Consider the following 124,346-nt stretch of genomic DNA (forward strand, 5'->3'; position numbering starts at 1 on the left):
GAAATTTGAGTTGATGTAATTTATAGTGTGATCTTTTTCCCGCATTTGATTATACAAACTGCATTACTTGAATACGCTACAATTAAAATTAATTATTGAGGAGAGAGAACGACTAATAATAAACATCTGAAAAATGTCTAACATGGGGAGACTGATGTCACTGATGACTGTCAGTGAGTAACATGTCTAAGCTTCCGGAGGGTTTATTCACTACTGTTTCAGCAACTAAAAATCAGTACTGAAAATAATCATCATCACTCTAAAAAAAAATACAACCCAGCGCTGGGTAAAATATGGACAAACCCAGTGATTGGGTTGGTTTGACCTAACCTTCTTAGTAGTAACACAACTGCTGGGTCAAAACAACCCAGTTGCTGTTTTTGTCTTGTGATATTTGCTGCTGTCACAGTGATCAAATATCATGATCAGTGAGTTGGATATGTGCTGCTGTCACAGTGAATCTGTCAGTGTCGTCACGTTACAGCAGCAGAAACACATCAAGCTCTGAACAGATTCATGCTTTTCTCCTGCTGCTGAAGTGAAATATGTTCAGTAAGACACGAGAGCATCAGTGAGATCAGATACTGACCGTGATCATGAGGATCACTCTTCACAACTTCTTCACTACAGTCAGTAAACCATCACTTTATGATTCAGAAGAAAAGAGTCCTCCACAAACTGCTGCAGCTCAGCCTGAAGTACAGGATACTTCAGCATGTCATTGTGTGTGTGTGTGTGTGTGTGTGTGTGTGTGTGTGTGTGTGTGTGTGTGCACCTGGTATTCATCACGTTATGGGGACCAAATGTCCCCACAAGGATAGTAATACCAGTAAATTTTGACCTTGTGGGGACATTTGTGAGGTCCCCATGAGGAAACAGGCTTATAAATCATGCACAATGAGTTTTTTTGAGAAAGTAAAAGTGTGCACAGTCTCCTGTGAGGGCTAGGTTTAGGTGTAGGGTAGGTGCAGGGCGATAGAAAATACGGTTTGTACAGTATAAAAACCATTACGCCTATGGAATGTCCCCATAAAACATGTAAACCCAACATTGTGTGTGTGTGTGTGTGTTGTTGTGTGTGTGTGTGTGGTATTAAGAATTGTGTTTTTTCTTTTTCCATATGCAGGTGTGAAGTCAGTTTGTCATTATGGAGAACAGAGAGAGCAGTGAGAGATCTTCATCTGCAGAACCCAGCTGTGTGTCTCTGAAAGAGTGATAAATCATTGCCTCTTCCTCCTAAATTCAGTGATGAACCAGTGACCTCTGACACTGGGTGAAGATAAATGTTTTTACTAAACAGGAATTAACTATTTTTTGGGAGTCAAAAACACACTGAATTCACACCGTGAATTTGTTGATTTTTATCTTCAGTAAATCAGATTTTAAAAATTAATATGAAATATTAAGGATGTAGTTTTAGTAACATTTAATTTTAATTCACTATTTAAAAATGAATGTGATGATGTCTCTTTGCCCCCTGTTATTTCTTAATTGTTGTAATAATTTCATTTGCAATAATAATAATAATAATAATAATAATAATAAAATGAAACTTTCCTCTTCTTTCAGTTTTATTGGTGGTTGACAAACCAACTTAAATTCTGTATCATGTTTTGTTTTCTAATGTGCATTTCTAACTCTATTCTATTGTCTTTGTATCTTTTACAGTATAATAAAATGTGTTCTATCATCTCTTGTGTGTTGCAGTGGGAGCAAAGTCCAGTGGGGTGTTTTGCAGTCACTGAACATGTAGAAACTTTCAGACTCAAACCACTTCAGGGTTTTCATGAACCGAAGCAGGTGAGCTCTGATACGCGTGTCCTGGCGGAAGTACAGTATCACGATTCCTCTTCAGGAACACTTAAGATCGAGTGAGAGATGAGATTTCAGAGACAATGTCACTCTTCAAGGTGAGTTCTGTTTCTGCTTCTGCTTTTACTTCTGATATTAAAATGTGTAACTTCGTATAAATTGTTGGATGATTTTGTTTATATCACAGAATTGTGACACAAAATGCTTTTTTTTTCCATGAATTTATTATTTTTCTGTTCATGGATATGAAATGAGTAATCAAGTGTATTAATTATTTGCACAAAAAGTCAATAACAAAGTGTACATTGAAATGCTTGTGGTGAGGCATGGGCAATACAATATATATATATATATATTGCATATATCAATACAAAACAGCCAGAATGTATAAGTATGTATGGTCTATGTGCAAAGTAAGTGTTTACTAACTGTAAACACTGCAGAAGAATATGTACAGACACAGTGTGTGAACAAATGAGCCTAATGATTTATGAAATCGGATTTCAGCAGGCCTGACAAGACTGTATCCAGGACAGGATAATGTTGCTCTGGTTAAAATAAACACGTCTCAGACTTAAAAATATCTGAACGATTTAAAAGCATCATTGTCATCCATTTTACAAGCATCACAGTTTTTGCTCTGTAAAACGGCAGATGAGAAGAATAGCAGCACATGAGCTTCTAAACAGTAATGTGTTTTGATGGGTAATCACGAGTGTAAAGGATTACAGAGCATGATGGATGTTTCTCCTCTCATCCTTAAATTCTCCTCTTTGGAAAGGGTCTTCATGATAAAACAGTCAGAAGAGTGCTGAAACATCCATCACTAAAGTGTCACACACACACAAGCTTGTTTCTTCATCATGTAAATGTGGATGAGCTCAAGCTACTGCAGTTTGAAATCATTAAAACTCTTTCTTTTTCTCCTCCTTTGCCAGATTCACTAGCAAACCAATATCATCAAGTCATCATGTTTGCCTGACCATCACACCCATATGTGTGATATAAATCAGGTGATCTTTTAGGACTCATTGAAGCACAGAGGTAATTATTTACTATTATTTGACTCAGCACCATTCCCTTCTGTGCATTTTGTGTAGAAATATTGGAAGTATTGTCATCCCAGGTGAAAAAGAAATATATTTACATTGTGCTTTTTTGGACATACTTAATATATTTAAATTGCACTATACTAAGTACATATTAAATGTATTATTTTGAAACAACTTTAAGTATATTAAGTGCATTTCAAGATATGTTTAAGATCAATTTTAATCTATTTGCAATATATTTAATGTATTAAAATTGTGTTAAAATGGACCCACTTCAAGTACATTTAGTGTATTTTAACTATACTACCCTTAATTTTATTTAGAGTACACTTAAATGTTGTATTAGAAGTGCATTACAAGCTAAGCTAAGCTAATAATTAATGCATTTACAGTATATTTTAAATATAACATTAGGTCATTTATAATGTATTTTCATAACACTGAAGAATTCACTATTAATATATTAAAAATATATTTTACAAAATCATTTAATATACCAGAAATATAGGTTTAATATATTAAAAATATACATTTAAAAAACCCATTTTGTGCCAATAATACATTTTTTTTAATATTAAAAATATACTTTTTATAACAAAAGTTTAATATATTACAAATATAATGCAAACTACTGTTTCTGTAAAGACAGTATCAAATACACATTTTTAAAAGTACAAAACTTTTATTTAATTTGACATTTTTTTTAGCCAAAATATGTTCTCAAAAATAAAGATAAGTGATCTGCAGAGCTCCATTTAACACAAAATAAGAATAATAAAAAATAAATCATAAAGCATTTGTAGGAAACTAGCAATTTCATCAAACAATTGAACCACATATGGAGCCACAGAAGACAAACAAATGCATTTTTAACAAACTAGCAATAGCCAAACAGTTAACCAAGAACTGTAACAACTCAAACATCACATCTTCTTCATCCTTCCAGTGGAGAGTGACTGTTCTTTGAGGTTGACTCGTTGTTGCACTTCCTCCAAATGAGGGCCCGCACCTCAGACACTGTCGTCTTTGGGAACTCTTTTATCACAGTGTCTGTGAAAGGGGAAAAAGAAACTGTAAAAATTTCAGCAAATTACAGTACAATTCAGGACTGTAAACCCTGATCCGGCTTGTGTTTTCACTGGCAACAGTACCCTTTCTTGATAGGCTTGGTCTATGCTGGAAAGCAGCGAATGTCCACCATTCTCACATAATGACTATGCTAATGGATTTTCTATATGGTTAAGCATATACAAAAACACACAATAATTATTACAGTCATGAATTTATTATCATAACTTTTTTCCTTACCATTTCTGAGGACTCAGCAAGAGACAGCTCACTGGAACTTGATCTTGAGCTGTATGGGCCTCTTTTCATGGACTCTAGGACATCTTTGAGAGATGATACAATCCCAGGAAACTCTACAAGACAAAAATAAATAAAAAAACAACACACATTTGAGTTCTTCATTTTTAGTTAATCAAGGTCTATTGATTCAATAAAATGTATTTTCTAAAGAAGCATTGCTGTAACTTTAAAACTTTTGTTGTGCAAAGACAGGAATTTCTAAGGATAATGGCAAGTTGGTTACGGCTAATAAGGTTTTGTTACATTTATAAATATAACAAACGATCATATACCATAATGGTAATGTGGCTAAAAAAGGTTACATTGCCTTATATTGACATAGCTGTTAATAAAGAGTCACCAAGATGACTTTTCCTTTCCATACTGGCTGTGGTACCCTATCAAAGACAAAAATACTCTAATATATATATATATATATATATATATATATATATATATATATATATTAGAGTATATACATACACTACCGTTCAAAAGTTTGGGGTCAGTACAATTAAGAAATTAATACTTTTATTCACCAAGGATGTATTAAGTTAATAATTAAAAGTTTATTAAAAGTTAATAATAAATAATTTACATTGTTATAAAATATTTATATTTTGAATAAACACTGTACTTTTTAAACTTGTTATTCATGAAAGAATCCAAAAAAAAAAAAAAAAAAAAAAAAAATCACAGGTTCCAAAAATATTTGGCAGCACAACTGTTGATATTATCCAACATTGATCATTCTAATAATAAATTCACATATTAGAATGATTTCTGAAGGATCATGTGACACTTAAGACTGGAGTAACAGGAATAAATTCTATTTTAAAGTATGTTAAAATAAAAAACATTATTTTATATTGTAAAAACATTTTGCAATATTACTGTTTTTTTTTTCTATATTTTTAATCAAATAAATGCAGCCTTGATGAGCATAAGAGACTTCTTTAAAGACTATTACAAGTCTTACTGACCCCAAACTTTTGAACGGTAGTGTATATATCAGAACATCGGAAATATTTCGGAAATATTTCTTCAATAACAATTAAATATTATGTTAATAAATGTGTTAAACAAGTGTTTAATAATCAATCTATTGGGTAGGTTTAGGGAAGAACTTTGCTGTCCCAAAAAGGCAGCATCCATTTACATTTTTTAATAAATGCTTGTAAATATATTTTTGATATTTTCACATATATATGTTGCCCTAAAGTACAGTCATATGGTTGTATAGATGGTCACTCATTTTTTTTCTATGGATGGATGTTTACATAACCAACAACGACTCTAAAATACCCAGTTAATTTGGCAAAAGGATTCAAAATTGGGTAGATCTTACCAAAATCTACATTAGCAAGTCTTACTAAAATATACTTTTGCATATTTCAGTCTACTGAAGGAACCAGTTGGACACCTGAAAGAGAACATGCTTTATGAATCTTCTTCTGAGATGAAGTGGCAGCCAACCATTAGTCATATTAAAAAAAAAAAAAAAAAAAAAAAAAATTATATGAAATGCAAACACTGCTTACTCTTTTCCTTGATTGTCTCTGCTCTGTATTTTCAAACAGCTCAGTGTCAGTGTTATCTGAGTCACCTGACATTGGAGTAGAGGTTACAGGTGCTTTCTGTCTTTGCAGGTTCTGGAGGTCTCTTTTAAGTTTGTCTCCCATTGCAGCATCAGCTGCACTTTGAGATGTACTTGCACTCTAAAAGCAACACACTAAAATTAACATTTCACCAATAAAAATAAAAATAAATAAATAAAAAAATCTAAAACCTTTATGGCTTCAGGTGGTTTTTCCCTTTCTCTGCAGTGGTCTTCCAGATGTCTTCTCCTCTCTTAAAAGCATCTCTCTTCATGATTAAGTCTTTGTAAACGTCTGCAATTACACACACACACACACACACACACCATTTCATTTAATTTCACAGTGTACAGTTATTTGATTTGATGGTAGCTGGTTGATCTACCTATAGTAAGTTTACTCTTTTTATGAGTAAAGACAACAGACAACAGACAATGCTTTTATACTTGAATCAAACAAGAAAAGTCACTTTATAGAATAAGCATCAGAAGTTTCTAGACCTAACGTTAATAAGTGTTGCTGTTAACGTCAAAGGTCCACGTACTAACATTGAGATATGCACACTGTCCACGTGGAAAAGTAGTTTATGCACCCAAAATGTTATCTTAAAGCTAGTCGCTAATAGGTAACAATAATAAACTTAACTTACCACCAAGTAGTAGTATTTTTGCTGCCAGTATCTTGCTCTGTCCATGTCGGCCGCGACTTGTCAGGCGCACCGCTATTCTGAGTTGTTCGCGGGAGCTGGTACTCTGCTCGTCTGTGTTCTCTTAAAATTATATCGGTGCTGTCCACTATCTCCGAGTCAGGGAAATAAAACAAAGCATAGCTAGGAAACGACATGATTTCCGTTGAAATATCATATCCGTTACCCGCTCAACTTGTGCTCATCTCCTTAAAATCTGTGATTGGACAATTGCCTGCAAATTGTATAGCTTGTTTCTGATTGGCCAAATTGAACTGCAAGGAATTGGCTGTGATTGGTCAAACTGAATGCACTGCTACAAAAAAAAAAAAAAAAAAAAAAAAAAATAAATAAATAAATATATTTAAGTACTGATGATACAATCATTATTATTATTTCTGTCGCCTGACCTTCGGATGAAATGTGGCACTGAAGTGACGAAGTAATGAAGACATACAAATCTTACCTGCATTTACAAGATAATAAGATTCCAAAAACTACGCATAAGAATGCAATTGCATATTCATATAATGTATGTATTACCGTTTTTATAAAATATATTAAATGTTACAAATGTTTATCAAAAAAATATTTGAAAAGCAGTCTAATGTTCATTACATAAATATTTAATATAAATTGCAGTAGGCCTTGCAAGTTACATATACTGCCAACACAATACACATAATGTATACATTAAATAAGAGTACATTAAGTATGTTTTCTGTAGGTGCACCAAAAGTTTAACAAAAGTATGCTGTTGTTTTAGCATAATTTTAAAAGTGTAATTAAGCATATATTTACTACCAAAGTATTTTTAGTATACTTTTTGTAAATATATTTAATGTGCATTTATTTCTGCATATTCCGTAAAAGTGTAATTAAGCATGTATTTGTTACAAAAGTACTTCTAGTATACTTTCGATAAATATATTCACAATATCTTTGTGTTTAGCACATTTCTTAAAAGTGTAATTAAGCATATATTTATTATCAAAGTACTTCTAATATACTTTCTAGAAATATATCTACAATATATTTGTGTTTAGCACATTTCTTACAAGTGTAATTAATCATATATTTATTACCAATGTACTTTTATTATACTTATTAGAAATGTATTTGAATTGTACTTCATTTTAGCACATTTATTAAAAGTGTAATTAAGCATATATTTATTACCAAAGTACTACAACTATACTTTCTGTAAATATGCTTAAATGCGATTTAGTATATTTTTAATGCACTTCAAATAAGCACGTTGGTAATACAAATGTATTAAAAACACACTATTTGAATTTCAAATACATTTTTAATACATTTAATACTACGTCTTTTTCACCTGGGATGTTATCATTTGTTTTGTTTCTATATACAGGCCTTATATCAGTTTCTCAGAATGGATGAAGAAAGCAGTGAGAAACACAACAGTGTGTCTCTGAAGAGTGACGGATTAACTTCTCAACTTCCTGACCTCAGTGATGAACCAGTGGCCTTTGACCCCAGGTGAGACAATATCCAGTATTGGAGACATTGAGCTGATTTGACCTGAATTCAATTTCAGGACTCACCACTGCATTCTCAGAAAAAAACGTGCTGTGTGAAAGAAACCGGATTGGACAACTAGTTTTCTGTCAGATGCAAGCGTTGCACAAGCCTGTGTGTCATGAGTTAACTTACGGAGATAAAGAGCCGTTTGTGTCGTCTGAAGGTTTAGATCCAGCAACTGCTTCCATCAGTTTTGTGTTCTAGACGTGACTCAAATGCTCCGCTCTTTGATTGATAAACTTGCGGCTTGACTAATATCTTGTTGAGTTAAAAAAGTGATAAGGCTGCTTAGTTTTATTGACATCACCATCTTTGATTATACTTTGGCCACTGTCACTATGGTTACTGATAACATATACAGGCTTGGCTCTCTTTGCTTGTTCATACAGACAGTACTCCAGACACTACTGTAAGATACTGTAAGACTCACACCTTTAAGTAAACACGGTTGTCAATCCCAGAAAATGTCAGTAGGTGTGTTTCCATTACAGATTTGTGCAGAACTTTGGCGATACTTTATAAATGTAGATAAAAAAGTATTGCGAAATGACATTTTCATTAACCAATGTTATGCGACTAAAACATTTTTTTTTTTTCCTCTCGCAATAAGTAATGGCAACGGATTTTGGTGGGATTTGGGTGGATTTTGGCTTTATTTAGTCGAAAGAGGCATATGCGTGTATCTTTACAGGAGCAGCGCAGAGAGCCACTTTAGAAACATGTGCGGCGCTGCTAGTATAAACATAACATCAGCTCCAGTGACCACGTCGGAGCCGTTACACGCCGCAGATGCGTATACAGTCTAAGCCTTAATATCAGGGAACGCCCCTTATACTTCAGAATGGCTACATATGAAGTGTTTCTTGGAGTTTATAGTACATTAAAGAATGATCATATGGCTTTTTACATGTGCCATGTGACCTGTAAATGTGAAAAAGCCATTTCCATTGCAGATTCCTTTTTCAAATTGCCTGAAAAACCACCTCATGTGAGCGTAAAAACTTTTTTGTGATATATGGGAGTTTTTGCGAAATTGACCCGTTTCCATTTGGTGTATTTTGAATTCGCAATTTACATTTGCACGTCTTGAAGGGTAATGGACACACGGTTACTGTGACCATGGCCTACAAAGTCTAAGTAGGAGGTGAAAGACTTTTCAAAGCAATTTTAAACTGCTTGTATAATTGCCTCAAAGTACTGTATTACAACACTGCATTCCCAAACAGCTGGCATCCGCCTCCGAAAGCAATGACCGCATGTATTGTTTCGTCTGCTCTCTCTGAATCACAAGTCATTTGTTATATGTGAAAATTACTATATTCAGTGGCTTCTCCTACATTTCTTAGTGATATTTACTGCCGGTTTATGAGGAGGTGACGATTTTGTTCTCTTTGACACGTCTGATGGGAACAGTGCTAATTTGTAAATGTTTTAAATGTTATTCCAGTCTTGCAGCGGAAACCTGGCTGTTGATTCAACGTGACCAATGGTTTATCCGCATTCTTCTTATTATAATTTTCCTTATAATACAGTATACAATAGTCAACATTTGAAGTGGATTAAAACCTTTCATCAAAGTTGTCCTAAAACTATTTTTGATCCACTTCAAATGTTGACTACTGTATAATAATACAATGCCTTTATCACTGCTTGGAATACTATGAATATTATGCGTACCTTATTCTGTGTAAAATGCCACATCATCTTACAGAAGAATTTACTTCAAATGCTCGACTGACGTCATGAAGTGAGTATGCAGTAAAAACATGTTATTAAATGTGGTATTTTCACGTCCTTTCAGATGAAGCACCATTTCTACACAGAGCCGTAGTACACTGAGAAGCTACACAAACAGCTGTCATTATTTCTTTGATTTCATAATCGCGTGATTAAATCTTCCGTGATAATGAAGGTGATATAGCGTAGCTTTTCAGTGAATTACGGCTCTGTGTACTAAATGCTGCTCCATCTGAAACCACCTGCTGGAGATTGACTACTGATTACACAACCAGCTTCACTGAAAAAAATGCGTGTGACAATCACCTTTGATTTATCATGCAGCCCTAATAGAGCTGCATGTTTCTGGATAAATTGAGAATACCGATTCTTTTGTTTTATACAAAGATTGTGAGTCTCCCACGATTCTGAAGAAAAAACATTAGACTACTAAACAAAATAACATGTAATTTACTAGAATTTCAGACAAAATGTCCATTGCTTCAGTGTACTGAAAAATGTGTGAATCTGAATGAAATAATAAAAATAATAATAATAATAATTTGAATAAAGCAGGCAATGTCTTTTGGGGATGAATCTCTCCTGGTGTAACAAGATAATCCATACAACACATAATCTATTTCGGGGCTTCCCAAACTTTTGGACCCAAAAAAATATTGAGGATTAGAAAACGGTTGACATTATTGTAATCTTATTCAAAAGTTTGATATGACAGAACTTGAGTATTCACAAAACAATCATTTTATTTTATAGTACAAGTGTAAAATTTCACTACAAATATTTCTCCATTTACAGACATTAAAGAGTATATAAAAAATATCCATAAAAACTTAAAACATGCTCACTGCAGTGCAGATATGAACTTTAATTCATGCTGCGTGTGTTCTTACACTCTTTGCGGTGTTCAATGCAGAAGACGCTCTCATGTTACCAGAGGTGGACGAAGTACACAAATCAAGTACTTGAGTAAAAGTACAAGATACCCAGGAAAAGTACTAATTTTAGTCCAGTAAAAGTATTATGTACTTAAGTATTAAAAGTAAAAAGTACTGTTTGATGTATGTTTATTTATTTAGCAATCCACTTAATCCAATTTGCTAACAAATCATTCAGTGCGATTTAACAGGCTAATAATACTTAGTTACTGTCCACCACTATCCACCACTGCATGTTCCTTATATTCTTAGGCTGTTAAAGTGTGTCAAAAGTGCTGGAGAGACCCAGCCTGCCAATGAGAGAGTACAAATATGTGGAATCAGCCCTGAACATACTGAGAATTGCTGAAGGACATAAATTGACAATATCAATAAAAATGCTCCACCCATACTTACAATAAATGAAACGGGAGGCAGAACTAAAGGAAAATAACCTGAATTATTTTTGTATGTTTTCTCTGAATCTGGTGTCAAAGATCTTCATCTCCAGAACCCAGCTATGTGTCCATGAAGAGTGATGAATCATTGCCTCAGCCTCCCAATTTTAGTGATGAGCCAGTGACCTCTGACCCCAGGTGAGGATAAGCAAGCAGTGGTGATTTAACTGATCTAGTATAACTGGGAAAAGACAATAAATGTAAGGGCCACACACACACACACACACACACACACACACACACACACACAGATTAGTATGTTTGTATTTTAATTTATGATTTGCCTCATTTTAAATAAATACTAAAAACTGAGATGAAAAAAATACTTCAGCCAGAAATGTACTTTTGCTATGGTTAAATAAATGGTAAGCAATATCTTCAAAAGATTTATGCATGCAGATCATTTGAATCAGTAAACTGTGTTGACTCAAGAACAGCAGCAATCCGCTTAATCCAATTTGATAACAGATTATTCAGTGCGATTTAACAGGCTAAAAATTCTTAGTTACTATCCACCACTGCATGCTCCTTTTATGTGTGTAGGGGAGAGCAAAGCACAGCACAGCCTTTTTGATGTTCTCATTTTTTGTGAACTAGATGGGGTTCAGAGGGTTTTTTTTCCACATTAATTTCACACACGTTTTGTGTAAAACCAATCTGACCTCCTTATGAAACCAAAGGTCAAGAACTCTCACAAAACAGATGCCATGCACCAAAGCAATAAAACTCACTAGTATGAAGAGTAAATGAAAGTGCAAAGGACAATGCCTTGCCCATTTATGACCCCTCCTTGCTTATTTATGACCCTTTGCTAATTTATGTCCCCCTCTCTGGTGTCAAAGATCTTCATCTTCAGATCCCAGCTGTGTGTCCATGAAGAGTGAAGAATCATTGCCTCAACCTCCCAATTTAAGTGATGAGCCAGTGACCTCTGACCCCAGGTGAGGATAAGCATGTGATTTAACCGATCTAGTATAACTAGACAATAAATGTAAGAGCCAAACACACACACACACACACACACACACATACACACACAAAGATCAATACGTTTGTATTTTAATTTATGGTTTGCCTCATTTTAAATAAATACTAAAAACTGAGATGAAAAAAAATACAGTCAGAAATTTACTTTTGTTTTGTTGAATAAATGGTCAGCGATATCTTCAAAAGATTTATCCATGCAGCCACCACCCAACCAGGAATACGCCACTGAAACTGGGATGAGACAAGAAATATGAGAGCCAAAAACACACAGAGAGATTAGTTTAATTTCGGATTTCACCTTAAATCTGTGGACAAAAGTTCAATGAAGTTTGATCAAGTTATTAGTTATAGAAAAACAAGACTGACATCTATATTTATTTACATTTTAGTTGTATACTTAGATCAAATGATTTGTTTTTGTAAAGATTTTTTTTTCTCTATAGAGTGGATAAAGATCATCAGACTGGAGACCAGGATCTTACTGAACCAGTAGACAATGAACTACAGAGAGTCAAAGACCAGCACAAAGCCAGCATGAAAAACAAGTATGAGAGATTATTTGATGGACTGAAACTCCAGGGGAATCAAACCCTCCTGAACAGGATCTACACACAGCTCTACATCATAAAGGGAGAAAATGAAGGAGTGAATGAAGAACATGAGGTTTCACAGATGGAGAAAACAGGCAGAACAAAACACTCACAAGACACTCCAATATACTGCAATGACATCTTTAAAGCCTCACCTGAACCAGGATGTGAGGAGAAAGACCAAATCAAGACTGTTCTGACTAAAGGCATCGCTGGAATCGGAAAAACCGTCTCTGTGCAGAAGTTCATTCTGGACTGGGCTGAAGGAAAAGCCAATCAGGATGTAGGTTTCATGTTTGTGCTTCCATTTCGAGAGCTGAACTTGATCCGAGATCATCAGTACAGTCTTCACAGACTTCTGCTGGACTTTCATCCTGAACTTCAAGATCTGGACTCAAAGATTTATGAGGAGTGTAAAGTTGTGTTCATCTTTGATGGTCTGGATGAAAGCAGAATCACACTGATGTTTTCAGATGATCAGAAAGTTTGTGATGTGACTGAGACTTCATCAGTGGGTGTGTTGATGTCAAACCTCATGAAAGGAGACCTGCTTCCCTCTGCTCTCATCTGGATCACCTCCAGACCAGCAGCAGCCAATCAGATCCCCTCCAAATACATCAACCGTCTGACAGAAATTCAGGGATTCAATGAGCTTCAGAAGGAGGAATATTTCAGGAAGAGAATCAGTGACCAGCATCAAGCCAGCAGAATCATCTCACACATCAGAAGAGCAAGAAGCCTCCACATCATGTGCCACATCCCCGTCTTCTGCTGGATCTCATCCACTGTGCTTCAGAAGCTCCTGAAAGAAGATCTGAGTGCAGAAATCCCTCAAACTCTGACTGAAATGTACATCCACTTCCTGCTGATTCAGATCAACATGAGGAATCAGAAGTATGAAGAAAGAGATCCAGAGAAACTCCTGCAGTCCAACAGAGAAGTGATTGTGAAACTTGCTGAAGTGGCTTTCAAACAGCTAATGAAGGGGAATGTGATGTTCTATGAGAAGGACCTGATTGAGAGCGGCATAGACGTCACTGACGCCTCAGTGTATTCTGGGATTTGCACTGAGATTTTTAAGGAGGAATCTGTAATACATCAGAGGAAAGTCTACAGCTTCATCCATCTGAGCATTCAGGAGTTTCTTGCTGCTTTCCATGTGTTTTACTACCACATTAGCAGCACTACAGATGTATGTTTTGATTCACTGCATAATTTGTATAAAAGAGTAGTTAATAAAGCACTCCAGACTAAGAATGGACATCTGGATCTGTTCCTGCGGTTCCTGCTGGGCATCTCACTTGAGTCCAATCAGAGACTCTTACAGGATCTACTGACACAAACAGAGAACAGCTCAGAGAGCATCAGAGTAACCACACAGTACATTAAATACAAGATCAAGAGTCTTGATGATAATGATGGACACTATGTACATGAAATCAAAGAGCAACACAAACAAGTTAAACATCTCTCCACTGAAAGATCCATCAATCTGTTTCTCTGTCTGCTGGAAGTGAAAGATCAGACTCTGTCCAGAGAAATTCTGGAGTTTGTGAAATCAGACAAACACTCACAGAAGAAACTCTCTCCTGCTCACTGCTCAACAATTGCCTACATGCTTCAGATGACAGAGGAGCCACTGGATGAGCTGAACCCCATGAAATACAACACATCAGATGAGGGGAGAAGAAGACTGATACCAGCTGTGATCAACTGCAGAAAAGCTCTGTGAGTGTTAAGTTATTAGAAAATGAAGAATCATGTCTAATAATGAATTTGCACCTTAAGAATTAACCATTTCTTAAATAAGAGATTTTCTACAAAATAACAAGCTTAGAGTAATATGGGGGTCATGACATTTTTGAAATATATGATTATTGAGGTTCACTTATAATGTTAGTAGTTTTTTTTTTTTTTTTTTTGCACAAAAAGTCATATTTTCAAATTATGATTATTTTCACTTAGTCTGACTCTTGTCAGTAAATGTCTGCTGTTAAGATTGTCAAACATCATTACACCTCTCTCATCACCTCACTGCTCACCACTGCTGGAGGCTTATTTTTATTTATTTTTTATTGCTTTTTTTTCGTCATGTACATACACCATACAAAGAATGTACTAATATAGGCATACAACTTGTAATACAGTGAGAGACAGAATGAATCAAACAAACACGACAACAAAGGAGGAGCTAATAATCAGAATTACATTTAGTTTAGTGTTGAATGCTTTAAGGTAGTAATTTCTTAAACATATTTTCCTTTTGCTGGAGGCTTATTAAAACTGGTAAAGCAGGTGTTGAAGTGCTATTCTAGAGGTGTTCAGATGCAAATATTTACTATAGTGCAACATCACAAATGTGTTGGTTTAATCAAATGATCTTTTTATAGTAAGGAGGAATTTTTGAGGCCTGACACTTAAGAGTATTTATATAGTACAGTGACATTATATAAATCAAAGTATCAAAGAAAGTTTGATTCCTCATGTTATAGCCCCCAACTAAATGCATTCAACAACCAGTAAAATGACAATAATTGCAAAGATGTGTGGAGAGGATCCTCTTAACATTCATATTTCAAAACCCAAATTTTATTGTCTTCAGAAGAACATTGCTAAATTTGGCAGTTTGAAACATTTATATGCAGTATGTAAAAGATCTTAATGAACCTGCATAATAAATGATAAATTGATCAGATTATCTCCTCATGCTCAGGAGCTCATCTTATTGTGTTTTAGGATGGAATATTACAAATATTTTGTTCCAGGTTCCTGAGGACAACTGACAACTTTCTTTGCATGTATTTATTGTTATTATGGTTTTAATTTTATGTTATTATTTAATCTCTTCTAGTTTTTCTGGCTGTAATCTCACTGCTCAGTGTTGTGAGAGTTTATCATCAGCTCTACAATCCTCAAACTCTGTCCTGAGAGAGCTGGACCTAAGTGACAATAACCTGTTTGATTCAGGAGTGAAGCTGTTGTCAGATGGACTGAAGAGTCCAAACTGTCAGCTGCAGATACTGAGGTATTAGGAACATATAAGAGATCATTTACAAGCAGCTGGACATGATTTTGATGTGTGTGACTATAGATGATCTGACTGTTAATGTGTGTGTTCTGCTCTCTTTCAGACTTGCTGGCTGTAATCTCACTGCTCAGTGTTGTGAGAGTTTGTCATCAGTTCTACAGTCTTCAGACTGTTTCTTGAGAGAGCTGGATCTAGGTAACAATGATCTACATGATTCAGGAGTGAAGCTGCTCTCAGATGGACTGAAGAGTCCAAAATGTCAGCTGCAGATACTGAGGTAGGTTTTAACTGGTATATGTGCTATATGAAAAGGCACAGTGGACATGTATTTTTTTCCACTGCATGAAATAATGCTCTTTATTAAAGTATTCATTTTTAAGACTAATTATTTTGTAATATAAATTATTTTTATATAATTATACATTAGAACATATATTTTCAGTTCTGCAATTTTTCTAATGATGACTTGCTTGAGTTACAATATTGCTTACATTTGCAACTCCTGTGCATTTTCATCCAGTTAATAAAAATTGTGGTAACACTTTACAATAGCTTTCATTAATAAATCATTACCAAACATTATGTAATGCATAACGGATCATTAGTTCACATATATTCACAAATCTAGAAACTTAAAATGATGCGCTTGTTAATGTTTACTAATAGATGTATTAAAAATTACTTCATAATTAACATTCCATGTAAATTAAAATGCTTATAAATGTAATTAAACTTCTAATTCATGCACATCTTTAACAGATGTTATTTAATAATTAACTATCAACCTTTGCTGCTGTTGATGTGTGATAAGGGTAAGGTTAGGTACAGGTTTGGTGGTATGGGTAGGTTTAAGGTTGGGTAAGGGGTCAACAAGTGTACAGGGTTAATTTGATTACTATAAGGGAACATGTTTCAGTCTGTTTATACTGCATTACTTTGATAAATGATAAATGAAGTTTACCCCCCTCCCCTCTCTTCTGTTTATGTATGACTCAAGGAATATTTGGTTTAATGATAGACAATTAGTACACTAATATAGGTGTTGAGATGATAAAAAATGTGTTTTGCACCCAAATTACAATGTGCTAAACTTAACTAACCACTCTTTACAAAAACATTGTTAAAGTAGCTAAAAGTCCAGTGCCAATAAAGATACTAAAATATGTTTATAAACATTTACAATTGATGAATAGTCTCCACTTTATATTGGGTACTGCAAAAGCATGAACAAATGATTAATAATTGATTTGTAAAGATGTGAAAATAGGGTGAATTCTAGTCATTTGTGACACTTTTTGCCATCAAAATGACTGGTCATAAAGGTACTAATGATTAATAAATGTTTATAAACATTTACAGTAGATGATTAGTTTTAGTTAGATTGGGTACTGCAAAAGCATTAACAAATAATTAATAAATAGTAGTAGAAGCCTGCACAACAAACAAGGACCAAATATATGACCTTTACAGTCTGTGATTATAAGTTAATGAATATATTAACATGAGTGCTTAAAGTGCTTAAAATTACTATTTAAGCTATATTTTCACAACATTTGTAAATGTAAAAATGAGCATTAGCTAATATGTGAACTAAAGTTTACTGACATTTGCAAGCATTTAAAAGTACATTAACAAATAAGCTTGTAAATATTGTATACTTTTTGTTCAAATAATTTGTAGATTTTTAAAACGCATTTAAAGTTTAATGACATTTGTAAACATTAACTAATGATCTGTTAAGCATTATATAATGTTTGTTAATGATTTATTAATGAAAGTTATTAAAAGTGTTAAGTGTTACCATAAAATTGTTACTGAAAATAGAACTTTTGCATGAATGCACACTATAGCTGTGTTTAAATGGTCACATTTTGTTTAAATTTGAATGGAATCATTCCATTTGATGAATCTGAACATAATGTTTACATGAACGCTAAATAAAGTGATCAGATTGATGTGCGTGTTTATATGTCACAAGCTTCAAATCAGATTACATTTTTTGAAGAACACACTGCACAAATATACTTAGTTTCCCGCTGTTTTGCATCCTTCTTTTCTTTGTTTTAAAAAGCAAATTTTATATTTATCTATTTTGGTCCTAATTAGGAGACAACATGCCCAAAGCTTTCTCCAATGATGTTGATATTAATAAAGCAGTAAAAATGCTCAATTGTTGGACAATGTTGTCCTGTACCACTTAACAGGTGATGAGTGTAAAGAGAATTTTAGATTGACACAACAGTGATTTATTCTCTTCAACAACACCAGCTTGTTCCATGTGTCATGCTTCATTATGTCATTTCTACATCATTGCACATGCACAAAACTTCCCATTTTTGGTTTTCAATCTGATCAAGTGTCTTAAAAAGATCCTACCCCTCTCAAAATGTTTGAATTTGTCATTTTTATGATTTAGGTGTTTATATGGAGCATTTTCATTGGGTTGTACTTTTAAACCCATTGTAAATGGAATACAATGCTCCATGTAAATACACCTTCTAAATGATTTCCACACAACTGTTAAGTGTTGATGTGTGTTTTTGTAAATGATGACACTGTTTTGATCCATCTGTAGGTTGTCTGGCTGTATGGTGACAGAGGAAGGCTGTGGTTATTTGTCTTCAGCTCTGAGTTCAAACCCCTCACACCTGAGAGAGCTGGATCTGAGCTACAATCACCCAGGACAATCAGGAGTCCAGCTGCTCAAACACAAACTGGAGGATCCAAACTATAAACTGCAGATACTCAAGTATGTTTGGCAGTGTGATACATTGATCTGTGTGTGAATGATGCAGATCTACATTAATGTGTGTTTGTGTGTTTATAGTGTGGATCATGGAGGAGAGATCAGGATCACAGCAGGACTACGAAAGTGTAAGTCTACGAAAAAAGCACACGCACATTGATATGTCTATCTTTGTGAAAAAATTCATTTGTATATTGCAATCCTCATCCCATTAACATAACCTTTCCATCACAGCTAAGTGTCTAACCTTAATCTAATTCTAAACCTAACCCCTACGTCAGTTTTAACCCTCAAACAAAGAAGTGTCAGAAAGAAACCAGCCAAAGCATCCTCACCTTACTCAGTTTGTCCACTCTGATGCTCCTCTTGTGTTCAGATGCCTGTGATCTCACACTGGATCCAAACACAGCACACACTCGTCTCATTCTGTCTGATGACAACAGGAAGATCACACATGTGGAAGATCATCAGCCGTATCCTGATCATCCAGAGAGATTTGGTGAGGAATCACAGGTTCTGTGTGTTGAGAGTCTGACTGGACGCTGTTACTGGGAGGTTGAATGGAGCGGAAATAATGCTGTTATATCAATGTCATACAAAGGAATCAGCAGGAAAGAAGGGAGTGACTGCTGGTTTGGATACAGTGACAAATCCTGGAGTCTGTACTGCAGTCACGAAGGTTTCGCTGTCCGTCACAATAATAAGAGCACTAAAATACCTGCTGTCCATCCATCCTCTAATAGAGCAGGAGTGTATGTGAACTGGTCTGTTGGCACTCTGTCCTTCTACAGTGTCTCTGACACAAACACACTCACACACTTATACACATACAACACCACATTCACTGAACCCCTCTATGCTGGGATTAAGGTTTTATTGAAGGCTTCAGTTTCTCTGTGTGAGATTACAAAGCAGACACGCACACTTGTAAATCCTCCTTGATAATGTCCACATGCACACAAAAGCCTCATTCTGATAGAATCAGTTTTCTAAATGAAGTTTGAGTTGCAGTGCTTATCATGCACTGTTTGTGATTTCATGTACCAAATCAGACAGGATTAACATATCCATGTTTACTATCGAGCTATGAGTGAACATTTTCCAGATGTGGGCATCAGGTCATGTGCTGTGCTTGCATGCAGCATATATGATGGATTTGTCTTTTGAATAATTGTTTATTAAGATAATTTTCATCTATTATTAAAAAAAAAAAAAAGCACAGAGCAAAATCTAGAGAAGTATCTTACTCTTTTATGACCCTGATCATATTTGGGTGGTCTTTATTGATTTTTTTTTTTTTTTCATCAGATACTATTCTTATTGAAAACAAAATAAAATGTAAAAAAAAATTATAAAAATGAAAAGGTTGTGGTGTGCAGATAATTGCACCAAGTGTAGCTGAGGTAGGTCAGAAAACTAGAGCTATAACTATAACTATAGTGCATTTATTTTCCCACTGCCATTACATGAAAAACTTTGTGGAAAGACTTTTTTTTTATTATTTTTTATTGAGGACATTTATAAAGATTTTTCTTTACTTTGAGAAAATGTTTTGTTTGGATTTGTTAATTGGGGGGAAAAAGGTTACACTTTATTTTAATGTGTCCTTGTTACAGTGTAATTATACATTTAAGTAATGAATAATATTCATTCATTACATGTACTTGCTATATGGTTAGGATTAGGATTAGGTTTTGTTTTAGGGTTCCTTGTATGTATTTATGCATAATTTAATTGTTTAATTGTTATTATAATACTAATGTGTAACAAGGACACCCTAAAATTAACTGTTACCAAAAAAAAAATATTTGCAGAAAATAAAAAAATATATTTTTTATTCTTATTTTAACAACAATTTATATACATAAATGTAAATTCTTAAGTCAGAAGCCAATTTTTATGTTTTGCTTGCTGAAATACAGCATTACTTTGGGACTAATTTCTCAAGACTTGATGAAGACTTTAAAATTAATTGAAATTTGTACTTTTTATACTTTCCTTTATTATTATTATTTTGATTAATTATATACCCCTGTCTTGTACTCTTTTTTTTTTTTTTTTTTATACTATTATTATTATTATTATTATTATTATTGTTTTATTGCAGTTTTGGCAACAAAAATATTACCTATGGAGCCTTTGCAAAAACAATGTTCTGAAAAACAGTGCAGCTGGACCCTAAATCAGCCATTTGAACAAAATTCAAATGAATGAATTAGTGACTTATTTACATAAAGACATTTACCAGTTTGATTTTCTTATTTAATCTATCAATTTAAAAAGTGATAGTTTACCCAAAAAGAAAAATTCTGTCATCATTTTATCCATTTATTCATGTTTTTTCCAAACCTATCACTAATTAAAATAATTTCTCTCTAAAGCTACATTTTGTAATGTCTACTTGATTTTTTTTCTCCCCCATTTAACACAGTAATGGCCTTAAATGATCAATGATTTTGAATCTGTACTAAATGGCATGGCAGATTCAGACAGGAGTAAAATCACAAACTATGAAAATCTTCATCAGCATCTATTCTTCTGAAATGATTGTGTTTTCTGCTTTATTAGGTTTCCAGAAGATGAACTCATGATTTGTAGCATCGCGGACACGCATCCCAGAGCCAGTGCTACGTGAGGTTTTGTGCTTAAAAAGTATACACATTTTTATTTTTTGAAAAAAATTACCAGTCGTTTTGGTAGATAAGAACCTTCTTCCTCAGCTGGGATCATTTAGAGCCCTTTGAAGCTGCATTTAAACAGCATTTTGGAAGTTCAAAATCGGGGCACCATATCAGTCCATAATATTTATTTCAATTAATTTAAATGATAATATAATACTTAAATATTACATCTAATTTGGATAGAAAGGGGGTTGCAAATTTTATAAATTGTTGCATAGATGAAAAAGTGGACTTTTTCTGTGTTTAACATGCAAACATAAGTGCAGGTCACTGAAATGCATAAATCCACATCATCTTAAGCAACCCTCCCAGAATGTGTTTATGGGCTTAGTGTATCCCATCATGCATCATGTTATCTTTTCATGAAAACTTTTTGCCGGAATCTCGTGGGAGGTCACGGAAATCTTTCCACTGTAAATGAAATAATAATATAATACTTAGATATTACATCTAATTTGGTAGAAAGAAAGCGTTTCATGTTTTATTAGTGCAAAGATGAGTAGTGGTAATATTTTTTTTGTACAACATTTTCAACTGCTTTTTATCACTTAATTAGAAGCACCACACATTAAACTCAAGGTCATTTGTTATAGTGACTACTGAACAGACACTTAGAAGTTGATTTTAAAGTGCAAAGTATTGAAAATAAAAACAAAATAAAATGCGTTTTATAACACTTATAATTACACTAAAATATCTAAGTTAAAGTAAAGCGGATATTTTATTTTATGTGTTTGTAAGCAAAGACACACAGAACCTGTTCAGGGTCACTTTGAAAAACTGAAATTAATAAATATTTCTGATCATGAGCAATCCTCCCAGAATGCGTTTATGGGCACCACGCAATTTCTACTTTCTATTTGAAGGCTTTTATTCAGGAGGCCATTTTATATACATGTTACACACTCCAGTGCAGTAGGTGGCGCTAAACACAATGGCGATAGACTGAAAAAATGAAAGAAGGCAAATGGGTGGGGTTGATGTGTTGTTATTTAAACATTGAGGCCTCTTGAGCATCCGGCAAAATGTTAAATTTAAAGTAAAGCCTCAATAGGTCTACAGAATGGAAATTCACTTTTCGAAGACTTAAAAACTGGCACAAATACCACACTGCAGTAAGTTCAGTTAAAGCTTTTGATATCTTGTTGAAACATGTTTTAGTCTTAACGTTACGAATAAAAACTACTATAACAAAACAGCACAAGCAATTATTAGTTGCGCAAGGCAAATTATATGTATAAAAAGCAGAAATCTTTCTTTAAAGACTCAGAATGTGCATTTTGTCATTTGTAAACATAGTGAACGTCCGATGTTTGACTACTGTAATGTATATTTTTAATAAGGAAGGACTGAAATTAAACAATAACAGTTTACATGCTTAGGACGTTTGTGTTGTGAGAATGTACAGTGAGACGTCACATATGAAAACGCTGACCTGTTAGGTGATGTTTTCACATTGAAGTCGTATTATTTCCTATTCATTCAATAGAATGTTTGTGAGCACTAGGGAATAGCAATATGGCGGCGCAGTGGCTTCATTTCTATGACGTCATGAGCAATCCAGTTCTCTATTATAGATCAGTGGTTCCCGCCCCATTTTGGAGATCCCGGGCTGTAGTTTTATGTACTTGGAAAAATGAAAGAAGGCAAATGGGTGGGGTTTATGTGTTGTTGACACCTGAGTCCTCTTGAACATCCGTCACTGTGTCGAAACCGAAAGTAAAGCTTCAATAGGTGTACAGAAGACTTAACTGACACACATACCACACTGCAGTAAGTTCAGTTATAGCTTTTGATATCATGTCATATTATTGTACGATGTTTCATATTCGCGTTGTTGTCATAGGCTACTAAACTCGTTGTCGACAATATTGTCAGAAATTAAGTGGCATGTAATAATATCGAGCTTTAGCGATTCTGCTTTTAGTTTAGCTTAATTTATGGATTCTTTACAGTTTAAAATATGCACGGGTGGGCGTTCAGGTTTGGTGATAACATAGTTTATAGGCAATTTTATTTTTTACGGTTTAACTGGTGTTCATGTAAAGTTGTGACTTTTCGCCATACCTGAATGATCTGCTGCGGATTCTGTCAACACCTGATTCTCATCTCATAACATTATACGACACTAGATTGACATTTTCTGGTCAAAATAACCTACTTTATAAATCACTGATGCTTTCGATGAAGACGTTTTAATCATTGTATGATATGTCATATCATGATATCATATCATATCGTTAAATTGTTTGATTTATAGAGTGTGTGTGTGTGAATGGGGCAGTATATTAATTAAAGTATTGTGCTATGCAAAAGGCATGTTTCTATATAAAGTATCTAGTTTGTTTCAAAACATGAAATAAAAGTTCTGAAGTAAAATTTTGACACAATATGATGTCTGTTATCTTACATGCCTGTATAGTTTGTTGTTGTTGTTTTCCTATTATCATGAATTTCCTGAATTCCTTGTGGTGAAGTACCCCCTTTTGAAATTTTGCAAAGCAAATTTGGAGTTGACATCCTTGCTGAAAAAATACAAACAAACACCTATGCTGGTTGGCTGGTTTATTCTGGAAATAGCTGGTTTTAGCTGGTCTCCAAGCCTGGCCAAACCCCTTTAAAACCAGCCTGCGGGCCAGCTATGACCAGCTAAAACCAGCCAACCAGCAGGCATCAGTGTCACATAAAATTATTCCAGTTGCCTTGCATTTCTGCAAAGACAGTGTTTTTGATGAACTTTATTTTAGCAAATGTCTTCATCAAAAGACTATGGTTTATGGCTATGATGTTGCATATTATATGGAGGAGCAACATTTTGACAAAGATGTCATTCAAGTGTCATACAATGTATTCAGATGAAACTATCAGCTTGTGAATAATATGGGTACTTTTGCATACTAAAACACAGAAGACTTTATAATGGTCTGTACATCAATAACCCTGTGTATCTTGTTTCTTTCATGTCATGTGCAGTGTCAACATATCCTAAATTTGTTCATAGTAGGCCCAAGCTATATACTAAACAGATTACAATACACAAACCTTATGTTTAATGTCAAAACTGTGTGGCCATTTGTAACTTGAATGTATGAGGTTTCCGGTGTCATTCATTTAAAGTCATTTTAGCTGCACAAAAACAGTCCATTTTTCTGCTTTATATTACAAACTGGTATTAGATTTCATCATATTTTATTGCATTATCATAATCATAAACAAACGTCTTTTGTATCACAAATAATTTCAAATGTTACAGTCAGTATTAATTTGAACACAATTACATTAATTTTAATATTGAACCATCAGTATTGTAATAAATAAATTTAGTGGGTCTGTTCTTCATAGTGGACATCAGGACCAGCCATTTGCTGCACCACTGAGTGATATGCACACAGCCATATTAAAGTGGCTATTCTGTGGTATTTTAGCATACAGGCAAGATAAATAAATGATGTCAGATAACATTCCAAGTTTAATGTGATAATCTTTGAGAAGGGAAAAGTGAAAGACTTACAGTCAGATGGATGCATTAGCGTGCAATATTCAAATGTTAAATATTTAAAGCAGCTCTCATCCAGTTTCTCTTTCGCTCTCACTTAGTCTCTTTTCACTTACTATACTGTGGTGAATCCTGACATATGAATCACTACATAGATTTAGTGCCATTTACTTCATGGCTTTGCCATTTTGGTGCACAAAAGGATCCTCCACAAACTGCTTCAACAAGGTTGGAAGCACAGAATTGTCTAGAATGTCATTGTGTGTGTTGTTTGTTTTTACTGGAATAGTCAGAATGTTATGTAATTTTATGTTATTTGTTCTCTTGTGTTTCCATATGCAGGTCATATTTGTCAGTTTGTCATTATGGAGAACAGAGAGAGCAGTGAGAGATCTTCATCTCCTGATCACAGCTGTGTGTCTCTGAAGAGTGACAAGTCCAGGACTCCTCCTCCTTTTAATTTCAGTGATGATCCAGTGACCTCTGACTTCAGGTGAGACACACAACTACTACTACTTTATTAATGCAGGGATCTAATCATTTACAAATGATTGATCCCATTGTCAGATGGCTGAGTGTGATTAGTGAATTGTGAAAGGCTGTTTTTTTTATTAAATATAGTGTGCATGTACTGTATGTTAGAGTTAAAAGATACTGCTCATGACTCAGCATTTTCAGAGCAGCTTAGTATCAGTTTGGGAAACAGTTGAACATCTTATTTATTTCAGTGCTCATATGTTCACTCAAGAAGTTGTTTGATACTCAGATTTAGACAAAATTACCAGTTCACACAGAGATGATGGTCTTTGGCATTCACTGTTTCATCATATAGACGGACTGAGAATGGGATTCAAAAATCATGCAGTACTGTTAACTAAACAAACAATTAGAGACAGTAATTATTCTCATTATTCTCAAGTCATTCTTTCATTTCACTAATCAATCTTTTTTTATTATTAAACACAAGGGATCATTAATGATGCCTAAATTATAATGTGCAAATTCACACACAATGTATCCTTAATTTGGCCAGAATTGCAGGTGCATGTCTTAATATACAAGCAGGTTTAGAGAAAATATGAAATAAGTTGTTAATAAATGTCATTATTATATTCCTGGTGTCCCTTAATTGTTAATATTAATGTGCCTTTGTATAAGTCACAGAATAATTTTACATTTCAGATGAACATGTTTTACAGGAATTCTGCGTTCTGCTCTGTCTGTCATCAGTTATTCAATTATTCAATTTAATTGTCAAAATAACATTTTAAATATAATAGCTGATTTAGTGTTTTATAAATATATGAATAAGAAGAAGAATTATATTATATTCTTACACTCTTAAAAATAAAGGTGCTTCACGATGCAATAGAAGAACCTTTTTTGTCTAAATGGTTCCATAAAGAACCTTTAACATCTGTGGCGAAAGAAGGTTCCTCAGATTATAAAAAGGTAAGAAAGAGATGGTTCTTTAAGGAACCTTTGACTGAATGGTTCTTTGTGGAACCAAAAATGGTTCTTCTATGGCATCACTGTGAAGAACCTTTTAAAGCAACTTTAAAACCTTTTAAAACAATTTTTAAGAGTGTACCCCAGGTAGGAGGTTGTCTTACACTTCTTTGAATATTTAGCGTTTTGTGCTATAACAACTAAATTAGCAAATGTTTCTAATTCTTTGCTTTAATCACACACTGGCTGACACATCATCATCATCCTGCACATATTTATTTATTTTGACTGTTTGTTTATTTATAAGGGATAAAAACTAGGCATTGTTACACACAGACAACCAATTCCGTGTACATAGGGCATAAAGTATAAAGCTAGTTTGCAGCCCTTGTCACTGGTTAGGCTTTTACATAAAATCAAAACAACCAAATAAAAAACAAGCACAATCATCACAAGGAACAAAACAGGTACAATAAACATACAGATAACTATGTGTGTGAATGTTGAGCATGTTATCATATACAGTGGCCTCCACTAATATTGGCACCCTTGGTAAATATGAGCAAAGGTGGCTGTGAGAATAAATCTGCATTGTATATCTTTTTAATATTTCGTTCAAAAAATTCACAATATTCTAACCTATCATTTAAGTAAAACCATGGAAAGCAGGGGGGGGAAATCTCATGAAATAAATGTTTTTCTGTAGTTCATGTTGACCACAATTATTGCCACCCAGTTATTGCAACGTCCTTTATTCAAGATAACAGCTCTGAGTTTTCTCCTTTAATGCCTGAAGAGTTTGGAGAACACCTGACAAGAGATCAGAGACCATTCCTTCATACAGAAAACTCTTCAGATCCTTCAGTTTCCAGCTCCACGCTGGTGCTTCTTCTCTTTAGTTCACCTCATGCATTTTCTATAGGGTTCAGGTCAGGCAACTGGGACGGCCATAGCAGAAGCTTCATTTTATGCTCAGGGACACATTTTTGTGTTGATTTTAATGTTTGATTTGGATCACTGTCCTGATGGAAGATCCAACCACAGCTCATTATAGAACTTCTAACAGATACAGTCAGGTTTACATTTTTTATCTGTCGGTATTTGTTAGAATCCATGATGCCATGTATCCGAACAAGATGTCCAGGACCTCTGGCAGGAAAATAAGACCACAACATTAAAGATCCAGCAGTGTATTTAACCGTGGGCATGGGGTACTTTGTGCACCAAACCTGTCTTGAGTGTTTGCTGCCAGAAAACTCTTTTTTTTAGTTTCATCTGACCACAGAAGCCAGTTCCATTTGAAATTCAAGTTGTGTCTGGCAACTGAATATGCTGGAGTTTTTTGGATGAGCAAGGAGGATTTTTCTTAAAACGCTCCTGAACAACATGTGGTGACGTAGGGGCTGTTTGAATTTTTTTTTTAGTCTTTTGACCCCAAGACTCAACTAATCTCTGCAATTCTCCTACTGTGATCCTTGGAGAGTCTTTGGACACTTAAACTCTCCTCCTCACCACGCATTAGGACGATACAGACACACATCCTTTTCCAGGCAGATTTGTAACATCATTAGTTGATTGGAATTCTTAATTATTGTCCTAATGATGGAAATTGGGATTTTCAATCCCTTAGCTCTTTTCTTACAGCCACTTTCTTTTTTGTGAAGCTCAACAATCTTTTTCTGCACATCAGAACTATATTATTTGGTTTTATTTCTTGTGATGGATGATTAAGGAAATATGGCCTTTGTGCTCCTCATATTTATAATCCTGTGAAACAGGAAGTTATTGCTGGCCAAAAAAAAAAATACCAAAATCATACTCCTAGTCATTCTAGTGTGCTAAATAAATGCAAATATGAATGGGAATATACTTCAGAGATATTTTACTCATTATAATTTCAAAGGGTGCTAATAATTGTGCCCAACATGCATATGAGAAAAACATTTATTTCATAATGTAAGTTTCCCCCCAATTTTAATTGTTTTACTTCAATGAAAGGTTAGCATTTTGTGAATTTTTTGAATGTAAGATCATAAAGATAAACAAAGCAGAATTATTTTCATAGCCGTCTTTGCTCATATTTACCTAGGGTGCCAATATTAGTGGAGGGCACTGTATAAGCCCATATGCAACTTAAAGTCACAAACATGAAATGTAATCAACCTGCATACAGAATTTTTTTTTAACTTGACCAGCCTGAATAAGTCTGAGGCTGGTTTAACTACTATCCAAATATGCTACAATTTAAAACTAAATCAGCATTGTTCTTAGGGTAATCTTACCCCTACATATGTTAGCTATAACAAATTTTTATGTAATATTGTTATTGTTTGAAATTGTGAATATACTGTTTCCAGTAACTTTTCAAATGTTATGTTTGTGCTTTTAGACATGGAAATGGAAGTGGAAATGGGAATTATGCTTATTATTTGAATTGTAACTAGAATTGTTTAGTTGACCTTTTTATTCATACATATCAGGGTGTACTTTTACCCATGAACTCTCTTGTAATATACAAAATGAACCTGCACCCTGTTCAGGCACTTTTATATAGTTCATTCAAACAGTATTATTTAACATGTCTACAGTAGTTAGAGTAGTTGGCTACCTTGAAACCAATGACAGTGTCTCTTTTGATTAGGGCTGCCCCCTAATAGTCAACTGCTTCAATCCAAATTTTATAGTCGTTTAGTCGCAAAAAAATAAAAAAAAAATCACAGAAGAGGTGAAGTCACATAGTCCATGACAGTCAGATTATTAACAGCTGGTCTGTGTGGTAATTACAGTACACTGGTCAGGACATGCAAACGTTTAAAATGGTTTAAAATGATCTGATCTAGGCATGTAAAGCATGCAGGGACAGTGAAAATGAAAAAAAGTGACAATTCAAGTTGTTTGAGATGTTGAACAAATCAGAATACAGTTGGGGTTGGGGGTTATATTATGAATATATTGGGGTTTATATAAATTTATCTCTGAGAGAAACCAGCTGTCCTCAAAAAGGTTTAGATGCTATTTTTTTTCTTGCCCTCTGTATAATACATATTAAAATAGTGTTTGTAAGCACAAACTTACTACTTTGTTTACAGCGGTAACTAAGAAAATGCTATATTGTGGCAGTTTTAAGCACCACCTGCTGTTAGAAACTGAATTTGCATCTTATTCAGCCTGTCTGATGTTATTGTTTTGTTTAGATATGTTGTGTGTAGCATAGTTTCACAAAATTAAATTCAGACCTTTTTTTTTTGCTAATTTTCAAGTTATACAATCAAAAATGTGCAGCATTTTATTATTTGAAATAATGACAATGATTTTTTTTCATTTACAGTTTGTCTTAAATCTCAAAAATAGTAAATCATATTGTGAAATCAGTATTGTAAATTGTATTGCATTGTGAGATGAGAGAATTCATTACATCCCTAATCTGATCACAAACAGAGGAGCAGAAACATTGTGATTTAAACGTGGTCATCCTGCAAGTTTCATATCTTAAAACGTCTGCAAATAAGCTTGCTGGATCAGGTGTGTTTGATTAGTGTTAGATATAAATTCTGCAGGGCTGTGGCCCTCCAGGAACTGAGTTTGACAGCCTTATTATACTTCATCTCACCATAGGCCCTGCTCACTGGCATGTAGACAGAGTGCAAGTGTCACGTCAAAACCGAATAGAACCCATTGTAATCACCAGTCCTGTCTACACTGGATACAGTATAAATATGCACATTTGTTTTTACTTTAAATTTTACATTTTAACCTGAAATTGAAGTGTACAACATTAATTATACAGGAAAATACAACATCTGTAACATCTGTATTGATTTAATATGTGATTAACATTTTAATTTTATTCATATATTAAACCTTTTTTTTTAATGTTTCTGCAGAGTGTTTAAAGATGGTCAGGCTGGAGACCTGCAGCAGGATTCTCCTCAAGCAGTAAATGATGAACTACAAAGAGTCAAAGACCAGCACAAAACCAGCATGAAGAACAAGTATGAGAGACTATTTGAGGGACTGAATCTCCAGGAGAATGAAACCCTCCTGAACAGGATCTACACACAGCTCTACATCATAGAGGGAGAGAGTGAAGGAGTGAATGAAGAACATGAGGTTTTACAGATGGAGAAAACAGCCAGAACAAAACACTCACCAGACACTCCAACCGACTGCAATGACATCTTTAAATCCTCACCTGAACCAGGATATAAAAAAAAGAAGAAGAAATACCAAATCAAGACTGTTCTTACTAAAGGCATCGCTGGAATCGGAAAAACCGTCTCTGTGCAGAAGTTCATTCTGGACTGGGCTGAAGGAAAAGACAATCAGGATGTAGATTTCATGTTTGTGCTTCCATTTCGAGAGCTGATCCGAGATCATCAGTACAGTCTTCACAGACTTCTGCTGGACTTTCATCCTGAACTTCAAGATCTGGACTCAAAGATTTATGAAGAGTGTAAAGTTGTGTTCATCTTTGATGGTCTGGATGAAAGTAGAATCACTCTGATGTTTTCAGATGATCAGAAAGTTTGTGATGTGACTGAGACTTCATCAGTGGGTGTGTTGATGTCAAACCTCATGAAAGGAGAGCTGCTTCCCTCCGCTCTCATCTGGATCACCTCCAGACCAGCAGCAGCCAATCAGATCCCCTCCAAATACATCAACCGTCTGACAGAAATTCAGGGATTCCCTGAGTCTCAGAAGGAGGAATATTTCAGGAAGAGAATCAGTGACCAGGATCAAGCCAGCAGAATCATCTCACACATCAGAAGAGCAAGAAGCCTCCACATCATGTGCCGCATCCCTGTCTTCTGCTGGATCTCATCCACTGTGATTCAGAAGCTCCTGGAAGAAGATGTGAGTGCAGAAATCCCTCAAACTCTGACTGAAATGTACATCCACTTCCTGCTGATTCAGATCAACATGAGGAATCAGAAGTATGAAGAGAGAGATCCAGAGAAACTCCTGCAGTCCAACAGAGAAGTGATTGTGAAACTTGCTGAAGTGGCTTTCAAACAGCTGATGAAGGGCAATGTGATGTTCTATGAGAAGGACCTGATTGAGAGCGGCATAGACGTCACTGATGCCTCAGTGTATTCTGGGATTTGCACTGAGATCTTTAAGGAGGAATCTGTGATTCATCAGAGGAAAGTCTACAGTTTTATCCATCTAAGCTTTCAGGAGTTTCTTGCTGCTTTCCATGTGTTTTACAACCACATTAGCAGCACTACAGATGCATGTTTTGATTCACTGCATAATTTGTATAAAAGAGTAATTAATAAAGCACTCCAGAGTGAGAATGGACGTCTGGATCTGTTCCTGCGGTTCCTGCTGGGCGTCTCACTGGAGTCCAATCAGAGACTCTTACAGGATCTACTGACACACACAGTGAACAGCTTAGAGAACATCAGAGAAACCACACAGCACATTAAATACAAGATTAAGAGTCTTGATGATAATGAAGGACTGTATGTAGATGAAATTAATGACAGACACAAACAACTTAAAATGCATCTCTCAGCTGATAAATCCATCAATCTGTTCCTCTGTCTGCTGGAAGTGAAAGATCAGACTCTGTCCAGAGAGATTCAGGAGTTTGTGAAATCAGACAAACACTCAGAGAAGAAACTCTCTCCTGCTCACTGCTCAACAATCGCTTACATGCTTCAGATGTCAGAGAAAGTGCTGGATGAGCTGGACCTCAAGAAATACAACACATCAGATGAGGGGAGAAGAAGACTGATACCAGCTGTGATCAACTGCAGAAAAGCTCTGTGAGTGTTAAATTATTAGAAAATGAAGAATCTTGTCAAACAATGAATTTAGTGCCTTAAAAGGGAAACATGTCCTAAATGAGAGGTTTTCTTCTGAATAACATGCTTAGAGTAATAAAGGGGTCATGACTTTTTTTTCATTATTTTAAAGGATTTGCTCACCCAAAAATTAAAATTAGCCCATGATTTACACACACTCAATGCATCCTAGGTGTATATGACGTTCTTCTTTCAGACAAATCCAATCAGAGTTATATTAAAAAATGTCCTGGCTCTTCCAAGCTTTATAATGGCAGTGGGTTGGTGTTTTTGTTCAACAGTCCAATAAAGCACATCCATCCATAATAAAAACGTGAATAAAGGTGGGTGACTAAAGGGGGGTGAATAAAGGTCTCCTGTAGTGAATCGATGCATATTTAAGGAAAATGTTGAGTAGTTTGGATCGCTAAATATAGCTGTCATTTCTATTGTAAATCGGTTGAATAATATTAAATGATTTCCAACTTCCATTTTACCTCTCTTTCAATGTAAAAATGATGCTTCATGCTGGAATTCACTTTCTGCTTCTGTGAATAGTAAACCTTGCCTACTTAGAGTTGATTTGCCATCTCAATTATTTTGACATTGACAGGCACTGTTAGACTGCTGAAGTAGACCTTTAAAACTTTTTAAACCTTTCATTAACTCACTGCTTACCGCTGCTGGAGGCTTATTAAAACTTATCAGGTAAAGCAGGTGTTGAAGTGCAGCATCACAGGGTAGAAAAAGTAGAAAAGAAAAGAGTAGTTTTGGCAGCTTAGTTTTGTCAAATGATCTTTTTACAGTGAGAGGAATTTTTGAGGCCTGAAACTCACAGTATTTATAGAATACAGTGAGATTATATATATATATCAAATTACCAAAGACATTTGATTCCTCATGTTATGGCCCCCTAACTAGATGCAGTTAACAATCAGTAAAGTGACAGATGTGTGGAGAGGGTCCTTTTAGATTCATATTTCAAAACATTGCTACCTTTTTCCATATGTAAATATTTGAAGCACAGCAGAGCAGTAGCTGAAGAAACATTCAGGAGCTTGTCTGATCTCTGATCTTAATGAACATGAATGATAAAATTATCAGATCATCTCCACGCATTCAGGAGTTCATCTTATTGTTTTTTTTTTTTTTTTTACAAATATTACAAAATTTACTTCCAGGTTCCTGAGGACAAATTTCTTTGCATGCATGTTATGTCATTATTTTTAATTTTATGTTTTATGTTATTTCATCTCCTCTAGTTTTTCTGGCTGTAATCTTAATGAACAGTGTTGTGAGAGTTTGTCATCAGCTCTACAATCCCCAAACTGTGTCCTGAGAGAGCTGGATCTGAGTGACAGTGGCTGAGTGATAATGGACTGAAGACTCTATGTCAGTTGCATATACTAAGGTATTTAAAAACATATGAGAAATAATTCATAGTCAGCCAGTTGTGATGTTGATGTGTGCCTTTAAATAATCTGGCTGTTGATGTGTGTGTTCTGCTCTGTTTCAGTTTCTCTGGCTGTAATCTCACTGCTCAGTGTTGTGAGAGTTTATCATCAGCTCTACAATCCTCAAACTGTGTCCTGAGAGAGCTGGATCTGAGTAACAATGACCTGCAGGATTCAGGAGTGAAGCTGCTCTCGGTTGGACTGAAGAGTCCAAACTGTCAGCTGGAGATACTGAGGTAGGTTGTAACTGGTATGTGTGCCATATAAAAATGCACAGTGAACATGTATTTTATCCACTGAAATAATGCTCGTTTTTTAAATTTTGAATGGAAGCACATTTATTTCATTGTACATTACAACATATTTATTCAGTTCTGTTATTCTTTAAAATCAGAACCAGTAAAGAACGGCATGTACGTTTACATTTTGTGAAGTGCAGAGTAAAAGTTGTTCATTATCATTTAATGTTGATTTGCTTGAATTACATTATTGCTGACATTTGCAATGCCAGTGCATTTTCATCCTATTTTTTCTTTGCTTTTGTTTGAGCCAGACATATAAAGAGAACTATTGTATAAATTCACACTATAGCCATATGCTATCACAGTGTGCTTAAATGTAAATTAAATTATTCAATTTATAATAATATTTACATGGATGCTAAAAAAAAGTGATCAGGCTGATCATGCGCATTTATATGTCACAAGCTTCAAATCAGATTGAATTTTTTGACATGCGCACACTGCACAAATATACTGAGTTTCCAGCCATTTTCACATACTAACCATCCTTTTTTTTTAAAGCATATTTTGTATTTATCTATTTCAGTCCTAATTAGGAGCCAACATGGACAAAGCTTTGTTCAGTGATGCTTATATTAATAAAGCCGTAAAAACGCTCATTCCTGTTCTCGAAACAAGATGCTTACAGATGAGAGTCTGAAGCAAGCAACGTTGTCCTGTATCACTTTACAGATAATGAGTGGAAAAAGAATTTTACATTGACACAGTTATTTATTATATTCAAAAACATCAGCTTGTTCCATGTGTCATGCTTCATTGCGTCATTTCTACATCATTGCAATTTCCAGTTTCGTTTTTTTTTAATGTGATAGAGTGTTTACATGTCCTAGAAGAGATCCCACTTGATTCAATCCTACTTGATTGAATGATTGAATTTTCAACCAGTATATTATTATTATTATTACTATTATTTATTTATTTTTTGATTGAGGTGTTTATATGGAGCATTTTTATTTTTATTGGACTTTTAAACCTGTTGTAATCACAATACAGTGCTCCATGTAAATACGCCTTATAAATGATTTTCTTACAAACATTGAGTGTTGTGTGTTTTTGTAGATGATAACACTGTTTTGATCTATCTGTAGGTTGTCTCTCTGTATGGTGACAGAGGAAGGCTGTGGTTATTTGTCTTTAGCTCTGAGTTCAAACCCCTCACACCTGAGAGAGCTGGATCTGAGCTACAATCACCCAGGACAATCAGGAGTGCAGCTGCTCAAACACAAACTGGAGGATCCAAACTATAAACTGCAGATACTCAAGTATGTTTGGCGGTGTAATACAGTGATCTGTGTGTGAATGATGCAAATCTACATTAATGTGTTTGTTTGTTTATAGTGTGGATCATGGAGGAGAGATCAGGATCACAGCAGGACTACGAAAGTGTAGGTCTACAAAAACAAGCGCACACACATTTGTATGTCTATCTTTGTGAAGAAATTCATTTGTATATTGCAATCCCTAGCCCCTTACCCTTACCATCACAGCTAAGTATCTAACCTTAATCTAATTCTAAACCTAACCCTGAAACAAATGAGTGTCAGAAAAAAAACAGCCGAAACATCCTCACCTTACTCAGTTTGTCCACTCTGATGCTCCTCTTGTGTTCAGATGCCTGTGATCTCACACTGGATCCAAACACAGCAAACACTCGATTCTTTCTGTCTGATGACAACAGGAAGATCACACATGTGGAAGATCATCAGTCGTATCCTGATCATCCAGAGAGATTTGATGATCCTCAGGTTCTGTGTGTTGAGAGTCTGACTGGACGCTGTTACTGGGAGACTCAATGGAGCGGATTTGCTGAAATATCAGTGACATATAAAGGGATTGGTAGGAAAGGATCAAAGCGTGAGTGTTGGTTTGGATATGATGACAAATCCTGGAGTCTGTACTGCAGTTATAAAAATTTCACTGTCCGTCACAATAATATCAGCACTAATATACCTGCTGTCCGTTCATCCTCTCATAGAGTAGGAGTGTATGTGGACGTGTCGGTCGGCACTCTGTCCTTCTACAGTGTCTCTGACACAAACACACTCACACACTTACACACATTCAACACCACATTCACTGAACCCCTCTATGCTGGATTGAAGGTTTATTTGAAGTCTTCAGTGTCTCTGTGTGAGATTACAAAGCAGACACACACACTTGTAAACCCTTTTTCTAATGTCCACATGAACACAAAAGCCTCATTCTGACAGAACCATTTTTCTAAATCATGTTTGAGTTGCAGTGCTTATCACACATTGTTTGTGATTTCATGTACCAATTCAGACAGGATTAACATATCCATGTTTACTATCAAGGTACAAGTGTGTGTTTTCCAAATTTTTGCATCACAGAAGGTCATGTACATTGCATGCATGCATCACAAATGATGTATATATTTTTTTCATGAATTATTTATTGATATAATTGGAATTTATTATTAAAAAAACATATTTAAATAGACTGCACAAAAGTGTTTACTACAAACTTGCAAAAGTGAGCAGAGAAATTTAAAGAAGTATCTACTCTTTCCTGACCCTGATTGTATTTGGGCGGTCTATATTTATAGATTTTTTAATTTTTTTTTTCATCAGATACTATTCTTATTTAAATAAAATCAAAGTGTAAACATAAATAATAAAAATAAAAAGCTTATGGTGTGCAAGAAAGGGGCTTAAATGGTAGCTAAGGTCAGAAAACTAGAGCTGTTGTTTTAGCATGTTAATTTAATTAGTTATGGAAAAACAATATGATTAAAGTAATGACATAATGCACCTGCTCTGACCCAGACCTCATATTCCATTTCAAACTGTTGACAAACATTATGCAGGGCAAGACGGTAGTGCATTTATTTTGCCACTGCCATTACTTGAAAAACTTTGTGATAAGACTTTTTTTTATTTGTTACTGAAAATATTTATAAAGATTTTTCTTTACTTTGAGAAAATGTTTTGTTTGGATTTGTTAATGGAAAAACATGAATTTACATAAAAATAAGATATATACACTTAATCTTCTCATTTTGTTAACATAATTTTATATACATAGATGTAAATTCTCAAGCCACTTTTATATGTTTTGCTTGCTGAAATACAGCATTAGTTTGGGACTATTTCTAAATCATGCAATAAGAAGGGCTTTAAAAAAATGAAAAAAAAATTTCAAGTTTAATCTGTTCCTTTGAATGTGATGTGTTTTGAAATCTGTCTTGTGATATATATATTTTTTTATTTCATTTTTGTTATTATTATTATTTATTTATTTATTTATTTTATGTTTTTGCATTATGACTGTTTCCTTATTTGTTGATATAATGTTCATAATGTTGTGGCATGTTTTCCTGATAACACCTGAAAAGAGCTTAAAGGAGGATTTTGAAGTTGAGGGAGAACATAAGATGGGAGTTTTTCCACATACACTAACTGACATGAACCAGAACAAAAACAGTCCAGACAGAGTAAGACAAGACAAGCGTTTGGCATTAAAAAGTATAAAAATTGTATTATTTTTATTAAAATAATTCTTCCTCGGCTGAGATTGTTTGAAGCCGCATTTAAACTACATTTTGGAAGTTCAAAATCGGGGGGCCCCATATCAGTCCATTATATGGAGAATAATGTTGAAATGTTTTCCTCAGAAAACATAATTTCTTTATGACTAAAAAAAGAAAGACATGAAATTATCTGTAAATCGTTGTTTTGGAAGTGGACTTCTCCTTTAAAATGCTCCTTTGTTTTTGATTGTACAGATACAAGCAATACCTAATTTTAATCTGTAGTGGGTCTGCTTTTATCTGTTTACGAATGGCCATATGGCCTTATTTCAAATTTACTTAATTTTTTTGTTTTTCACTAACCACTCATAAATGTTGATTTCTGAAAAAAACAATCATGTACATACATGCTGCATGCATATTATTGTAGGCCAGTTTTTGCTGAATACCATGTAATCAGACTTTAGCCATTTATATGTTTATAAGCAACTGAAAAAAGCACAAATGTCAGGGCATGTCAAAACTTCTCCAGGGCCCCAAAACCCCCTCAGACCACAGAGGGTTAAACACAGTTTAGTAAAAATAAGTTAATATTGTTATAATTTAGATAGGCTTCAATATTGTCTGTTTTTGTTCAGTTTTGCCAATGAAATTATTACCTATAAAGCCTCAGCAAAATTGTTGTGTATCTCTGAGCAACACAGTGCTGTGATCCATTCCTGAATGTATCGGCCATTTGAAAGTTAAAAAGTGATAGTTCATCCCAAAAGAAAAGTTCTGTCATCATTTATTCACCCTCATGTCGTTTCAAACCTGTACCACTTACTTTCTTTTATGGAACATAAAAGGAAATAATGAAGAATGTTGGTGACCTGAAGAAAAAGAACAAAAAGAAAATGATTTTCATTGTATGAACAGAAAATACTGATATGTTTCTCAGATTATCTTCTATTAGGTTCCATAGTTTATGTTAGGCCGTTTTTATGTGTAATACATTTTATTTTAAAATAAAATGAAATATTTCTGTCTACAGCTAAAGTGTTTTGTAATGTCTACTTGATATTTTTTTCATTTAACACAGCAATGGCTTTAAATGATCTTTTGGGGTAAATTTCACAGCCAAATGTAATTTGAACAATTTTAATAATCTTTTTAACCAATCATAAGAGAGGTAAGGGAAGGAAGTGTTAGGATCAGTATTGGCAATCACAGCCATCCACATTCGGGCACATTTCTTAGAGAACCATTAAATTACCAGAAAAACAGTTTCAATTTTTTTTCTGTTTCAAGTGGGAAACAGACATGGCAGATTCAGACAGGAAAAAAAATACTATGAAACATTAATTTCTTTAAATCCTCTAGTCCTGTCTGAATAGGGCTACACTCATCAAATCTTACATGAGTACATTTACATTAATGTATAAAATCCAGAAGGCAGAATGAAACATTGACTGAATTGACTCTGAATGAATCCCGTCTCCTGATCGTCTGCTTTATTTTTGTGTCTGCGCTGATTTAACACTGAGTTCACTAAATGAATAGTGTACAAACACTCACAGTATCGCTGCTGAACACAGTTGATCTGACTGTAATTCCAGTCTTTCAGGAGCTTCAGAGCTTCAATCTGCTGCTTGATCACTAGAAAATCTTCATCAGCATCTTCTTCTGAAATGGTTGTGTTTTCTGCTTTATTATGTCTCCAGCAGCACAACAGCTTTATATGACAGGAGCGACACAGCAGCATCTGAGACTCTCACTCAGATAACATTCACATCACTGATTAGATTCATTCATGAATCTACATTCATACAATGCATTATATACAATCTGAAACTAGTGTTTTGACATCACATATAAGGCTTTTACTCTAAAAGGTTTGAGTTCCAAAGAGAATCAATATGTCTGTAACAGAATATTTGTGCATCTAGAATTTATTCTGACAGATTTTTTTTTTGTAGTGTGCATGAAAGAGAGACAGTGTGTGTGTGTTAGGTTGGTGATATGGCTCGTCTCCGTAACCATTCGAAGCTCAGGAACTTCATGATTCTCACGCTAACATGCATGACTCCTCCCAGGTTATACAGCATGTGATAGAAGGTGTGAACAGACAGGCTGCGCGTGTCGTCCGCGTACTTCAGCGCCACGATTGGAGTGTACAGAGGATTCGTCAGGTTACGGAACGGAGGCCGTTTTGACTCAATCACCTTCTTAGTGACCTTCAGAGACACACAGACAGTGAGTGAGTTTCAGTCCTCTTTAGCTAAATTATAACTATTGATAATTATAACAATACCTACATTCATGGACGGTAACTATAATGATAACACCTTTGCAATTCTCTAAAGAGTTGGAATGATTATTAAAGCTTTGTTTCTAGTTATGGCTCTTATTGTGAACAAGATGAATTAATGTGTGTTCTGACCTTGGCGATGTCTTCAGGTGTTTGTCCCAGGCCTTGAAAGAGGTTGACTTGTGTGGGCAGGTAGCAGGTCCTGAAGTGATCGAGTGTCTCTGGATCAGCACCGACGTACTCTTTCTTAGAAACTTCTGTCATCAGCTTCAGCTCAAACTCAGTGTTTACAGGCCCAGGCTCGATCATCGACACACTGACAGACACACAAAGATGGGAAATACATCAGTCTGCAATCAGAGACAATGCAATCAGCACACATCTAGAACAATGTTTGTTTTGTCTCATATTAAATTGTTTTAAGTTATCTGGAGGCCCTTGGTTGAGAAGCACGGCTCTAGAACTTCCTTTAGTGCCTGATCTGTGATCTTTAATGGGTTTCAACCTGTACTTCACAGACCACCAGAGGGAGCCGTCACACAACATCAGTGTGATTCTGCTAATATTCATGCTGTTTGATTATTGATGAAAAGAGTCAAAGACCATCAGAAACCTACAGAATTCACATGACTAATCATACTGAAAACCACATGACAGGAAGAGGAAATGCAGGAGTGTGTGTTCAATGGCAAACACTGAGACTCACTTGACGTTAAACTTCATGAGCTGGATGGCGAGTCCCTCGCACAATCCCTCCGTGGCAAACTTTGACGCGGAGTAAACGTCATTGAACGCCACACCTGTGAAGAGCAACATGAGTCTGATTTGTTTGGTGTTTGCACATATGTGTGATTCAAAAAATCCTCATGAAAGCTCAGAACTCTTCTGCTGTTCTTCAAGAAGAACATCTCACCATGCAGGCCCAGCACGCTGCTGATGACAATGATGTGTCCAGAGTGTCTCTTCTTCATGTCGGGCATCACTTCTTTAATCATGCGAACAACGCCAAAGAAATTGGTCTCGAACACCTGCTTCATGTCGTCCAGACTGAGAGCCTCAACCGGCCCCACCAGACCCACACCAGCATTATTAACTACAAACACACAGATCAGCTTCACTAAACCTTCACGACTCTTGCTAACAGAGATTCCATCTTAATCTTAATTACTTGTTTAGATGGAGCTGCATTCTTAGTTATCTTTACTTTTCAAATGTTTTCTTAAAATTACTTGTTTAGTTGCTGTGCACCTGCATTCCCTTATGGGACCAAATTATGCTTTTTCACATTTGTCCCCATAGACTTGCATTCAAATGAGTTTTTTTGAGAAAGTAAAAGTGTACACAGTCTCCTGTGAAAATGGATGAAAAGTATAAAAACCATTACGCCTATGGAATGAACCCATAAAACATGAACACAACATGTGTGTGTGTGTGTTTGTACTCACTCAGTATGTCTATATGTCTATCTTTGATGCTGTCCACACACTGTTTGACAGATTCATCACTGCAGACGTCCAGTGCAAGCAGAGACAGAGTTTTACCGTATGCGTATCCCGCTGCTTCAACCAACTTATCCTTCCGCTTCAGATCCCGCATGGTACCTATGACTGAACACACACACACATGAATGAGTGAGACCTTACAGTGCTGCATTTCCCAAAAGCATCATAAGCCTAAATACATCATAGACCTAATGCAAACAGTGGAGTTACTATCAACTTATGGTGCTTTTGGGAAATGCAGCCCAGAGCACTTCCCCACTTTTCCCATTGTTAATACAAGATCTGGGCCAAAATTACTCAAAGTAAATGTGTTTTTAATATGAGCGATTGATGAGGTCAGGTGTGACAACTGAGTTGTGGATCCAAATGCAGGCTTTAATAATAAACATAGTCAGAAAGGCAAGGTCCAGTGCCAGCAAACAGTAGCAAATGACATAATCCAAAAGAGTAATCCAAAAACAGGCAGCAACAATTATAAAACAGATAAACAGTCCAAGAGTGTCAAGGCAGGTAGAAAACACAAAGATGTTACAGGCTAACAATATCCAGCAATGTGAGAGTGAGTCTGTGTATGTCTGTGTGTGTGTGTGCATCTTAACTAGTTCTCCTGATGTGAAATGTGTGTGAATTGATCATGAGTTCCTGAGCAGAGGGAACCTGGAAAATGGGAGCCCAGGGTGAACGGTAACTGTAAGGGACTGAGTGCCCTCTAGGAGAGTTCATGGGAACTCCATCTGGTGATCATAACAGAGTTTTTAATCAGTCTGATCTGATTGCTATTGGCTGCAGTAATTTTCTGTCATCATCACTTAAACATCCTATTAATATCAGAAAAATGGGAGCTTGGATTGAACGGCTACCGATCGCTTTCGGCCAATAATTGCTTTGGGAAGTTTGATTGGTGACGTCTACAATCTCTTAAACCGATCTCAAGATGATGACGCATCTGCTGTGAGAGGTTTGACGTGCAGTGCAGTGGCACCATCTCAACTTCTGTCTGGCGTAGGCTTAAGTAATTCTAATGCAGAAGGTGATGTACAATTCATATAACTAACAAAGCAATTAAAAACTTTCTGTGAAACGAAATTTCACGAACCATGTGAGTGCATCACTGCGCGCTTTCTCTTTCCCTCTCAAAATGCGTAAATGGCTTTATATCACCACATCCCATCTGCACTATCCACCTTATTTTTCAATGTGGAAGTAAGCTGTTTTCTGGTAATGTGTTAGACGTCCGGTTCATAATTCATCATAGGGAAATAACGAGAAGAATCTCGAAGTGCAGTAAACCGTAAAACAGTTTGCACTACAAACCAGTGTGTTCATAATTAAGAGAATACATTAAAATAAAATGGTAAGACACGCCAGTTTGCAATATCAAGCAGCAAAACAAGCTTTTTGTGCAGCTAAAACTAGCTGGAAGTGGGTGAGACCGGAAGCCAGACACAAAAAGAAAACGTACAAATGGCTGCAGCCACTCCTATAGGAAAAATTTAGGGGGATAAGGGAGCTGCACTATGCACAGTTGACACAGTAGTGTTGTCATTTGTTCTGAGGCAGTGTGCTGCGCTGTAGAAATTGCAGCTGATAGTACACGTACATCATGAAGATGTCTATTTGACGTCTGTATTTACATCTGCAAGACGTATTTTTGGAATATTTTTTAAAGTGGAATATGGGACGTCTCCTATCAGATGTCTATGTCAGATGTTTATGATTTAGAATGTATGTAAAACTGACATCTTACAGACGTCTGTCATATGTTTGTAAACAGCAGATGCTTTACAGATTAAGTGATCTTTTACAGACATCTTGCACATGTGCTATCTGGGACGTGGGTTGCGTGGTGCCTAAACATAATACTGCGCTGAAGAACACATTGGGCTTGCGATTGGCATTTTCAAAAATGATCACATTGACAAATACTGCTTCCTGTGACCAACGAACGGTGATCGGCTCCAAAAATCCTGATCGGAGCACTCTTAAACACAAACAAACCCAACAGCATCTGAACAGGCAGTGAACAGCTGTAGACAGAAACAATCCTCTCAGTCTAAACCTCAATGAGTCAATGAGTTAATAAGTTCATTAGTCTTACCATGCTAATCATAGCAGAATAATCTGAGATCTCAGGCTCAAGCTCTTTTTAATTGTTGTTTATACAACATTTTACGAATTGAACTGGTTTTCAATTATTGAACTGAACCGAATTAACACTGAAATCTGCACAAGAACTCTTCACACCTGAATTTGGATTTATCTCATATTCAGTGAAGTTTGCACCAATCATTCTCTTCATGTGTCACCTTTAATACGGCTTTGAAACAACATATGTTGTAGAAAGTACTGTACAAACAAAGGAGATTTGACATAAATCGTTTTATGCCTAATAATAGCAGGTCTGACATAAATCTTTAATGAATCTCCATCTGTTTCACTTTCTTCTTGGAATCCCATAAGATCTAAGTTGACTCATGATACTTAAGCAGAAATGTTTAATTATATATCTGTATTATGTGCGGAAATTATCTATGTTTTTATTATAGTAAAAGTGTCCCAGATAGCACACGTACGTCTGCAAGATGTCTGTTAAAGATCTCTTGATCTGGAAAGCATCCGCTGTGTACAAACGTCTGGCAGACATCTGTAAGATGTCAGTTTTACATACATTCTAAATCATAAACATCTTAAAGACATCTAATAGATGTCTATTTGACATCTAATAGAAACTCCAAAAGTAGCAGATGAGCAAACTACGTCTTGCAGATGTCTTACAGATGTAAATGCAGACGTCAAATAGACGTCTCTGAGATGTACGTGTGCTATCAGGGGTAGTAGTCATAGACCAAAAACGCTATGTTACCATAGTTAAACCATGGTAACAATTTACGGTTTTGCTACTAAACATAGTTTAACCATGGTATTAATGTTTTGTTGTTGTGGATTTATTGATTACAAGTGCAACTACAACTACAAGTGGTTTAATCTAATATTAGTATTGCAAAACCATAGTTAATTACCATGTTCCATGTTTTAACGACACAATGGCTTTTTTCTTTTTTTGGATTTGCACTTACGAAATGCATGGTTTTATTATAGTAAAAGTGTAGTAACCATGTTTTTTTTTTTTTTTTTTTTTTTTTTTTGTCGAATTGATTACCATTTGTATCACCACTGTTTTACTACAAATGCCATGGTAAAACTATAGTTAGTGTAGCAAGAAGTTAAGTTTGTTTTTGTTTTTGTTTTGTTTTTTTGTAGTAAAACCATGGTTAATTTTCGCTGGGGTCTGATATGAATCATTGATTCGTGTCTTACCGTAGTAGCGCTTCATCTCGTCCCTGGCGAGCATCACGGCGATCGCGAGCCCGATACCGGACGAGCAGCCGGTGATCAGCACCACTTTCTGTCCCTCTGCTGCCATGATCTCACCGGAGTAACGGAGCGCGAAGTGTCTTCAGTCTGAGTTTTTTCAGTCTCTCTCTCTCGATCAACACACGTGAACGCCCCCGGATTACTCAGGCAGCAGATGAACAGTTTGATAGTGATTCAGCAAATAAAGATCCATCTGCATTTATAATAACAATGTTTAAAAAAAACAGTAGGTCTTTTATTTCAGAACAACTGATTTTTGAGTTATGAAACATGTTTGTAATTTCATCACATTTAGATGTAGGTTTTCCACTAACTATCTTCTTAAAAAAATACACTAATTTAATGCTTTATATACTATATAACTATAAAAATCAAATCTTAACAGCTCATGTGAGAATCAATACGTCTGTAACAATATATGTCTAGAATTTAATCTGTACAAAGACAAAAACTGTACATAAGACATGTTCAGAGTTAAAAACAGGCATTGTCTGTTTTTGTGTTCATGAGTGAGTGTTTGTCTGTTTTTAACCATTAACCATTTAGTGAGTATCACTGAACCCTTTAGGTTTAAATGCAGTCTGGCTAAAAATATCCTCATACTGTCTAGATACAAAACCAGATGTAAAGAGAACCGCAGTGTACAAACACAGGTACGTTACTGCATGTTTGTGTGTATCTGTTAGACAACATGATTCATAGCCATTAGAAGGTGTGTGTGAGTGCTCAAATACAAATGTTTTTAATGACAGGTATTACAACTTAAACATGGTTTGAAGACACTTCTTTAAGGGTTCAGGTTAGGCTTTAGGATTGAATATACAGTTTGTGCAGTATAAAAACCATTACACAGTCACTATAAACCATGAGTACAAGTATAAGTGTGTTATTTCAGGTTGGTGAGATGGTTTGTCTCCGTAAGCATCCACAGCTCAGGCACTTTAAGATGCTCAGACTAACATTCATGACTCCTCCCAGGTTATACAGCAAGTGATAGAAGGTGTGAACAGACAGGCTGCCCGTCTCATCCGCGCACTTCAGCGCCACGATCGGAGTGTACAGAGGATTCGTCAGGTTACGGAAAGGAGGCCGCGGTGACTCGATCACCTTCTTAGTGCACTGCAGAGACAGAGACAGTGAGTGTTTTCATTTGCATCCTACTTATATTATTAAAGACAGCTTATGCTATTTTCATTTTGTGTTACTTGAAAATCATGTTGCCATTAGTGGACTTGCACTGAAATGGTTCAAATCATATTTATCTGCCTGTCACATGTTTGTTGCATTAAATGAAGAGGTATCAAATCAATCACAAGTTTAGTATGGAGTACCACAAGGCTCAGTACTAGGACAGTTGCTTTTTTTCTGTACATGATAGAGGAAGATCACAAGAACCAACCCCAGAAGAAAGACACTTTGGCCAGCTTCAGTGATCAAGAAGAAGGAACTGAATGAATATTCTGAATGATATTAATCAACAATTTGTGTTGCAGCCTGGAATTAAACCACACCATGTTCATTCATCTGGCCAGAGGAGAACTGGCCGCCCAGACTGAGCCTGGTTTCTCAGTAGGTTTTTTTCTCCATTTCTGTCACTGATGGAGTTTGGGTTCCTTGCCACTGTCACCTACTTGCTTAGTTTGGGAAAATGAACACTTAACAGCAATATTATTGTCTTGCACAGACACTATTGAATGAGATCTGAACTGACCTGGACGATGACATCCCTGATTTCTATTGCTGTTAGAATGATTATTAAAATGTTGTGGTTATAGTGATTGCCCTTGATTTGAACCAGCTTTAACTAAGGTGATTTCTGACCTTGGCAATGTGTTCGGGACTTTGTCCCAGACCTTGAAAGATGTTCATTGCACTGGGCAGGTAGTAGGTCCTAAAGTGGTGGAGTGTCTCAGGATCAGTACCAGCATATTCTTTCTTAGAAACATCTGCAAACATCTTCATCTCAAACTCAGTGTGCACAGGCCCAGGCTCGATCATCGACACACTGACAGACAAATACAAACAGCTCCATCAATAACCAATCACCAATCAAGAGTCATCGTGACAAAGATCTCAACCCTTATGGAATTTATGCAATTTGTCATCAAATTTATCTATATCTATATCTATCTATCTATCTATCTATATTAGAACTTGACACAATTTATAATTCCTATGACTTTTCCAGCTCCAGAAATCATGCTTCCCCATTCCTACAAACATCTGAAGTTAGTTTGGGAACAGAATACTTGATTCTTTAATTGAGTGAACAAATTAAATTGGTCAGCTTGTCTTATCTTGATTTTTTTGATGTTTTAGCTTATTTTGATACTTTTAAGTCATTTTTGGCTCCTTGTGGCTGTAGATCTTTCTTTAGTCCCTGATAGTCTGTGATCTTCATTGGGTTTGTACCTGTAGCAGCCCCTCCAGACCACCAGAGGGACCCATCACACAATGCACATGTGATTTTGCTAATGTTCATGCTGATATCAAAGAGTGTCAGATACGTAAGATATCAAGTGACAGTAAGTGTAAATGAGAAGGTGAACAACAGCAAACGCAGTGAAACTCACGTGACGTTAAACTTGAGCAGCTGCACGGCCAGACTCTCACAGAACCCCTCTATGGCGAACTTTGACGCAGAGTAAATGTCATTAAATACCACACCTGTGAAGAGCCACACGCGTTACTTGGGTACATATATCTTTGTTTGTCATTTAGTAGATCATCAGTTTTCATCCACAAGTAGGTAAGAGCTCTTCTGCAGTTCTTCTGTAGTGTCTCTGATGAGGTTAATGTTTCTCAAGTAGAGGAAGTACATTAAGAGGAACCCTTAATGTCAACAACTGGAAATGATTACATATAGTGATTGAACGTTCTGTGTTTACCCTGCAGGCCCATCGCACTGCTGATGACGATAATGTGTCCAGAGCGTCTCTTCTTCATGTCGGGCATCACCTCTTTAATCATGCGAACCGCACCGAAGAAATTGGTCTGGAACACCGTCATCATCTCGTCCATACTGAGACCCTCAACCGGCCCCACCAGACCCACACCAGCGTTATTAACTACAAACACACACATCACAGCCACTTCAACACTGCTGCTCATGGCTTTAAGGCCTGTCCACACCAACCGATTTTCACATGGAATTAAAAATGGTAATCCCTAACACAATTCTGACTTTATAGTCACAGAGAAGAAAGTAATTCAAACAGCCTTTCCATGTATGTATTCATTATGATTTTTCAACAAAAGAAAAGAAAACACAGAGCCAGTTTGTTGCGGGGCTGTCTGAGTCTGAAACTGTCATCTGGTGAGCTGTTTCGTGAGCATAGATAGCTCATGAAACATATACAGATATAATCACATGGTTTGTGTGGACACGCCCCATTGAAGAGAGGGGCGGGGTAAGCTGTAGGTCATTATCATTTAAAGTGACATGCACCGAATTGGGTTGCTGTGAACAGAGCTGTTTTTGACTAGGTAAAAAGCATATTGTTTTACACAACCACTGAGGACTTTTAACCAAAGTATGTCACAGACATTTCATGAAGACCCTTAAGAATCATATTAACTTGTGGAAAATGAGCATCCGACGTCCCATTTAGATAAATATTATATTGACATCATGCAGATATTTGTCAGTCAGTGAATAAAATGATTATTGCACCAAATCTTCACAGCAAACATTGGTCTTGATGTGAACAGGTCTTTACTTCGGTTTGTCATTGTCACATCAGTCTTCTTAATTACTTGATTTATTTATTGCATTGCGTCCCCTCAGCAGTGTTTCTCACAGAGAACCTGCAAACTAAAAACAGACAGTGAAGTGTGTATGAGTGTAAGAGACAGATGAACACTGCATGAAGCTCACGGCTTAAAATAGAAACTGTTGCTCAGATTAACTGCAAACTTAAAGACTAATTTCATCTGCTTAATCTAAATTGGTCATCTAAACCTAAGCATGGATGAACACAATCCACTTTGAGACACAGCTCCATATGTGACTGTGTGTGTGTGTGTGTGTTTGTACTCACTCAGTACGTCTATATGTCTATCTTTGATGTTGTCCACACACTGTTTGACAGATTCATCACTGCAGACGTCCAGCGTGAGCAGAGACAGAGTTTTACCGTACGTGTCTCCCGCCGCTTCAACCAACTTATCCTTCCGCTTCAGATCCCGCATGGTACCTATGACTGAACACACACAGAGAGAGAGAGAGAGGACTGGTTATTGAACACAGACAACTAGCTGTTGAAAACACACACATTTTGTGTTTCCATGTTTTATGGGGACATTCCATAGACGTAATGGTTTTTATACTGTACAAACCATATTTTCTATCACCCTACACCTAAACCTAGCCCTCACAGGAGACTGTGCACACTTTTACTTTCTCAAAAAAACTCATTCTGCATGATTTATAAGCCTGTTTCCTCATGGGGACCTAAAAAACGTCCCCACAAGGTGGTATACTGGTATTACTATCCTTGTTTGGTCCCCATAACATGATAAATACCAGGTACACACACGCACACACACACACACACAGAGGACTGGTTACTTGAAAACAGACACACAGAGAACTAATTGCTGAACACAAAGAGAGGACTAGTTACTGAACATACACACACAAAGGACTAGATACCAAACACACAATGACATCAATATCAGACGCAACACAAAGAGGAGTTTAACATCTGATGACGACTGACAGGAATTAGACACAGATCATACACATCAATCTCTGTCACTGACGAATCATAAAGCTCATTACCACACTGATGACATGTAACGTGTGCATGTGTGCGTGTGTGCGTGTGTGCTCTACAGGATGACGACAAACCCGCTGAGAGATCAGTCCCGTCATGCCACTAAGCCCTGAATCTGAACGTCACACATGTTTGTGCTTTCAGGTGAGTCGTTATGGTTTTTCTTTTAGGGTTCATGTTAGTCTGACTGTAAAGTCTGAAGTCTGTAAAACTGTAGATTCCCTTTTACATTCACGCTATTATAAATAAAGTTTCCATTCTGGGGTTTTCACAGTGATGCCGAAGATGAACCAGTTTTGGTTCCACAACGAACCTTTCAGTGCTCAGTTCTTAATAGAATCATTTATTCTTGCTGTGAAGAAGATTTTAATACTCTGAAGAATCTTTTTTCACTATATGAAACTGTTCCATGGATGTTAAATGGATGTTAAAGGCTCTTCACAGAATAAATAATTTTTAATAGTGTATATGTGTGTGTGTGTGTGTGTGTGTGTGTATTATAGATGTGTAATGCCAGTTACATGTGTTACACTAGGTTATGCTAAGCAGGGATAGAGGTCAGCTCACATCCCTATCAGCAGCTATTATATGATCCCACTTATATCTGAGGGATTTATTGTGTCTCTAATCAATCAGATCTGACAATCTGTTGTCAGCAGTTTTTCTCATTATTATTCAACCAAACATTACCATTAAATCAGCAAAGGTAATCATAGCAAAATGACTACATTTTAGTAGTAGTTTTAAAACCTGTTATTTTAGGTAATGTTAAAGCTTATTTAAATAATGTTTTTTTTTTTTGGTATTATTTATAAACTATTAAATTGTTTATTATAATGTGTAATTCGCTTTTATTTTTATATTTTCAGTTTTAATTTCATTTTTAACTATTTTTTATGTTTTGTCATCTTAATAGTTTTTAGTACTGCTATTTAGCTTTATTTTTATTTCTGTTAGTACTTTAACTTATTTAGAAAACAAGTTCAGGTAAAAGTTTTTCATATATTGTTTCGATTTTATCTCACATGTATTTCTGCTTACCGAAAGCGATCTTTAATAGTTTTAGCTGTAATAACCTCATTCGAACTGCGACAAGCTTGTTATTTTTGTTATTTCTGTATGATTGTTTGTAACTTTTAGGTAACAATAACTGTAGCCTACTGTGCTGTTATGCCAGAGACTTTGATGAATTTAGCGCGGAATATAATGATCGTCAATATGAACGGTTCTTGTTTTACCGTAGTAGCGCTTCATCTCGTCTCTCGCGAGCGTCACGGCGATCACGAGTCCGATACCGGACGAGCAGCCGGTGATCAGCACCACTTTCTGTCCCTCCGCTGCCATGATTTCACCGGAGTAACGGAGCGTGAGCTCTTCGGTCTCTTTAGCTCTCTCTCTCTCTCTCTCTCTCTCTCTCTCTCAGCGGATCCGAGCATCCGTGAGCGCGCGTTGGTAGGTCACGTCCCACGGACGCGCACGTATTACCCAAATAATTTGCAAAAGTTTGATAGTGTTCTCCTTTATAAAGCACAATCACAAACTCAACTGAAATATAGCCTACAGTGTAGAGAGGACAGAGAGGATGTTTTAGTGCAATTCCTGCAAATATGAAAAAAGGGTCTCAATTAAATATGTGCAGTTTCACATGATTAGTGCAAACTGTCACATGACCAGAGCAGTTTATTTCCTGTTTGCACCTTGAGAAGATGACGACTGCATCAAAGATCCAAAACGAAAGGCTAGGAAAGCATGTTAACATAAAGATACGATTTTTGGTATGCCTACAAGTTATCTATAAGGTGTCTAGTATTAATATATACATTCACATATATTCAGTTTTTTTGACTGTGGTCATAAAATAAGTAAACATGTTGATGGTCACAATAGTGACTGGTGGGATAATAGGTTTACATATAAATCCAATTGCAGCTGTTAGTAAAAAAATACACTAAAATGCTGTAATGACAAAATATTGCACTAAATAAAAAATGTAAATATTATGTTGTAATAGCACTAATGTAAAAATTAGATCTTATATTTTACAAAAAACTGTTTTGAAATGCATCGCTGTGTTTTTTGTCTTTTATCTCAGTGTTCCCATCAATGTTGTATAAGGTTTTTTATGCATAATAGTAACCCTAGAATGTGATCAAAAAGTTTAAAATAGCTAGGCTAAGATGTATAACATTTTTTATGACTGCAAGAATATGGTAGTTCAGTATACACATTGGTCACAAAACAAATTTTCACACACAAAAAAATAAAAAATAAATAAATAAAAATAATAATATTAATAATAATAATAAATAATAACAATAAATAATTATTGATTATTTTAAAGGGTTACTAATGACACATCATTTTGATATTTTCATGTCTGGGAAAAATTTGGGATTAAATGGGTCAAGTAGCTGCTTTTGTAGAATTAAGCACAATTAATGACAGAAAATGATCATGCTGACAGCGCCACCCAGCGGTCACATCACTGCACTGAACATCTGAGGACGCCATAGTGAAAGTGCTTCTGTTTTGCTCATTTCCTAATATGTGACACTGGAGCACAAAACCAGTCATAATGGTCATTTTTTTTAAAAATTGAAATTTATACATAATCTGCCAAATTTGCTGAATAAATATTTCTTCCCATTGATGCAAAAAAATCAAAAGAAAATTATTTTAAAGTTATATATTAGGTCAAAAAATGCATTTTAGTCAAAATTTTTTTTACAGTGCAGAATTTACAAAATATCTTCTTCATCTTTTTATTGTCATGATGTTTTTCTGTTTTGATGTTTTTCTGTTGCTACAAAAATCCCATACTTAAGCATTTTATCCAGGTCACAAAAACATCAAGTCTCTTTAAGATGTGAAAAATTCATCTTAAATGACATGAAAAATTACATCTGGGCAGATGAGCGCATGTTTAAGTATTTGTTTATATATTTATATTTGAAGAGCACATTTTTAAGATCATAATTTGATCTCAAAGACCCCTGAGGATGTTACAGACATTGAAACTCAATCAACTATGAGCATGAGAAGCACAGATAGAAGGACGTCTGAAACCATACATGGAATCCATTGAAAGACAGACACACACACACACACACACACAGGTACTGCTGCGACACGCTGATGTCACTCAAGCAGTAATAAATGTTTATTCAACAAAAAAAATAACATCATTCACTTATATCTTTCTCTGTCTTTTATCTACTTGCTGATGCAGGTGACGGCTTGATTTGATAGAGGTCAAGGTCAGGTCAGCTGCAGGGGTTGACCTTTGACCCCACCTTTACAGAATCCCACACTTTTGCCATTTCTTGGAGAAAACAGTCAAAGGTTTGCAAAAGAGCGATTCATCACCAACATGAATGAGAGAGTGTGTGTGTGTGTGTGTGTGTGTGTGGACCCTTAGGCTCACTTCAAGCAGGAATTTGGAATCTGCCAGAGCACATTTTATTTTATTAGTTGGGCAGCTCAACATCTTGTTCAAGCATGTTTAAGAGTGTGTGTGTGTGTGTGTGTATGCGGTGGCTGGTGATCTGTGGGGTGCGGTTTTGGAGAGTTAAAGTTAGAATGATTCACTAAAGCCTGTAAAATGGGTCATTTATTAATTATGAGCTATTGTTTAAGCTCTGATGACTTCCAGAAACCTCTGATTTCATTGAAAGCAAATGGTACAAATGGATCATCCCTCTATCTCAAACTGTCAAGAACATGTCTGAGTCCAAAATCAAAAGACAGACATGCTTAAAGTTTATTTAAAAATGCATAAAGAACGTATAGACTATTTTAGGACAATGATTATTTTTGCATTGTGATTTCAATGACAATTGAGCACATTTTTCATTAACGATGTGCACGAATCCATAAGATGCTGTTTTTAAACATTTACAATGTTCATGTTTTCATGTTGGTAGTATTTGTTCTAATGAGTTGAATTGGTTTTGAGGAATGATCAGGGTATGTTTCCCATTAACAACAGGTGATGTGTGTAATCTGTTCTGTAGGTCAGAAAAATGTGCAGATCAAAATATTGATTAAAAGTTAAAAATAATTAAATTATAGTCAAAAAGCCATATTGCGTTAACAAACAAAGCTATGATTCCAGTATTAAAGAAGGTGAGTGTTTATATGTTGCAAACAGTTGCATCTGCGCTGTCATATATGAGTTACAGTTATCAACAGTTCAGGTGTTACTTGTTAAAATGCTGCTAGAGAATCAGTGGGTTTGTGTTTGATGTCTGAACAACAACTGAAAACCTCAAGAGCAGAACCGAGAGAGAGAGACAGAGAGACAGACACTCATATGGACGGCTGAGGTGAGACAGTGCAGATAAACTCCAGCAGTCTGTCTGTGTCTCAGGTTCCTGCAGGATTTTTCATCTCCTCCAGGGTTTTTTTTTTTTTTTGTCTGGATCTTCAGGTCCAGGTGCGACACACGCGCGCGCACACGCTTCACGAGCGCCGGGCGGTCCGGTGCGGCTGACGGGCTGAAGACGACGATGATGAAGATGAAGATGAAGATGAAGACTCACCGGATTACCGGAATCGCGCCGCTGATCGTTTTATTGCTGCTGCACACGACACGAGCAGGTACATTCACACCGACATTTCTTCAGCTCGCTCTGGAATTATTTTTGGGGGGAGATCAAACTTAGTCCTCAGTCTTTGGGTTAGTTAAGGTTTGTCTATTCACAACCAGTGAAATCGTTAAGGTGACGAATCATGCGTGATGTGATGATCCGATCGATCAATGAGCGGATTATTCAATCTAAACAGATTCTGTCAGTGATTTGAGAGGCGCAGTCTGTGTTCATCTCGCGATATCACGGAACTTACTGAAATATTTCTAATAAGTGAATATATAATGAGATGATAATTGATAAGTTTACTCCCTAATATATTCTGTCGATGTTCTGGAAGCGATCATCAGGTGAAGGCGATTCTGTAAATCATTTTGGTTACTGAAATGTTTCTAATAAAATAACCTTTTTTTTTTTTTTTTTGTTTTGACTGGGGTCTATAGATAGACAGACAGCACAGTTCATTTAACATATGAAGTCTCCTTTAAGACTAAGCTATTTGCAGTTATCAAAACAATAAATTAACTTATTGTGTTATTAAATGAATATCTGTTGTTTTGACAAATGTATTGGCTGAATGAAGTATTTTGCATTTAGTGAATGAATAAATTCAAACTTACAAAACAAAGTAGTGTTACTTAGTATCATTGTTGAGAAAAGCTACTTTTTAAAAGTAATGCGCTACAAGATTGCGTTACGCCCTAAAAAAGTAACAAATAATGTAACTTAGTTACTTTTTATGGAAAGTAATGCGTTAAGTTACTTTTGTGTTACCATTTAAATCTGGCAAGGGCTTGTATGTTTGTTTTTAATATAAAAAGTAGTATTTTTGTCAAATGTAACAGTCCTTTCCCACCAAAAGCATCAGGCTGGAGGAAAAGTACATTTATGTCTGTACCGTAGGACACAAAGAAGAAAGTATAGCACTCTTCAGCGATGATAATAATAATAAATGTTAGTTTATCTTGAGTAATTTTTTAGCTTATTAGTATGGTTGAATTGAATCATCAAAGGGCAACAGTAAATACACTGGTTAAAAAAATGTGATTAAATACAGAAAAGATATTTGTTTTAACATATTTAATTATTGCAGGTTTGCTGCATATTCTGAGTTGCATTTCTCATTTTGAAGAATACTGAATCTGTTCTTTTTTTATTTTTTTTGAATGAGATAAATGAATGTGTATTCACAGTTATTCTAGAAGTAACATCTTACTCCTGATTTCTCTCAACATAAGGACAAGAGAGCTTTCAATCAATAAATGGGGGGGAAAAGTAACTGGCGTTACTTATTTGAAAAAGCAAATCAGATATTTTCTTGTAAATTAAAAAGTAATGCATTACTTTACTAGTTACTTGAAAAAAAAGTAATCTGATTATGTAACTCACGTTACTTGTAATGCATTACCCCCAACAGTGATTAGTACAATTATTAAGACGTAATTGACACGTATCAAGTTGCCAACAATTCATTCAGTTCATCAATACTGAAAGATTACTTCATTCATATAATATGATGCTTCCAGGTTCTTCAGTCTGACTGTGGTGGTTTTGGTAAGCCTGTAGGGGTCTAGAGAGACTGGCTGTTGTTCTGTGGTGGTTTTCTGGATCTGATCTTCGTCCAGCAGCTGTTTCTCATTCACAGTCCCTCTGTCTGGCTCCTTTTAGGTCTGCTTTGTATTTTTGTGAAGTAATGGATCTTTAGCTTTCATTATTGAGCGTCACAATGCTGTGAGAGCGTGTTATTTCTGTGATGGCGATTTGCTTTGATAAACCCTGAGGGCGTGAGACCAGGACTGTGATGTTTCGATCGTCAGAAGCACATACAGTAGGTTCAGATCTCAGCTGAAGTTACTCAGGGGCATCAGGTGGGTAATAATCTACTCAAAGACGTTCAGGAAAGAAATGAGAGTGCAGGGCTTTTTCCACACATTCCCAACACGTCTGAAACTGTCCGGCGTTCCAGCGCGTGCCGGATAAACGCTTTCTGCTGCTCCGTGTGCTGCACAAATGCAGCAGGAATCTGAGGAGATCTGGATGTTTGAGTCTGAAGGCAGAGGAACAGTGACCGTGTTAAACCCGGTTTTGAGCAAACACCAGCAGATTTATCCGTGTGATGATGTCACAGGCCATGTCACAATCACAATCACATGATAAATGTGACACTTCTTAGCACAGTTGATCATCTATTAGCACTATTCATTTATAGTGCACCTGTTATGTGAAATATTTTAATAATGGAGATAAAGATAAGATGTGACACTTCAAATTACTGATAGCTCAGTTCGCTGTGGTATATTTGGTCCAAAAATACATTGTATGGGTCAAAATTATTGATTTGTTTTATGCCAAAAATCACTAGGAAATTAAGATCATGTTCCATGAAGATATTTTAAAATAGTGCACTTAATTTTTATTAGTAATATGCATTTTAATAATGGAGATAAAGATAAGATTTTTTTGACAGACATATATTCAAAATATGAAAATCTAACAAACCATACATCAATGGAAAGCTGTTTATTCAGCTTTCAGGTGATGTATTAGTTTATTAGCTCTGTTTGTTGTTTGCTTAGGGAGCTGAAAGAGCGTTTGGTCATGGAGATGGCATCAGTCATCAGGCTGTTTAATTCATTGGTCTCTAAGAGTCTCATCAGGTCAGTGTTGACCTGTTAACTCACCCGGTGTTCAGTGTGAGGGGTTTTATGAGCACTGCATGACTGTTTTGTGCTGAATGTCATGTAATGTTGGTTTGTGGTTTTTGTCTCCAGATGTTGTAGTTTTTGCAAGAGCAGTGCTGATCTTTTTGGACATCTCTTCAGATGTTGTAGTTGAAGAACTTTGTACTTTTTCTAGTCATTTGACTGCTTATAATAAATGGTTTTGAGAAATATCTCAGTGTTTTTTGTCCATACAGTGGAAGTCAATTGGGTCTGATATTGTTTGTTTCTTTAACATTCTTCACAATGTCTTCTTTTGTGCTCCTCAGAAGAGATGAAGTATTACGGGTTTGGAACAATATGAGGGTGATTAAATGATGACAGAATGATTTTGAGCTGAACTATGACTTTAAAATAGTTGGTCATATGTGACCCTGGACTACCAAACCAGTCATAACCAGTCATCTAAAAGCTAAAAATAAATAATTGATGTATGGTTTATTAGGATTGAACAATGTTTGGGCGAGAAACATCTATTTGAAAATCTGGAATCTGAGGGTGCAAAAAAAAGTTGAGAAAATCGCCTTTAAAGTTGTTCAAATGAAGTTCTTAGAAATGCATATTACTAATCAAAAATGACGTTTTGATATATTTACGGTAGAAAATAAACAAAATATCTTCATGGAACATGATATTTACTTAATATCCTAGTGTTGTTTTGGCATAAAAGAAAAATCAATCATTTTGACCCAAACAATGTATTGGTGGCCATTGCTACAAAAATACCCGTGCTACTTCAGACTGGTTTTGTGCTCCAGGGTCACATAATGAACAACCAACTCTTCCAGATTATTATTGAACAATCAGAAATGCTCTGTCTTGAGCTGCAGCTGCTTCGATGGTTTAATGGAAGAGCTGTTTTATAGTAAGAATGATGTTTGTCTGTGTTGGGTTCTGGAGTTGCTGTTCTTTTGGAGAGTAGTTCTTGATGCTTTCAGTGGGTTCCAGTCAGTGTTTTGGTTTCTAGGTTCTTGTAAGTCCTTTAAAGTAGAAGTTCACACAGCAGACGTTCTTCTGAAGAGCTTAAGGAAATTTCCAAGTGAAACTGGACTAGTATCTCTCAAGTACAACTAATGTTTCATATCTGACGCAGCTGCACATTGTCATTGTTAAGCATGTCATTCTTCAGACGGCTGTTGATGTGATGCACAAGCTTTGGCATGTTTTCACTAATTCCTCAGGATGTGCTTCTGGACGTCTTCTCAGGTGAGGTGGTGGTTTGTCGTTTTCCTCCTGGATTGAGTGTTTTAGCAAGGTGAAGTTTGGCTGAATGATAAAGAAATAATCCGGACTGTCTGTGCTCTCAATCTGGGCTAAATCCGTAAATCCCTGCCTTGACCTTTAACCCCGAACCCTTTACAGTTTCCTGAGCTCTTGACCTCTTCCAGATCTCCGAAGGTCAGTGTTGAGGATTGGTGTAGATTAGAGTCATGACCTCTCCGGTCAAGCTCACCCAAAGATGAAAACTGACTTACAGAAATGAACCGCGGTGAAACTCCAGTGTGATCGCAGTTCACATTGAATGATGATTTGAATAGCTTTATACCATTGTTTGAAGCAACTGCATGACACATTTTTATATATAGTTTCTTCTTTAAATATAAAAAAGTAAACATTTAAAAATTAAAACAATGAGAAAAAAAACTTAAGATAACCTGTAGGAAGTCAGGTTTTTTTTTGTAATTGTGCCTTTGAACGATTACATAATTGTGGCATCTGTAATTGTAATCACGATTATAAATTTGATTAATTGTGCAGCCCTACTTAAACTTCAAAAATTGTGTCTATCGACGTCTTTCTGCAGATGAAATAAAATATGTTCTGATGTCCATTCATGTTTTTTTTTACATTTTAACTAAAGAAGAAAGTGATTGGTTCACGTGTCTAATACAGCAATACACTGATCTGTCACATTAAAGAGCCACAAAACGGTATTTATAGTTTGAATTTCATAAAAAATGACAACACTGAATGACAAAGCTGAGGTCTTTTTTATACTATAAGTAACCTGCTCTGTCTTGTCTGTCGGTGTGTTGTCAGTTTCCTCTTTGCTCCACAATGCTCCATGATGTGCAGTGTGAGAGCGGCATCGTTTGTCGGATGTAGCAACAGTAACTAAGAAGTGCAGGTATTTGCAAAGGGTCAATTGAGAAGAAAGTGCTGAACTTTCTTCACCTGTGTCTTATTCTTCATGCAATCCAGAACAGCAGCACAGCTGTACGGTTTGTTTGATTTGTGACATCTTTAAGTAACTCAGAAGTAACATAATGCATTTCCATAAACAGTAACTAAGTGACATAATTAGTTACTTTTTAGGCAGTAATGTAATATTGTAATGCATTACTGTTTTTTTGTTTGCAGTATAAATGCAGTTCAGTGGATTGTAATGACCTTCTCATCATATGACTGTGGGTCACTGCAGTACAAATCAAGCTCAGTGTGGTGCATTTCAGTGCAACATGAGTTTAACTCAATACAGCTCAACTGAAATTCAGTCCAGTGGAACCACAGCTGCACTGCAACGTGAGCGAACTATAGTTTCTGTGTTCATTCTGAACTCGTCTGCAGATGTAAAGCTGCTTCCTTGATCATAGTAGTGGTGTCTACATATAGTTTCCAGTGCACACGCAGTGTATGAATGCAGGAGAACTGCCTCAGTTTGGAACCTCACACTAATAATGTTTCTCTGAAATCGCTAGTGTGACTCCAAACCTATTTACAGTTTGAAATACTCTAGTACTCGTGTGGTCATTTGAATGAACTTTTGGTGTGAACAATGTTTTGAACTGTTCTAGAAGATCTGCTGTTTAGGTTCTGTTCGTGAAGAGCACAAATGAGAGCAGAAGTGTGAAATATGCATTGCTTTGAATCTACTTGAACAGAGAAAAACTGAAAGTGAATCAGGAATGAAAGCCAAAGGTCAGAGGTGAAGGTCAGGGGTGTTGCTGGGGCAGACACCTTTAATAACACCTGTCCTTCATCCGTTTGTGATGTTGGGATGTTCATCAGCAGTTTACTGGGTTATGTGTGTGTGTGCACACATGAAAGAAGCCTTTCACAAAAACACAAATATAAAATGTCTGGAAGTCTGCGTTTCTTAATTCACCCTCATGTCGTCATTCACATCTGGCTCCCAGACACACACACACTCACACACACTCACACACACACTCCCCTGCAGCTGCTGTTGTGTCTTTGATCTGTACCTTGTTGTCAAAGTCTTTCCAAATGAGTTAAGTTTTTCAGCTTACAGATGAGAGATGTGTGTGTGTGATTCTTGTGTGTTAAAGACATGCTAATCATGCCGAGAACTTTAATGTGTGTGTGTGTGTGTGTGTGTGTGTGTGTGCTGCAGATGCAGGTATTACACAAGCAGCAGGACTGATGTGAAGAGACACATGACCAGTTCAGACCTGCATGAAGATACCTTCACACACACGCACACACACACACACAGTCGCAATCAACTTTCACCTGCTGTCAGTCAGCAGCGTCAGTGTGTTCCCCATAAACTGTGACAGACAGACAGATGTGAGGTCTGTCCATGACAGTGACTGACAGTGTCGTCTCCAGCAGCCAATCACATCGATGTTCTGAAGACTCTGGACCTATCAGATTCCATGGAGGGCGTGTCATTGGAGGCGGGGCTTTGCACGAGTAGGCGGGGCACAGAGGAGGCGGATCTCGCTTATAAGATTGAGAAGAAAATCCAAGTTAGTGTTCCGACCAATCAGCTCTTCCCAGGTACGTGCCAACACACACACACACACACACACTTACTGTAAACTGAGACATCTAATAGACATAGATGCAGATAATTTTACAGTTTGGAGTCATATATTTTTAATTAATTAATATAAATTTTCAAATAAATTGATGATTTTATTCAGCAAGGATGCATTAAATTGATCAAAAGTGAAAAGACAGACATTTATAATGTTTCAGAGTGTTTCTATTTCAAATAAATGCTGTTCTTTTGAACTTTCTATTTATCTGTGAATCCTGAAAAATAAAATTTATGACAGTTTCTACAAAAATGTTATGCAGCACAGCTGTTTTCAACATAATCAGAAATGTTTGTTGAGCAGCAAATCAGCATATTAGAATGATTTCTGAAGGATCATGTGACACTGAAGATGCTGAAAATTCACATTTGATCACAGCGATCAATTACATTTTAACATATATTCACATAGAAAACAGATATTTCAAACTGTAATAATATTTCACAGTATTAATGTATTTACTGTATTTTTGCCCTCTTTTAGATTCAGAGTTCCCGGTGGATTTCTCAGTGTTGGTGACGGTTCGACCGCGGCGCGGCGCTCAGTGTTTCCTGTTGTCGGTGTATGACAGCGAGGGCGTGCAGCAGTTGGGCGTAGAGCTCGGACGCTCACCCGTCTTCCTCTATGAGGACCACAACGGCCAGCCGACCCCTGACCTCTACCCCATCTTCAAGAAGGTCAACCTAGCGGACGGCAAGTAAGTGACGTTATGTGTTAGAATGTTAACCTGCAGTTAAACGCTAACCTCTCACTATATATGAAGCTGTTTGAGTCAAACCTGTCATCAGTGCAATCAGAAGCTGTTGGAAAGACTGTATTTAGGAGTTGAACATACAGCAACAAAGTCAAAATTATGAGTGGGAAACATGAGAATTAATAGGTGCAGCGTCTGTACTGATGGTAAATTTCAGAGAAAACCTCCCAAGTCAAGTCACATTTTTTTCCAGTTCACTGAAGCTGAATCAAACACTCCTTGGCTTGTTCATGAGAGTGGGTCAACATCTGATTCATGAACTGAGTGAAAGAATCGTTTGATTCGTTCATAAGTTCAGTTCATTGGAGCAGATCATGACTGAATCAGTCAGAGTCTGTTCCTGACAAACCATCGTGTGACTTCAGAAGACTTGACATATGGAGCACGAGTCACGTTTTTGCCTGAATTAACCCTGTGAAGCACATCAGTCAGCCTGCAGGTGTTCTTCATTTGCTGGTTTTGGTCTGAATGTTCATCTGATGGATGGAGACCTGAGACTCACTCAAATCCATCTTCACCGTGACCTCTGACCCTACAGGTGGCACAGAGTGGCCTACAGCGTGGAAGGTCAGAAGGTCACGCTGTACCTGGACTGTCAGAAAGTGGCGACCCTTGATCTCCCTAGAGGCCCCGAGCCTAAGGTCAGCACGGACGGAGTGACGGTGTTTGGGACGAGACTCCTGGATGAAGAAGTGTTTGAGGTGAGTGTGTGTGTGTGTGTGTGAGAGGACTGATTTCAGATGGAGTCAGTGAGTTCACTGAGTGATCTTGAGTTGGGACACAGCAGATATGACTTGATATAGAGCAGTGAATGAAACAAATAAAGAATATTAAAGGCTGCATTTATTTGATCAAAAATACAGTAAAATTGTGAAATATTTTTAAATTTTCAAATAGCTGTTTTCTATGTAAATATATGTTAAAATGTAATTAATTGCTGTGATCAAAGCTGAATTTTCAGCATCATTACTCCAGTCTTCAGTGTCACATGATCCTTCAGTAAATATTCTGATATGCTGATTTGCTGCTCAACAAACATTTATGATTATTAGCAATGTTGAAAACGGTTGTGCTGCCCAATATTCGTGTGAAACCATCGTACATTTTATTATTCAGATTCACAGATGAATAGAAAGTTCAAAAGAACAGCATTTATTTAAAATATAAATCTTTTGTGACATTATAAATGTCTTTACTGTCACTTTTGATCAATTTAATGCAGCCCTAATGAATAGAAGTATCAATTTCTTTAAAAAAAAACTGTGAACAGTATTGTATTTCTGTGTGTTTAGACATGATTTTTATATGGTACAAAATTGCCCATGAAGCTGTGAACATAGGTTTAAAATGTCGGTGAAATTATTACATGCTGTTGTCACCTGTGAAAAAGCTTCCTTCAGCTTTCTGCCATTAAAAGCTCATGGGTTTATTATGCTTTTGTTATGGGTTTAAGCTGTGCTGCATGAAAGTCAAGGAATTACGACAGAACTGTGTTTATTCGGTATAAAAATTGCATTCAAGTTTGATTTGGGCCTTTGTTGTTTTATAGAGCCTCTGCTGCTCATCATTAGTGTCGTTGTTCAGCTGATTGTGAGTGAATGGTGGTTTGGAGTGTGTGTATATACTGTATGTGTGTGTGTTGATGTTTGTGTGTGTTGGTGTGTGTTTCAGGGTGAGATCCAGCAGCTGTTAATCGCTCCAGACCCCAGAGCTGCTGCCGATTACTGCCACACCCACATTCCCGACTGTGACTCCGCCCTCACCTACAACAGCCTATCGCTGGACCCCGTGGAGGTAGCTCATTTACATGCCTTTCAATGCACACTTCATTCATATTCACATTAGTATTTCTGCATAAATAATGAATATAACAGCTGCCCGTCTCTCATTAATATTGATGTCTGTTTTTTGGCTCGGTGACTAGTATAGTGTCAAACATGTTGTTAAGGACTCGTGCCAGTGTTTATATTACACCCCGCAGCTGCTGTAGGTCTGATTTACAGCCGTTACTCATCTGCACAAACACTGTCTCTCTTTCAGATGACACAATAATTCTTATTTTCTCATTGATTTTTAATGATAACTCACAAACCTTTAAAGACAGACCTGCTGTGAGTTGTTAATTGATGATTTATGCTTTTGTTGCCTGCATCATTTCAACAGTAATTCAGAAATCTTCACCTATTCATTTATCTGTCTGTCTGTCTATCATAGACGTATAAGTATTTTTGACAGGCCAATTTTTAAATACAAAAAATAATAATAATATCTGTTGTAATTGTTCAAACATTAAGAATGTTGTGTACACATAAATTCACATTAGAATTTAAAATGAAGTAATTTTAGTGTTTTTTTTTTTTTTTCATTTCGTTGAATTGGCCATGACCTTAAAAAATGTCATGTGGTGCAACTATGATTTATATTATTAATTTAATATAATTCATTCATTCATTTCCTTAACATGCTTATTTTTTAGATGTTCTCAGTAACTAAAGTGTTTAGAAACTTTTTATTTAGAGTTTTTGTAAATAATGAGTTCCTATGTTTGTTTTATAATTTCGGAGTTCAGAATTATTTTTTCCTGTAAATTGCATAAAACTAATAGAAATGTTTTAAAAATACCATTCACTTGCTGTAGCAGTGATTCATATTTTAACCACAGAAATGAGATATTTTACTTTTAATTGAATACAGTTATTCCTATTATTGGTCGCACCGCATGATGTGTGGTTGCTCCAAATGACGCAAATGATGTCTTATATCATTAAAAATCAATTTAAAGAGAAGTGTGAAAAGTGCAGCACATGGCATTAACTGCAGTCATTTCTTTAGCCCCAGTTATTTCTGACCCTTCGCTGGGAGTTTAATTAACAGGCAGTCTGAGCGATCATAACACCAAATACACCATTTTGTCTGACAAACAAACCAGACAGGAGAGTAGATTAAAGTCAGTGGACTTGAACTTGGTGTGTATTGACATGATATTTCATAAAATGGAAATTATCGGACAAAGTTTGTTTCTATATTATGATGGAAAATAAATACAAATGCTTTGCAATTGTAAACAGGATTACAAAACACTTTTGAAATCATGCCAAATAGTGCAGAAAATTATTCAGAATAAATTTAGGGTCATTTCAAAGACGTTTCCAAAACAACAGTTATGGCCGGACGGTCGCACCACACAATATTTTGACATGACAAATAACTAATCTTTTTTGAAAAGTTAAAGTGAGTCCTTACATACTTTTTGCTTCCAGTCAGAGTTTGTAATGTTGCGATTCTCCTCGTAGTTTGTTGGTTTGGTTCATGGATTAAAACTCATTAGTGAAGCATTTTTAAAATCCCTGAGGGGAAAACGAATGGAAGATAAGCTTCTATGGTGTCTGTTGTCATGGTGACGCAGGTCAAGAAGCCACCAAGGAAGCCAATCGAAGAGGAGTTTGACGATGACCTTTACAATGACCTCTACAGCGACCTGTCTGTGTCCACTGCAGGAGAAAATGTGACCGAGTATGAGGTGAGTTTGAGTAATAATACTTCACTACTATACTTAAGTGTTATTTGCAGGAATTTGTACTTGAGGCTTGTTAAAACTAAATGCTTGTACTGTTGCTCAGTTCCATTTATTAGGTATTGATAATACTGGTTACTCTATTATAATTCATGTAGATTTAAAAAATGTCTAAATCTTTTCTTGTTGATTTAAATAAAAAATATTATTTGTCTGTATCCTTATGTAAAGTTTTGACAGTATCTGTACATGAACTATTCTCACACTGTGTGTGTGTGTGTGTGTGTGTCAGATAGTGGAGTACGAGGACGTTGAGAACGAGACGGAGTATTTTAAGGAGTACACTGAGTATGAGGACTATGAGTACCGTCCGGCAGAGAGAGAGGAGCAGTTCTTCAGCGGTCAGGTCTGTCTGTCTCAGCCGTCTGTCTCTGTCTGTGCGTCTTCTTCACGTGTGTCTCATGTGTCTGTCCTCTTCATTCAGGTTCTCGGTCCGGAGAAGGGACAGAAGGGCGAGCCGGCGGTGCTGGGAGAGGGAACGCTGATTGTGGGACCACCGGGCCTGCCTGGTCCTGAGGTGAACTGTCATGAAATCACTGTGATTCGCTATGGTTTTATGTGTGTGTCAGAGACAGACGGTGTGTTTCGGTTGTTTCACGCAGGGGCCGCCAGGTGAACACGGCCCTATGGGACCCCCAGGACCGATTGGAGATCCAGGAGACCCGGTGAGACACACACACACACACACTTGTCATGATTGTCAGGCTCATGATGGATATTACACACTCGTCTGTCTCTCTGTCATTAGGGACCCGAGGGCCGACAAGGACTTGCAGGGGCTGATGGGATACCTGGACCTCCAGGCAATCTACTGATGCTACCAGTGTGTATCAACAACCTATCAGTCAAAATATACATATACTTACAGAGATGTTTGTTGTGATGTTTGTTGACTGTTCAAAAGTTTTGGGTCAGCAAGAACTGTTTTTGAAAGAAATTAATACGTTTATTCATCAAGGAAGCAATAAATTGATCAAAAGTGACAATAAAGACATTTATAATGTTACAGAAGATGTAATGTTTGTTGAGCAGCAAATCAGCATATTAGAATGATTTCTGAATGATCATGTGACAAATGATGCTGAAAATTCAGCTTTGATCACAGAAATAAATTACATTTTAACAGATATTCACATAGAAAACAGTTGTTTTAGATTGTAATAATATTTCACAATTTTTACTGTATTTTTGATCAAATAAATGCAGCCTTGGTGAGCAGAAGACACTTCTTTCAAAAACATTAAACAGTCTTACAGACCTCATATTTTTGAACAGTAGTGTATGTTTATTGATTGTGTTTTAATGAACACATGGCAGTCAATGACTGATGTTTATAGTAATTAAATGAACCAGGACTGAGGCAGATGATGTGTGTGTGTGTGTGTGTGTGTTAGTTTCAGTCTGGCGGTGACGCTCGTCTGGGTCCCGTCATATCGGCTCAAGAAGCTCAAGCTCAAGCCATCTTACAGCACACCAAGGTCAGACTCTACTCTAACTCTACTCTCACTGTCCTCAAGATGATTTTAGGGACATGAAATCAGGATTTTAGCATATCAGACACACAGTCCATTAATGACCACACTCTCAGTCCTGATGTTTGTGTCTCAGCTCTCTCTGAAAGGCCCACCGGGACCGTTAGGACTGACGGGACGTCCAGGACCGCTGGTGAGTATGTCTGAACAAGAAGACCCTATTATTTAAACATTACAATGAAAAAATGTTTGTGTATTTTGGGGACAAATTTGTACCTAGAAGTGACATAAACCAGACAAAACATTATAAAAATGCAGAAGGTTTAGTGCTAGGGTTAGTGTGTGTGTAAGGCTTTCAGTGTTTAGAACTCACTGTATCTGAAAACAGTGGAAGTCTATGGTTCAGTGTGTGGCGCCCTCTAGTGCTCCTGTGTGTTTGTGCTCTGTATTATTCAGTGAGTCACTAGAGGAAGAGCTGCATTTAGCTTTAGCTTCATCTGGATAGTTACAGAAACAAATGAACAAAAATTGTGACCAAATCAACAGAGGAACAGCAGACCGAGCTCAAATCATTATATTAAGAGTTCACTTTCAGTTTTGTGTGTTTTTTTTGTTTTAAGTGACTTCCTGAGTGAAGAAGCATGAGTGTTTGTAAATGTGTGTTTGTGATTGTGTTTTTCAGGGATCTCCAGGACCGCGGGGTCTGAAAGGCGATCATGGATTCACAGGACCACCGGTACGAGAGGAGACACCCAACTGATCACCTCCTATACATATACAATACCAGTCATGTTATTGAAAGAAGTCTCTTTTGCTCACCAGGGCTGCTTTTATTTAATCAAAGATACAGTAATATTGTAAAATATTATTCTAACTTCAAACAGCTGTTTTCTATGTGAATATCTGTTAAAATGTAATTTATTTCTGTGATTAAAGCTGAATTTTCAGCATCATTACTCCAGTCTTGAGTGTCACATGATCCTTCAGTAATTATTCTGATATGCTGATTTGCTGCTCAACAAACATTTCTGATTATTATTGTCTGTCTTTAGGGTCCTCGTGGGCTGCCGGGGGCTCCGGGACTCAATGGTAAACCAGGCAAAAGGGTGAGTATCATCAACACAACAAACACCATCAGACACCTGCATGAACACCTGAAACACACCTGTGTGTGTGTGTGTGTGTGTGTGTGTTCAGGGTCGTGGTGGGATCGACGGAGCCAGAGGTGAACCAGGAGAGACTGGAACTAAAGTAAGAGAATGTTTCTCTGCTGAAGTCTTGCAAAATGCTCTGATTAGAACATGAATTTCTAGTCCACCACAAATGAGATTTCTGTCTCTCTGAGATGATTTCTGTCTCTCTGTGTGCTGTTATCAGGGTGACAGAGGGTTTGATGGGTTACCAGGTCTGCCTGGAAACAAGGGTCACCGGGTAAAACACTCTCCATCAACACTCATTAACCTCAGTGTGAATGAATGTTCATGAGGGGCAAACACATTCATCTCTGTGTGTCTGTGTGTGTGTGTGTGTGTGTGTGTGTGTGTGTGTGTGTGTGTGTGCAGGGAGATCCAGGGAAGAAGGGACCAGTCGGTCCTCCAGGAGTCCCTGGAGAAAAAGTCAGTGAACATTTCTTCCATATTCCTCTGTAACTTCTATCTATAGGCCTGTTTGTCTGTCTGTTTTTGATCAGGGTCACAGTGAATGTTTGTTGGTTTCTCAGGGTTCAGACGGTCAGCCGGGGCCGAGAGGTCAGCCAGGAGAGCCTGTATGTGTTCACTCCTGTAGTGTGAAGTATTGCTCATCATTTTCATTGATGCACTGATGTGTCTGTCAGGGACTGATTGTGTGTTAACATGTGATCTGGGTGCGTGTGTGTTAGGGTCTAGCAGGGTTGACGGGTCAGAGAGGTCTTCCTGGTCCTCCAGGACAGCAGGTGAGTGTATAAACCCCTCATGCGGTGTGTTTGGGTCTCATTATTATGTTCACATTATGTGACTGACCTCGTCAGACTACAGGAGGTCACATCAAAGCATCATATGGATCATCATGTGTGTGTTTGCCAGGGTATTCGTGGGGTTGATGGAGTTCAGGGTTCAAAGGGAAACATGGTAGGTACTGCTGATCTGAGATGTCTTAAAGACACTGAAGCTGTGGGTCAGCATCATACACTCTTCTCGTCTTCACACAGGGGTCACCAGGAGAACCTGGAGCTCCAGGACAGCAGGGGAACCCAGGATTCCAGGTACGCACATTTGAACAATTTATTTGAATCCACTTAAATAAAATAATTTACAGGAACATAAATATTGCAAATGCACAAAATCATGGACCAGTAGCATACAACAGATCTTCACAATATTAAGCATGTTACCATGTTATGGATATAAATAACAATGTCTCCGCCATATATGACGGCTGCCTATAATAGCAGACAAAGCACAATACTTTGCTAACCGTTTAGCCCTGTTTTTTGGCATCCCAAGTTGTTGAAGCCCTCTTACAACCAGCTCATGTGTTCTGTTCTGCAGGGTTTTCCGGGACCTCAGGGAGCAATTGGATTACCAGGGGAAAAGGTGCCGCTCTCTTTATTACTATAAATTACATAATAGGTTTTGGGGACAAGCTTACTGAAAATATGGCAGATGAACAGATCCTTGACAGGTGACAGGTTCCTTGACGTTAACAGGTGTCTTTCTCTGTCTCAGGGTCCTCAGGGGAAGAAGGGAATGAAGGGCTTACCTGGCGTCGACGGCCCACCGGTGAGTGTTGAACGCATGATGTTGTTGATCTGTGCTGCCCCCTGCTGTTCCTAATGATGCCACTGCACACAGGGTCATCCAGGACGAGAGGGGCCGCCTGGAGAGAAAGGCCTGCTGGTGAGATTGCGTAAATGAGTGTATGGTGTCATCTTATTAGTGCCCATGTGTTCACGTCACTGATTTTTACTGTGTGTGCTTCCTGAAGGGTGCAGCAGGTGTTCAGGGGCCTGTGGGATATCCTGGACCCAGAGGAGTCAAAGTACTGATCTCTCTCTATCAAACATTAGTGTGTGTGTGTGTGTGTGTGTGTGTGTGTGTGTGTGTGTGTGTTTATTGACTGTACATGTGTTTTAGGGCGCTGATGGGCTCAGAGGACTGAAGGGCAGTAAAGGAGAGAAGGTGAGATCTTCTCAACCAATTTCAGTCTAAAGTCATCACATCTCCAACAGTCACCACATGCCCAGATCTCACTACATTCTCAAAGACTAACACATCTTCAAATACCATCTCCATCTATAGACATTGTGAGACATCATAACATCTCCAACATAATAACATCTCCAAGAATCATGACATATCCAGATATCATAACATTGTCAGACCTCAACACGTCCTCTTATATCCTGTCTCTAGATATAGTGAGACATAATTTCTGCAACATCATCACATCTCAAAGAATCATCACATCAAATATCATAACATCCCCCAACCTTCAGCATATCTTCAGATATCATAACATTGTCAGTTATCATATTTCCAGACATTGTGCGACATCATAACATCACCACATTTCCAATCAACACCTGTAAAGATAATATAACCTACCCAGACTCCAGCACGTCTTCATATATCACATTTCCAGACATTGTGACCATAATCACGTTCAGATATCATAACATTAGATTTCCAAAGTGTGAGAAATCACAACAGCTCCAACAGTCGACATGTCCAGATATCATAACATCATCAGACACCATCAGATCTTCAGATATCACATCTCTAAAGATCATGCGACATCATAATATCTCCAACGATCACCACATATCATATCACCAAATATCATAACATCCTCAAAGACTAGAACATCTTCAAATACCACCTCTATCTCCAGACACTGTGAGATATGATAACATCTCCAGCATAATCACATCTCCAAGAATCATGACATATCCAGATATCATAAGATCGTCAGACTTTAGCACATCCCATATCCAAATATTGTGAGACATCATAACATCTCTAACATTATAACATGTCAAGATATTATAACAACGTCAGTTATCATATTTCCAGACATCGTGAGACATCACAACGTCACCAACATCACCACATCTCCAACAAACAACACATGCACAGATGTCATAACTTACCCAGACTCCAGCAGATTTTCATATATCACATGTCCAGACATTGTGAGATAATGTGACATCCTCAACTATCATCACGTTCATATATCATAACATTAGATTTCCAAACAGTATGAGAAATCCTCAGACACCATCAGATCTTCAGATATCACATTTCCAAACATCATTAGACATCTTAATATCTCCAACAGTCGTCAGATATCACATTTTCAGGCATCATGAAACCCAACGTTAGTGCATCTGCAGATAACATGTCCAGATAACATAACATGCCTAATCACAGGCACATTTTCTGATATCTCAAACATTGTGAGATCATCACATGCCCAGGTATCAGACAGCATCTCTTAAATATAACAATTGCAGACATTTTGAGACGTCATAAAATCATCACATGTCTAGATGTGATCAGTTGTCTTTTTCAGAGGTTAGTGGAGCACATTGCAGTGAACACATGCTTGTGTTGTGAGGAACTTTCATCACACTGATTAATTGTTATGTATATGGGGTGTTGTGTTCAGGGTGAAGATGGTTTCCCAGGAGCGAAAGGAGAAATGGGAGCAAAAGGAGACACTGTAATGAGATGCAGACACACACAACACAAACACACTAATAAAACACACAAACTCACCCACAGACACTAAAACATGCTGTTGCCTCAACTGTGTCTGTCAGGGAGACTCGGGTGCTCCAGGAATGCGTGGTGAGGACGGACCTGAGGGCCCCAAAGGACAGAGTGGCCCCTTGGGTGAACCTGGACCCGCAGGCATCGCTGGAGAAAAGGTAAAATAGTCTGCTACAACTTCATTAGTAATAATCAGTAGAAAAGATCACTCCATATCAAACACCCTTTCTGCACACACATTTTCCTCTTTCCCTCCATCATTTCTGTCTCTTCCTTATGATTTTATCCCTCCTGTCTCTCTCGTTTTAGGGAAAACTGGGTGTTCCAGGTTTACCAGGTTATCCAGGACGTCAGGGTCTGAAGGTTAGAGGAACACAAACAGATGATTAATGGATGAATGTTTCAGTTGTACGGGAGAATAACTGGTGGTTTCTTCTCAGGGTGCTGATGGGTTTCCGGGTCCTGTCGGCGTTCCAGGAGAAAAGGGGAAGAAGGTCACTGAAAACATGATTTAAAACATGATGTGATACACTTAAACATATAAGTATGTAAATATAGACTCATGTGAGCATAATGTGTTTCTCAGGGTCCACCAGGTCCAGCAGGGGTCGCCGGTCAGAGGGGACCCAATGTGAGTGTTTCTGTCCACACTGATGATTGTCAGCATCCCACATGAGTCACATCCAACATCATTAATGTGTGTGTGTGTGTTGTCAGGGTGCGAGAGGAGGCAGGGGTGCGAGAGGACCTACTGGGAAATCAGGAGAAAAGGTCAGACGTCATATCAGCTCTTCAACACACACAGAAACAAACACTTAGTTTCTGTATTACATCAGCAGCGCTGAACTTATTTACTTTGATTATGAGTCTGTTCCTATGGACTGTGTTTGTATTGTTACAATGACTGTAAAGGGTCAAACTGTCTCTGCTGTAGGGGTCTTCAGGACATGATGGCCCTCCAGGGCCCACAGGAGAGAGAGTAAGAGAGAATCACACCACATACAATCAAATGTTTACATTCAATATATGAAAACAAATTTGGAAAATAACACAATATTGTTAGAGTTATAAATATTTGATCATGTGATTTTATATTGTTAGTTATTGTGATTAAAGCATATGTTCATGTACTGCAGGGTCCACAAGGGCCTCAGGGACGTGTAGGTGAGGTGGGCCCCAAGGGACCCAACGTGAGTAGCCCTCATCTTCACCTCAAATAATAAGACAACACGTATGAGTGCGTTCTGGTGTCATTCTCAACACTGTGTGCAGGGGCCTGCTGGAAAAGACGGCCTGCCTGGTCATCCAGGCCAGCGGGGGGAGCCGGTGAGTCTGGGAACATCTAAAAACTTGTAGGCTTATAGAAACTATAGAACGTGGTTGTAATGTTGAATGATTTAACCCTTTAATACTAAATGCTGTGCAAAAATCAGCAATGCCCTAAAATATTCATGTAAATGTACCATAAATATTCACACATATATGTGGTCTTTATTTGTTTGTGTTTGCTTTGTTTGCTGAGTATTCAGGCTTTGTGATTTTATGTTGTGGAGTGTTTTGTTGGTCTGCTGTTTATCTGGTGTTTGATGGTTTGACTCCTAACAGGGTTTCCAAGGCAAGACGGGTCCTCCAGGACCAACTGGTGTCGTTGGGCCGCAGGTGGGTTCATCGTGTCAGACTGGGTAGATCCAGTGTCTTGCACCTCTTTAGGTTAAGCTAAAGGCCACAGGTGTTGTTCTGACTGGTGATGATTTTGTTGCAGGGTAATACTGGAGAAACTGGACCGATGGGTGAGAGAGGACACCCGGGCACCGCAGGACCTGCTGGAGAGCAAGGTTTACCTGGAGCTGCTGGGAAGGAGGGTGCAAAGGTGAGAAAATCATTGGCATCAATCATAACGCTCTCTCCACTTGTAACTTCTCTCCTTATGATAACCCTAACCCCAACATATAATATGTGTGTGTTTGGTCATCAGGGTGACCCTGGAGGTCCAGGTACTTCGGGAAAGAGCGGCCCAGCAGGTCTGAAAGGTTTCCGTGGAAGTCGTGGAGCACCGGGTGCCATGGTAACATAGAGAATACTATACTGATGCTGATTTATGATTGTTGCCGGTGATTATGATTGGCCAGTGTTGTCATGTGACCTGTTTTCTCTTGTGTAGGGGCCAGTTGGATTAAAGGGAGGGGTGGGGCCAATCGGGCCCCCTGGACTTTCTGTACGTAATCTCTTCCACTAATATCACAAAAGCACATTAAGCATATATAGTTTCATATTGTGTTATGTTTGAGGTAAAATTATGACCTAGATAAGTTCTTGTCATGATTTTTCACAATCAAAAGTATTATTGTATTATACAATAGTATTATACAATCAAAAACATATTATTTCACAAATATATGTGTTTCTTCCAAGGGGCCCACAGGTGAACGAGGCCCCCCTGGACTGGCTGGTGCCATTGGTCAGCCTGGCCGACCTGGAACCATCGGTGGGCCTGGACCAATGGGAGAGAAGGGAGAGCCAGTAAGACACGCCCCCACATGTGAAGATAAATAAATGACCAGTGAATGACAAGTGTGTGTGTAACTATGTGTTTGTGTGTTCAGGGAGATAAAGGTCTGATCGGACCCGCAGGACAGGATGGTGAGCAGGGGCCCGTGGGATTACCAGGGGCTGCTGGTCCTCCAGGACCCCCAGGAGAGGATGGAGATAAGGTGATAAGGGCATATGTTCATCTGTGATTAGTAGTGATGATGTTTGTACACTATAATCAACTTTTTGTCCTGAACAACAACTAAAAACAACCGAGAACACCCTGGCAACCACACAGAAGTGCTAATAACCACTAATAACCACTTATTGCTTGATAATTAAAGTCCTGTGTGTGTGTGTGTTAGGGGGAAACAGGGGCTCCAGGGCAGAAAGGCAGCAAAGGAGACAAAGGAGAATCAGTAAGTGACTGAAATAAAACACACATCACATTCATATGTCACATTGTTACTAATGACTAAAATCTGCTCTTAGGGGCCTCCAGGTCCAGCCGGCACTCAGGGACCAGAAGGGCAGCCAGGAGCACCGGTGAGTTTTTGAGAAAAAACAACATCTTCATCTGTGTTCAGAGAGTGTGTGTGATGAAGTGTGTTTGTGTGTTTCAGGGTGTGGATGGTGAGCCCGGTCCTCCAGGACAACAGGGCATGTATGGACAGAAGGGAGACGAGGGCCTCAGAGGATTCAAGGGCTCCAGGGGCCCCATAGGGCTCCAGGTACCTCTCCTCTATTTCAATGAGAAATCAAGAGCTGTAGATGTAGCTGTTAGTGTGACAGAGGCCCGTCATGTAATACAGATACGTGTGTGTGTGTGTGTGTGTGTAGGGGATGCCTGGTCCTCCTGGAGAAAAAGGGGAGAGTGGGAATTCTGGTCTACTGGTAAGCTTGTCAGTTCATCTGTCATTCATGATCATGCTTATTTATATCTATGTTATGTAATTCACTGTGTGTGTTTGTGCATTTCAAGGGTCCTCCTGGTCAGTTTGGGCCTAGAGGAGCTCAGGGACCCTCTGGTGGACAGGTACATGAAATATTTTATCTGTTAACCTGCATGTCATGTGGCCATTAACCAACATTAGAGAACCAAGGTGTGAATGTGTTGTTACATAATTGAAATATTCACCTAAGTTCAGAGGGGTTCAGCTGATGGAAAAGGTTTGGGAATCCTGACGCAGGCGCACTTTGTGTGTTTCAGGGTCCTCCTGGTCGTCCTGGAGTACGTGGTCAGCCTGGTGGAGTCGGTGAGAAGGTACGTCATGTTCCTGCTGATGATCACATGATTTGATGAAACACATGCATTATGTTATATCTCATTGTGACTTACAGGGTGAAGATGGTGAGTCTGGTGATCCTGGACCTGTTGGTGTTTCTGGCAGCGCAGTGAGTCCATCTCTCCCTTTCTGAGCACCCTGTGTGACACACATCTTTTCTTTTTTTACCACACCACCCTATAAAACCTCTGTGTGTGTGTGTTTTCAGGGTGAGAAAGGTGAGCAGGGTGAGAAAGGAGACACAGGACCACCTGGAGCTGCAGGTTCACCAGGAGCCAGAGGAGCATCTGGAGAAGATGGAGCAAAGGGGAACGCGGTCAGTATGTGTGTGTGTGACCTCAGTGTGATCAGTCACTGCGGTAGCTGATGTATCCTCTGTCTTTGTCGCTCTACAGGGTCCTATTGGTTTTCCTGGAGATATGGGCGCTCCTGGAGAGCCAGGTATTAACGTGAGTATCTTCACTGATGTCGGTCAAAGACGTTTTGTTAGTTGATGTTCTGATGGTGAAAGATCTCATCTGTTCTCTAAGGGGATCGATGGGAGTCCTGGATCTAAAGGAGATAATGGCGACCCAGGCAAAGCGGTGAGTATGTTTTATGCTTATGACATTTATGTAAGCTCATGCTCTTCTTCTATACAGAGCTCCCAATGCCTCTGAATCTGTGTAGGGCAGTTATAGTGTTATGGCGTGTGTAGTGGTACATAGTGATCTCTCATCATGTTTCGACTCTGGTGATTAGGGCCCTCCAGGACCCTCTGGAGAACCAGGACCACCAGGAAGACCAGGACGCAGGGTGAGTGTGTGTTTGTAAGAATCAGGTTAAGTACTATGCAATTCAACTTTCTTTGTGTACGTGTGGAGCTTCTACCTGCTTTTGTGTCTCTGGGTTTGTGTTTAGGGTCACTTAGGTCCTCCTGGAAAAGAGGGGCGGCCAGGGCTGAAAGGAGACAAGGTGAGACAATCAGTGGACGATAAATCGCAAAGTCTTCATTCATTTTCTTTCACATTGGATAAGTGCCTCCCACAGTGAGATCTCATTGGTCTTATCGGGCAGTCATTAAGCATCTTGGGAACCAGTCAGTAGTTTTGGTAATTCTGTCGTGACGTGACCGCAGCAACATTGGAACAAATGTTCAGTTCCAGCAAACTCCTGAATGAGATTTAAGATGTTTTAGAGAACTAGCTGACCTCATGATGTCCTTCTAATCCGTTGTGTTCAGGGAGCTCCGGGTTACGAAGGCATCATGGGAAAGCTGGGGCCAGTGGGCGGTCAGGGGAACCCAGGGAAAGCAGGACCTCAGGGACTTCCCGGAATCCCTGGACCAGCGGTGAGCTCTGTTCTTCTTATTATTGATGCTTTTTCTCTGCTCAAACCCACGGACAAAATAATGAGCAAAGGAACAAGAGCCCTTGACTCCGGGCGGAAACAACTTTGGGGGCAGTCGTGGTCTAATGGTTAGAGAGTCGGACTTGGTCACAGGTTCAAGTAGGAATTGTCTGGCTGAAGCCCCCTGCTGGCCTGGAGCTGAGGTCTCCTCTTAGATACCTGTCAATGTTGATATAATAAAGGTGAACGTCACATTCTGTCTCTGCTGTAGGGAGAACAAGGGCTGAATGGACCGCCAGGTCAAACAGGACCCCCGGGGCCGATGGTAAGTCTCAATAACACTCCTCTTGCACTGATCTTTAATATGACATCAGACTGACAATCTCATTATACGTGTGCAGGGTCCCGCTGGACTGGCAGGACTGAAGGGAGATCCGGGCAAGAAAGGAGAGAAGGTATGTCACCACACACACATACACACACAGTAAATACTCATGACTTCATTATTTCTGTATGTGTGTGTCAGGGTCATGGCGGTTTGATCGGTTTGATTGGGCCGCCGGGTGAGTTTGGAGAGAAAGGCGATCGAGGACTGCCGGGAAACCAGGGGCTGCAAGGAGCCAAAGGAGATGAGGTGAACACACATATATATACACACATTCACACACACACTTAAGAAGGTGATTTAAATGTTTCTGCTGACAGGGTCCAGTTGGACCTCCAGGACTCACCGGACCACCGGGACCACCAGGACTGTCTGTGAGTCTCATGACACTTTAATCTTCACAAACAACAAACTCGTCATGGTTGTCTGGATCTGTTTGGGCTTGTTCTGGTCTCACAGCTTCAGTCTGTAACACTGTGTTTCAGGGATCCATGGGACATAAAGGATCTAAAGGAAACCAGGTAAAAACCCACTGCTTTTCATTTTTATTGGATTTTGTAATAATCTGCTGACCATTTAAGATGAGTTAGTAGATACTGAATAACTTGTGTAATCTGTTATGAATTATGTGGTTTATATAAGGGCCCTATTGGACCCAGAGGAGATCCTGGTCCTGCTGGACCTCCTGGTCCACCGGTGAGTCTCCAGTCACCTGTATGATAACAAATGGCAGAAGGAGCGGTAACTGAACAAGTGATGCAACTAAACATCTCTCCATCTCTATCCAGGGTCTTCCTGCGGTAGGAATGGTGGCTCCTCCAGCGCTGGATGGCCGAGGGAAGAGGAGGAGACATTCGGATGTGGATGGAACGGCCATTGAGGATGGACAGATGCAGGACGAGGAGGCTCAGGGGGAGGAGAAGGACATGGAGGAGGTGTTTGCGTCTCTGGCCTCCATGAGGACGGACGTAGAAGGACTCAGAACTCCACTGGGCACCTACCACAGTCCTGCCCGCACCTGCAAAGAGCTGTGGATGTGTCACCCTGAGTATCCCGATGGTACGGACACAACACACTTGTTCCGGATCTAGAGAATGTTTTCGAGATTTCTACATTTGCTACTCTTTCTTAGTCTACACCACTGGAGGTGTCATCATCATCATTGTCCTGTGTATTCTGAATTTGTTCTCTCTGTATGACCTTTGACCTCAGGAGTTTACTGGATTGACCCCAACCAGGGTTGCCATAGAGATGCGTTTAAAGTGTTCTGCAACTTTACAGCAGAAGGTGAAACGTGTCTCCAGCCACACAGCAGTGTACAAGCGGTGAGAGATTCAAATCACATTAACCCCAGATGTGAATTCACATTTGAATGTTTTAATTAATTTAATGTTTTAAAAAAAGACCTGTCCAATTGCTGTAGAAAAGGGGAGAGGCCAAAAAGTTTAAGAAATTCAGAATTAGCCAAACTTTTATTTGTGCCATATATGATCAGAAATAACATACTGCTGACATGTTAATGACATTTATTGTGCACAGGTCAAAATGGCTTCATGGAGCAGGGAGAAACCAGGAGCATGGTTCAGCCAGTTTAAGAAAGGTTCACAGGTGTGTGTGTATGTGTGTGTGTGTTGTGTATCTTTATCCTCTGTGCTCTCATTCACACTCTCATTGTCTGTGTTGTGTAGTTTTCATATGTGGATGTGGATGGAAACCCCGTTCATGTTGTGCAGCTGGGTTTCCTGAAGCTCTTAAGTGCCACGGCTCGCCAGAGCTTCACATACGTGTGTCAGAACTCCGCCGGCTGGTTCGACAGCACCTCCCTGAGCCACAGACATGCCCTGCGCTTCAGAGGCAGCAATGGAGAGGAGCTGACACAGCAAAACGCACATTACATCCAGCCCACGCACGACGGCTGTCAGGTACACGCTCACCTCAGTCGAGACCTTCAGTTCACATGAACCACTCAGTGAATCCTGAATCAGTGCACATAAAGATTTGAATCAGGGTACATGATTCAGCAAATCCTGCAGTGGTTCACATAAATGACTATGTGAATCCTGAATCAATTTACACTAATGACTCAGCAAATTCTGAGTCAAGTCACATAAACAACTCAGTGAATCCTGAATCAGTGAATCCTGAATTGGTTCATATAAATGACTCATTAAATCCTGAATAACTGTGCATAAACAGTTTGGCAAATCCACAATTGGTTTACCAGTGAATCTTGAATTGGTTTATAAGAACAAAGGGTTGCACATAACTCTGTAGATCCTGAATCAATTAACATAAATGCAAATTCTGAATCAGTTTACACAAACTATTCAGTGAATGCTAAATCTGGTTCATATGAATGACTCATTGAGTCCTGAATCAGTGTACATAAACAATTTGGCAAATCCTGAACTGCTTCACATAAATGACTCCGTCAATCATAAATCATTTTATAAGAACAAATCTGCACATCTTGAATCAGTACACATGAACACCCTGAACAATTCACATAAAGACATATCCCAAGATATGATTCAGTGGTTCACAGAAATGATTCAGTGAAGCCTGAATTGGTTCATATAAATCAGCAAATGTTGAATCAGTTCACATGACTAATTCTGTGAATACGGAATCAATTTATGTGAAAGACTCACGATGTGATGTGGAATCAGTTAAATGACTCAGGCAATCCTGAATCAGTTCATATACACAATTCAGCTAATAATGAATCAGTTCACATGAACGACTCAGTGAATCTTGAATCGGTATATATAAATGATTCAGCAAATCCTGAATTGGTTCATATTAACAACTATGTGAATCCTGAATTCACACTAACGACTCAACAAATTCTGAGTCAGTTCACACAAACAACTCAGTGAATTCTGAATCAGTGTGCATAAACAATTCAGCAAATCCTGAAATAAAAAGAAGAAAAAAAAATCATGAATCATTTTACAAGAAGAAATCTGCAAATCCTGAATCAGTTCACTTGAATAACACAGTGAATCATGAATTAGTTAACATTAAAGCAGATCAGTTCACATAAACAATTCAGTGAATCCTGTAGTTGTTCATATAAATGACACATCAGTGTACGTAAACAATTTGGAGAATCCTGAATTGATTCACATAAATGATAAGTGAATTATAATTCAGTTTACAAGAACAAATCTGCAAATCTTGAATCGGTTCACAACCAATTCACATAAAAGCAAATCCCAAGTCAGTTCACAGAAATTATTCAGTGAATCCTGAATTGGTTCTTATAAATGACTCATTGAATCCTGAATCATTATGCATAAACAATTCTGCAAATCCTGAAATGGTTCACAGACACATGTCAGTGAATCCTGAGTCAATTTACAAGAACAAATCAGTGAATTTTAAATCGGTTCACATGAGTAACTCCTGAATCAATTCACATAAATGACTCAGCAAATCCTGAATCAGTACATATGAATGACTCACTAAATCCTAAATCAGTTTCTATGAGCAACTGAGTAAAAGAAATGACTCAGCAAAGCCTGAATAAGTTTACATAAATGACTCAGTTGCCCGTCCACATAACCACACTTGTGGTCTTTGTGCTAGACCACCTGATTACTTATATAAGTAATTTCCTATATTTGACCCAGATGTGTTCAAGACAGCATGTAGACACTAATGTGTGTATATTTTCATTGCCTGATGGGACTGATGGGAAAAATGCAAGTATTTACAGAGCTTTATTTTTTATTTTTAATACTTTTTTTAAAATCAACTTCTAAATGTGTGTTCAGTAGTCAACAGATGACACAGTTTAATTTGTGGTGCTTCCAACTGTGAAATAAAACTCAGTTGCAAATGTTGTACAAATAAATATACTCATCTTTGGACCAATGATACGTGCAATACTTAGTTTTACCACCAAATTATATGTAATGTCTAACTATTAATTATTCATATTTAACTTGCACTGGAAAGGTTTCCATGACCTCTTGTGAGATCTCTGCAAAAAGACTCCTGATTTGTTCTGTCATGTGATGTTCACAGCGTGGTGTCGTGTGTTTTCTCTGTGCCTGCAGTCGCGTTCGGGGCAGGAGCGGACCGTTCTGGAGGTGGACTCTCCGCAGTCGGACGTTCTGCCCCTCGTGGATGTGGCCGTGACGGATTTCGGGAGCTCGAAACAGAAGTTTGGTTTCAGCGTGGGGAAGGTTTGCTTCAACGGCTAGTCGAGAAAAGACTTTGACAGTGTATATATTTATACATCAGTCCTTCAGGTGCTTGCGTTTGTCTAATAACAGGAAGTTGCGCTTGAAGGGTGATCATGTGACATGATTACACACATCCAGACGCTCTTGTGTTCGGCTGTTTACAGAGATCAGACCTCACAGAGATTCACATTTATTTTGTATTATTGTTTGAAAGATGTTGATGTATTTTTGTATTTGTTTGTATAATTGTTTCTTAATCTTGGTGCTACATGAGGCCGTATTTTAACTTGTTTACATGAGCTCTATGTTAAAGACATCTCAGCAGCTCCATCCAGCGGGTCGGGATGTCGACCGGTTTGTTTGTAGTGTTTAATATGGATGGAGATTCTCTGACTGTGGTTTTGATAAGTACTGTTTGAGAGGAGAGATTTTTAAATAAAATTATTACTTAATAATATCACCCGGTTTAGGACACGTAATTTACACTGATTCACACAGATCAGATCAACATTTTGGTGAATGGTTCAGCCTGTGTGACTCAAGACATGAAAACACATTCAGGCCATATTTTATGGCAAAAATTATTTTCATGCCAGTTAAACACATTTACACCTCAAAAATCTGATTATTCTCAGTGATGATTTTCAGATTCATTAGGCTTTATAATTTTATATTTTATATTATTTTATTTTATTTTATATATTATTAATTAAAATTATTATATTTTTTATTTTATTATTATTATTATATTCGTTTGGCTTTATTTCATTTTATTTTACTTCATTTTTTGTTTTATATTTTTACATTTAATTTAATTTTATATTTTTATTATATTTTATGTTATATTTTTAATTGAATTTTATATTTATTTATTTATTTATTTTTATTTTATTTTATTTTATTTATTTTTTTGCATTACCGGAATGATTATGAGAATTCCTGTGTCTTTCCGGAGAGACACACCTTCCCATCTCTCCCACCCTGTCTGTCTGTCTCTCTCTCTCTGTAGGTTCAGTATCGTGAGACGTTCGTCCTCTGCTGTTCTCTGTTCTAGTCAGCATTGAATCGGGACGTCTGGATTCGACTCATCTTGATAAGATTCATTTTTAATCTGGACTTAAGTTTGTCTAAGATCCACCTTGATTTTCACAAACTTTCTTCTTTGACAGCAGGACTCACAGAAGGGCCGTCGGTCTTGAGTAAACCCGAGATTGACCGGCGGGACATGAGCGTTCCTCTGCTGAAAGTCGGTGCGGTTTTAAGCACCATGATCATGGTCACTAACTGGATGTCCCAGACGCTGCCGGGGCTGGTGGGACTCGATCCGCACATCGCACGACCCGGAACCTCAGAGAAAATCATCAGCGTAAGTACAAACATCACTCTGATTGAGTGTGTTTAATTGAGTCAAATGTGTGTTTGTGCCTAACTGTCTTTTTGAGCATGTGTCTTTGTGTCAGTCTTTAAACATGAGGTGTAATTTTGAACCGGGAACAAACAAACTCACCGACACACAAACACTCCCACTCACACAGTGTGGCACTTCCTCTGAGAACTGGAGATCTGCCACTCACGGCCGGCCAGGACCTGGCATCGCCACGGCAACCTCTCGGCTCCAGCCAGCCAATCAGAAAACACGCACTCAGCACCAATCAGCCAATCAGAGACGTGCACCAGACTGCCAGCCAATCAAAAGAGCCAAAAGTTAGCAGTGAGATGTGTTGATTCCAGTCCATTGCGGAACAGAAATAACGAGTGTTACAGACAGGTTTCCCTGAACACTCCCTTGTTTGTCATTGGTCAGTCAGACAGTCAAACATTTACGTGCCAGGCCACTCGAACACCGAGATCAGTGTAGTGAAAGTGTCACACGCTCAGCAGTTTCAGGAATGACGTAACCAGTGACCGAACTCACATATACTGAATGATTCATTGTTTTGAATGAAGTAATAGTGAATAGTGGTGAGGAGGGGGTCCAATCGGTGACGAGCGTTGCACTGAAGGTCAAACACTCTGGCTCTCGTTCACTCACCGTACAGCATCACAATGAGTGTGTGTGTGTGTGTGTGTGTGTGTGTGTCTGTGGGATGTCGGCTCCCTCTGTGTGTGAGTGTGTTTGTGTTTCATATGCCGCTGTGACACACACATGGAGACTCACAGTAACCGGATCAGAACAGATGGAAACGGCTCATCTAATTAAAGAGCCCAGCAGTGTGTGTGTGTGTGTGTGTGTGTGTGTGTGTGAGAGAGAGAGACATGGGTTCAGTGTGTAGGTGTGTTTTGTACACGAGTGGTTTTATTTTTACAAATGGTTCTTATATAATCTCTGAATTTAAGGCAAATTATTTTATTACACTGACTAGTGCCTGTGGCTATTATTATTAAAACTAAATGAATACACGAGTCATTCCATGAAACCGGTACGATTTGGACTTTTTTAGATTTTTAGATTTTTTACCAAAATGTTTTAGTTTTCTAAACACCCCACAACATTAATGCCATATTTAACTTCCAGAAAAACATATTTTCCCATCTCAGGCATCAAATCCCTATAATTATTGGTCATTATTTTAAGATATGGGCACTATTAGTCTTTAACCCCGTTACAGACACTATGGGAGCTCTCTGAATATGATTATAAAATATATTTGTGATGAAATCAACATTTTCCCATTAATCAAATGTCCCTCGCACTAATTCAGTTTTTGCAAATATAAAAGTTGCTATACTGAAGCCTGAAATGAAACTATTTGTGACAGCAACCTCATCATTTTTGATCAAAGAAGTGGCTAAACTTCAGAATTTAAACTAAAGTCAGTATCCCTTGATTGCTCTGAACATTTCAGACTGAGTTCAACAAACATTGAATTACTTTTTCATAAACTTAAAAAATAATTAATAAAAATGCAGGTGTGACAGGGTTGAGACGGTAACGGGGTTGAAGAGACAAATACATCTTAACATGTAGTTGTTTTTTACAGCTTTAACATGGACATTACTACATTCAACATGTGGTATAAGACTCTTGATCAAATATAATAATTTATTTAAATTACTGGATAACTTCATCTCACAACCCTGTTATGATCAAACAAGTAACAGGGTTGAGTGTGACGGGGTTGTGATTTTTGATCTTTTGCTCAAAGATCATTTTCACAAGTAATAGTTTTCTATCTTTATTTGATGTAACGGGGTTGAGTTGTTAAGCTTGACATTCACAATATCACATTATAGTTATAGTTATAAAAGAAGGTGGTAACTGGTCGGTGTCTGCTCACAGTGTTGTTCAGAAGACTTATATGATGTCACTTCCTGTTAATGATGTCACATAAGGATCAGTTCATTATTATAGTTCATTATGGGGGGAGAATGATTTGTGGCCAGTTTCAGATGTTCTTTTATACAGTGTAGTTAATAGAAGGTGTTTTTTTGTAACTCTTATTCTGTAACTCTGATTGAACTGAATATGTGGAGATGACGTTCTGCGGTGTTTTAATTTTGAAGCTTAAACCTATCGACCGTGGGTGAAGAATGGCACTGAACTGAGTCAGAGTGTTGAGTAGTGTTGTCTGTGTGGTTTGTGTGGTCAGCAGGTGTCGTATCCAGGTGAGGACGAGGGCTGGCAGGTGTACGGCTCCGTTCAGGGGAACTGCATCTGCTCCATCATGACCCCGGCTCACGGCGTCTGCGGCGGAGACCCTCGACACGCACGTCTGCAGCAGATCTCTGATCAGGTGAGGATCACGCAGCTTCACAGCATCACCCACACTCACACACCTCACCATCATCACCATCATCATCATCTGTGTGTGACAGGTGCTGAACGTCTCTCAGTACATGGAGATCCTGAACCAGCGGACGACTCAAGATCTGCAGCACCTGAGAGACTCTGAGATGCTGCTGGAGATGCTGGAGAAAAGACTGAACATAGCCAATGAGGAGCCTCACAGCCTGACCAGCAAGAGCCTGCAGGTAACACACACACTCTCACACTACATTTTACAGTATATGTACCATGTCGTCAGTGCTTCTCTCGTTCAGTGTGTGCGTGTGGCTGCAGGAGCTGCGCGGGAGCGTGTCCCAGTGTCGCCCCCTGCGGGCTCTGATGGGGCGTCTGCGGGCCGACGCGGGGCAGCTGGAGGTTCTGAAGGAGGAGCTGGAGAGGCTGAACGACTCTCTGTCCGCCCTGCAGGAGCGCTTCACTTTCCGTCACTATCAGCAGCTGCAGCAGCGCGAGTTCGTCCTCCAGCGACACCTGCACTCCTGCTCCAGTCAGCTGGGTACAGATACATCATCATCATCATCATCATCGCAGCACCGATGCTCACTACGCACGCACAGCACACTCACGCTGCTCTTTGTGTTGTCAGGTTGTGGTCGGCTGATGGGCATCAGCGCTCCGCTCACCATCAGATCCTCAGGATCACGCTTCGGATCATGGATGATGGACAGTGTGATCGAAAGCTCAGACAACCGCGTATGCACATGATCTCCACACACACACACACACGTGTCTGGTTTATTATCTTTGTGGGGACTCTCCATAGGTGCAATGGTTTTTATACTGTCCACACTGTATTTTCTATCCCCTTACCCTAACCCTACCCCTAAACCTAACCCTTACAGAAAACTTTCTGCATTTTTACTTTCTCAAAAAATCTCATTCTGTATGATTTATAAGCTTTTGTACCCATGGGGACCTCAATTTAGGTCCCCATGAGTCTGTGTGTATTCAGGTTTAGGTCCCCACAAGGATATAAAAACAAGTCCACACACACACACACACACACACACACACACACACACATGGCTGCACCTTTTCATCTTTTTGACTCCAGAGCTCATTTAATAGAACGTATAAACTAATCAAATATATAAACATTCTAAAAATTCTAATGGATTTTTCAGATTTGATTCATTTCCATTACTTGTCATTTCTAGAAATCACACATTTTTAAAATAAGGCTTTCTTCTATGTTCTAGTTGTTTTAGCTTAAGTCATTTTAAGTTCTCTTGCTGATTTTGAAGTTTCCCTGGTTGAGAACCACTGCCATGACACTATTTTCTGTAAAATAAAACCTGCCAAAATGGCATTGTTGAGAGAAAAAAGGTCACATCATTGTATAAGTCACACATGTGTGTGTGTGTGTGTGTGTGTGCATGTGTGTGTGTAGGTGTGGGTGATGGATGGTTATTTTAAAGGCAGGCGTCTGGTGGAGTATCAGTCTCTGGGTGACTTCGCTACTGGACAGAACTTTATCATCCATCATCTTCCTCACCCATGGGCAGGTATGAATGTGCCTTCAGTGATGCTCATGATCCACTAGCGACAAACACAACACACAACACACTGACCATCTACATCTACAACACTACAACTACTGAACACAGAAATACAAAACAAAGCTGGAATTCCAAAATGTACATTCAGAATTACAAAAATATCAAAATTACAAATAAAAAGTCAGAATGGTAATATATAAACTCAGAATTACGAATAAAAACTCAGAATTGCAAGATTCTAAACTTAGAATTATGAATAAAAATGTAGGATTTATGAAATGTAAACTTAGAATTACGAATAAAAAGTCAGAAATGGGAGACATAAACTTAGAATTATGAATAAATAGTTGTAAATTCCGAGATGTAAACTTAGAATTACAAATAAAAATCTAAGAATCATGAATAAAAAGTCTGAATTGTGAGATGTACATGTAGAATTATGAATAAAAAGTAACAACTGCAAGATGTAAACTTAGAATTTACGAATAAAAAGTTAAGAATTCCAAGATGTAAACTCAGAATTACAAAATTACGGACAAATTCTGAATAAACTGAAATTTTCATAATTCTGAATTATGGAAAATGTCAGAATTGCAGGACTTAAACTCAAAATTACGAAAAAAAGTCAGAACTGTGAGATGTAAAACTCAGAATTCAGGGAGAAAAGGTCAGAATTGCAAGATAAAATGGTGCAACTCTCTTTTCAGAAATGATGTTCCATGTTCTGTACAGTGAGTGTGTGTTTGTGTCTCTCAGGTACGGGTCACGTGGTGTATAACGGCTCTCTGTACTATAACAAACACCACAGTAACGTGCTGGTGCGTTATGATCTGGCGTCCGGCGGCGTTCTCCAGCAGCGTCCGCTCGACCAGGCCGGATTCAACAACACCTTCTCGTACTCGTGGGGCGGCTCGTCCGACATCGACCTCATGGCCGACGAGACGGGCCTGTGGGCCGTGTACTCCAGCATCCCCCACGGCGGGAACGTGGTGCTCAGCCGCCTGCATCCCGACACGCTGGAGGTTCTGCGCTCCTGGGACACGGGCTTCCCCAAACGCAGCGCCGGCGAGTCCTTCCTCATCTGCGGCACGCTCTACGTCACCAACTCGCACCTGGCCGGCGCTAAAGTGCACTTCACCTTCCACACGGGCACGTCCTCGTACGAGTACACGGACATCGCCTTCCATAACCAGTACTCGCACATCTCCATGCTGGACTACAACCCGCGCGTGAGGGCGCTGTACACCTGGAACAACGGACACCAGGTGCTGTACGACATCACGCTGCTGCACTTCATCAGGACGAGCGCGGACGCGTGGGACACGAACGCACGCGACACGAACGCCACCGACTGATCGTCTCTCAGCTGTTTCCCCAAACCCCACTGAACCTGCATGACGGACGCATGCGAAGCCCAGCTGAACTTTCACTCCCTTTCCCTTTTATTTGCTAGAAAGAAAGAACACAAAACATGGAAATATGCATCTTCAGTTTCTGAAAGATCATCTGTGACCCTGGACCGCAAAACCAGTCACGAGTATCACGGGAATATTTGTATCAATAGCCAACGGTACATTTTGTGGGTCAAAATCATCTTTTTTTTATGCCAAAAATCATTAGGATATTAAGTAAAGATCATGTTTCATGAAGGTATTTTGTACATTTCCTAACGTAAATACAACAAAACTTAATTTTTGATTAGTAATATGCATTGCTAAGAACTTCATTTGGACAACTTTATAGGTGATTTTCTCAATATTTAGATTTTCATGCACCTTCAGATTTTTAGATATAATAGTTGCATCTCAGCTAAATATTGTCCTATCCTAACAAACCATACATTTATTGTATACACCTCAATTGTTAACAAATGGACCCTTATGGTTTTGTGGTCCAGGGTCACATTTGTGAAAAACAAGCAACTGTTGTGAACTGCATTTCTGTATGTTCATGTAAATAAAATTTAATGAATAAAAAATAAATAAATGTGTCAGCAGTTTTGTGTATACTATTTGTACAGAAACTTTGGGAATTATTATGGCAATTTCCATATTTACGTAAAGTAACTGTCAAAGTAAAAAGCAAAAATACACCTATATGAAACTAGCAGATACAGAAATATTACATTATAGTAATTATAATTATTTTTGCTTTCATTTATACATGTATTTGCTGTTCAGTGTTATTTTATTATGATTGTGATACTATTGTAGTTTTTATGTTTTGAATTAGACGTTATTTTTGTGTTTTCCATTTTCAAGAGGTTAGTCATTTTGTATGTTATTATAAAAAATATAATATATTTGATATAAAATATATAATAGGTGGCAGTGATGAGTTCAGAGAAACTCTCCGTCCAGTCCTGCTTTTTTATGCACATTATTCGTTTAGTTCAGTGGTTTTCATCGTTATTTGTTGTCCACGACACTGTTTGAGAGCCTTGAGACTTTATCATTTGTTCACCATTTACTGGAAAGTATTAAAGTATTTAAAAACTTGACTTTCCATGTCTAGAAATCACACTTTTATAATCCTAAAAGAAAAAAAAACGCGTTGTAGGTTAATTAAATTAAGAAAGATCTCGATTTTTACTTGTTTCAGCTTATTTTAAATTTCGACTTAATTCTAATCATCTTAGAAGTTTGCTGAGGAGCTCCTGGGTTTGAACAGTAAACGATAATTTTTTTATTTATTTATTTATTGTTTTTTATTGCAGAGCTTGTAAAGAAATGTACAAGAACAGGGAAATTACACATTGATAATTCCTACAAGGAACAATCATAGAGGAAAAAGACAGAAAAGTTATATTCTGGATTTGCGTACATCAAATTATGGTACTATCCATACAGAAAAGAAAAGTATAGAAAAATAAATAAATAAAAATAAAAAGTAAACGATAAATCGTCCTGCACTGAGCATGCGCAGTCCGTTGTGACGTCGCCGCGGTGCATCACGGGAGTCGCAGTCTTTCGCTTCTTCCTGTTCTGTGACTGCGGCAGTGAGTTCAGGTCAGTTTCGCTGTTCGGAAACGAGAAAAAACTTCATAACCAACAGCCTGTAAGTACTAAATTCAACCTCACGTGTTCGTTAAAGCTGTTTAGAATCAGTTTAAAGTGTAAATGCTGATGTTAATGTTGATTATAGCGGGTGTTTGAAACTTTTAATAACTGCTGTCTCGAGATGATAACAGCGGATAAAACACATTAATGAGTAGTAACAGTGTGATTAACTGAGAAGTTCACAAAATAAATCATAATCTGTCAGTCTATCTATCATTTTATCAGTTTATCTGAATATCTGTCTATCTATCCGTCTGTCTGTCTGTCTAATCATTGTTTATCTCCAGTGACAGTGAGCAGTGTGTCATCACTACTGAATCCTCATGATCTTTGTGTCTGTCTGTAGATGTCTGTGTTCGAGTCCAGCGCCTTCAACAGGCCCATCACTGCAGTGGCCTGGGCGTCTAACAACACCAGCTGCCCCGGTCAATTCATCCTGGTACACAAACAATCACACACACCTGCGGTCACGTGGTCATCTGCCTCAGACGATGCTATTAACTGTGTGTGTTTGTGTTTAGATCACTCAGACTGAAGATGGAGCCTCCGCTAACTTCATCCGAGGATTTGCCATCAAGTCTGGCTACTACCTGTGTTACAGTAAGGTAAAGGGTTGATTCACTCATGAATGATTGTTCTGTCATTATTTACTCACCTTTATATCATTCTCTTTCTTAAGTGAAACACAAAAGGAAGTGCAGTTGTTAGTCAAGAATAGCACAAAACACTGACACACTGTTTAATTTGTGTCTCACCGCACATGTGACGTCTCCACATGCTCTTCGTCAGAGTCATGCCTGTCTGTCTCTTGTAGGATCTGTCTGGTGGGATGGTTGTGGCGGATGTGAAGGTGATCACGGATAAAGAGACGATTCCTCACGGTTACTGCTACATCCCAGAATTCCTGGAGCCCAGTAAGATGGTTCATTGACAGATGTGGGCCTTAGAGCCTCCACAGATGTGTTTGTTTGTCTCTCTTGACGTGCTGTGGAAGTCTAATCGCCGTATGTGTTTGTACAGAGGCGTCCGTCGGGAAGAAGAAGCGCATCTGCGTGCGGATCGTTCCTGTGGGCAGCGTTACGACGGCTGTTCTAGATATCAAACTGACAGCCAAGAATAAGACCATGGTGCAGCAGTACACCTGTCTGGGGTGAGAGACGCCACACACCTGCTCTAATATCACACACTCTGTCCAGTGGTTCTCATATCAGACACTCTATATACTGGTACATTCTGGAACTAGACACTCTGGAAAATCAGACGCTCTGTAATCTGGTTCTAGATCAGATGCTCTGTACACTGGTTTTGGATCAGAATCTTTGTAAACTCGTTCTGCATCAGACGCTCTGTACTTTGGTTCTGGAATGAGATGCTCTGGACACTGGTTTAGAAATCAGACGCTCTACTTTGGTTCGAGTGTCTATACACTGTTTCTGGAATCAGACTCTCTGTACTCTGGTTCTAGAATTAGATGCTCTGTAAACTGTTTCTGCATCAGACGCTCTGTAAATTGGTTTTAGATCAGATGCTCTGTAAACTCGTTCCGGATCAGACACTCTGTACCATGTTTCAGCATCAGATGCTCTGTAAATTGTTTCTGGAATCGGGTGCTCTGTACTTTGGTTCTGGAATGAGATGCTCCGTTTTCTGGTTCTTGAATCAGATGCTCGTACACTGTTTTTGAAATCAGATGATCTGTACTTTGGTCTGAGCGTCAGACGCTCTCTACAAATTCTGGAATCAGACGCTCTATACTTTGGTTCTGGAGTCAGACGCTCTGTATTTTGGTTCGAGTGTCAGATGCTCTGTACACTGGTTTTGAAATCAGACGCTCTGTACTTTGGTTCGTGTCAGGTGCTCTCTACACTGTTTCTAGAATGAGATGCTCTTTACACTGATATTGAAATGAAACTTGTTTTTGGTGTTTATTGTGTGTGTTTGTGTCTCAGGGACATGAATGGCTTCGTGGTGTGGTGTTTAAAGGGCCATTTCTCCACTCCAGCTCCTCAGGCCAAGCCTCGCAGCATCAGTCTGGACATGCGCAGTCTCTCGCTGGAAGGAACCGGACCCCCGCAGCCTCTCAAACCCAGGTACCCCCTCACGGCCGTCACTGTAGAGAACATCAGCATTATTGGATTCACAATGACATGAGATTCTGTTTGGATGATTTGACTGCTAAATTAGATTGAAGCAAATCAGCTGGAGTATCTGCACAGGCAGAACCATCTATTAAGTCACATTTTCTAGCCCTCCATCACTGGATCCACAACTTTAAAGCAGCTAGTGGTTCTGGGTTGGTTTTAAACCAAAGTGATGTAGTCTAGTGCTCACTGAACAGATGTAGATCACAAAACTTTAGGGTGTAGGTGTTCTATATGGGTGTTAAGAGTGCTTGCTAGAGTGTTACAATGTGGTTTCTAGGGTGTCCTGATTGTCTATTTCCATAGCAACCCTCCCGAAGCCCCACCGAAAGTCAGCCGTCGCCGCAGTAAGCTTGACGTAAGCTATTCGGGGGGAGACTGTGTATGACAGTGGTAACCACAGCAACATCTACGGTATCACAGGTACAGCAGACAAACCAATCACGTCATCCGTTCATATAACAGAGACACAAACCTGCTGTGTCCTATATAAATATGTCATATACATCATGCATTTATCAGCTTTGTTTCTGTTTGTTTTTAGCGATGGATGGCGTTCCCTTCTCTCTACACCCGAAGTTTGAGTCTCAGTCAAACACAAAGGTCAGAGGTCACTGCATCAATCATTGAGGGATCTTAAAAAATGATTATTGTGCAGACAACTTTGACCACAGAATGCTGTCATTAATCACACTGACCAATAAGAAACGTGTTGTTGTGTCCGTCAGGTGTCTGTGAGCACATTGAGTGACATCCGTATCAAATCAGTGCAGGACATTGAGAATGAGGTGAGGTCATCTGCGTCTGTGCGACGGTTCATTGCTTAAGAATAAGACATAATTTTGAGATGTTGTAGAGACATCAGATTTTTTTCTTATTGGGAGGACTTTTATTTTGAATTTGCCATTGTTTGAGCTGATCATTTGTTCATGTCTGTGTAGTTAAGTTGATTTTAATGACTCTTTGTTTGTCTGCAGTATAACTACACATTTGCGGTGGAAGAACTGGCAGCCAAGAGAATCTGTCCGTCCGTGAGCGGCTGAAATCATTCCTGTCGTCGGATCATCAGATTCCTTCCTGTTAGCTCTCAGGCTCTGGTCCATGAAGTCACACAATTCTTTCTGTTTTTATGATCATGCATGTTCAAGTTCGACCCAAACTCACACTACTGGTTTTGCGGGGCTGATTCTTGGTTCTGGTTGGTCTCTTTCTCTCTCCTTTCTTCTCTGGGTTGGTTGAACATCTGCCTCCAAACACATTATGTACGTGCGTTTCTGTATGTTAAAGCTTTGCGTGTTTCTACGAAACACTAACAGGCGAATCAAAGGGCTTGACGACGTGCCTTCCTCACAGTGATATGTACAATGTCATTTTATAAGGCCAAAATATTTTATGTGTTTAGGGATTTTGAGCTGCAGTTTAGTATTTAACAAATGTAAAAACACTAATTTCCTTATTTATCATATGAAAAATGTAAGTTTCAGAAATAAGGGGACCAAAAAATAATGTGTTTTTCATGTATTCTCTGAACTGCTCTTTGTCTGTTTAAATATTCTTGAAACTGTTGTCATAGTATGGTGCTCTGTGAGTTAAACATTCATACTTGCTTTGTTAAAATCTGTCTTTGTGGAATTTTAATAAAAATTATTTGCAGACTTAAGGGGAGAGACACTTCTTGTAAATGTAGATCCAAACTAGTTTTGTTTTACAAATGCCTTATTTCAGGATGATAAATGTAAACTAAACAGTTTCACTCCAGACATTGAAATATATATATTTTTTATTGCTGAAAACAAGAACATACAAATCAAGAAAATACAAAATATCAACAAAAATGAAAATAAAAGAGACAGCAACAACAATAATAATAAAACAGTACAAAAATACAATAAACAATACGAAAAGAAATAAAAATAAAGTGAAATAAAATGCAATAAAGGGCCATTGTTTTACATAAGATTCTCTACACAAAAACTTTAAGCGCAGAACAAATTCTAAGAGTTTTCATTGCTTTCTTATTAGGAGATACTGAGATCAAATGAATATAATTTTCCATATCTCTTAGAAAGACCACAAAGACAGGTTTACAGTTTGAGAATTTGCATTTGTGAATGTAAAACTTACTTAAGAAAAGAATTAAATTTATAATAAAATATTTTCTTTAGTGGGGTCTGAGTCAAAGTACCCAAATATAACATTTCTCATTTGTAAAGAAAATTCTGGCAAAATCTTCAACTCAACAAAAGCACCAACCAGACATTGAAATACACACTTTTGTTTTGAAAGAGATTACGGAAATAGTGTTCTTCCGCCGTCGGAGGTCGTTCATTGGCTCGCTCAAACGTCAATCATGTAGCCACACCTCTTTGTGGGCGGAGTCAGTGCGGCCTGATAGTGGCCTGAGCGCCTCACACACGATCACAGTCAGACGAAAAACTGCTGCAGAATGGATCGAGGATACTCTTCAGGTTAGTGTTTTACTCTTTATTTGTTTATGTAAGACTCTCTTTGTTTGCTGGGATCGTGTTTTGTTCCGTGTTTAAGGCTTGTACTGCGATTCTTCCGTGTTCGGTCTGTGTAACGTTAAGTGCATGAAATGGCGCAGCTGAAAATGAGGCGTAGCCTTATTAAACACGGTTTAAACCATTAAAATTAATTTTAACAGCAAGTTAAGCTCCTTTAGTACAAGTGTTTTAATTTTAAAGTATCGATTGAGCTCAATGTGAAACGCTGTTATTGTTTGCCGGCGGAAGCGCGTCCATGAATGATCTCCTCAAACAACGCAAACCTTTAAGCTAACATTAGCCTCACATTGCTGGTTTAAATCAGCTTTTATATCCACTAATAATCTTTATTTTTCAGTACGCGTGTGTGAATGGTAACGTTAGTTTCCTCTGTGAATGAATTACGTGAGGCGATCACCGTAAGTTACTGTTCTGCGTCCAAAATCCAGTCAAAAGGGAAGACTCGACCTCGTTTCTTACCACATTTTCTTTAAATGGGCACCTAATGTAGGAAAAAGTGAAATGGAGTCGTTTTGTTGTTGTAAAATGGCTGCCGAGTTCATTCTGCTGCTCCATTGTTCGATTAATCGCTGCGAGTGACTGAACTATACACACATACATCAGTGATATCAGTGTTGATGTGACCTTACAGAGTTTATAGTTCATTAATTGTACTGGCAACTGAAATGTAGTTTTGTGGCTTTTATTTCATGTGTAGTCTATAAGTTTCTCTTACAGTAAAAGAAACCTAATTAAATACACTTTTGTCCAATCATATGTTCTTTTGAGTGTGAAGCCCCGCCCTCTAACACCACCTGACGCTGAGCAGCCAGTGATAAGCCTTCATGTTAGTTGCGCAAGTAAATGTCAATGGAGATGGAAGTTTATTGAACTTTTTTTTTATGTAAATCTCCACCAAATTGGCAACCCTGCTTGCGATTTTAAACAAAGTTTCAACTTTCAAATGTTGTAAGTTTTAATACTAAATTCAAACGATAAATAGCGTTTTGGCCCTCGTAATGTGGCGTCAATTGTAAAATGCAGTGCTACTGTTAACGCCAGAGCCATTGAGAAACAGCGCTGCGACAAGCTTTGATCTCGCCGGCGTCACGTGATTCACAAAACTCAAAACAAACCAGCTTTCACTGTACATTTGAATGTGTTTAAGTAAGACACACAGCTTCACTATACAGGTGTTTGAAGCAATTTTTTGGTAAACATGAGTGATGGAGGCAACCCTTTAAATATGGTTTTACTACAAATAAAACCAAAAAAACATGGTTACTATAGTTAAACCATGGTAACCACAAATTAACCATGGTCTTGCTACACTAACCATAGTTTAACCATGGTATTTGTAGAAAAACACTTTTATTATTAAAACCATTGTTCATTTTCGTGAGGGTTAATATGGTTTTCTTGTATTTAATCCTCAGGTATTGCTAATGTGACCACAGAGTTGAACTATTTCTTTTTCAGTTAAATAAATGTTCTGTATTTTAGTTCAATGATATGCATTTAATATTTTAAGGAGTTGATTTAGTACTAAATACTACTTGTCCAATAAGTATGGTCCATTAGTGATTTAAAACAAATATATATAATATATATATATATATATGTGTGTGTGTTGTAAATTCCAATGCAAAGAGGCAAATTAGAGTCATTTTGTGGTCAGAAAAAAAAAAATCATTTTCATTTGTAATGCCTTGGTTTACTCACTAGGTACCTGTATGGGTCTTTACTAAATATACATCCAGAAATATTTAGAAATGATTAAAAACTATATTTTTAAATGTGAAATTTAAAAAGTTAATAACTTGCATCCTTTTTAATGATACTTGTATAAGTAAACACAATGAATGCAAGCAAATACTGAATTTAAACCAAGTTTAAAATGTTGCAAAAAAAAAAAAGCCTTGAGCTGCATTTTTATCCCCTTATATATACAATATATACATATAAATAGACACCAAAAAATATATATATATCGTATCATATTTGATCCATCAGGCTTTTATGACTCATTTAGGATGAAATGGAGTGAATATGGAGAGGATACAACCCTGTTTTATTAAGAACATTAAAAAGAAAAAAAATTTGGAACAGATGCTGAGATTTATATGATTTATAATGTAACAGCAGTAGAGCAGATACTGGCATAACATGATCTAAATATCAGTGGTCACTCTGTATCTCCAATACTATGTCTAGTAAGAGAAGTCTGAAGTAATCCAAATATATAATGCAGTGCAATGATTGAGAGATGAACAAATAAACGTTCCTCAAAAGATGTGAGATGTTTTGGAGGCTTGGGCATATCATTCCTCCACTGTGGAACAGTGAAAGTAAAGCTTCTGGAAATCCTGATGATCACTGATTTTTCTCGTTTCTTCTCGTTTCAGGATTCTCTGGATGGGGAGGATCGGGTGGAGGAGGATCATCTAGAGGTGAGGCTGTCCCTGTGTTTATCTTTGACATTGTTCGCATCCGTTAATCCAGCAGATGCTGACGATCTCGTTATCCCTCAGGCTCGGGCAGCTACGACCTGTACGGATATAAAGACTCAATGTCTGGCGGCGGCGGCGGGTTCGGAGGAGGCGGATACGGATCCAACGACCGGATGAAGAGAGGTCTGTCTGGAGGATCTCTGCTCTCCTCCAGCGGCTCGAACGCAGACGCCGTCATCGCCAAAATCAACCAGCGCCTGGACATGCTGACGCAGCTGGAGGGAGGCATGAAGAGCGGCATTCGCGGCGACAGGTGACACGCACAAGTTACCCAGCACACACCTGAAACCGGAGCCATTATCACATCAACACGCAAACAAATGAGCAGATGCAGATCTAGTGTCTCTGTGTGCATATATTAAAATATCAGATGTTACAGATAAAAAAGAGAGAGAGGTGAATTGCGGCTTATATATATGGCACTGAATGCATAATGTGCTGCTTTTTACACTTCTTTTGTCAGGAGGAAACAAGAACACCTATTATCCTGTCACTTCTTCATATCTCTCAACTTGTACACATGCATGTTTAAATACGTGTAATAGACATATCCAGTCTTGAAAACAGTCCAGAGTTCAGATCATAGTGACTCGTCTGCTGTTTTGTGTCACATCTAGCCCTAGTTTGTCTGTGATAATTGGTGATATAAATTTTATGGTGGTTTATGATGGTTATATAACGATCGTCAGTCTAGTCGTCTGATTGTTTTAAAGTTTATTATGTCGGTCTGCTAATGTTATCTCTCTTCAGGTCTTTTCATCAGCTCATCCATAATCAGTAATCAGTGCTTTAAGTTTATGGTTTTAAGACCTTCTAGATCTCCTCAGTTTGTCCCTGCAGCACAAGTACACTTTAAGATTTTTATTATAGACCGTGATCAGGGTAGACGCCGTATTGCGTTTTGAAAACAAGGCTGTGATGGACAGACGTTCAGTCTGTTGTACGAGTCGCGCTTGTTGCCGGAAATAGTTTTAAATCAGGCTGTCGTTCAAACATAGGAAATTAATGTTTTTTCAGTAAGGATGCGTTCAATTAATGAAAAGTGTCAGTAAAGACATTTATAATGTTAAAAAAGATAAATGCTGTTCTTCTGAACTTTCTATTCATCTGTGAATCCTAAAAAATGAAATGTCTGATGGTTTCTGTAAAAACAACTGTTTACGACATTGCTAATAATCAGAAATGTTTCTTGAGCAGCTTATTAGAATGATTTCTGAAGGATCATGAGACACTGAAGACTGGAGTAATGATGCTGAAAATTCAGTTTTAACACAGATTCATGTAGAAAACAGTTTTTACTGTGTTTTTAATCGAGTAAATACAGCTTCGGTCACGTACGTCTTTCCCTCACAGCCTTGTTTTCGTTTGTGAAAAGTGATTTGCTTTCGAGTGTTATGCGCAGTTCTTGCAGTTGGAACGACTAAAGCGTTGGTGCTTGTGTTCGTATGTAGATATAGTGACTCTTTTCTGACCAATTGAACACTTAAAAACGCTCGCAAACTCCGTTTGGTCCCGATCCTCAGACGGCCCCATCAGATCTGACTCTACGGTCACCGCTAATGCTAACGCTGCCCTCGCAGACCCCAGAAGGTCCCCGTATCTCACTGTTTCCACCTCAGTCCTGTGCCAAATGTGCAGTGTCGTTGCCTTATATGTCCATCTGTGCAACTGTCATTCTGAAGCTTTTCCACAGCCTGTCTCTTCCCACAATGCACCTGAGAAACGGGGCTGTAGAAGGGCTTGAACGAATGAGCGCCGAATGATGAGTTTGTTTGCATAATGAAGCGGTCGCCCGAGCCGCCGACGGCGACCGAATGTGCCGGTCCCTGCTTGACCTTTGCTCTGCGCCTCCCTCCCTCTGCAGGTTTGACCAATACGAGTCTTTCGACTCGCGCTCCGCCTCCCTCGGCCCCCGAGATCTCTACAGATCCGGTAGCTTCGGTTACAGCGACTCCCGGGGCGACATGATGGCCCAGCGCGGAGGCGTGGGCTTTGGGGTCATGGGCGGAGCAGGGGGGGGGCGGCGGTGGCGGCGGCGGCTTTGACGGCTCTGCCTTCGGATCCGCTAAAATGCGGCAGACTCGAGACTCCGCCTTCTCGGGCTCCGGCTGGGGGGCGGGGCAGAGATCCCCGCGCAGGAGCAGAGCGGCCGGGGGGCGTGGCTTCGGCCGCAGGCAGGACTCCTCCTCCGCCACTGGCATGGGGGGAGGAAGTGGGCGGGGCGGAGGCCAAGGCCACTCCCCCGCGGGGCGAGGAAAGCTGCCCTCGCTCCTGGCCCATCGCATGTACCCCGACAGCGGGGCCTTCCAGTCTCAGCGCGGGCCCCAGGACTTCCCTGCGCGGAACTTCGGAGGGGGCCCGAGGGCCAACCGGCAGCACGGCCGCAAGAGACCCCTGAACCGAGTAAGTACCGCCCGCTCCCCGCGGGGGGCGGGGCTGAGAGATCAGCGCTCACCCCTGCACGTAGGGTCCAGTCAGGCGCATTCATTCCACCAACCCTCGAGGACCAGCAACCCCCAGTCTGACCCCACCAGTTAGACACTGACAAACACCAAGGGGGGTAGCTGTGGAAAGTCTCACACAGTCAGGATAGCTCAGCTAACACTGTAAACCTTCTCATCATTGACTCACCCTAACAACTATGCAAACGGACACGCCCTCAGATCTCATTTGCATGTGTGTTGTCGTGGCAGCAAGTGAAAGGTCAGCGCGACGGCCAGAAGAAGAGGAAACAGACTCTGAGCGCAAACGACGAGCCCGAGTCCAAGATGGGCAAAACCGAAACGGCGGCAGAAGCGGCGGCTGCTGGTACGAGCGCATGCTTTTCTTACAAAAACCGTCGGTCTGCGGCCTCCTGTCTGTGATCGCTGATAAGTGTGCTTGTTTCAGACGCTGCGGCAGGAGAACAGACGCAGGAGTCCGAGGAAGCGACCGCCGCCACCGCTGTTGTACGTTCATTTGTCATCTGTCATGTATGATGCCATTTTAGTGCCGCGTTAAAAAAAAAATATATATATATGTTTAATAAAGTTGAAATACTACGAGAATAAAGACTGAATATTACAAGAATAAAGTTAAAATGCTGTGAGAAAAATACTATGAGAAAAAAGTTGTAATACTACGAGAATTCCTTTAGGGGCCTTAAGCTCTCTTATATAACCCTTTTTAATTCTACAAATATCTGTGAGATTATTAACAGAAATCATACCTTGTGACATACTCACGGGGACAGTGTGCTTGATTTAATGTCTTTGACTGCGTTTGTTATTTGTAAAATAAAACAAAGTCTCAGTTTTAGTGAAATACAAACTGTCTTACAATAATGTGTTTTTCAAGCTCTTTATTGTGGCGCGACAGATTCATGTCAATCAATTCATTAAATTATACTGTTTTCTTAGTAGACGTTCCACAAAAACGTCGGTGCTGTGTTCGCTATAAAACTGGCAGGTTCACAAAGTTGAGACTTTGTAATATCTCCCGGTGCTCAAAATGCACATAATAGGCTAGAAAATATTGTAACTTTAATCTCATAACTGCTACAAATTAATTCTTGTAAGACTTTGTTCTCGAAATATTTCAACATTATTCTCAACATTGACTATATTCTTGTAATTTTGACTTTATTTTTAAAATGTATGGACTTTAATCTTGTGATCTTAGAATGTGTACATACAATACATCCAGAAATGTGTCATGAATTATCCAGAAATACCAATGACGGTTCTCTCTGCTCTCCAGGAGTCCAAAACAGAAGATGGTGGAGAAAGTGCTGGTGAGTTTTGTTTCTTCTGCAACATAAAAAGGCTCTCCAGATGTTTGGCACATTCGTGTTGGAAGCAGCACTTTTATTTTGACATCATTGTTTTAGAGTGTAACACTTCTAATAATTTAAAGTCTTTTTAAGTAAAGCCTGTGCATTTCAAACAAATATTTAATAAACTTTAATGCTACAAACTTTGGCAGCGTCAGCTGTTAGATCGTAAAACAAAAGGCCTTAACAACGATGCGGCTGCCAAAAACATGTCTGTCTGTCTGTCTCCAGCGCCGTCCAATCAGGACGAGAGTGCCAAGGCCAAGGGGAAGAAGACTCCGACCTCTGCGGCCAAAGTCAGGAAGAGGAGAGGCTTCTTTGAAAGGTCAGGGGTCAAAGTGTCAGCTCACAGGTTAGGTTCTGTGGCGTACGTGTTGACTGGTTGTTTCCTGGGCGTTTGAGGCTCACGAGGGCTTTTCTCTGATCGTTTCCCAGGATGACGTTCGCCTGCTCCATCTGCAAGTTCCGCTCGTTCTACAGCGAGGACATGGCCGCACATCTTGAAAGCAAGTTTCACAAGGACCACTTCAAGTTTCTGTCCAATCAGCTGTCAAAGCCCACCACCGACTTCCTGCAGGTGCGGACGCTTCACTTACAAGCGAACTAAGCTGAGCTCAACGTGTTGTCCTGACGGCTGTGTTCTGTGTGTTTTATAGGAATATCTGAATAATAAATACAAGAAGACGGAGCAGAGAGTGAGTCAGATGGACAATCACAGCACCGTCATCTGTCAGGTGTTCAAAGAGCAGGATCTGACGCGAGGTACGGCCCTAGCCGCCTTCAAACTTTGATCTGTTACATTATCAAAACAGGACGTCTCATGATGTAATTTCCTGTTTAGATATCGGCATGGAGCACTTCATGAAGAAGGTGGAGGCGGCTCACTGCTCGGCGTGTGACGTCTTCATTCCCATGCAGTACATGCTGATCCAGAAACACCTCAAGTCGGCCGACCACAACTACAATCGCAAGGTACAAATGCTCATCAAATGAACGTAGAGGCTTTGAGCTGCCGCTGAAATGCTCGTCTGACGTCGTGACCTGTGTCTGTGTGTGTCAGGGCATGATGGAGCAGTCCAAGAGGTCGAGTCTGTCCGTGGCGCGCAGCATCCTCAACCACAAGGTCATCGGCAAGAAGCTGGAGAGCTACCTGAAGGTGTGTGTCTGCTCCTCACATCTGTCACACGGTGTACCTCATCATTCTGTGGACTTTTTGCCATAAAACAGTATTTTGAAATATTATTATAGGTGTAATATTTAGTATTTATTTTTAAATCGACATCTTTATTCAAATCTCTCTTTTGGTTTACATTGACCGATAATCAGTTTTACTGACATTTTTTTTACTGATATTTAAGCGTATTATTTTTGCTTAATTAGTTTTTTCTGTTGGGTTTGTTACTTTCCAGACAGTATATAATTAAAGGGAACTAGTTGTCTTTACAGTTTAGCCCAATAATCAACACCTAAACCTTGATTTTAAGCAGTTTTTCGGTAGAGAATGACCAGAAATCAGTTTTACTGAAATTTTTCTCTGATATTTATGCCTTTTCATTGTTTCCTTGTTTTTACATAAAATGTACTAGCTGTTTCTTCTCCTTAGCCTAATAAACAACACCTAAAACTTCATTTTGTCACTCCATAATATAGAAAACAATTAAAATGGATGGAAAACAATATATTTTTTACAGTTTTGGGGGAATAAATGTTGTACATTTATCAAGAAAATTACATGTGAACAAATCCCCGTAAACACTTTCAGGATCTAGACGGGAATAAAAATGTAAAGTTTGGAGCCTTTAAAAATATGTGTTGTAATAGAAATCTATTGACACAAATAGATGAAGTGCTATAAAAGAAACACTTAACAGTGTCTTTCGGATGTTTTCTTTTCCGAAATCTCAAACTTGACAGTTACATGAAAAAACAGCATTTTTTTTTCCAGTGCCTGCAGTGTCTCCCCTTAATTTACAAATTTGAAAACTATAGCGTATGTGTTGATTTAAAACCTTTTTCAATGGACAAAACGAGTGCGCTATAAATCAATGCACACGTGACTTTGTTTTATTTGTACGTTTACGAGTTCCCTTTGTCGATTCTCAGGGTGAAAACCCGTTCAACGGTAACCAGGATGACCAGGATCCTGAAGACTCCATGGTGATGGAGGTTTCTGAGGCCGATCTCGCCAATGAGAGCCTGAACGAGATCAAACAGGAAGAGGAGGGGCCTCTGGCGGAGGGGGCGGAGCCTGTTGCCGACACTGTTGGAAATGGGGAGGAGCATGAAGAGGAAGTGAAGATGGAGATGGGCGGAGCAGCAGAGGAGGGTGTGGAGGGAGTGGAGGAAGGAGAAGAGGGTGAGGAGGGTGTGGAGGTGGGTGAGGAGGAGGCGGGTCAGCTCGGTGTGGATGCAGACGCAGACGCAGACGCAGACGCAGACGCAGGAGCGGCGGGAGATGTTGATGCTGCACCGGCTGAGTAATCTTCAAGTAAACCGCTGATTAGTGTCTATCTGACGAATCACTTCTACATGCTAAACCTTTGAACTTTACATGAGAACTGACCCTGGATCAGGGCAGGAATGCAGCCTGAGGACCAATCAGAATAAAGCCTGCCTCATCTTCATCCAATCACAGGATTGCTCCGCCCCTCCGCGTCTGTGCGTTTGGTCTAATTAGATACGCGCGTGTCATGTGACTGTCGATGTGCCTCTTGAGATGATTTCAGTTTGTCACATCTGAAGTAAAACGTTTAATTTCCTTCTGATTTGTTGTTTCCCTCATTTTTGTTTATTGCCCTGTAGAGCAGAAGCGAAATGCTTTAATTTTGCAGTTTCCACTCATTGTTTTTCTCTTGTGTTGAGGAAATAAATGTTTGTAAAGTCAATTGTGTGTGTGAGAGTGTTTTTCTGAGCAAGTACTGCTATATTTTGTCAGGCATGTTAAACATGGTTTTTCAGGTTAGTTTTACTACACTACCTGTCTTTTTTTTTTTTTTTTTTTGGTTTGTTTTTAATTATTATTATTTTAAAAAAGTCTCTTTTGCTCACCAAGCCTGTATTTATTTTATTCAAAATACAGCAAAAGCAATAATATTGTGAAATATTTTTACTGTTTAAAATAACTGCTTTCAATTTGACTACATTTTAAACTGTAATTTATTTCTGTGATGCGCAGCTGAATTTTCAGCATCATTACTCCAGTCTTCAGTGTCACATGATCCTTCTGAAATCATTCTAATATGCTGATTTGCTGCTCAAACTTTTATTTTATCAATATTTAAAACAGGTGATTTTTTTTTTTTTTTTTTTTTTTTCTCCTCAGGATTCTTTGAATAATAAGATCAAAGATTACAGAAATAAATACTTTAATTTGGGATGCTTTAAATTGATCAAAAGCAATGTGAAAGACATTTATAATGTTACAAAAGATTCCTATTTTAGATAAATGCTGTTCTTGTGAATTTTCTATTCATCAAAGAAACCTGAAAAATTCTACTCGTCTGTTTTCAACATGATGATAAATGTTTTCTGAGTGGTAAATCAGTATATTAGAATGATTTCTGAAGGATCATGTGACACTGAAGACTGGGGTAATGATGCTGAAAATTCAGCTGCGCATCACAGAAATAAATTACAGTTTAACAGATATTCACACATAAAGCAGTTCTTTTAAATAGTAAAAATATTTCACAATTTTACAGTTTTTGCTGTACTTTCGAATAAACACAGAAGAGACGTCTTTAAAAAATGTTACTGTTCAGTGTAGTGTAAACTTGAATTTACTTACATTTTGTAGTTATTTAGCAGTTTTAATGTCTACGTTTTTTTTTTTTTTTTTTTAGTTTAGTTTATTTGTAGTTCAACTTAAACTAAAATAAAAGACAAAATGAAGTTAAATAAGATATTTATGTCCACATAGATCTGTATTATGAGCAGCATTAATGCAAATGTAAGAATGATATTAAAGAATAAATGATAGATTATAACAGTTATGAATCTATGAGTTCTCAAAAGAACCTAGAAATTTTAGCACTATTGCAAAATTTCTTAACTTTAGCAACAAGTGTTTGTTTGTATAATATTGGAGTTATCTAGGATGGTGTGTTTGATATATCGAGCTTAAATTTAACATCTGCGATAGGAAAACTATAGATGTGATATTACCTGCACTTCAATCTGAGCACTGAGGGTCTAAACATATTCCTGATTATATTTGCCACATTAAATAACAATAAAGGGGCCTCTGCCTTTAATTTGAGTTTTAGTACAAATGTAAATGAACGACTCCAGCAGCAGAGGGAGCAGCACACACACACGTGTCTGGTTTATTATCCTTGTGGGGACTCTCCATAGGTGCAATGGTTTTTATACTGTCCACACTGTATTTTCTATCCCCTAAACCTAAACCTAACCCTTACAGAAAACTTTCTGCATTTTTACTTTCTCAAAAAAACTCATTCTGTATGATTTATAAGCTTTTGTACCCATGGGGACCTCAAGCCGGTCCCCACAATGTCAAAAATTTCAGGTTTTACTATCCTTGTGGGGACATTTGGTCCCCACTATGTAGCAAGAACAAGTACACACACACACACACATACATACACATGCTAATGCTAGTGAGACACACATTAACAGTGAGGTACTAATTGTCTGTGTGTGTGTGTGTGTGTGTGTGTGTGTGTGTGTGAGGTGTGGGATGAGGTGCGAATGTGCGTCAATTTCACAGATAAGAATCTTCACACTGCTGTGTGTGTGTGTGTGATTCTTGTTTTCAGGCAGGATGTTTTCATAGTATGTGTAAGTATCAGTGTTACTCTGTGCTATGTTGCATTCTTTAGTGTGTGTGTGTGTGTGTGTGTGTGCCTGACATTCGGAGTGAATGACATCATTTCTCAAGGGCAGAAATGCTTAAAGATCCAAGAACAACTTCACGCTCTCTCTTTCTCTGTGTGTGTATGTTTGGGTGGAGTGATATTTCAGCAGCCTCCTCCTCAAATCTGTACCAGATGATAGTAAACAGCTCCATATGACACACACACACACACACACACACAGTGTTTAAAGTGCGTTAAATAATATCAGTGTTCATTAATGAACATGTTCTTGAGCAAACATACATCAGCAGAAAGACAAACATGAAGAACAATGAAAACACTTCTGCCATTATATGATGAATAAATGACCAAACACACACACACACACACACTCTCTCGGGCTGATGTGACATGATACTCAAAAATCTACATTTGAGATGTTGTAAATGATCAACATTGGAATTTGTGCATATAATGCATAAAATTATGTATAGTTTTTAGATATAAGACTTACATGAATAGGTTTTAAGTATTTTAAATTATAGATCTGTTGACATTTATTTTTCTGTTGCCCTTTTTCCATTTTATTTTGGGTTGACTTTAAAATAAACATTTAAAAAAAAATAAACAAAGCCTTTACTTAGTTTTCAAAGCCCATCATTTTCTGATAAACAGATTTACATTATCAATCTGTTAATAAACTTAGCAAAGTTTTAAATTCATAAGTCAAAATAATTCAAAACAAATCATCATATATAACCTTTTATAAAACTGATCTTAAAATATACTTTGAAACTCTTTCTAATATGAGATACCAAATTAAGAAGCATATGACAATACAAAACAATACAAATTCTAATTTCAAATGTATGTACAGTATCTACCCTTATATATGGAACTTTTTATCCCGTTTTTTTTATTGTATTTATTTTTTTACATGTGTTTGTTTCTGTTTTGCATGCTTTGAGATGTGCAACGTTTCTCTGTGTTTGCCTTGTGCTTTTGTGTGATTGAACTGAATTAAATAAATAAATAAATAAATATTTAAAACTAACGCACAAATGTCAAAGTTTTACAAATGATTGCCAAACACAAAAACTACCCACTGAAGTCACCACATTTTCTATCCTTTGAAGTTTTAAAGGTTTTGTGAGCTCACTTTAAAGCAGTCGAAACTTAAAAATATTCTGCGCTCCTCATTGGCCAGTCGCGTCACCTGCAGCCAATCAGCCGCGTCTCCAGAGGCGCGTTAAGCCCCTCCCCCCTTCTCCACCCTCCCCCCAGCAGCCGCGTACAGGTGAGTGATCGGGAGCGCGGCGGTCGAGTCTCGAGAGCACGAGCTGAAGCGTGACATGAGATTCGGTCTGAACCGACCGGATTGAGCTGATCTGCAGCGGCGGAGCGGAGCGAGGAGACCGTGAGTACCGCGTAGTTTCTCTGTGAATGATGTTTGAGCGTGTGACGCGAGGAACCGGGAAGTTTCCCTCACTTTTCAAGAGTTTGTGTGCGACTGAGAGCGCTTGAGTTTCGTGGCAGTTCCTGTGAGATTTCCTGGTTTTTTGACTGTGAGGTCTTGTCGGATAATTATTGAGCGTTTTGACAATTAACTGTGTGTCTGTGAGTGTGTGTGTGAGCTGGTGAAGTGTGTAGTTGTGAGTGTGTGTGTTGGTGAAGTGTTTGTGGATAATGTTCACGACGCACCCAGATCACTGTTGTTCTCGACACTCACACACACACACACACACACACACGTGTCTGGTTTATTATCTTTGTGGGGACTCTCCATAGGCGCAATGGTTTTTATACTGTCCACACTGTATTTTCTATCCCCTTACCCTAACCCTACCCCTAAACCTAACCCTTACAGAAAACTTTCTGCATTTTTACTTTCTCAAAAAAGCTCATTCTGTATGATTTACAAGCTTTTGTACCCATGGGGACCTCAATTTAGGTCCCCATGAGTCTGTGTGTATTCAGGTTTAGGTCCCCACAAGGATATAAAAACAAGTCCACACACACACACACACACAGTTTGTTGGCATTTTCACAGCACATTAATATTTCAGATGATAACAAACCTGTTTTTATTGGTACTCACTATCGCTGCTTTCGTTGTAGTAGTTAACGGCAAAAGTTTTTCCTCACATTTCACATTTGCTCATTCTGTGTTTAAGGCGAGACTCTACACACAAAACCAGTGTTTATTATGGCACTGGTCAGTTTGGAGATTTTGGGCTGTTTTTCTATCAAAACATGTCTTCTGTTTAGACCAGTGGGAAAAAGCACATCCAAAATACATGTGATCCTGGAACACCAATATTTAGCCGAGATGCTGCTATTTGAAAACCTGAGGGTGCAAAAACATCAAATATTGAGAAAATTGCCTTTAAAGTTGTCCAAATGAAGTTCTTTGCGATGCATATCAAGTTTTGATATATTGATAAAATTGATAATGGCTATTGCTACAAATATATCCACGCTACTTAAGAGTGGTTCTGTGCTGCAGGGTCACATTTAAGTGTTAATTTATTGCACTTTCTCCAGTTGTGCCTGTATATTTAGGTCACAATCCATATGTGTATATATATATATATATATATATATATATATATATATAATATATGTGTGTGTATATATGTTTGTTTTCTGTGTGCTGACAATATTTTTTGATTTATGGAGTGATAAAAAGAGAAATCCAAAAGTTCCTCGAAAAAACCCTGCACTCTAATATGCCAACAAAATCAAACAAGTATTATGAACCTGAATTAATCCGATCTTCTGATCAATGTACTGTAAAACAGAATACATGTTATACCAACCAGCTGTCTTAATATACTTACCTGGGGAAACCGTAAGTGACATCTATCAGATACTATTTTTACCATAATGACCTGCAGCATCTTGTCCTTAAGACACTTTGAAATCAGCATTGACGAATCTTGTCTTTATGGAATGTTGCAGTGCTTATTATAATGATATGCACATAAATAATGATGTGCATGAATAATACAGACTGCAAAAAAATGTAATGGTGGCTTATGTTCCATGTTAAATTATAATAAAGGAGTTCAACATAAATGTGAACACACGTGTCTAGACGTATGTCTGATAGTGTCTAATATGCACTTTTGTTTTTTACTCATGGGAAAATGAAAGAGTCATCATATTTTGCAGATTGTTGTAAAAATACTAAGATTATATTTTTAAAAAGGAAGTGAAAGGCAGAACCTGAAGTGGCTGATGTGTGTGATGATGAGTAGATCTGATATCTGGATCTGTGTGTTTGTCGTCTCTCTGACACTGTTTTTTGCTTATGGCATGTTTGTGGGTTCACCGTCTCACGTCTTATTTCCTGTGTGTGTGTGAGAGAGATTTCATCCGTCTACTACCTGTGTAGATGCTGGTATGTTCTGCAGTGAGTGTGATTCATGTGAAGCTCACGGACATATGGACAAAGAGAGAGCAACAGGCTGCTGAAGGGTGTGTCTGATTCTCTAAAAACAGGTTTAAGTTCATAAGAGGGTTGCTGAGGTTCAGTTGACTCTATACACACACACACAGACGTTAGAGTGAATCTTTGTCTCACTCTCGTTTCCGTCTCTGTTCTTTGTGCAGGAATGTTTCCCTTGGTTTTTATGGTTGGTGATGAAACTTCCTCCGAACTTGCTGCAGATTTTATGACCTCTAGTGTGTGTGTGTGTGTGTGTGTGTGAACTTAACTACATTTGAGTTTCTTCAACAGCACAAACACTATGTTAGTTAGTAGCAGTTGGTAAGCAGATGACTCCGGCGGAGTTTTGTTTTCTGAACTGAGACGCTTGCTGACGGGTCGTTTCACTCGACAGCAGTTTTGCGTACACATTTGGCCTTGTGGGGGTTGAATCAGAGGTTTGTGAGAGATGATAATGGGGAGTTACGGGAAACCTACTGCTTCGGGTGGCTGATTGACGGCAGCGGCCTCCAATCGTCACACAGGTGAGCTGACACGCGGGCTGTGATTGGTTGAAGCGCCGCACTGTGCCAGTTCTCAGTGGGAAATGTTGTTCTGGTTTCGTGCGTAGGTCAGGTTTCTCTGGTGTGTGTTGGACGCCGGATGATCTCTAGTGTGAGTTTATTCTGAGTGATTTAAGCAGTTTTCAGACTTGGTGAATCTCAGAAAACTGCCTCGAAATGTAAAAGCCACTTTCATGATATTTTAAACATTTTTGCCTCAACTAAAACATTGTCCATTTTCACCCAAATATTGTCCTATCTTAACAAACCATACATCAATGGGAAGCTTTATTCAGCTTTCAGGTGAAGTATAAATCTCAATTTTACAATATTGATCCTTAGGACCGGTTTTGTGGTCCAGGGTCACATATATTGCAGGTAAAGCCTACGTTAGGTTTTATTTTCCAAAAACATTCAACATTTTTTGCCTCATTCTCATTAATGTAATACCAAGAAAATCTCATTCTCGTTAATGTATGGGAAAAGATTTAGACCTATTATTTGAATTAAGTATTTATGTAATAGTTGTATTGTCCTTTCTAATTAAAATAAAATCATTAAAAAAAACCATTGTATTAAAGTAATGAGGATCATCAATGACAATAATTCAATATGGTATGGTAATGAGTAGGGATGTTAACCGATGACCGTTTGACCGGTGGTTGACCGTATCAACGTTAACCGGTCAAAGTTGTCGGTAGTCGGTTAAAAAAAAAAGTGATATCTAAATTAGGCTATTATAGACAGTGGACTATACGCTACTACAGTTAGCCATCTCATTCCTCATCTTTTTGTGTTAAGTGAACAAATTATCCCTCACACTCAATTTTTCATAACTCGCCTGTTTGTACTTAATAAACCAATAAAAACATTTGGCGCGAGGTCACAGCGTTTGGGTTCGCGCGCTCACAAGGTTTGCGAAAAGTAAAGGCAACAGGCTAAAACACTCGAGGTTAGAGCGGCGTCTCTTCGGAGCTGTCATTTTCTTAAATGAGCCGTGGCAATGTTTCAAATGAGCTTCTAACCTAGACAAACGCCTTTATTTTCAAAGCGATCACCTTGTACCCAAACCATTTGAAACTAAGGAGCCATTTGTCCTACGATTACATACAACAAGCTCTTCGGCGCCGCGTTTGCGGGACTCATGTTTCGCGCTGTAGGGGATTTTAAAAAAAGTGACGTGAGTGGCAGTGTGTGTGTGTGTGTGTGTGTGTGTGCGGGAGGGCAGAGCGGCAGAGAGATGCGACAGAGTTGCGAAATTGCAGGCGCGGCTCGAAATGGCTGTTATTTCAAATAGCGTACCATATTTTAAACTAATCGGTTAACCGGTTTCAACCGGCTAATGAGGCTCGGTGGTCGGTCAAGAAATTTTTTAGTTTTCGCCATCCCTAGTAATGAGGCTCGGGTTGAAAATATTATTATTTGTCAGTGCAATTTGTTACGTTTGCCTTATTTTCATTACCTAATACAATAATTTTTTTCATTTCCATAATACAAAAAAAGAGCTTTTGTCGTGAATGTAATTTCTCACATTTCTCTGATCTGGCAGTGAATCTGTTCACCTGGCCTAATCGATGATTTAAAAACACGACTGATGTTCTCCTTGTGTTTCTCCTCCGTCACAGTAGATCTGGTTCTGCAGACGGACCCGCTGAAGTTCACGGCACCTTATGCCTCCGTGAATGACCCCTGACCTGTGAAGCCCTTCCCCTCCAGTCCCGTCCAGTCGCACGCTTCACCATGGTTTGCTACGACAACGCGAGTGTGGAGTTCTTCTACAACATGAGCAAGAAGAACATCAGCAACACGTGGAGGCCCAAAGATGTGGTGGTGGTTGGTCTGGGAATTTTCGTCAGTGCTTTCGTCATCTTCGCCAACATCCTGGTCATGCTGGCCATCTTCATGAACCGCAGGTTCCACTACCCCATTTACTACCTGCTGGGAAACCTGGCGGCGGCCGACCTGTTCGCCGGCATCTCCTACCTGTACCTGATGTTCCACACGGGCCCCTGGACCATCAAACTCTCCGTCTATCAGTGGTTTGTCCGGCAGGTAAGGTCGCAGTGATGGGTGTGTCTGGGATTGGTGTTTTATGAGTAACTGTGGTGTTGGATGGAGAAACCATGACTGGTGATGTAACACAAACCGCAAAATTCACAATAATGTGTAATGGCAGATTTCAGCCGGTTTGAGTGCTTTATGGGAAAGCTTCCGTTGTCATGATGAGGATGTTGAAGTGTGATTCTCGGTTCAAGAACAACAGCTTTTCTTGTTTCAAGTGCTGCTGAAGGTCAAAAGCGCTTCCCTTCCGTGAAAGAATGCTTTGATACTTGATGTACTGACTGTAAAAAAGCTATGGTAAAAGCCTGTTAACCCTTGTATGGTGTTCGGGTGTGTGAGACACTTATTTTTCACTTTTTTCAAGCTCATACTCATTGGCCTTGGCTTATTTTCTGTGAAGAACATATATCATAACAAATTTTCAATGACCGCCCACTGTACGCCCCCCTACACACTTATATTACACACAGGATGTTCGGGTCCTCTGGACTCGGGGCCAATAAAAGAGTGGAAATTTTAGTTCCTGTGTAACTTCACTCTGTCCCCCATATTGTCTGCTATTAGTGTGTGTATGTGTGAATATGTGTGAGAGAGTCTGACAGAGTGTGAGTGTAAGTGTGAGTTGTGTGTTTCTGCCCCTGCCATATTCCCACACAAGGCTGTAGCACTTTAATTCGTAAATGTGATCTAACAAAGGAAAGGGGTGAATATTAGCCAAACATTCTGTTTATATTGCTTGTAATTGTGATGAAGTGAACATCTGTTGAGTATTTTAGCATAATTTTTTTAATTGTGTTGAATTAAAAACCCAAAAATGCTGCAGGTCCACCAAACCCATGAACACTGGCTGAGTAACAAAAACATGAACACCATACACGGGTTAATTGATACGTGCACTTGCTGTACTCTGAAAAGCGGATTTATTTACTGGGACATTTAATGCAATTTTACAGTAAAATTTTGTTAAATGTAGAGTTTTTAGAGCGAAAACCATACGTTGACATTCCCAGAATTCCCCCTGTGTGATACTCACTCAAAACATTTTTTTATCGGTTATGTGCGTTTAAGGTTTTGTGTTTTTCAGTGAGTGTTTATTGCATTATTTTAGTGTGTGTTACCAAGATGCTGTTTGGTATTTATGTGCCTCTATATATTAGCATTGATTTACTTCAGCTTCTAGAAAAGCGGTTTAAGATGAGCTTTGATTCCTCGTGTGCTTTTATCTGTACCACCTGTGCTTTTGGTGGTTGTCAGTGTTATAAAGGTAAAAATTAATTTGTATTCTTCACTAGATTGGTATGTTTATATTATATCAGGTAATTAAACGAACATAATTTTGTGTTTTTTTTCTGTAAATCTGTAAACTTGATGCTAGCATATTTAGTTTTTACCGTAAAGTTCTGTGCACCACAGTTGTCTGTCTTGTCTATTTAAAAACGTAAAAAAACGAAACCAAACATACATAATAATACATGTATAATGCAACATTTACTTTTGGCCCACGTCGCTCAAGCAAGATTTTTGCACTAGACGGTTAAGTACATGGTATATAGTGTGCAGTATGTGATTTGGGACACAATCTTTACTGTTAGATTTTTACAACTTTTTTTTTTATTTGTACCAATTGAATTCTCGTTTGGTGTGCGTGAATTAATAAAATGAGTGAACAAATCCTTGATTTATGGCTGCTAATTAATAAAACTAGGGATTGAATTCACGATTCATTGCCGCTAATTATACAGTTGAGGGAACGAATCCTCAATTCGTGGCAGCTAATAAATAAAACAAGGGAACAAATTCTCAATTCTTGCCTGCGAATTAATAAAATGAGGAAACGAATCCTTGAACAAATTGGCCACGATGTACTATATGCAGATGGTTTCAGTTTAGAATTGTAGCATCTGTGAACAACTCGACTAAATGTTTTTTATTTCTATATAAAAACAAACTACGGAATGGGTGGTGGGCAAGTCATGTGATGCAGCGCTGGTGTAAATGGCATTCTTCTGTCTCTCAGGGTTTGATCGACACCAGTCTGACGGCGTCCGTCATCAATCTGATGGCCATCGCGCTGGAGCGCCACCAGACCATCTTCACCATGCAGCTGCACAGCAAAATGACCAACCACCGGGTGGTGCTGCTGATCGTCGGCATCTGGCTCATCGCCATAGTGATGGGGCTGGTGCCCACTATGGGATGGAGCTGCGTGTGCAACATCCAGGAGTGCTCGAACATGGCGCCGCTCTACAGCCGCAGCTACCTGGTGTTCTGGGCCGTGCTCAACCTGCTGACCTTCACCGTCATGGTGGCCGTCTACACGCGCATCTTCGTCTACGTGCGTCGCAAGAACCACCGCATGAGCCAGCACACCTCGCAGGTCAAGCACAAGGAGACGGTGGTCAACCTCATGAAGACCGTCGTCATGATCCTGGGTCAGTTGTTGTGATTCTCACTGTAGATGTTGGCATCAATTATCGTTACAGCTGTTGTCATAGTAAACGTTATCGTGTTTCCCATATTGTGGCGTCACGTTTAATTCAGCTGCCAAATCACAGCTCTGATAATGTTGTTAGTTCTTTTGTTGGTGTTGTTGTTGTTTCAAAGTGTTTCAGGATGTAATTTTAGACTTCTAAATCCTGAGTGTGTTGAGTAAACTGGAGAATAACACTCAGCAGCTGTGCGCTGAAACACACAAACACGCGGAGGAGGAAAAGGCCTGTCCGGACTCGTCTGACTGGACCTGCGTGTTTTCATTATCTCTGCTCTGCTGTTGTCTCTGTAGAGCGTGTTCCGACAGAGCCGCGCACGTCACGCCCGCTCGCGCTCTAACACGGGAATGTCGACACACTTAACTCCGATGGCGTTCCTGGAAATTCTTGCTGTGTGCAGTCTTGGAAATATCCCTTCCTGAACATGCATTTGAGACGCTAGTGTCCTCATGCTAGTGTTTAGCGCTGACTTTCAGCAGAGCAGAGCTGACTTTAATCAACAGAAATAATGTTTATTTATGGCAGAACGACCCGGGCACATTTACAGGTCTAGTGATAATGTGGAACAGACAGCAGTAAAGTTTGTCCTTAGGTTTAACAACACACCTTTATACGCAGTCACATGATCAGTGTCACTCATTTACCTACATTTGTGTCTCCTTGAAATGAAAAAGGACTGACAGACTGAACTGCAGAAACACTGGGTCTCATTCATATTGTTTGCATTTAGCCAAAAATTCGACCTGATTCGTTTACGTTTATGCTTTTAGCAGATGCTTTTATGCAGAGCGACTTACGAAACAGGAACAAAAGCGGTTTGTCAAATTGACATTCAAAGCGAAATCAGCCAATCAGAGCACTTGCTTTTTATTCTAATTTCCTGTCGTGTTGTAATTAACAAATGCCGATAACTGTTCATATTCATGCTGATGCACTATAACCATAAAGTTTTAATAATCGCTTGAACAATTGCTCTTTTTAATCATCGTTTTTTTTTATTTATTTATTTATATATTCATTTATTTTGGTGTCATTACTATAATTATTATAATTATGTAGTTACAGTTATTGGTGTAGCTACATTTGTTATTGTTATAGTTCTTGTAAAAGTTATTGTTATTACAAGAGTTACTGTTATCACTGTAGTTATAAATGTTATAGTTATTGCTATTCTTCTTGTTACAGTTATAGTTATTACAGTTCTCGTTATAGTTACGACTATATTTATCACTATTGTTTTAATTAGAATTTTTGTTCTATTTATTGTTATGGTTCTTGTTATAGTTTTAATACTGTAGTCATAGTTACCGTTATAGTTGTCACTACAGTTATTGTTATTGCTAATTTTAGTTATTGTTGTTATAGCTGACTATATAGTTATAGTTGTCGTTATAGTTATCATTATCATTGTTGTTCTCGTTACAGTTATCATAGCATTATAGTTATTGAAGTAGTCTTTCTCTTAGTTGTTATTATAAATATAATTATAATATTGTTCATTATCACTACATTTATTGTTATAGTCATCACTATAGTTATTGTTCTGATTGTAGTTGTAATTACAGATCATTTTATCACCGAGGAACAACAGCAATTTGGCGAATTGTAAATTACAACACATTAAAACATGCAGGAGTTTGTTTGTAACGTTAATGTTAATGACACTTGAGAAGTTAAATGAGCAACTGTTTTCCTGAATTTAAGGGTGATTTGCATATGTTCAATTACCTTCATTTGCATAAAGCACACCCAGCTCATCTCCACATAAGACAAAACCCTTCTTTTACAGCCTCTCTAGAGACACACCCTTGTATTTTGTTTATTTGTTCTTGAATCTTAAATGTTTATTTTCATACGTGCTCTTTCCCCGCAGGTTGTTTCGTGGTGTGTTGGACGCCGGGTCTGGTGCTGCTTCTCCTGGACGGTTTGTGCGAATCCTGCGACGTCCTGACCTACGAGAAGTTCTTCCTGGTGCTGGCCGAGTGCAACTCCTTCATGAACCCGATCATCTACTCCTACCGCGACAAGGACATGCGCGACACCTTCAAACGCATCCTCTGCTTCCCGTGTGTGGGGTCGCGGCAGAAGGGCGAGCACTCGGGCGTCCACTTCAACACCCTCGAGCAAGAGGTATTATCAGAGAGCGACGGGAACCAGCACGACAGCAACCACCACAACAGCGTCAAACCGCCGCTCAAGCGCCCGCTTTAGCAGAACTCACTGCTGACAGTCACCTCATGCTATCAAATATGCAAAAAAAAAAATATATCATGGTCTAGCTTTTCATGATGTGGCGAAGTGTTGGTCAGTGTACTTTTGTGGTAAAAGGGCATTTTAGAGCTCAACAAGCTGTTGCTTCCCCCTTTGTACAGACACTAACACAAACATTTATGGAAGCTTGTGTCTGCTGCTTTTTATCTTACAATTCTGACTTTGTTTTCCTTGTGATTCTGAAATACGTAAACTTGGAATTGCTGGATATAAACAATTACCTTTTTTTTATTGTGTGGCAAAAGCTAAACCGAATTGAGAGAGGTAACCTCAGAATTCCAAAGGAAGAAATGTAGGAATCCAAATGTAAAATCTAGAATAAAAAAAAGGCAGAATTTTCAGATGAAAACCTAGAATTCCAAGAAAAAAGTCAGAACTTGCAAGATGTAAACTTTGAATTTTGAGAAAAATCCAGACTTATGAGATGTAAACTCAGAATTCCGAGGGGAAAAAAGTTAGGAATCCAAATGTACATTTAGAATTCCAAAAAAAGGAAGAATTTCTAGATGTAAACCCAGAATTCCGAGGGGAAAAACAAATCTGAATTGATAAACGTAAACTCAGAATTCCAAGGAATAAAGTTAAATCCAGTTGTGTATTTAGAAACCCAGAAAAAAGGCAGAATTTCCAAATGTAAACCCAAAATTCCTGGAAAAAAGTTAGACTTATGAGATGGAAACTGAGAATTCCAAGGAAAAAAAGTCAGAATTGTTAAATGTAAACTCAGAATTCTGGGGGAAAAAGTAAGAAATCCAAACATAAACTTGGAAATTATAATAAAATTTTCAGATTTCTGAGAAAAAAGTCAGATTTATGAGATGTAATCTCAGAATTCAGAGGCAAAAGGTGAGACTCGTGAGATTTAAAGTTAGGAATCCAAATGTAAATTTAGAATTTAAAAAAAAGGTGGCATTTCCAGATATATTCCAGTATATTCCCAGAATTTCAAGGAAAAAAACTGAATTTGCAAGAAGTAAAACAAAAAAAAGTACATTTAGATGTAGCCAGAGAATTCTGAATTGCAAATTAAGAAGTCACAGTTTTATTTTTTCATTGTGTAGTGGAAACAAGCTTCCATAGCCTCTACCACAAACAGAAAAGCTAACTAATGTATTGTCTGCATGGCTGAGAATGCTCGCTGTTTCTGACTTGGTTTGTCTGCGCAGGCGTAGCATTAGAATTTAGCTCTGTGTCTGACTAGCCAAATCTCGCACGTCTGCGAAACTAGAAACGCCAGTTGCGCGTTCTAATGCCGTCGCGACACATCGGTGTCCGTCCCGGCTGGTTAGCGACGTATAACCAGTGCTCATGTCGAAGCAGATACTTGATGGTGTGTTTGTTGATGAGTGTGTGTCTAATTGCTCTTCTCTTGTGTGTTGCGCAGCGGAGACGGCGCGTGCAGCAGGAGTCGTGGGTCGTATGTAGATTCGCTTGCATTTAAATCCTCAATCAGCCTCCATAATCACTCCGCCTTTAACAGTTCAACCTGATTCACGTCCACCGGCACACTAATGCTCACTAACCGGTCAGACGGGCGGCTGTTCTGGTTCCTGTGAGTGTTTACACGCGTTGCATGTCCTGCACAGCTGATGGTGTCTCTAAGGGTTTTCCATGATGGTTTCATTTTAATTTGTTCTCTAAACGACCAGTTCCTGTGTGTGCGTGTATGATGTGCATGTTTGTGAATGCTCCTCTCACGTCTTTGTAATGTTGCGGTCGCAATGTCTCTGGCTAACAGATGTGCACCGATGATGTAAATATTTGCACATTTGTCAGAGTGGCATGTGCATAAAGCATTGCACGCGAGCATCCGGTCTCTCTCACACACATGTACACACACACAGATGGTTTTGATTGAGGTCCTCTAGTGGTGCTCTTGTGTAACTGCGGCACTAGTACACGCTGTACTAACTGACTGGCATGCACGTGATTCCTGCATTAACCACATTTAAAATGTCCCTGGTTTTTAAAGAGGGCCTTTTTTACGTTTTTATCTGTTGTATTTTAAGACTTAAATTCCTGTGATCTGTACTGAAGTCTCTCATCTGAGATTCGAGGCGTGATTGTTCATCATCTCATGACTTCAGCGTCATATTTAAGAACATGTTTTGCTTCGCTGTTTGAAATATGAGCTGGACGCATGAGTTTGTGGGTTTCAGATGATTAAGACGACGATTCTGTGGTTTGATTTAACCATCTGTTTGTAATCGCCTCCTGTGACCAGTGACGTGGACACACAGATATTTTGCTCTGGTTGTCGGTTTATGATTGTGGTTTAAAGATAGTAATCAAAACAGGTGCTCAAAATGTCCGTGTGTCGTCTGGACGGTCGCTTGTTCTCTCTCTTCATCTACTGATCATTCAACACTGATAATGTGTCATTATGTTGTACAGACTTGATTTTACGGCTTTTTATTATTGATGAATAAACATGCCTGATGAAGCCGCTTCTGTCCGTCTGCTGTCTGTGATCCGCTAGATGTGCGTTTAGGGCGGGGAACATCTCCGACTGAATGGACATTCCCCGTGCTAAAGCAGTCTGTGATGCTGATTGATTGAGATCTGTCACGTTCAGCTTCGCTCATAGACACGCATGCGCTGGATCTGCTGGCGTCGGTCCGGCGCATGCGTCTCTAGACGCTTTTCTTTCACGTCCGCTCAGCTCTGATTGGGTGAGATCATCTTAACTTGGTGAAACGCAGATTTAACTAATTAACAGTTGTTTGCAGCCCAGTGTTTTCTTGGCTCTCTGTGTGTCTCAGGCTCGTAAGGCTCGCGACGGAGACGGCGCCCAGGCCAACGGAGGACAGGTCATGCTGAGGGATGCGGAGAACATGCTGGACTCCACCGAGAGCTGAGGAACATGTAGCAGAACCTGAAGGATCGACGAGTCCTGCAAACTGACGTCATGCAGTGAGCTGATTGGCTGAACAAGCTGTCATTCAGATGTATCAGATGAAGAGACTCGTGTGTGTGTGTGTGTGTCTTTGAGCTGTGACTGAGTTAGTTGTAAATATAGTTTTTATTTAATTAAAGTTTTACTGATGAAGTTTATGCATGTTTGTGTTTTATTTGAATGTGATAAAACACATTCTGTTTTATAACTGAATGCGATCAAGCAAACATTACTTGTTGTGTTTTTACAAAAGTAACACTTCAGCTGTCTGTACCAGACAAAAACACAACAAAAGCATGCAAATGTGTTGTTTAAAATATTCAAATTAACGTACTAAATTTAAACCACTTTGTGTAGTAATGTGTTTTTTTTTTTAAACTGTTTGTTTGTGAATCTTGCGGTTTTATTGTTTCTGCTGTTCTTGGTAATGTTGTTGTATTAACAATAGATCACTATATAATGACAAACCACATTTCTATTAATTTCCAGTGTGGAGTATTCCTGGATCTGTTTGGAGTTTTTAAACATATGGTTATGAAATAACTAATGACATAATTGTTTATTTACAATTGTCCCTGAATGTCCCTAGAAAACCTAGTGTACTTTGCTTTCTGAAGTGTTGGTGGTAATTTTTGTGTAGATAAATTTGTGCACTAATTTTACCATGGTAAATCCACCCTAATTTAAACAAATTTGCAAGATGTCGACTTTGAATTCTGAGAAAAAGCCAGACTTGAGAGATGTAAGCTCAAAATTCAGAGGGGAAAAACGTTAGGAATCCAAATATACATTTAGAATTCCAAAAAAGTAGAATTTGTAGATGTAACCCAGAATTCCAAGGAAAAAAATCATCGGTAAACTTAAAATTCTGAGAAAAAAGTAAAAAAAAAATATATTTAGATGTAAACTGAGAATTCCAAATTGTGTTAGAATTGTCATTTTTATTTCTTTACAATTTCCAGTGTGGAGTATTACTGGATCTGCTTGGAGAATCATATGTTAAGATTTCATAGAAATTCTGAAATATTTTATTTTTTTTGCGCTTAACCGCATTGTACCGCCCAACTGGATGTGATGCATTTTATTCAGAACTGAGCATGACCATAAAATGTTTGCACTGAAATGTTTATCTTCACTGTATCTTTAAAATGTCTGGTTATGAAATAACTAATGACATAATTATTTATATTTGTTTACATCAAATGTTCCTAGAAAACCTAGTGTGCTTTGTTTTCAGATGTGTAGGTGGTAATTTGTTTTATGGAGATACATTCGTGCACTAATTTTACTGTGGTAAATCCACGCGCGCTTTAACGTGTGCCGCGGGAATTTTGTAATTTTTGAAAGCGCACGGTTTTTTGGCGTCATTCGCTTTTGTTTGTTTTAACTGTTCAAACAGCCCGTTATGCTGCTTGATATCAAACTTTTATTTTATACTATTTTAATTGATTTATAGTAATTATGAACGCACTGGTTTATAGCGCAAGTAGTTTGACAGTTTACTGTGTTTCTAATTATTTATCTATAACGGCTGATGGCTTCGCTTTGGATCAATCGGAAGGAAACGGCTGCTTCACGAACAGATTTCGCGCGTTTACCACTAGGCGAAAACGCGGCAGGGCAAACCGGCTTAAACCAGCTTCATATCTCACCACAACCGGTATTTTCATCATCAAGATACTGTCGAAACACTGCCGTCTTTACATAAGCCTTATTTCGGCATCGTACCATCCCTCAGCGCCGTGGGAGGATGAATGTGTCAGAGTCGCTGCAGGAGCGCTAGCACAGGGTTGTGTTCTTTTATTCACAGTGAATTAATATGGAATCAGATCGCATATAATGAAGATGAGTCAAACTCAAACACCTCTGAACATTCATCACTAAATGGTACATTAAAGTCCATAATTAACCACGTTAAGCAGGTTCAGCTGGAGCTCCTCTGGATCTGGGTGGAGAAGTTTCTGGAAATAAAGAAGACGTAAGCATCAGGAATGAGGTGAGCGGATGATTGTACTCGCTTTAACAGACAGTTCAGACAAAGATGAACATTGTGTCACACCCTCGTGTCCTTCAAACCAGGACGTTCTCCTGTGGAACTCAGTGGTAGATGTTTAGCGGGATGTTCATGCTGCTCTTTTACAGTAGGAAGCCAGTGACTGTCAAACTCTAAACAAGACAAAACAACGGTCTAATTCTCATGGAAGGCCATTTCTGTCACATTTACTAGATTATAATTGACGTAAATCAAATTACAATATACTAAGTCGTTATTTTGATACTTGAAAAAAAAAAGGAAAGGACGTGAAGTGTGGCCTTGTATGGTGACCTATACTCTGCATACACTGTAAAATCTAATTAGTTGGGCTTACTTAAAAAAAGCATGCAAACCGATTGCCTTAAAAAAACTAAGTAAAGTGAAATAAGAATAGTATGTTGTATTGACAAATGCTTAGTTAGTATAGTTTACTTACACGGGAGCTCTAGTAACTAAAAAAGAACTGTAGGGGGTACTTGATCATTTACTTCAGGCTTACACTTGACTTAGTATAGCTACTCACAGACTCCCAGAGTGCATTGCGGCATGAATAAATTATGCAATTGCTTTGTTTTACTGTTGTTGTTTTTATTTGCTAATTTTATTTACTGACTTGTGTCAGCAGTAACACAACAAAAAGAGAAAATAAAATAATATAATGGTTATTGTCACAATTAATAAAAATAAATAAAATTGAATTGTTACCATCGTTGTGATTCTCATGCTGAATGTTGAAGTTTGTGACTTGAGCACATTATCACAAATATTAAAGGAGTGTCTCAACCCAATAAAGTTTCTCAAGGTGTTTATGAAGAACAATAAAGCTGTAAAAGATCATTAATAAATATAAAAAATACATTAGCTAAAGAATTGGAAAGATCTAGTTAATCGAAACATCAGAATTTGAAGGTTACCTTCTAAAAGCAACCTACTTATTACTTCTCTTCCCTTGAAATCAAAAACTATGACTTCATGTTGCATTGCTGCATCAATAGGAAGAAAATTATAATAAAAAAAGCAAAGTTCCAAGTGCCCAACCAAACGGAACATTAATCGCTATAATGGTAAGTAAAAAAATAATAATAAAAAAAAATAAATAAATAAAATAAGACACACCAACAACATTTTACGAAAATCAACATCAATTTATGAAGTCAGCTTATGTGATGTTCTCTCAAATATGTAGCTGTATTGAAACAACATTCAAGATGACTTTGGGAAATGAGTGAATGTAACTAGTGAAAAATAACTGCAGATTAACAATTGCCACCTCAAAAAAAATTGCTTTTCTTCTTTCTGTTGTTATTTTGCAAATTAGCAACATATTAGTGCACTGCTGCCTCTCACTGGTTTATTAATGTCATTGGTTTCTTTGTGGCTACTTGAATATTTTAAGCAAGCATCACTCAAAGTAGTAAGTAAACTGTTTTACTCGCTTGAAAGTAGCTGTAACTTAATAAAACCTAGTAAGTATAGCAACTAAGTAAAGATAACTAATTATATCTAAGTAAGGTAAACTATTGGATTTTACAGTGTACACTCTCATGATTGACACAAGTTTAAATGTCCACCTGAATGTGGAAGTGTCATTCGCCTCATAACAGAAAGATGCTTTGTTTTTTGTTTTTTTAAAGATTAATTTTTGGTATTTTTATGCCTTTTTGGATAGGACAGTGTAGTTGGACAGGATGCAAAGAGGGTGGGATCGGTAAAGGTCCACGAGCCAGGATTCGAACTCGGGTCGCCCGTAGCGCAATAGCGCTATATATCGACGCGCTAAGCACACTGCTATTGGTGCCAACCCCTGCACACATTTTTATATGTGTAGTTATATTTTAAAATATTAAGTTTGATTAAGTTGGTCTTTTTACTCCATTTTAACATGGATTTCTATGGAGACCAGAACATGAGAGCACCCAAACAGAAGTTAGAATCCATCATGGTAGGACTCATTTGTTACTCATGAAAAGGAGGATACAGACATTTATGACAATTAAAATGATGACAGCAATTAGTAATGTGGAATTAAATGTCATCATTGTCACATAATTTCGATTATGACCTATTGACAATTAAAATTACATAAATATAATTTGTCAATTATGACTCTTTATTTTTCAAAATTATGAATTAGTATCCCATTTTTAACTTTTTCCAAGTCTAAATATTTTTTTTAAATAGCATAACTTAGTATCTCATAACTTTGTCTTTTTATGTCATAATTATGATTTTCAAAAGTGTGATTTTTTTTTTTCTCATGTGATGTAAATGGTCATATTTACAATATTTTGTGTCTTTTTTGAAGTTTGACAGCCGTTGCTTTCCTTGTTATGCAAAGACTCACCCCTATAGGTGGCGCTACAGTGATTGAAAGCGTGAAATCGCTCATAACTCCTAGACTGTTTGCCGTAGATATTTGTCTGATTCAGTCGAGCCTTGACATGTGTAATCTAGAGACCCTCATGACAAAAAATTGTCAAAAGAATTTAAATTGGTGATTCACGTTTGTGACATAATGCCAAACTGTTCGAAGTAGGCCAGGCCACTTTTACTAAAATGGCTGTAACTTGAATGCAATGAGATGTCTTTACCAAACTCAGAACACGTATAAATGTCAAATCACTTTTTGGTCAGATTACAAAAAATTGGGGAGTCTGACCACTTGGTGGCCCTGTAACAGGAATAAAACTTGAAAATGGCTATAGCTGCGTGCTTGTTAGTCTGATTGACTTAAAATTTGGCATACAGTGTCTTTGTCCAAGGTGCTATCCATATCTATGAGGGCATTGGTGTATCTTAAAAAAAAACATGGCCGCCATAAGCCAGTCAAATTTGAGCTCCTATTGGATGAGGTTAACAAAGAATAATCAGAAAGAAACTTGATGGGCCTGTTTGATTTATGTGTGTGTGTCATCGTCACTCCTAGTCAACCACACCACATTCATTTGGGACCAGTGCCACCTATTTGTCAAAAATGATGAATCATTAAATAATATTTGTAGTGATTTTATTTATGAATTTCTGCCTTTTTGGATAAAATCATCTTTAAATGATTTTAAATGAGGCAGTCTTTGGATGGACATGAGAATGAGTCTAATATTAACTGAACTCTCATATTGTAGGATCTGTAGTGTGTGCGTTAGAAATAAAGCAGATGCGCGTATCTCTCTGACCCACATTCGCTATCACAGGATGAAGTTATCAGTGTGTTCACGGTTATTAATGTCGTGTCTGTAATAGTCATTTACAGCAGTAAAACATGAGTTACTCAACACTGCTGGACGATTACAGCACTGTTACATTTCCAGCTGCACTGGCTGACAGCAGAACATCAAACCCACATCCAATACTGATGCTCATATTTACAGCCCAAACCAGCAACAGGACTTATGATTGATTGGTTTCGATTCCTGCAGCCCCGCCCACAACCAATCTGATCGGTCCAAAGTAGAACATTCATCTTTGCTGAGTCTGAGTCATTATTTCCAGCTCACGAAGAATCTCTTGTGCCGCGTCGACCGCCTCTTTCCAGAACCTGGCAGCAGTTTCTTTGGAGACAGTGATGCTCTTCTGCTGTCGCCGAGCAACAGCGTCAGCATGGATCTGTTCTTCTTCTTTTTCTTCTTCTTCTTCGTTGTCTTCTGCAGTGAGATCACCCTCTTGAGTCCCTCCCAGGACATGACGGATCTGACGTCACTGGATCCGGACAGAGTCCTGGAGGAGGATCCGCCCATTCCAGCCTGACGGAGGAGACGTGCGAGCACGAGGTTACACAACACGTGTGCGAACTTCGGAAAACACACAAATACAGGGACGTTTCAGACCACAACATGAGTCTTACACAGCTCTACTGGCTCATCAGCGTCATTAATCAGCAGAACGAGCAGCATTTCTGTACCGTGTTAGTGTGCGATTCGTCCTGTACTGTCGGTCCCAGTGTTCGTGTGTCAGATTCCTTGAGAAAACTCTAAAACAGATCAGCGAAACAGCAGCAAGTCAGTGAT

The 124,346-nt window shown here is 38.2% G+C and overlaps 10 protein-coding genes and 1 long non-coding RNA gene across 18 annotated transcripts; 8 read left to right on the plus strand and 3 right to left on the minus strand.

The window, feature by feature from the left end:
• Positions 1–3,586: 3,586 nt before the first annotated feature.
• LOC127164035 (uncharacterized) lies at positions 3,587–6,568 on the minus strand. The gene is made up of 5 exons (XR_007827582.1): positions 6,459–6,568; positions 6,001–6,103; positions 5,818–5,929; positions 4,173–4,285; positions 3,587–3,914 (listed from the first exon to the last, which is right to left on the minus strand). It is a non-coding gene; the product is annotated as an uncharacterized LOC127164035 (long non-coding RNA).
• A 4,707-nt stretch (positions 6,569–11,275) lies between these two features.
• LOC127163923 (NACHT, LRR and PYD domains-containing protein 3) lies at positions 11,276–19,598 on the plus strand. 2 transcript variants are annotated; one of them, XM_051107482.1, is made up of 8 exons: positions 11,276–11,286; positions 11,991–12,089; positions 12,579–14,453; positions 15,577–15,750; positions 15,857–16,030; positions 18,329–18,502; positions 18,581–18,627; positions 18,876–19,598. In XM_051107482.1, the coding sequence occupies exons 2-8, from the start codon at positions 12,022–12,024 to the stop codon at positions 19,439–19,441; spliced, it is 3,078 nt and encodes a 1,025-aa protein (XP_050963439.1). In that variant the 5' UTR covers positions 11,276–11,286; positions 11,991–12,021; the 3' UTR covers positions 19,442–19,598. The 2 variants fall into 2 exon arrangements, with proteins under 2 accessions (XP_050963439.1, XP_050963429.1); XM_051107472.1 differs by lacking the exon at positions 15,857–16,030 and having other exon boundaries at positions 18,876–19,596.
• A 3,307-nt stretch (positions 19,599–22,905) lies between these two features.
• On the plus strand, positions 22,906–33,297 carry LOC127163939 (protein NLRC3-like). Its single transcript, XM_051107516.1, has 4 exons — positions 22,906–22,953; positions 25,019–25,169; positions 30,010–31,896; positions 33,177–33,297. Exons 2-4 carry the CDS (start codon positions 25,042–25,044, stop codon positions 33,280–33,282), a joined length of 2,121 nt encoding a protein of 706 aa, XP_050963473.1. The 5' UTR covers positions 22,906–22,953; positions 25,019–25,041; the 3' UTR covers positions 33,283–33,297.
• Positions 33,298–33,370: 73 nt separating this feature from the next.
• LOC127160438 (cytolytic toxin-alpha-like) lies at positions 33,371–38,042 on the plus strand. The gene is made up of 5 exons (XM_051103111.1): positions 33,371–33,378; positions 33,431–33,604; positions 34,759–34,932; positions 35,009–35,055; positions 35,282–38,042. Exons 1-5 carry the CDS (start codon positions 33,371–33,373, stop codon positions 35,875–35,877), a joined length of 999 nt encoding a protein of 332 aa, XP_050959068.1. The 3' UTR covers positions 35,878–38,042.
• A 615-nt stretch (positions 38,043–38,657) lies between these two features.
• LOC127164012 (retinol dehydrogenase 8-like) lies at positions 38,658–44,390 on the minus strand. The gene is made up of 6 exons (XM_051107630.1): positions 44,271–44,390; positions 40,896–41,057; positions 40,364–40,543; positions 40,157–40,250; positions 39,583–39,766; positions 38,658–39,376 (listed from the first exon to the last, which is right to left on the minus strand). Exons 1-6 carry the CDS (start codon positions 44,374–44,376, stop codon positions 39,149–39,151), a joined length of 954 nt encoding a protein of 317 aa, XP_050963587.1. The 5' UTR covers positions 44,377–44,390; the 3' UTR covers positions 38,658–39,148.
• Positions 44,391–45,906: 1,516 nt separating this feature from the next.
• Positions 45,907–50,476, minus strand: LOC127164029 (retinol dehydrogenase 8-like). The gene is made up of 5 exons (XM_051107672.1): positions 50,344–50,476; positions 48,368–48,529; positions 47,216–47,395; positions 46,901–46,994; positions 45,907–46,332 (listed from the first exon to the last, which is right to left on the minus strand). The coding sequence occupies exons 1-5, from the start codon at positions 50,447–50,449 to the stop codon at positions 46,128–46,130; spliced, it is 747 nt and encodes a 248-aa protein (XP_050963629.1). The 5' UTR covers positions 50,450–50,476; the 3' UTR covers positions 45,907–46,127.
• A 2,840-nt stretch (positions 50,477–53,316) lies between these two features.
• On the plus strand, positions 53,317–81,108 carry col5a3b (collagen, type V, alpha 3b). 3 transcript variants are annotated; one of them, XM_051107384.1, is made up of 65 exons: positions 53,317–53,704; positions 59,988–60,158; positions 60,683–60,896; positions 61,492–61,654; positions 62,625–62,747; positions 64,360–64,473; positions 64,760–64,873; positions 64,952–65,044; positions 65,130–65,192; positions 65,276–65,350; positions 65,922–66,005; positions 66,136–66,192; positions 66,682–66,735; positions 67,052–67,105; positions 67,197–67,250; positions 67,377–67,430; positions 67,562–67,615; positions 67,720–67,764; positions 67,879–67,932; positions 68,063–68,107; positions 68,188–68,241; positions 68,528–68,572; positions 68,705–68,758; positions 68,831–68,875; positions 68,964–69,017; positions 69,113–69,157; positions 70,647–70,700; positions 70,801–70,908; positions 71,060–71,113; positions 71,191–71,244; positions 71,337–71,381; positions 71,468–71,521; positions 71,685–71,729; positions 71,887–71,940; positions 72,023–72,076; positions 72,356–72,409; positions 72,513–72,620; positions 72,726–72,815; positions 72,912–72,965; positions 73,163–73,270; positions 73,354–73,461; positions 73,645–73,698; positions 73,772–73,825; positions 73,903–74,010; positions 74,120–74,173; positions 74,262–74,315; positions 74,490–74,543; positions 74,621–74,674; positions 74,774–74,881; positions 74,961–75,014; positions 75,096–75,149; positions 75,307–75,360; positions 75,466–75,519; positions 75,788–75,895; positions 76,166–76,219; positions 76,296–76,349; positions 76,421–76,528; positions 76,600–76,653; positions 76,765–76,800; positions 76,922–76,975; positions 77,068–77,338; positions 77,492–77,604; positions 77,819–77,887; positions 77,968–78,201; positions 80,344–81,108. In XM_051107384.1, the coding sequence occupies exons 1-65, from the start codon at positions 53,614–53,616 to the stop codon at positions 80,488–80,490; spliced, it is 5,175 nt and encodes a 1,724-aa protein (XP_050963341.1). In that variant the 5' UTR covers positions 53,317–53,613; the 3' UTR covers positions 80,491–81,108. The 3 variants fall into 3 exon arrangements, with proteins under 3 accessions (XP_050963341.1, XP_050963349.1, XP_050963357.1); XM_051107392.1 differs by having other exon boundaries at positions 59,991–60,158; XM_051107400.1 differs by lacking the exon at positions 77,968–78,201.
• Positions 81,109–81,359: 251 nt separating this feature from the next.
• Positions 81,360–87,735, plus strand: olfm2b (olfactomedin 2b). 2 transcript variants are annotated; one of them, XM_051107558.1, is made up of 7 exons: positions 81,360–81,838; positions 84,063–84,206; positions 84,289–84,444; positions 84,533–84,752; positions 84,843–84,949; positions 85,647–85,761; positions 86,512–87,735. In XM_051107558.1, the coding sequence occupies exons 1-7, from the start codon at positions 81,698–81,700 to the stop codon at positions 87,108–87,110; spliced, it is 1,482 nt and encodes a 493-aa protein (XP_050963515.1). In that variant the 5' UTR covers positions 81,360–81,697; the 3' UTR covers positions 87,111–87,735. The 2 variants fall into 2 exon arrangements, with proteins under 2 accessions (XP_050963515.1, XP_050963524.1); XM_051107567.1 differs by having other exon boundaries at positions 81,361–81,838; positions 84,066–84,206.
• A 962-nt stretch (positions 87,736–88,697) lies between these two features.
• On the plus strand, positions 88,698–92,839 carry mvb12a (multivesicular body subunit 12A). The gene is given in 11 exon segments (XM_051107659.1): positions 88,698–88,812; positions 89,161–89,253; positions 89,336–89,419; positions 89,629–89,728; positions 89,835–89,964; positions 90,764–90,904; positions 91,262–91,313; positions 91,315–91,378; positions 91,500–91,558; positions 91,684–91,743; positions 91,933–92,839. Coding segments are annotated over 10 exon segments (849 nt in total). The 5' UTR covers positions 88,698–88,812; the 3' UTR covers positions 91,999–92,839.
• Positions 92,840–93,296: 457 nt separating this feature from the next.
• akap8l (A kinase (PRKA) anchor protein 8-like) lies at positions 93,297–102,665 on the plus strand. The gene is given in 14 exon segments (XM_051107529.1): positions 93,297–93,423; positions 95,865–95,909; positions 95,991–96,222; positions 97,834–97,981; positions 97,983–98,372; positions 98,663–98,777; positions 98,859–98,917; positions 99,708–99,741; positions 100,012–100,132; positions 100,216–100,357; positions 100,437–100,542; positions 100,622–100,752; positions 100,841–100,936; positions 101,884–102,665. Coding segments are annotated over 14 exon segments (2,019 nt in total). The 5' UTR covers positions 93,297–93,401; the 3' UTR covers positions 102,262–102,665.
• A 3,199-nt stretch (positions 102,666–105,864) lies between these two features.
• Positions 105,865–118,461, plus strand: lpar2b (lysophosphatidic acid receptor 2b). 4 transcript variants are annotated; one of them, XM_051107600.1, is made up of 6 exons: positions 105,865–106,014; positions 110,216–110,642; positions 112,669–113,083; positions 115,014–115,270; positions 116,796–116,828; positions 118,174–118,461. In XM_051107600.1, exons 2-6 carry the CDS (start codon positions 110,331–110,333, stop codon positions 118,267–118,269), a joined length of 1,113 nt encoding a protein of 370 aa, XP_050963557.1. In that variant the 5' UTR covers positions 105,865–106,014; positions 110,216–110,330; the 3' UTR covers positions 118,270–118,461. The 4 variants fall into 4 exon arrangements, with proteins under 4 accessions (XP_050963557.1, XP_050963579.1, XP_050963571.1 ...); XM_051107607.1 differs by having other exon boundaries at positions 105,868–106,014; positions 110,219–110,642; XM_051107622.1 differs by having other exon boundaries at positions 116,796–118,461.
• Positions 118,462–124,346: the final 5,885 nt, after the last annotated feature.

Source organism: Labeo rohita, chromosome 1 (assembly GCF_022985175.1).
Source record: "Labeo rohita strain BAU-BD-2019 chromosome 1, IGBB_LRoh.1.0, whole genome shotgun sequence".
NCBI classification, from domain to species: Eukaryota; Metazoa; Chordata; class Actinopteri; order Cypriniformes; family Cyprinidae; genus Labeo; species Labeo rohita.

Excerpts from the sequence above, each read along its gene's own strand:
- col5a3b (XM_051107384.1), top strand. The coding sequence starts at position 53,614 with ATGATGAAGATGAAGATGAAGATGAAGACTCACCGGATTACCGGAATC. Across the intron at positions 69,018-69,112 it reads CTGGACCCAGAGGAGTCAAA|GGCGCTGATGGGCTCAGAGG; the intron begins GTACTGATCTCT and ends CATGTGTTTTAG. Across the intron at positions 70,909-71,059 it reads CAGGCATCGCTGGAGAAAAG|GGAAAACTGGGTGTTCCAGG; the intron begins GTAAAATAGTCT and ends CTCTCGTTTTAG.
- LOC127164029 (XM_051107672.1), bottom strand. The coding sequence starts at position 50,449 with ATGGCAGCGGAGGGACAGAAAGTGGTGCTGATCACCGGCTGCTCGTCC. Across the intron at positions 48,530-50,343 it reads CGAGATGAAGCGCTACTACG|TCATAGGTACCATGCGGGAT; the intron begins GTAAAACAAGAA and ends GTGTGTGTTCAG. Across the intron at positions 46,333-46,900 it reads CTGCTCAAGTTTAACGTCAC|TGTGTCGATGATCGAGCCTG; the intron begins GTGAGTTTCACT and ends TTTGTCTGTCAG.
- LOC127164012 (XM_051107630.1), bottom strand. The coding sequence starts at position 44,376 with ATGGCAGCAGAGGGACAGAAAGTGGTGCTGATCACCGGCTGCTCGTCC. Across the intron at positions 41,058-44,270 it reads CGAGATGAAGCGCTACTACG|TCATAGGTACCATGCGGGAT; the intron begins GTAAGACACGAA and ends GTGTGTGTTCAG. Across the intron at positions 39,767-40,156 it reads CTCATGAAGTTTAACGTCAA|TGTGTCGATGATCGAGCCTG; the intron begins GTGAGTCTCAGT and ends TGTGTCTGTCAG.
- lpar2b (XM_051107600.1), top strand. The coding sequence starts at position 110,331 with ATGGTTTGCTACGACAACGCGAGTGTGGAGTTCTTCTACAACATGAGC. Across the intron at positions 115,271-116,795 it reads TCAACACCCTCGAGCAAGAG|CGGAGACGGCGCGTGCAGCA; the intron begins GTATTATCAGAG and ends TGTGTTGCGCAG. Across the intron at positions 116,829-118,173 it reads TGCAGCAGGAGTCGTGGGTC|GCTCGTAAGGCTCGCGACGG; the intron begins GTATGTAGATTC and ends TGTGTGTCTCAG.
- olfm2b (XM_051107558.1), top strand. The coding sequence starts at position 81,698 with ATGAGCGTTCCTCTGCTGAAAGTCGGTGCGGTTTTAAGCACCATGATC. Across the intron at positions 81,839-84,062 it reads CCTCAGAGAAAATCATCAGC|CAGGTGTCGTATCCAGGTGA; the intron begins GTAAGTACAAAC and ends TTGTGTGGTCAG. Across the intron at positions 84,950-85,646 it reads TCGAAAGCTCAGACAACCGC|GTGTGGGTGATGGATGGTTA; the intron begins GTATGCACATGA and ends GTGTGTGTGTAG.
- LOC127163923 (XM_051107482.1), top strand. The coding sequence starts at position 12,022 with ATGAAGAGTGAAGAATCATTGCCTCAACCTCCCAATTTAAGTGATGAG. Across the intron at positions 16,031-18,328 it reads TGTCAGCTGCAGATACTGAG|GTTGTCTGGCTGTATGGTGA; the intron begins GTAGGTTTTAAC and ends ATCCATCTGTAG. Across the intron at positions 18,628-18,875 it reads CACAGCAGGACTACGAAAGT|ATGCCTGTGATCTCACACTG; the intron begins GTAAGTCTACGA and ends TCTTGTGTTCAG.
- LOC127163939 (XM_051107516.1), top strand. The coding sequence starts at position 25,042 with ATGGAGAACAGAGAGAGCAGTGAGAGATCTTCATCTCCTGATCACAGC. Across the intron at positions 25,170-30,009 it reads CCAGTGACCTCTGACTTCAG|AGTGTTTAAAGATGGTCAGG; the intron begins GTGAGACACACA and ends ATGTTTCTGCAG. Across the intron at positions 31,897-33,176 it reads ATCAACTGCAGAAAAGCTCT|TTTTTCTGGCTGTAATCTTA; the intron begins GTGAGTGTTAAA and ends CATCTCCTCTAG.
- LOC127160438 (XM_051103111.1), top strand. Across the intron at positions 34,933-35,008 it reads TATAAACTGCAGATACTCAA|TGTGGATCATGGAGGAGAGA; the intron begins GTATGTTTGGCG and ends GTTTGTTTATAG. Across the intron at positions 35,056-35,281 it reads CACAGCAGGACTACGAAAGT|ATGCCTGTGATCTCACACTG; the intron begins GTAGGTCTACAA and ends TCTTGTGTTCAG.